Source organism: Bombus huntii, unplaced genomic scaffold (assembly GCF_024542735.1).
Source record: "Bombus huntii isolate Logan2020A unplaced genomic scaffold, iyBomHunt1.1 ctg00000144.1, whole genome shotgun sequence".
Classification (NCBI taxonomy): domain Eukaryota; kingdom Metazoa; phylum Arthropoda; class Insecta; order Hymenoptera; family Apidae; genus Bombus; species Bombus huntii.
In genome coordinates this window covers 1-118,999 of record NW_026099389.1, presented here as the reverse complement: position 1 = coordinate 118,999, position 118,999 = coordinate 1, and the positions used below count along the sequence as shown (strand labels likewise).

General features: G+C 36.8%; 6 protein-coding genes, 2 long non-coding RNA genes and 1 pseudogene across 26 annotated transcripts; 6 read left to right on the top strand and 3 right to left on the bottom strand.

Moving 5' to 3' along the window:
• Positions 1 to 1,039: 1,039 nt before the first annotated feature.
• LOC126877321 (uncharacterized) lies at positions 1,040 to 4,465 on the bottom strand. Of its 3 annotated transcripts, XR_007694928.1 has the most exons (4): positions 3,267 to 4,465; positions 1,850 to 2,145; positions 1,563 to 1,767; positions 1,040 to 1,467 (listed from the first exon to the last, which is right to left on the bottom strand). It is a non-coding gene; the product is annotated as an uncharacterized LOC126877321 (long non-coding RNA). The 3 variants fall into 3 exon arrangements; XR_007694927.1 differs by having other exon boundaries at positions 1,040 to 1,767; XR_007694929.1 differs by having other exon boundaries at positions 1,040 to 1,637.
• A 9,993-nt stretch (positions 4,466 to 14,458) lies between these two features.
• On the top strand, positions 14,459 to 15,760 carry LOC126877315 (glutathione S-transferase-like; annotated as a pseudogene).
• Positions 15,761 to 22,279: 6,519 nt separating this feature from the next.
• LOC126877322 (uncharacterized) lies at positions 22,280 to 31,193 on the top strand. The gene is made up of 2 exons (XR_007694930.1): positions 22,280 to 22,556; positions 28,585 to 31,193. It is a non-coding gene; the product is annotated as an uncharacterized LOC126877322 (long non-coding RNA).
• A 17,135-nt stretch (positions 31,194 to 48,328) lies between these two features.
• On the top strand, positions 48,329 to 117,289 carry LOC126877314 (uncharacterized). 2 transcript variants are annotated; one of them, XM_050640117.1, is made up of 2 exons: positions 48,329 to 48,601; positions 115,087 to 117,289. In XM_050640117.1, the coding sequence occupies exon 2, from the start codon at positions 116,054 to 116,056 to the stop codon at positions 117,287 to 117,289; it is 1,236 nt and encodes a 411-aa protein (XP_050496074.1). In that variant the 5' UTR covers positions 48,329 to 48,601; positions 115,087 to 116,053. The 2 variants fall into 2 exon arrangements, with proteins under 2 accessions (XP_050496074.1, XP_050496075.1); XM_050640118.1 differs by lacking the exon at positions 48,329 to 48,601 and having other exon boundaries at positions 116,054 to 117,076; positions 117,153 to 117,284.
• Positions 65,620 to 68,040, top strand: LOC126877319 (uncharacterized). Of its 3 annotated transcripts, none has more exons than XM_050640127.1 (3): positions 65,620 to 67,050; positions 67,486 to 67,568; positions 67,839 to 68,040. In XM_050640127.1, the coding sequence occupies exons 1-3, from the start codon at positions 66,696 to 66,698 to the stop codon at positions 67,920 to 67,922; spliced, it is 522 nt and encodes a 173-aa protein (XP_050496084.1). In that variant the 5' UTR covers positions 65,620 to 66,695; the 3' UTR covers positions 67,923 to 68,040. The 3 variants fall into 3 exon arrangements, with proteins under 3 accessions (XP_050496084.1, XP_050496086.1, XP_050496085.1); XM_050640129.1 differs by having other exon boundaries at positions 65,620 to 67,209; XM_050640128.1 differs by lacking the exon at positions 67,839 to 68,040 and adding an exon at positions 67,631 to 67,832.
• LOC126877320 (omega-amidase NIT2-like) lies at positions 76,664 to 89,785 on the top strand. Its single transcript, XM_050640130.1, has 4 exons — positions 76,664 to 76,713; positions 88,229 to 88,413; positions 88,808 to 88,976; positions 89,251 to 89,785. Exons 2-4 carry the CDS (start codon positions 88,330 to 88,332, stop codon positions 89,517 to 89,519), a joined length of 522 nt encoding a protein of 173 aa, XP_050496087.1. The 5' UTR covers positions 76,664 to 76,713; positions 88,229 to 88,329; the 3' UTR covers positions 89,520 to 89,785.
• LOC126877317 (venom serine protease Bi-VSP-like) lies at positions 80,168 to 85,782 on the bottom strand. Of its 6 annotated transcripts, XM_050640125.1 has the most exons (9): positions 85,405 to 85,782; positions 85,136 to 85,333; positions 84,868 to 84,963; positions 84,642 to 84,796; positions 84,259 to 84,313; positions 82,509 to 82,604; positions 82,154 to 82,432; positions 81,810 to 82,078; positions 80,168 to 81,726 (listed from the first exon to the last, which is right to left on the bottom strand). In XM_050640125.1, exons 1-6 carry the CDS (start codon positions 85,421 to 85,423, stop codon positions 82,597 to 82,599), a joined length of 531 nt encoding a protein of 176 aa, XP_050496082.1. In that variant the 5' UTR covers positions 85,424 to 85,782; the 3' UTR covers positions 80,168 to 81,726; positions 81,810 to 82,078; positions 82,154 to 82,432; positions 82,509 to 82,596. The 6 variants fall into 6 exon arrangements, 3 of the variants coding, with proteins under 3 accessions (XP_050496082.1, XP_050496080.1, XP_050496081.1); XM_050640123.1 differs by having other exon boundaries at positions 85,136 to 85,782; XM_050640124.1 differs by having other exon boundaries at positions 80,168 to 81,720; positions 85,136 to 85,782.
• Positions 90,191 to 112,245, bottom strand: LOC126877313 (myosin-2 heavy chain-like). Of its 4 annotated transcripts, none has more exons than XR_007694920.1 (5): positions 112,174 to 112,213; positions 96,923 to 97,107; positions 96,360 to 96,528; positions 95,467 to 96,085; positions 90,191 to 90,731 (listed from the first exon to the last, which is right to left on the bottom strand). XR_007694920.1 is itself a non-coding variant. In XM_050640115.1 (2 exons), the coding sequence occupies exon 2, from the start codon at positions 110,414 to 110,416 to the stop codon at positions 107,426 to 107,428; it is 2,991 nt and encodes a 996-aa protein (XP_050496072.1). In that variant the 5' UTR covers positions 110,417 to 111,915; positions 112,174 to 112,245; the 3' UTR covers positions 107,058 to 107,425. The 4 variants fall into 4 exon arrangements, 2 of the variants coding, with proteins under 2 accessions (XP_050496072.1, XP_050496071.1); XR_007694919.1 differs by lacking the exon at positions 90,191 to 90,731 and adding an exon at positions 94,736 to 94,819; XM_050640115.1 differs by lacking the exons at positions 90,191 to 90,731; positions 95,467 to 96,085; positions 96,360 to 96,528; positions 96,923 to 97,107 and adding an exon at positions 107,058 to 111,915 and having other exon boundaries at positions 112,174 to 112,245.
• On the top strand, positions 99,554 to 105,168 carry LOC126877316 (venom serine protease Bi-VSP-like). 6 transcript variants are annotated; one of them, XM_050640121.1, is made up of 9 exons: positions 99,554 to 99,931; positions 100,003 to 100,200; positions 100,373 to 100,468; positions 100,540 to 100,694; positions 101,023 to 101,077; positions 102,732 to 102,827; positions 102,904 to 103,182; positions 103,258 to 103,526; positions 103,610 to 105,168. In XM_050640121.1, the coding sequence occupies exons 1-6, from the start codon at positions 99,913 to 99,915 to the stop codon at positions 102,737 to 102,739; spliced, it is 531 nt and encodes a 176-aa protein (XP_050496078.1). In that variant the 5' UTR covers positions 99,554 to 99,912; the 3' UTR covers positions 102,740 to 102,827; positions 102,904 to 103,182; positions 103,258 to 103,526; positions 103,610 to 105,168. The 6 variants fall into 6 exon arrangements, 3 of the variants coding, with proteins under 3 accessions (XP_050496078.1, XP_050496077.1, XP_050496076.1); XM_050640120.1 differs by having other exon boundaries at positions 99,554 to 100,200; positions 103,616 to 105,168; XM_050640119.1 differs by having other exon boundaries at positions 99,554 to 100,200.
• Positions 117,290 to 118,999: the final 1,710 nt, after the last annotated feature.

Here is a 118,999-nt window from a genome sequence, read left to right as displayed (position 1 = left end):
CAATGCCTTATAAAAAGCTGCCTGTGCTGGAGATAGACGGGAAACCGGTAGCCCAGAGTAACGCTGTGGCGCGATACTTGGCGAGGAAGTACGATCTAATGGGAAAGGACGAATGGGATGCGATGATATGCGACGAGCTCGTCGATACTCTTGGAGATTTGAAGCAAGGTGAGTAACTGATGAGATGACTTTGCGTTTGTCTCACCACAGAGACAGACGTTCAAGAATTCATTGTGAAAAGACGAGTACAAACAAGATACGTATGTCTTTCCGTTAAGCGAATGTTACAGTTTGTTTGCAAAAGTCAGTTTTTAGATTATAGAATCGTAGATAGAATTTAGAGGATAGAAACTTTTAGTAGTCACTTTTAGTTTAGTAAAGTCTTATCGACAATAAGCAGACTACGTTATGATACAACGATTCCAACTGAAGATTTCTATCGACATCACGAATTCGATGGCTTCCAAATTTTCTTCTCTGCAATCTCAGACGCTCAACTCGAAAGAATCTTTTAGATCCCCCGACAAACACTCGACTCAGGTTATCTATTATCGTAATCTTCCTACGGGATTTTTTTTAACTGCGTTGCGTTAACGAATAACGGGATAACATCACGTTTCTCTCAACGCCTTTCAACGTTCTACAACTTTTATTCTTTGCAAATCCCTGTCTCTATATGATAAACGCTGGTTATCCGCGGAAGGAGCGAGGACAACGAAGTGTTACTCGATGATCAAAGACAGGAAGATCCTGGTACGCGATAACGTTACTAATTTCCAATTACGATATGTGTGATTACGTAACATCTGCTGTCTGCATAATGCGTTAACGATCCGCGCGTTGATCGCATAAATATAAATCGAAGGGAATGGAATCGCTCGAAACTCATGCAACTATCCGCAGGTGTTTAAAATCGTGTTTCTACACCGCCAACGTAACGTCACGCCAGTCGAATCGAAAAATTATTACTAGACAGAGAAGGTGAACAAAAAACGAGGTAAATAGGCTACCGATTGAATAATATCATAACGATCGTATCTCTGGTTTTTGCTCGTCTTTTATATTTGTTTCAAATGTATAAAATATAATCGTATCGATATCGTCCACGATTAAAGCCATCCATCCGCCATCGACGAGGAACGAACGATTATATTTTATCATTTATGCGAATCCTTCTCTTCTCTTCTTTCTCTATTTACGCCCCTCGCCTTGCTTCGTACCGCCGATGATTCACAATTCGATGCACCTGAACAGCTGGAACGTCGCAGATTTTTCCGTACGATAACAAACGTGTTTTTGATGGCCTGCTTTAAACCGTGACGATCGCCATGACGTGCATCAATTGTCGAATGATGTAGTGCGACGATACTCCTACGCAACTTTTTTTTACGCTGTTTTTTCCTCTATTTTTTCTTCCTGTGTGTTATCACATGATCATGAGATACCTGTATAGAAGATGCAAAGAGTCTGTGAAGAATTTACAGATATTTAAGATTATCATAATGATTAAGCAAAAGCTAAGACGCAAAATATTGCTCAAGATGTAATTATGTAATATTTACTCAATTTCTAGAAGACTGTTTATATCTTGTTGTTATTCTTGATATGGAGATAAATATAGTATACTTTATTAAGACCTAGATAAAAGACTTTTTTCTCGTTTCTCTTCTCTTACTTAATCACTAAGAGTTATATAACGTTTATTCGATAATTCTGCTTCTCCTGACCTTTCCACAAATGGTTGTTTATATCTCGACATTCTTGGTACTTTTAATCAAATTTTAATAACAGTACTTTACTCGTCAGAAGTAAATAAAAAAGCTCTACGTAGAAGCAAGGATTTACTTACATTTCCTTTCTCGAATCTCAGTTAGCAATGTTGTTCCTCTTGAAAGATTTTCCAAGTTTCCAAGACAATTTCCACGCTGGTAACATTGTATATATTTCAAATATCGTGAACCACAGGAACTTGTTGAGGCAATATTGAAGAAAGCAAAGAGAATGAAGAAATTGTAGGAACTATGAGAGGCTACTCCTTCTTTCACACCTTATTTTCTCTTCGTTTGGGGGGAAAAACACAAATGAACGTAACGGTTGGTTTCATATACGTTTCAGATATCTGCTACTATCGCATGGAGGAGAATCCTGAAAAGAAGGAAGCGAGGAAGAATCAACTTTTGAACGAAACAATACCATTTTACTTGACTAAATTCGACCAGATTATTGGCAAAAATAAAGGATATATCATTCCTTCTACCGTAAGATTTTTTATCCAAATTTAATGTTAAAATTTTTAGTCTTTGTGCAAACTGGGCCATGTTGTCCATAAAAAATTATTGAAACTTTGTTGCGACAAGACAGCTTTAATTGTTGAGAGCAGAGTGTATCTTTAAAATTCACTCCTGTTAGTTTATGTACAAATGAATTTGCCAAGATTTTCAGCTTTTAGATAATTATTCATGTATCTTCCTCATCAAGTTTGATAGAAATTATTACTATCGTAATCAAAGCAAAGATTAAGATATGTAAGATCATTTCTCTGGATATGACACTCTTGTTTAATGAGTGATAAATGATACCATTCGAAATATCATATTTATATAATATATAATGATACTTATAAGTGTAATCACTTAAGTACAGATATCTGAATTTTTCTCACTGTCACTGACATAGATACGTATTATCGTTCCTTAGATTACTTGACCAGTTTATTTCTTTCATCACTGTGTTATTATATAATAATAATAAATAGTCACATTAAATTAATTTAGTATGACTATGATGTTTAATAATACGTGTTTCATTGCAAAATATTTAGCGATTGAAGGGCTCATAGGAAACATGAAAGTGAAAGAATACTAGAATCTAGAGTTTACGATTTCAATTTCTTTAACGAGATATTTATCATATTACACAATTCCTGTAAATGTATTTGTAATTATATCGCCGAAGAATTGTATTTAATTAAGCTATGAAGTTGTGGAATCGTGAGAAGGATTATTTTTATAGAACTATCTAATTTCCATTCGACATTGATTGATTACTCTTTTTTACATAATACCAGTTTTGTAATTTTTAATTAACAAATACCTCCAAAGGTTGAAGTTTCTAAAATTATCCATTAAATTCTGACAATAAAATAAAAATCCAAATTCTTCCTAAAAAGCTATTGATCTGTAATTAAGAGTTCGATTTTTCACATTTTTCAAGGTAAATTAAAAAAATTGTTTAATAGAGGAGGTACAAAATAAATGTATACAAACCTTTTTTCAGACGACATGGGCGGACTTCGTATTTGCAGCGGCCCTTGAAAATTACGAGTATATGTTTGGGGCACCAGCTTTGGATAAATATCCAGCTCTTCGAGCATTGAAAAAAAGGATTCATAGAATACCGGCCATTTCTGATTGGCTGATTAGGCGCCCATTCACAAACAGCTAAAAAGCTAAAAACGTGTGGAAAAAAGATGACCAGTACACCAGTATATATATATGTACGCTGGCATCGCTATGTTGGTAAATGTTCGATGTTATACGTGTCGTAAAATGTAACAGTTCTATTTAAAAAAAAAAAATTTCGTTTCTATGAGTACGTTAAAAGTTTAACTATAAAAAGTCTCATCTGGGCTGTGCTCCTTTATGGAAGGTATTATTGTGTTTGAAAGAACACAATATATAATAAATGTATGTATGTTGTATAATAAATGTATGTTCTTTCGAAAAAAGTTCGAAATTTTTCTTTCTTTTATTCGTACTTAACTTTTTAATAAAATGCACGATTAATTCTTGTGTCTCGTTTAAACAGCTTTTGGTCTATCGTTATTTCGAATTATTTGAACATCGTGTGAATTTACTATTTAATTTTACAATATCATTTACTATATAATTTTACAATATCATTTACTATATAATTTTACAATTATAATTTTACAATATCAATAATTTACAATAAGTGAGGGAAAAATCATTGAATGTTATATCTAGATGTCTATATACTATTTTAAACAATACTTAACTCGAGATACTCGTTTCGTCTCTTCATGATACTTACTGGCAATACCGAGTACAAATATGATGTTCTTTGAAAATAAAAAATGGATTTGAAAACGTTAATGCACGTAAAATAAATTTGGTTTGGACATATATGACACAATTTGTATGGACAATGAAGAGTACGAATCTACGAATTTCGAGGTAAAAGTATTGATATATGTATCGATATTTCTGGTCGTTACAATATCTCTAATCAATACAAAGTTCTAACTGAATGTTAGAATGTTAAACGTTAAAACGTTTAAAACGTTAAAATGTGTATCGAATCGTTGTAATTCCAAAGATGTCAATTGATGTAATGTAATAATAAAGTATAAAGTATAATAAAGTATACAGTATAATAAAGTATAAAGTATAATAAAGTGTAAAGTATAATTTCGTCTGTGATATAATCTTTCTATTCCATTTTGTTACGTGGTCATAAGCAGAAATACTGCAACCATACTTTCCGCTGCGTTAAATGCGCAGGCTCTCACTCCACTGACCAGTGCGCCAAATCACCGGAAACCCCAGCGAAATGCATCCACTGCCAAGGGGACCACCCTGCCAACTACAAAGGCTGCCCAGCATATAAAACACTATACACGAACAGGTACCCTAAGCTCAGAGCAAAAGAGGTATCCAACCAAACACCCAGCCCGCCGAAATTCACGACTACCCCAACCCCCTCAACCAACCAAGCACCCAGTCCTACCAAATTCATCTCCACCTCAACCTCCTATGCCCAAGCAGTACAAGGCATCCAAAATAACCCGAACAGCCAAAGGAACCTTCCCCAATACAGTGTCCCCAACCCACCAAACGCAGACAACTCCTCAAGGCTCGAAAAGCTAATAGAGAAACAATCGGGGCAAATAAATCACTTGCTATCGCTACTAACACTCATCGTGGAAAAATTAGCACGCCCCGACTCAAAATAAAACCAAGGCGTATAGCTCTCTGGAACGCCAACGGTCTAGCGCAACACAAACGTGAACTAGAACTCTTCTTAAAACACCAGCAAATCGACGTAATGCTCGTATCGGAAACCCACTTCACCGATAAGAGCTACCTGAAAATAAATGGTTACAAATTCTACCATACCCAACACCCCAGCGGAAAGGCCCACGGTGGCACCGGAATAATAATCAAAGCAAGTATTAAGCACTACGAACTCCCACCATTCCAGAAAGACTACCTCCAAGCAACAAACGTAGCAATAGAAGACTGTCATCGCTCAATCACCACCTCAGCAGTATACTGCCCTCCCAGACACTCCATCGCCAAAGAAGACTTTGATAACTTCCTGGACACCCTGGGCAACAGATTCATAGTTGGAGGAGACTATAACGCCAAGCACATCCAATGGGGCAGCAGACTGGTTACAGCAAGAGGCAAAAACCTCTTAAACAGCATAATAAACAACAACCTCAACTACCTCACCACATACGAACCCACATACTGGCCCACTGACACCAACAAAATACCCGACCTTCTCGACTTCTTCATAACTAAAAATATCCCATCAAGACACGTCCAGATCAACTCCTCGGCTGATCTCTCCTCTGATCATTCTCCCGTGATAGCAACAGTCAGTTCAACAATCATCGAGAGTACACCTAATGGCTCCATTCACAACCAACACACCAACTGGCAGCTCTTCAGAGAAGTCTTTACACACTCAACCTCAGCCTTCACCCCACTAAAAACAAAGGAAGATATCGAAGCAGCCACGGAATACTTAAACACGAGCATAATAAACGCAATCCGCCTCTCCACACCGACAAAGCCAACTAACAGCAAACAAGAATATCCACAATACATACTAAAAAAAATAGCAGAAAAACGTAGACTAAGAAGAGTATGGCAGACCCACAGAACACCGGAGGACAAACGCAAACTTAACAACGCAACTAGAAAACTATCCAGAACCTTAACAAACTATAAAAACGACTGCTTCCATAAATACCTCGCCAGCTTATCCCCCACAGCCGACGCCAACTACTCACTATGGAAGGCCTCCAGGAAACTCACACGCCCCCCACAAATAATCCCACCTATCCGCCGTCCGCAAGGTGGATGGGCGCGAAGCCCTATAGGAAAAGCCGACCTGTTTGCAAAACACTTGTCAAAAGTATTCAAACCCCATTCCCCCCAAGCCGCCGCGGACGTTACTGAATACCTACACACCCCCTTCCAAATGTCCCCTCCTATCGAACCCTTCTCCTCTGCTGAGACTATAGAAACAATCAGTCGCCTAAACCCCAAGAAAGCAGCAGGACACGACCTAATAGGCAATAGAGCAATCAAGGAACTTCCCACAAAAGGGATAGCACTCATCACATCGATTTTTAATGCTATCCTTCGCCTGGAACACTATCCTAAGGCTTGGAAAATCTCATTGATTACCCTCATCCCTAAACCCGGTAAACCGATACACGAAACCTGCTCCTATCGCCCAATCAGTCTTTTACCTACCCTGTCCAAACTATTCGAGAAGATGCTCACGAACCGACTCCTTCCAATCCTAGAGAACTTGAAAACACTCCCAGATCACCAATTCGGCTTCCGAAAACATCATTCTACAGTAGAGCAAATCCACCGCTTAACTCATACGATCAGCCAAACACTCGAAAAGAAAAAATATTGCTCAGCGGTTTTCCTAGACATCCAACAGGCATTCGATAAAGTATGGCATGAAGGGCTACTATACAAACTTAAAAAGATCCTACCCCACCCCTACTTCTCCATCCTAAAATCATACCTAACCAATAGACAATTCATGGTTAAATACCTAGGCGCCACTTCCGCAACATTCCCAATAGAAGCCGGCATACCCCAAGGTAGTGTCCTCGGACCCCTACTGTACTCCATCTACACTGCCGACCTACCTATATCAAACGATATAACAATAGCGACATTTGCAGACGACACAGCGCTATTAGCTTCCCACGCAGACCCGGTAATAGCCTCATCCACTCTCCAGCGAAGTCTCGACTCCATGGAAAAGTGGTTTCACAAATGGGGCTTCAAAGTCAACGAAAAGAAATCCTCACATGTAACCTTCACGCTCCGAAAACAAACCTGCCCCCAGGTCACCATCAACAATGCAACAGTTCCTAGCAGGGACACAGTCCGATACCTGGGCATGACCCTGGACAGGAGACTAACGTGGAAGACACACATCTCAGATAAAACGAAGCAACTAAAGGACAAACTAAAAAAACTCTATTGGCTCACGGGCCGACGCTCCAAACTAAATTTACAGAATAAAATTACCCTCTACAAGACCGTAATAAAACCTGTCTGGACCTACGGAATCCAACTATGGGGAACAGCAAGTAACTCCAACATCGAAATACTCCAACGCTTTCAATCGAAAACGCTAAGATCCCTAATTGACGCACCTTGGTGTGTAACCAATGAAACAATACACCGCGACCTCAAGATACCCACCGTCAAAGAGGAAATAGCAAAATATAGCAACAGATACAGCAAAAGAATCAACAAACACCGAAACCCCCTAATCACTGGACTACTCGATACGACGGACCAGATTCGCAGGCTGAAGAGGCACTACCCGCTAGACCTAAACGTTAGATTCATTTAATTATCCAAATTAAGCATATGCACTTACTTATAATACTTATAGATCATAAATTATATCTATCTATAATAAGTATTAACTTATTGTAAATAAACGGCCATGTCACTGCGCCACGCCAGAAAAATTACTGAAAATTCTCAACGCGAGAATTGATTGTAATTTCAACAAATAAATAAAAAAAAAAAAAATTTACAATAATCTCATGTAAGAAAAAATAAAAGGGATAAAAGTAGTACAGAAGATAGAAAAATCTATAAAACTGGTGGCTGGGAAATAGAAAATATATAAATTTATGTTATTAGAGTTTAGTACTTCTGTCGATCAATGTGTTACGACCGTTCGCGGAGAGACGCAGTCGCAGTAGCGAGAGGCGTAAATTCTCGCTACGATTCGGTGAATCGACGCCGCGAAGTAGTCGTTCCCCTGTTTCGGTTAAGATAAGAGGTGGTTAAATGAATATGACACTGTATAGTAAGTGATATTTCACCGTTTATTCCAACAACTTATAACGAAGGCAGTTACGCTGGTGCGTATGTACGAGATTTTTTTTTTTATTTATTTGTTGAAATTACAATTAATTCTCGCGTTGAGAATATGTACGAGATGAATGAGTGGCTGATCTGTGGGTGTGTCCTACCCGGTGGAAGGGTATTGACCGTTCGAAGGATGTGAAATCAGAACTGTCTTGGGAGACGATGCTGTCTCGGAGGAAAGCTAATGATAGGTGTGTCTAGCGCACGGGACCATCGGATTTGTTGGTGACGATTTTAGTTAGGAGAGTGAGGGAGTAGGCTTCGTCGTTAATTGGTTAGACGAAGGGTCTTAACCGCCCTCGAGAGAAAGTGGTTAGTGGGAGGAAAGTTGCAGCGTACGTGAGAAAAACTAACTTTCCCTTGTCCAGTCGGGGTAGACAATAGTCTTTAGAAATTCTTCGGAAACAGACGTTTGTTTGGTTTGAAGGACCTTTTCTAGGAAATCTATGAGATTTATGGAAGGTACTTGAAACTATGGAGGATACGCTGCGAGTATACGGTGACATCTGGTTGCCATATTGCTCGCGGTGCGACGTAACAAAATTTTTTTTTTTTTTTTATTTATTTGTTGAAATTACAATCAATTCTCGCGTTGAGAATTTTCAGTAATTTTTCTGGCGTGGCGCAGTGACATGGCTGTTTATTTACAATAAGTTAATACTTATTATAGATAGATATAATTTATGATCTATAAGTATTATAAGTAAGTGCATATGCTTAATTTGGATAATTAAATGAATCTAACGTTTAGGTCTAGCGGGTAGTGCCTCTTCAGCCTGCGAATCTGGTCCGTCGTATCGAGTAGTCCAGTGATTAGGGGGTTTCGGTGTTTGTTGATTCTTTTGCTGTATCTGTTGCTATATTTTGCTATTTCCTCTTTGACGGTGGGTATCTTGAGGTCGCGGTGTATTGTTTCATTGGTTACACACCAAGGTGCGTCAATTAGGGATCTTAGCGTTTTCGATTGAAAGCGTTGGAGTATTTCGATGTTGGAGTTACTTGCTGTTCCCCATAGTTGGATTCCGTAGGTCCAGACAGGTTTTATTACGGTCTTGTAGAGGGTAATTTTATTCTGTAAATTTAGTTTGGAGCGTCGGCCCGTGAGCCAATAGAGTTTTTTTAGTTTGTCCTTTAGTTGCTTCGTTTTATCTGAGATGTGTGTCTTCCACGTTAGTCTCCTGTCCAGGGTCATGCCCAGGTATCGGACTGTGTCCCTGCTAGGAACTGTTGCATTGTTGATGGTGACCTGGGGGCAGGTTTGTTTTCGGAGCGTGAAGGTTACATGTGAGGATTTCTTTTCGTTGACTTTGAAGCCCCATTTGTGAAACCACTTTTCCATGGAGTCGAGACTTCGCTGGAGAGTGGATGAGGCTATTACCGGGTCTGCGTGGGAAGCTAATAGCGCTGTGTCGTCTGCAAATGTCGCTATTGTTATATCGTTTGATATAGGTAGGTCGGCAGTGTAGATGGAGTACAGTAGGGGTCCGAGGACACTACCTTGGGGTATGCCGGCTTCTATTGGGAATGTTGCGGAAGTGGCGCCTAGGTATTTAACCATGAATTGTCTATTGGTTAGGTATGATTTTAGGATGGAGAAGTAGGGGTGGGGTAGGATCTTTTTAAGTTTGTATAGTAGCCCTTCATGCCATACTTTATCGAATGCCTGTTGGATGTCTAGGAAAACCGCTGAGCAATATTTTTTCTTTTCGAGTGTTTGGCTGATCGTATGAGTTAAGCGGTGGATTTGCTCTACTGTAGAATGATGTTTTCGGAAGCCGAATTGGTGATCTGGGAGTGTTTTCAAGTTCTCTAGGATTGGAAGGAGTCGGTTCGTGAGCATCTTCTCGAATAGTTTGGACAGGGTAGGTAAAAGACTGATTGGGCGATAGGAGCAGGTTTCGTGTATCGGTTTACCGGGTTTAGGGATGAGGGTAATCAATGAGATTTTCCAAGCCTTAGGATAGTGTTCCAGGCGAAGGATAGCATTAAAAATCGATGTGATGAGTGCTATCCCTTTTGTGGGAAGTTCCTTGATTGCTCTATTGCCTATTAGGTCGTGTCCTGCTGCTTTCTTGGGGTTTAGGCGACTGATTGTTTCTATAGTCTCAGCAGAGGAGAAGGGTTCGATAGGAGGGGACATTTGGAAGGGGGTGTGTAGGTATTCAGTAACGTCCGCGGCGGCTTGGGGGGAATGGGGTTTGAATACTTTTGACAAGTGTTTTGCAAACAGGTCGGCTTTTCCTATAGGGCTTCGCGCCCATCCACCTTGCGGACGGCGGATAGGTGGGATTATTTGTGGGGGGCGTGTGAGTTTCCTGGAGGCCTTCCATAGTGAGTAGTTGGCGTCGGCTGTGGGGGATAAGCTGGCGAGGTATTTATGGAAGCAGTCGTTTTTATAGTTTGTTAAGGTTCTGGATAGTTTTCTAGTTGCGTTGTTAAGTTTGCGTTTGTCCTCCGGTGTTCTGTGGGTCTGCCATACTCTTCTTAGTCTACGTTTTTCTGCTATTTTTTTTAGTATGTATTGTGGATATTCTTGTTTGCTGTTAGTTGGCTTTGTCGGTGTGGAGAGGCGGATTGCGTTTATTATGCTCGTGTTTAAGTATTCCGTGGCTGCTTCGATATCTTCCTTTGTTTTTAGTGGGGTGAAGGCTGAGGTTGAGTGTGTAAAGACTTCTCTGAAGAGCTGCCAGTTGGTGTGTTGGTTGTGAATGGAGCCATTAGGTGTACTCTCGATGATTGTTGAACTGACTGTTGCTATCACGGGAGAATGATCAGAGGAGAGATCAGCCGAGGAGTTGATCTGGACGTGTCTTGATGGGATATTTTTAGTTATGAAGAAGTCGAGAAGGTCGGGTATTTTGTTGGTGTCAGTGGGCCAGTATGTGGGTTCGTATGTGGTGAGGTAGTTGAGGTTGTTGTTTATTATGCTGTTTAAGAGGTTTTTGCCTCTTGCTGTAACCAGTCTGCTGCCCCATTGGATGTGCTTGGCGTTATAGTCTCCTCCAACTATGAATCTGTTGCCCAGGGTGTCCAGGAAGTTATCAAAGTCTTCTTTGGCGATGGAGTGTCTGGGAGGGCAGTATACTGCTGAGGTGGTGATTGAGCGATGACAGTCTTCTATTGCTACGTTTGTTGCTTGGAGGTAGTCTTTCTGGAATGGTGGGAGTTCGTAGTGCTTAATACTTGCTTTGATTATTATTCCGGTGCCACCGTGGGCCTTTCCGCTGGGGTGTTGGGTATGGTAGAATTTGTAACCATTTATTTTCAGGTAGCTCTTATCGGTGAAGTGGGTTTCCGATACGAGCATTACGTCGATTTGCTGGTGTTTTAAGAAGAGTTCTAGTTCACGTTTGTGTTGCGCTAGACCGTTGGCGTTCCAGAGAGCTATACGCCTTGGTTTTATTTTGAGTCGGGGCGTGCTAATTTTTCCACGATGAGTGTTAGTAGCGATAGCAAGTGATTTATTTGCCCCGATTGTTTCTCTATTAGCTTTTCGAGCCTTGAGGAGTTGTCTGCGTTTGGTGGGTTGGGGACACTGTATTGGGGAAGGTTCCTTTGGCTGTTCGGGTTATTTTGGATGCCTTGTACTGCTTGGGCATAGGAGGTTGAGGTGGAGATGAATTTGGTAGGACTGGGTGCTTGGTTGGTTGAGGGGGTTGGGGTAGTCGTGAATTTCGGCGGGCTGGGTGTTTGGTTGGATACCTCTTTTGCTCTGAGCTTAGGGTACCTGTTCGTGTATAGTGTTTTATATGCTGGGCAGCCTTTGTAGTTGGCAGGGTGGTCCCCTTGGCAGTGGATGCATTTCGCTGGGGTTTCCGGTGATTTGGCGCACTGGTCAGTGGAGTGAGAGCCTGCGCATTTAACGCAGCGGAAAGTATGGTTGCAGTATTTCTGCGTATGACCGTACCTTTGGCACCTTTTGCACTGCACTATTTCTTTTTTCGCGAGCGGTGGTTCGATCTTTACTATCGCGTTCATTAGGCGACTGATGTTGTATATTTCCTTGTTATTCGGTTTTTGTTTAATGTCTAGGAAGAATAAGGATAACGGGTCTTTCGAGACTCTATGCCTTATATTACTTACGTTGATGACTTCGTGGCCAAGTTTTGAGAGTTCGTATTTTAGTTCGTCTATGTCTGCTGAGTGGTGTATGTTTCGTAGAACCACCCGGAAAGGCCTTTCCTGTTTGAGTTGGTAGGTGTGGAAGTTGGCGTTCAGGGTCCTGAGTGTCTTGGTGAGTTTTCTGTAAGCTTCTGGGTTCGTCGGTAGTATTTTCACCTTGTTGTTGCTTATCTTAAGGTTATATTCCTCCTTGCTGGTATCTCTCTCTAGGGACTTGGTCATTGTCTGTATGTCAATGACGTCGTCTACAAATATTGGTGGGGGAGGGGGGATTCTCTGTGAATGTTGGTTTGGTGGCGGTTCTACGATTTCCATGGCGTCGTTTGAGGATTCCAATACGGCGAACCTGTTGTGTGTGTTTATTTGCGTTGCTGGTTCTATTTTCCTTTTCTTTGTAGTGTTAGCGTCGTTAGTGCGGAGAGTTCTGCTGCACTTCTGCCACGGGGGGGGGGGGGGGTAGCACGGGGTAGCTGCGAGTCTGCTCCGGAGAGCCTGGTCGCGGTTGCTGGGCCATCATCGAGCTAGTTAATTCGGAATGAACAACTAGTCGTGAGGCTGTGAGGCTAGTATTCGGGTTGGGGTTAGGTGCGTGGGATTTTCTTCTCCCTAGAGGGTAAGGGACACTTAGCTGCGTTCTCTTTCGACGGTTGGGCGACACGTGTTGTTTTCGAACTACGCTGGGCACTAGAGACACGTCTGCACGCTTCGGCACTCCACAGCGAACTGATTGTAAATTTAATATCATTTGTTCGCAATATTTGTTATTTATCTTTCCTTGAATTTGAAATTTCGCGCTTCAATGTTGTGTGTTGTTCGACGTTTTATCGAACGATGTTTATCGAACTAGTTTATGAATACATACATAATCATTAAAGAATCTATAAACCTTACTAGTTTGTTTTTACTAAGTTTTGTTACAGAAAACATGTTCTCATAAATTTTCAACTTTAATTTATGGAAATTTATTAACCTTAAACTATAAAATCATTCAATGAGTCTTTCCGGATGTTTTTATGTAGTCATGATTTCACATATCAGCACAGCTCCACCAATAGGATAAGAGTTACGTGGAAGCAACAGGGGGGAAGAAGAACATATAGAGATCTAAAGGTTATTTTTGTCTCATTCAAGTTTCTGTTAACCGGCTTGGAAATTTCCTGTGCTTGTTTCGACTTTGAAGTCTTAAAAAAAAATTGTAAGTAAATAGTATATATATAGTATATATATCCTGAATCAAAGTTTCTCTTTATAAATAATAAACCGTTTAAAAACTATATTTTGTATGTTTTTTCCTTATTCATAATTAAATAATAAATATGAAATACTTCTACAGAAAGCCGACATCCTTCAATTAACCGAACAGCAGATGATTTAAAAATTAGTAGTTGAAAGAAATAAATGTTATTACATGTTCATAATTGATCGATAAATTTAAGTATACAATTAGAAAATGTTTCTTCTTTATTGATAACTAAATAATACAGATAAGATACAAGATACTTGTACGAAAAGTCGGCGCGTCGTTCAATTAACGGAACAGCAGAGGATTTGAAAATTAGTAGTTGAAAGAAATAAATGTTATCATATGTTCATAATTGATCGATAAATTTAAGTATGCAATTAGAAAATGTTTCTTAAGTTTGGAAGAATATATAATCATGCTGAATGTTTTGTAGTTACGAAAGTTGTATACAAACATACATTGTACATACGACTAGTAATGGTACTAAATTACTGTTAGAGGGTCTTGGGTGTATAGAACCATATGGTTAAATTAATACTAGAGATAACGAATCGTGCGAATGTAATTAATATTTTGAAATGCGTTGTTTGCATTAATTGATAGTTTTCTTATAAACTTTTTTATAAACAATTTCATTGCTATAGAAAAAAGATAAATGCCGGTAATATGTCTATCCTACTTAAATAGAAAGTGCAATATTTTGTTATAATATTTGGCGCAAGTTTATACATTATTACATCCAAAAATAATATTCTTTTTATATCTAAGCTATATTAAAATATAAAGATACAAATAGCTATGCGAGTAGTTAGTAGTTGATGCTTTTTACTTAAATTGTCTTATACTTCATAATTTGTAATAATATAATTCTTGTCATCAATGATTCTTTGTTTTTACTTTGTATATATTATACTTCCAGGAAGATGCCGCTCTATAAATTGACTTACTTCCCAGTTACGGCATTGGCAGAACCAATCCGTTCTTCTTCAGCTATGCTAGTATTCCATTTGAAGATGAACGTATCAAAAAGGACGTCTGGCCAGAAATAAAGCCCTGTAAGCTTAAAATTTAAAGAAGTTCTGTTTCTTAAATCTCATCTTTCCTAATTTAACTAAAGTAGCTCAATAAAGTAGAACACAATTATGCAGAGTATAACAGAGATTATTGTTTACTCTCCATTGCTCTATAAGATATGTGGGAGAACAATAGGTATTGTTAAGGAGACAATGCCCTTTGCTTGCTGATAAATTATCAATAAATTAAATTATATCTTTCCAAAACAGATAACAGGAAGCTAGATATTTAAGAAGCATCATAATCTGTTTGTTCGATAGAATCTTTGATTCTATTAGTTGTATGTTTTTAGTGACTCCTTATGGCCTGCTTCCTATGCTCGTAGCTGATAGAAGGAAGGTTGCTCAGTCTACAGCTATTTGCCGTTACTTAGCCAAACAATATGACTTAGCTGGAAAGACTGACTGGGCAAATCTTCATATTGATGCCACTGTTGATACTATTCATGATATTCGTCATAGTGAGTATCCAGTGCTGTTTTGCATAAATCTTATGAGAATCTTGATAACAGATAGTACATATCTGTTCAGGTATTTATTAGTTGAAATCCGATTTAATATTTGATTTAATCGAACGATACACGTATGTCAACAATACAAGACAAAGGATTAAAAAGGATTGTAATTCTATCTTCAGTATCATTTAAATTTCGCACAACACTGTATTCAAATTAGTATAACATTAGCGAATAGTATTTAACTGAAAACAAATTTTCAGAAATTGCCGCCTTCCACTATGAGGAGGACGAGAAGGTCAAAGCTGCAAAACGCAAGGCTGCTGAAGAGACGCTGCCGTTCATTTTAGAACGTTTGGACCAGCAAGTGAAGGAAAATGACGGCTACTTCTACGATGGTACTCTCTCTTGGGCTGATTTAACATTCGTTGCTCTGCTCGATTATTTGAACTTTATGTACAAATCTGATCTGATCGAGAATTACGAGAATCTGAAGCTGCTGGAGAAAAAGGTCCTCCTTCTGCCCAAGATCAAAAACTGGATTGAGAGACGCCCAGTTAGCGAATTCTAAACTTCACGATTGCTTATGGTTTTATAAGCGTTTAAAGATTGCGGTCTTAGTGTGTTGAGAGAATGAAGAACGAATCGTGTTGATGGAAGTTTGTATGGAATATACTGATTGCTTTTAACATTCATTAGTTCCAGTTATTACCGATATTTTTGTCATTTAGTTAGGGTTTTCCCTTTAGATTACGTTATGATAGAGAACTATTATTTGTGTATTCCTACAGAAACATACGAACTATATAAACTGTTGACACGATGTTGTGCTTTTGTATTATAGAGATAATAATAAAACCATCAGACGATCATTAATTATGTTTTTTATTATATTCATTAAGAATTGAAGATTACCTCCTTGGTGATCTTGATAATATCGTATTTTACAAATGTTGAACAAAAAAGAATGTATGATTATTTTATTCAATACGTTATGAGGGTTGCTTTAAAAAAAATACGAGTTACATATTTCTTTGAAAAAAGCATGATTTTTATCGATACAATAATGTTCTTCTGTTATCGCTTTAAAGTTGAGTACTTCGTTGATTACACGAGAGAACTCGCCTGCAGCGAACAAGATACGACCGTGTGTAAAGTAATTAATCTGTTTGCTCGTTGCTAGCTACACATAAGGCTTGCGTAAAAAAAAATATGCATTTCAGTTCAGGCGGAGAATTATGTAGGAAGTCATTTTGTCGATCAATAACTTAGTTAATAAAAGATCAAATTTTCATGTACATAAATGTAAGTAACGTTCAAGTATTAATCATTACATACAATTTTTGTATAATTCGATATCTTGGTCACTTACATCTTACAAATGATATATAGATAATATTTATGAGATACATTGGAGCTATCTTTTAGTTAACGCCATTTTTTCTTGTTTTCTCTGTACTTTTACTATTCTTCCAAAAATATCAAAGGATCGATGACTTCAAATTAAACTAGAATTGCTTCGGTATATTGTCAATCAATGGCTATTTGTATTCACATCTATATCAAAGGAAAACCGATTGCAAAATTAATTATCCTTGCAACTCCGCAATCTGAAACTATGTGTGATCGACCTTGAAGATGACAAATCTCAATGTTTGAAGTAGTACAAAAAGATGATAATTTAATTTCGCTTTATCAAACTGTACAAAATTTGTATACACATACAGAAAAAAAACGGAGTTCAAACATTAATCAACATGAATTATCGGTTATTATTGCTGAGTAATTATTAGGATTAGAGTTTTGGAGTATCGATCGTATCGAGTTTTAACTATCGGTTTCCGCAATTTATTGTTTTTCTAAATTATGTCTAAATGGTATCAGTTTTTGAATATTTTATAGTTTACACTCCAACATACTGACGTAAGCTATCGAAAATAATTGTAAATTATGCAATATCATTTTTTTCATATTTTATAATCTAAATTTTAATCTATTTTTTGTATTTAACATCCCTTTTTTATTGTTCTTGTACGTTCTTCAAAAAATCTTAATTTTTTTTGGATAAAATCTTGTGTGAATTTACAAAAAATACGATTCTTCGTTTAATTTTTTTCCCTTATTGTCTTTACATATTTGGAGTTTAAACGCGTTATAAGTACGTTTTTTTTTTAACATGATTACGTAGAATTCTTATTCTGAATAAATTATTTGTTTCCGCTTCATAACTGTTTCTAAATTACAGTGCATTTAATCTTGAAATGCACAGTAACATTTTATACTTTTTACGTTCTAAGGAATTTTCAGGATCGGTTAAAAATTAAATTACAGTAATGGTAATACTCAATATTAATGTCAGACGTGGATACTTCACTGTTTTGTATAATAATTTGTTATCTTGGCATCGATCAAGGTATTTAATATACAAAGCGTACAGATTAATAATGTAATATCGTAGAATAAATTTGAATTAGAGATCGGTTGAAAATAGAAAAAACCGTGTACGTCGTCCTTCTGTGGTTCGTTTACATTTAAGAGCGCCTATGTGACTAAAGTCACCTAGTTCTTACAGAGATATGAGAAAAACAATAAAGAACGCTAGAGCAGAAGGACGGTTTCGGGTTCAAGGAGCGATGACCGAGAGGTCAGAGTATGCGAGTCGAAAAGCGAGTGTGTTGCGAGAGTCAGAGCGAATTGAGTCGTTGAAGAGTAGAGTCGTTAGAGCTAATTGAGTCGTTGAAGAGTAGAGTCGTTAGACGTTTCGAGTCGTCGAAGAGTAGAGTCGTGAGAATTGATAGAGTTGTTAGAGAGAGAGAGTGTGTGTGTTAGATTCGTTGTGACGAGAGTGATCAAATAACTGTAAAGTTATTTGATATAGATACGAGTATTGCATTTAGTTTCCGTTAAATATCGTTCTCTGTCCAATTTATATCCGTATATTCAGTTTAATATTAATAAATTGTAAGTAATCGGGAAAAAATTTCTATCCTTATTTTCCGATATTACAATAAGAATTTTAATTAATCCTTCTTCTATAGTATTCACCGTTCTTTTCGAGCTCGTACCATTTCAAATAGACTTTCGAATAGATTTCAAAGATTTGTCTGTTCAAATAAAACGAGATCTTTTTTATTTCCCTATCAGTCGTCCCGTTACTGTTCCGTAGTTTCCAACAGATTGCAGATTCGTTTAAAAAACATTTGTAACGAAAAACAAACCCACTCGCAGAAATGTTATTCAATATCGCATATATAACTTTCATAGACATCCTCCTCTCATTGCTATCATTGTAAACAGATTGAAACTTCGTTTGCAAACACTCGCGATTAAAAAAAAAAAAGAAGAATTAATCTTAAACAATTTTATCTTGTGTTCCATTTATAATTTTCATAATTGTCTTCCCGACGTTGTATCATTTTAAATGGCTTTTTTCTATCCATCTATGTTGCAGCGAGATCAACGGTCCTAATTACTAAATTGCACGATGTGTTCATACAAATTCACTTTTTATGAACGCGATGAAACGGAATGAAACCTAAGTAGAGATTTGTTTTCTCATCAAGTGTAACGAGTTTTATACTTTGGATAGATTGCCTCGTTGTGAGAAGGTCTTAATCGTTTATAATTGCGATTAAGTAATTGCAATAAGTCATATTTTTAAGAAACGTTCTCACATGCTGTCACACACTCTAATTAGAAAAGGATCATGAAACATTCGGTTTATGATATTATTTGTTTGTAAATCTTCCTGCTTCCGGAAACTTTTTTAAATATGAAAATATTTATATACAAAATGAAATATTTTTTTCAATATCAACACTTCTTGCGTTTATGTTGTCCTAGTCAGAATTATATTATTTCGTGTATCCTGTTGCTTTTTATATGATAGTCCTCCCGTTGGCCGCGGATTCGTTATCAAGCCTGAGGCCCTCGTCACTAGTGTCACTATCGACAATAAAGGTACCCCACCCGCGACCGGACGATGGAGAACTCCAACACGGAATCGCAATCTCCCACGAGCCCTGCCCGGGAGGGCGCCTCGAGCTCGGACTCGGAATGTGACTCGAGCTCGGCCTGCTCATGAGGGACCACCCCCTGAAAAACAGCGCACTGTATTCTGCCCTAAACCGTGCCCTAGGGGGTCCGGCAGCGTATTGGCTTACGCAGATAATGAACGGCGACGAGCTCACCTGGCCAGATTTTAAGGAACAATTCGCCGCGCACTTCGGTGGCCAAGAAGTAGCAGCCGCGTCGCTAATCAAGGTAGCCGAGGAACTACCGCGGGACGGCGAAACACCAGGAGCGTACGGAAATCGTATCATCACCCTCCTGGGGTCGAAGTGGCGAAATTCAACTAGGGAAGAGGTACTCGCCGCCACCGCCCTCCATCTGCTGGGCTCGCGCGATGAACGTTTTAAACGACTAGCACTCACGAGTGACATCACGTCGGTGAAACAATTCCAAAGAGAAATGAAGCCCTTCCTATACACGGAGTGGCCAACGCCCCCGCCGTGGAGGTCATTAGCGAGCTCCGGAAACAAACGAGGCAGGTCACCCGCCCCCTGGACCAGGTGTGGCCACTGCGGTATTTACGGACATCCGACATTCGAATGCCGCAAGAGGGCGAAGTGGGAACCGAAGAAGGACCCCCGACGCCCGGAGGAAAGCCGACCGGTTGCACCACCAAAAGCATTGTGCTTTCACTGCCACATGCCGGGACACATCGCGTCTCGCTGTCCATCGCGGCGAGAAGAAAAACATTGCCCCGAGGACGAGCGCCGGGTCGATGCCTGCGTGGTGGAAGCCCCGACGGGTAGACTAAGCCAGCAGGCCACACACGAGGACGTGTAAGTGTCAGGATGGCCGAGTCGGAGACGAAAGGACGCCGGGGCCCCTCTGGAACTTCAGGACAACACCCTAACCTTGCAACCTAGACCCTAATATAGCCATGACGAAACAATCGCAAGTCCAAACCGATAGCAATCGTACGTCGATCGGAGGATCGCGTGTACAGAGACACTCGACCGGAGTCTTGTTTCGGTGGCGTCGTTGGGATGACGAGCAGTCTTGCTAGAGAGCTGATCGGTGAAGGAAGTCGAGTGCCTTACGAGCAGGGAGTGGTGCACGTGTGAGTTAGAGCAAGGGAACCTGTCCTCCCGTTGGTCACGGATTCGTTATCAAGCCTGAGGCCCTCGTCACTAGTACGCTCCCAATATTTTCTATTTGAGAAAACATACTTGTTGCTATTGCAACTACAAATATTTTTACAGTCGACGCTTTTGCCGTGAATCATTGGCTAACATGTAAAATCGAGAAAAAACATGGTTTATTGTGATGGAAATGTGGAAAACTGCAAAACCGATATAGAAGGGAAAATAAAGGAAAGGAAGGTAGGGATAAGTAGAAGCTTGGGCCCAAGTTTAATTCACTGAAACCGAGCTGCTTGTATTATCACAAAACAAAATTGCCAGTACGTCATTTCCGTACTCTCGTCCTCGCGAAAATGGTTTTGCTCGTTAAGAAAAAGCGAAGAGACAGGGAAGAGAGGAAAAAGCAAACGGAAAGCGCTTTTAAAAAGCTGGCGAACCGTGTGTTACCACGACGAGACACGCGGTGCTATTTGTTGCTTTAAATTGTGTCGCAACTCGTTTTTGAGATCTTTGCCAGGGACGCGTTAAAACACGCTGCAAATATATTTCTGGCTTTTCTGGGGTTTAACTGAAATATGACAAATAACGTTGTAAAACATATGTACTTATGACTTACAGAGTAATTGAGTGTACAAAATGTAATAGCCAGCGATTTAGGGCTTAAAAGATCAAAAGAAAAGAAAAGAAAAGAAAAGAAGAAAGATAATATGTTGCGGCAGTTTAAGTCGATCTAAGAAAATAGATAACGGGAGGGGGGAGGGCAAAGCTAGTTAATCTGGAAAGAATCCAAACGTCAATTTCAAGCATTTACAGAGAATCATGCGGGCTGGTTAAAGTCGTGAGTTGAGCAATTATCCCGCGTTAGGTTCAATCAGGTTAGTCCCACGCGAAATTGATCCAACCATGCGAAAACGAGTGTATTCTGATTTCTGTCGCAGATACTTCTGGCTAGTGCACTTCTTTTACGCTTCTCATCGCGACTTCTGACGACTAACGAAGATGTTCGGCATTTTGACACTCTACATGAAGATGATGATAATTGCGGTCTGTGTACCGCCTACCCTTCCTTCTATTCTTCCGTTAAAGACTGGTAAGTTGATACTGATTAATTATGCGATCGAAATCCTATATAATGGCTACAAAAAATATTTGCATCATTATTCTCGTTTCCTAATGAATCGCTGTTTTAATCAAGTTTTATATTGCATCAAATTTCTGTAGTTACACGAAAGTACTAAATTATAGAAAACTTGATATACACGGATTTAATTAATTGATAAATTAGTCAATATATAGGCATTATTATTTATTATATTATATATTATAGGCATTATATATTAGTAATGTATATATACACTTTTGAATTTTAGCTTTCTATTATTCTTATATCCTTTAAACGTCATTTCAAGCTACAAGCGACTTTAACTCAAATAGCTCGATTTCAAGTTCTAACGTATACTGTAAAGCACACTTGCGAAGTGAAACAGTAAACACGATATGAAAACTCTCTCCCCAGTAAGAAATCGAATATCCAATTTCAATCGTGCTTCATCGATGAAGCATCAATGCTACGTAGAAGCATCGTGGCAGCCGCAATGCGGATCCGTTACGGATCCGAACAAAAATTTCCTGGCACGATCGTTTTCGTAACGCTATTAACCGTTTCAGTATCAGGGATGTTTTAAAAATCCGTATCGGATTGTACCATGAAGCGCAATAGCGCTTCGTTTATTTATTTACGAGAAGTGCCGATCAACTCGATTGCACTGCTCTTTTTTTTTGTCGAAACATACCGTTCAACGCGTTCACGCTTCACTTCATCAGCTATATCAGAAACGTTACACTAAAGAGTCAAAAGGTTGCCAAATATTCGTGCTTTACCTTTTGTTTGTGTGACGTTCTGTAATTGGTTTTCCAATTCAAGAGGTAATTTATACATTAGTTTTTTCTTTATTTGATTTACGATTATTTGAAAGAAAAGTAATTACGAGAGGAAACTCTGATAGACTAGCGGCAAGCTACGTTCGGAACCGAGCGCGTTGTGAGTTGACAGTCATAACCAAACATCGCGACACAGTTCACCACACTACGCGTACAGCATGATCACGCTGAGTGGCGTTGAAACGGTTAACGTAACTGCGCGTACGACCGTCGAATGGCAAAGATATTCAAGCTGAGAATCGTTTTCAGATGCTATAAACAACAGCTGTGCTGACTTTCAAGGAGAAACCATTCGACATAATCTTACGTTTGAGCCGGGACCTTCGGTTTGCAGTTTCTGCGTCTGCTATAATTCGAGGCTGAAGTGGTGCCAGTCGATCGTATGCGACCCGCCCGTAGTGAGTATATGCTCATTACTTAAACACTTAACACAACCAGAGAGAAACTAAAGCACACCGTTAACGCTTGCACGCTGGTCGTTAAAGCACATGCTACGCGAATAGGGTACACAGCGATTCATCTAACTTGCCTTGAATTACTTTTACAAAGAGAAACATGGACAGGAATAATTTTTTGTTACGAGTCGTTTAATTTATTCGTTCGTTAGAACGATTGGTCTGACAAATTCAAAGTCTTGTTCCGTATAAATATTTTTAAACAAGCACGTCATAAGCTTTGTATATTTTTTTTTATCGCAACGAAACTGTTCAGAGAAATGTTGAAATTATTAATTACAAAAGAAGACATTTACGTTGTAAAAATGTTAGCGAAAACATTTGTGAAAAAGTTACTTTGTTATAAATTCTACAAAAAGAAATATTGAAAATCACGCCCCATTTATTCAGTTGCACGTATGAAAAGTATTTTGCTTTCGCGCAAAAAAATCCCTTAAGGATACATATTTTATAATAATTGGAGTGTCAAAGTTATTACGCGGATTGGCGTACACGTGCCTTTTAATGAAACTAGGTTATTCATTTGTTATTCGTTCCTAACTTTCAACTTTATGATTTTTGCGGAATAAAATTTTATATTCCGGTTCAGTTTATAAATGATTCATTTTGAATTTAATAAAATTAGAGTTACAGCAGTGCAATTTAATAAAGAACAAATAATCATTTGTACTTTATTAAAATGTTCTTTTAGCGTCTCGTTTTAATATTTCTCTAATAATATTTTGTTAACCGTTATATTTAAATGAAGGTTTTCAAAGCAGAGACGTACTTTAACGTAGGAAATGGACGTACATTTATAATGAGAATTCAGAAGCAAAAATATTTCATACAAAAATAAATATTCCCCATGTGTAAATAGCTACGTTATGACTTTTATATGTATCTAACGTTTTTCCATGCAAGGTAACGTATATTTGCTTCTTCGCTTCTTCGCTTCTGAGTAATAAAACCTGGCATTCATGCGGCTGATAGGTAGTTACGCGCTGACAACGAAAAACATAAAATGAATAAAAAGCATGAGCCATCCTATAAAAAAAATAAAGCTGCTTTTATCTTTCATTACATATTCGTCAGAATATTGTTAATAAATATTTAAGTTCAGATTTCAGCTTAAATAAATGCATAGGATTGGACATTTATTTATATATGTATCTGTGAACGCTTTTTGACATAAAATTTTTATAACGACTAAAATGACATATTCCGATATTAAATTAATTTGATGAGAATAAAAACTGAATTTTTTAAACGAGATTTTGTATGAAGTTACATTTATTGGGAAAAATTCATTCTTTTATAATATGATAAAACGAGACTCATAGTCTGTATAAATCATTTCATGGAATATTATGTGTATGTACATGTGTTCTACGCTTTTATTATAAAAATGCTAAATGAACATAACGATCAAATGCATCGACAAATGCATTGAACATATCGATTGTTATTTTGAAAAATTGATTATCTTTTATTTGTTTCGAACTACAAATTGATTGAGACATTCGTGTTTGCTAAATTGCGAATTTAACGCAATGAAGTCGTCTGAATGCCTTGCGAGCATGTAAATATAGCGTCGAAATATAGGTCAATTACTTGAGGTTGGAACTGAAAGAAAGAGAAAGATGGAGGAGGTCTTGCCTTTGAATGCTGGACACTTCTAAAGCCCACAGTTCGCTGAAATTGCCAGAGAATTCAATTAAATGGCAAATTAAACCATTGAACTGAATCTGTTTCCAATCGTGAGCTTGGAGGTTCTACCCTTTGAATTTTTAAACCAGTCACCCTTCTTTTGTACGTATGGTAACGAATATAATTCATAAACTAATGAAGTGTGTAATTCAATTGAAAGCTCTTTTCACTGAATTCAGTTTAGACTAAGAAAAATGATATAATAACGAAATTATCAATTTACAATTTATAGAGCGTATACTTTATTCGAAAGTGAAGTTTATTACTGCAAATATTAGTTGGCTATTTATAGCCTGTTTGAAAAGGTGATTTAATTTCGATTGATTTTGAAGTTTTTGTTGGTTTACTCAGGTTAATTAATCTCCAATAAAATAGAAATACCAATCCGGTAGTATAATTGCTTTCTTGCTTATTACTTTTTTACTAATTAGCGATGCACGATTCCCCACCAGTAAATATTTTTCCATCGGGAGAAGTCAGGTCGAGAGATGCAAGATTTATACGCTCGTTCTGTCAGTTATCCTATTGTCAAGTTATAGAACATTATGGAAATTGCCAATTAAAGTCATAAAAAACAAAAAATAAGGAAGTTCGTTAAAATATGTGATTTTCCAATCAAGATATAGAATTTATTCGAGTAATATAGATTACGGTAGAGATGGTGACGGTAACAATGAGTGGACTGATTCTTCGTGCGAAAACAAATTGGAAGCGCAGAGCGATGTATTGTTTCAGCGAATATCGATTTTAAAGCACGGTTTTAAAGTACGTGTGCGTTTGACTAGGTGTGTTAATTAATATTGCTGTCTGATTTTCGGTATGTAAATACAATATCTACATATCTTTAAACTTATGATAATTGAACTAACAATTTTTTTAAATTTAAATTAAACATGATAATTGAACTAACAATTTTTTTAAATTTAAATTAATATTTATCCTTTTAAATGCAACAATTTTTTTTAATAATAACTTCACGCGTAAGTCAGCTGCGCACATATTTGATCGTTCTTTAAAGCTTGAATCTCTGCGAAGAGAAAAAATCTTTCAACCAACAAGAACTGGTTCTACGTTTTCTATCCATTTCCTTCCAGATAAATCTCTCTATCTAAAATCCTTATTTCCGTATTTCCTTGAAAAGGTTAAAGTCGTTTTGTATAAAATCCAACGTAGAGAAGAAGGAAGATCCGCAAAAGATTCTTTCAGCTTTCCCTATGTTTGAGCTCGAATCAAAGCAATCCTATTCCCAATAGGGTGACTATGCGTTTAACTTCTCATAGAATCTCTTTGATTCCGTGTGATACCTTCGGTGTTTTTGAAGTATGTAATTGATGTCGTAACGTCGACGCTTTGCAGTGCGAATTCAATTTTGAGTTGCAATTTCCCTGTTTGCGTGGCAAAAGCATAAAATCGATAGCGCACGTTTCGATAAACACGTTTTCTTTGCTGATGGCGCACTGTAAATATAAATATTTGAATAAATATCGCGAATTTCATGTTGCTAAAAGATTTATACTATTTATTCGTAAATAACTGTTGGATATGTTTAAGTTGAAACCACTGCATTAGGTCTTTTTTCTTGTTTAAAATTATTTGTATTGGTAAATTGAATGAAAGTTCTAACATGTAATTTGTTCTTCTTTTATAAATAGTTTACAGAGGATAAAGCGTGGGTAACTCACGACTGTCGCGATCATGACACTATACATACCTATGTATAGCACGTATACTAAGCTAACTAAAATAGCAAGTCAGAGAAATGGAAACTTAGGAAAATCTAAAGGAAGATAAAACGTTCGAGCCTTGCCAGGAATATAAGATGCTAAGTAATCTTCCTAAGTAATCTCCTCCAGCTTTTTCTAGTTTGATCAATAATTATTAGTACATGTTAGGAAAATAAATAGAATTTTTGTTCTCAAGCGAGGTATAATTTAAATTTTGTATGTACACAAAAATGTTAAATATCTGTAATAAACATGGTATAATCAATTTTTTTACATAAAATTATATTGTATAGGCTATTGTTATTTAAACATTTTAAATTGGATGAAGGTAAAAAATGACGCAAATAAAACGTAGGACATACCGCTACCTCTTCTATTAATTATGCTTCGTTAAACTATGATTACAGAGGATGGGTTTTTTGATAAAATGACATTCTGACAAATATATATAGATCGATATATATATAGATATAGATAGACAAATATATAGATTCTTACAACAGTAGTTATGAATGAACAGTAGTTATTGTATCAATTCCGTTCTTCAGAAGCTTCATTTGTGAAAAGACAATTCGCCAGAATATGGATTCACTGTAGTTATAGCTATAGGATTTCAATCTAGTTGACAGACTTGCTTTACGTAGAGAATATCTGTCTCTTGTTCTACCTTATCGCGATTCTCTCCTCATCTTATACGCTTTGTCGAGCAAAGTAATATTGGCATATATCTCGGCTCTGGTTACAATCATTAGTTTCCGCCTAAACGGTTAGAATCACATAGCTCGCGCTCTACTCTCGTTTATTCAACATTCAGGCCATATGGTCGCATGCGACGAGTTTTATGTTAATTCCGACCGATTACAATACCTTTCTTTCGTTTACAAGGAACGACGAGACTGGGAGTTGCGTGATTTCCAATGCAAAAGCCGCGATATCTGCACGATAACCTAACCTCAACCGATTTTGTTGTACTATTCTTATGTGGACTTCTTTTGTACCACTTTCGTAACAAAAATAGAATACGTAGAACACAGCATTCCGTTATGCGATATTGTCGATTCCTAACATCCGAAAAATCAGAGATAATTTTTTCCCTACAGTTGTACATTTGTGTGAAAAATTACGAACGTAAAGTTGTTTGGTGCATGCACAGTCCTCCCCTCCCCTGCATTTGCGTGGACATGCTAGAAAGATTCACTTTTCCACGGTGAAACTGTATGAAATGTATTATAATTTCATTTTTACAAAGGTCGAACATCCTACTATGCATAAATTTAATATTAATATAAGCAGGTTTCGTGTTAAGTATTACATCTGACGTATAAGCACACGTGTGTACGAGCCTTGGTTTTAAATGTCTTATAGTAGACACCGAAAAGATTATTCAGTTGGATATCTGACTCAACATCAATATTTTACTAGGAGATAACATGTTAAGAACACGCTGGTGGATGGCATGGGAGATGATGAATGAAGACATACTTCTGTGAGATACATAAAATAGTAGTCAGAACGTATTTTGGCGCTTGGGGACAGCAACAGCTGGTGATACTGTCATACACCTCCATTTATAAACTTTCGAAAATCGATGTGACCTTCAAACTTTAGTGTATTCTGTTTCACAGCACAAAATGTTTCCGAAACGTACGTTTATTGTTACAATGAACTTGACTAATGGCTCTGAAATACTATCCTTGAAAAAACAATGGGGGAATTGGAGCAAAAAAAAAGAAGGAAATAAACAAAGACCTTGTTGGTTCGTAAAAATAAAATATGCTACAGGAAAAACTTTTTCCAACGGATTGAGATGCGACAAGCTTTAAAAGCTATGACGCGAATCGAGCGTTTGTCTACAAGAGCGCATTTTCGGTGGATATATAGATATACATGTATATGTGACGAAATATACTAAAGCAATATTGACCCTTTGTCGCTGAAAGTATCAAACTACAAAACTTCCTTTCAAATTTTCAGAATAAGGAAATCAGGATCATGATAAATAATTGAAACATAATTAAAAATAATATATCTTCTCTATAAGATAATGAATACATTGGTTCATTTAATTTTTATGGATATTCAAACGCTTCTGTGAAATAAAACGTCAAGATTATAGAGTATAAAATTCATAGCTATGAAATAACTAAAACTCTGATGTATTATTAAAAATATACGTTAGGTTGTATGTAGTGATACATACAAAGATTACATGTACAAACCCATAATTAACACAATGCTACCGCAACCATTCTGCAATCTACCTTGCCCAAAACACTCTTCCAGTCACCTCCAAACTCTTCAATTCTCTCCACCTAATCACCCACAAACCATTCACAAACATGCAATTCTCGACAAAAGAAGAACTTATCGTCAGTTGTCCTTAACATCTCGTTCATTCATTTGGTCCCTATCCCCCTATTTCCTCCCACTGTGATGATCGCACTACATTTTTCCACATTTTCTACATTTTTCTCTATTCTATTCTCTGGATGACCTGAATTCTCGAGCAGTCGAGTGACGATTGATCTGTACAATTGATCGATTTCTTTTTACTACAGCCATGCAGAAAATTTCGTCTTGGAAAACGATGTTGTGATTTCGAATGCCTGGACCACGTAAAGAACATTACCGGAAGTGGTAAAATTTATGTCCTTGAGTATAAGAAATCCTCCAGCTCCTCGACTCAGCGACAAACGCTACTCTGGGTGATGAGCGTAATGGTGCTATTGCGGCTAGTTTAATTTTTCAACAAGGATCCAGATGGCGCCGTTGACGGAATTCTTTCGCTATAAACGTCAACGATCAACATCAGCCATCAGGCAATTTCATATTTGTGACTTATTTCTTCTGTGTTATTTCTTCTAATTTTATTGTTAGTTCTTCAATTTGTATTCCAAAAGATTGAACTCTTTTTACGCGTGTGTGTGTTTTTCTTTTTTTTTGTAACTCGTCGAATTGCAATTCTAATTTTTGCACTTCCTCCTTCATGTCCTCTATGTGTTTCTCGAACTCTTGTGTCGTCCTGTCTTTGTCGGAACATTCTACTTGAAGATCAGCGAGTTGATGCTCGGGATCGTAATTCAATTTTTGGTCGTTAGCAGTAATAAGCTCACGTAACTTCACTTTTGAACTTGATCTTGTTTGGTCTTGATTGTGTTTTCGTGGTGCTTGTGGTGTTCTAAAAGTAATCGTCACGTTACTTGCATTTTTAGTGCACATTGATACACTGCACTCTGCAGTTCTCCTATTTTCAAACTTGCTTCATTTAAGGTAACTTTATGAATTTCCGATTGATGCTTTAACATTTGATGTAAGTCTCCTATTGCTGTTTCACGTTCTTTCAACTGTTCATTAAATTCGTTGTTTAGCATATCCACTCGAGAAATTCCGAGTTCTTGAGCATCGTTTCTTCTTTTAGAAATTTGGCTTATTTTCTCTCGCCTGCTGCTACATGTTGCTGTCATTTTATCAACTTCTTTCTTCTTTTTTTTTCTTTTTTTTTTGAACTTAAAATCTTGATTTAAGGTTTGTGTTTCACTATATGATTTATTATTATTAACTAGTTCAACATTATTTTCAGTAGATTTTTTTCGCGTGATTTTTATACTTATTTAAATAGTTTAACACGAGCAAATGCATCGTACGTCAGATATACCATTTTTAATAAATTGTCGCCTTTACAACTCGAGTTACCTCTGAACGAGTCGCATGATTGATCAATAAGCCATGAGTAATTATGCAAATTCAGTTTTTTTTTCATCTATCTATCTGAATATTATAACAAAGACTTTACATTGAATATTTTATTAAAATTGTAAGTTTTTCATAAACGCTTCAAAATCCACAGTCTATTGATCAACTCCTCTATCCTTTCTCTTTCTCCTCACTAAAATAGATAAATTCCTAATGTAGTTTGTGGATAATATTTTTTTTTTTTTCTAAAGCAAATCACATTTATCATCTGATATATTTTTTGAAATAATTTCTGTCTGTACATTTTCTTCTTTTCCCTTACTCCTCTTTCTCTTTCTAATGAATTCTTTTTATTCCGTAAAATAGTTTTTGTATATTCAATTTTGTTAAGTGCAATCCTTATTTCTGATAACTTACTTTTATTAGATAATTCTTGTGAATCTTCTACTACATCTTCCATATCATTTTGAGTGCGGCTTCTACCTTCAGTAAATTTAATATCTTGAACCGTATCATTAATTTCAATAGCTCTTTCGGTATCAAGTAAATCGCACTTATTATTTAATATACCTTTTGAATTGACTTCTGTCTCTGTAGTTTCTTCTTCTGTATCTTCTTCGAGTTTTCTTCGTTCTTCTAATCCACCCTTCTCATTTTCTAGGATCTTCCTTGGTGTTACGCCGCCTAAAACATCTGCACGCCAGCCCGCGCCAGCTCGCACCACCGGACAACAACCAGCCTGCGTAACGTCACTTCGACCCTCAATAAACCTAAGGACCCACCATAACTTTCACTTCCCTGTATTGTTTCGCCATGTGTCTTCAATCCGTTTGTCTAGAAGAATTTCTAAAGCTTAAAAATATTCTCGAAACACAGTCGGTTTTTAGAGAGGTCCTTGGGTTTATTAGACGTACTTAAAACACGGAGAAAGCGGGTATGCACCCATTAGGAAAATCCGAATAGCCCTCTAATAAAACAAGCTATGTTTTCCTCACGCACACAGTCATCTATCCACCACGATGGTAGGAGACTTCCTACTCATCCCTTCGAGCAGTAGTGCAGGTCATGACCAATCGACACCGCGGTTCGTTACCCTCACTTTTCCTAACGAAAGTGGGGACAACGAATCCGCGTTCTTTAGGCACAGGGGCACACCCACACCGAACTTTTCTTCTGTATTAGAAAAAGAGCGACAGTCAGTCTAAAAACTAACGCCTAACGCGGCAGTCTACACATAGCGCGAGAGTCGCATACTTCACGAAAATCTTTTGTCGGTTCTCGGTGTTGTCGAACATACATCTTCTCTCCTAAATATATTATAGTGCTAAGTACATTAATACATTAATTTCCATTATAAGATCCCTGCTCTAGCGTACATATCTATCACATCTTCGTGCGACAAGTTGTTAACTATTTATTTCTCTACGTCAGTGTAATCTAAGTGTTGGAAATATATAATTTATAATTCAGTGAATCACAGTGTTATACAAACTCAATCACCCCTATTATCTCAACGGAAATCAGGGGATCGATCAATTCGTGGTGTCGATTGATATAATCGTACGACCCCCGTTGACGTCTCTCCTCGCGGTTACGTCTCCCCGCAATTGATCGGAATTTACACTTGTATTTTCATCTTCTTTAACTTCGACTTTATCCGATCTCCTAGGTCTGCCTCTATGTTTCGCTTCATCAGTTGCTATTACACCCGTTACTGCATTATCATTTTCTACAGATTTATACCTATCGCTATCACTAGCTGTGTTCGTTAAAAGAACTTCCCTTCGTTGACGAACTTATCAGTTGTTTCGTTTTCACTATCTGAAATTGATTTTTGTTTAACACCTCTTTTTTCTTCTTTGGCAAATTTATTTTCTACATTTTCCGATGCCTTTTGTTTATTAATTATTTCAGACTTGTCTTCGATTAATTTCGTCTTTAAAGCGCTTCGCAAAATTTTATTTGTGTTTGATTGTCTGGTTTGATTATAAACAATTTCTTCAAATTTTGGCGAAGTAGCAGGCTTTGCAGCAACATTATAACGACTGCTCCGTTTACTACTATCTAACATAGATGGAGATGGATTCTTGTCATCTTTATTCTCTAAAGACTTCTCTTGTGTATTAGCATCTAAATTTCTCGACATAAGATCTGCTGAAGTTTTTGATTCTGTAGTGTCACACGCATTTTTCGCTGTCATCATTTGGTCTTCTTCTATAAGCAAATGTTCATTATTGTAAGCATTATCTTTTGCTTTTTGTATGGATTCTAATGATATATTTTGTTCAACGTTGTCTATTGATTTTGTATCATTTTCAGCAGTTGATTTACTAACTGCTTCTAATTCCTTCGTTTCAATTTGGTTTTCTTTATTTGTATCGCCGTCCAAAATATTTCTCATTGAAATATTATCCTTCTTGTTATGATCTTTTTCTGCTTCTCCTAAACTTTTACTTTTTTTGTCAAACCATTCTTGTAAATTTTGAGTATCTTGTGACGAAGATGGTGACAAATCATTATACAATACTGCAATATCTTCTTTCCTTCGTTTCACAGACTCTTTCTGGTATTCTGTTGAGCTATTGACATCAAACATTAAGTCTGTTTTAATGAAAATATAATCCTGTGAAGCGGTGTCAATTGATACTTTCTTTTCATAAGAATTTTCTACATTAGACTGCAATTCTTTTGAAAATTCTTTCAAAACCATTTCTTCATTTCCCACAGTAACGTGTTTTCTCCAAGCTTTTGTTCAAATTATTAGAAACTAAACTACCCTGATAACTCCGACTAGTCGCTGCTTTAATAGTCTCCTTTAACAGTTTTCTTAACTTGATTTCGTTCTGCTTCTGCATAGCGTCTAGTATGGCCCGAATACTTGGATCCACACTAGTAGCCATAGGGCTAACAAAAGATGTGTCTTCTGATTTTTTGCTCATAGTGGTTATTGTACTGTTGTTGGAGTCTGTACTAGCGAAGCTATTGCGACGAGTACGATAATATTTAAAAGAATCCAGTTCTTTACCTGAATATTCTTCTTTTCGTGACCAGTTTCAATTTTGGTGATGACCGTAGTCCGCTTTCCGTAGAAGTCGTTTTCACGCAAAGTGAGCTGATCTGCAGAGGTCCGCTGATCCCTCAATCTTCAATGATGCACGTATGCCGAAATGCGTAATTTCGTTTTCTTGAAGTTGATGGATCCTGGCACGGATCGCCAAAATGTCACGTAAAGTTGGTACTTGGGTGGTAGTAAGAAGGCTGAGTCGTAACCCAACTACTTATTTTCCTTTATAAAACTTTATTATAAACACAAAATAACACCGAACCGGAGAATAGGTGTTGTATGAGTACAGCAACTGGAAGAGGAACAAGAACTGTCCAAGCTGGGTGAAGTCTCGGTTTATATACGTTTTGGTTTTAGGATGTTGAGGGGCTAGGTGTAGGTTATGATGTAGAAAAGTGTCCGAAGGTCGGGGGTCCATATTCTATCTCTGATGTGGACTGAGGTGCGTCACAGCCTTGGTGTATGCTATGATGATAAGGTGGTGATGTGTCCAAAAGTGTCCGAAGGTCGGGTGTCGATGTATTATCACTGATGTAGGTTGAGATGTGATTGATGTCACAAGAGCTTGGTCGAATATTAACTTTCAACAACTCTTTTCAAGCTCACCAGTCACAAGCCACGGTTTACTGAATACATCTTTTTGGAAAATCCTTTTTAGATTTTCGTACAAGGAACATGGTTTGTTTGACAAGGGATTTTCTTTTGAAGCAATTTGGGGTGACAAAAAGGTCTTTTTGTTAGGTAGCTTATCAATAAAAATGTTTTATTAATGACGTAACTGGAACGAATACTAATGAATTTAAATAAAATCGACGACCAAATGGAATATATCTTCTTTTCAATTTTCATAAATCGAAAGCCCTATGGATACGTATAAATGTTTCTTTTACTCGTAGTAAATTATTATTATTCTATTATACGTGTGTATACTACAGAAGGACCATACTAATAGGCACCAACAGCTTTCATCTAACATAATATTTTCATGGAATCTTATAATCATTTTCGCCTCATTGTCTCCGAATAAGTCGTATTTAACAACATTTCGAATTTCGATTTGTTGAAAAAGCCGCTCAATTTGATGCACAAATTTGACTTCGCAAATCGCCTTTTTGTACTCCCCGTACTGGCGAGAACGAAGATAAATGTTCGGCACTGAGCTACTGCTCAGTTGCTACGAGTTAATCCTCGTTTTGCTTCAAGTAAATGAAACGCTCTAATCTGTAAGACGTCCATAAGATTCGGTTGACGGTGGCTGTTTCGTGTTAATCGGTGTCTCAATTTTCTAATTTAATTATTGTGCTCGATTTAATGACATGGCGATCTGGTCCAAAAAAAAAAAAAAAAGTGACTCCTTTTTTTGCTTTGATATAAGATTTTTATTTTTACGTATGAAATATGGCGAAGAAGTAGTGACCTCTCTTTTATCGATGTAATCATATTAGGGGAACGCAGTAAATGGCTTCTGCAATATCATGGAACTATTCGTATCCCTCGATTAATCAAGTTCCCCTAGGTCAGTGGTTCTCAATTCTTGAAGCGTTTATCGATTAAAAAGTAGTTCTAAATCTTCTTCGATTTTCTCCAAAGAATTTTCAAATTGAATATTTAAGACAACATTTAATGAATTCAAATTGAAACGCCTTATTTTATCACGTAAACGATAATTGGGAAAGAGAAAGAATTCGTATTCTATATAGAATATATATTCCATGCAAAGTGTTCCAACAATTTTTAAACCTTTACAAATTTTCCACAACATACTAAAGGAATGTCAGTAATTTGTCATCTCAGTATGCCAATTTCCTTAAATTATGCCAATTGCCAATGTATGCCAATTTGTATAAAATTTAAATCCACCTTCTATTGGTAATCTAAAAATCATTACTTTCTTCAATAATATAGGAAATAATACCTTAAAAATTGCTCAAGAAATACGCAAAATGCGTCGAAGGTAACCGAGCCAAAAAGATAATAAATAAATAAATAAAAAAGAAATAAATGAATTTAATAGTAAACACGTGGGTACTTGTTGAAATTTGCACCATTTGACGCGAGCAAGCCGTTCGAAAGGAAAACACGTTCAGCCGCCAAAGCTGTGGAATTGAGATCACTTAATTCCGTTTGAATCCATCCATTCTCGTTTAATGGCCTATTTGTTTTCAATATCATATCATTTCCAAACATATCGTTCCTGAAAGGCGAAACAAAATGGCAAAACAAATGTACAAAGGTGTATATCAACGTAAGTGTACCTGTATGTCTATATTCGAGATTATTTATCTATTCAAGATAACAAATTAAAAATACTATATAGAGGATTTAATTAATGTGTGGATCAACGTATGTATCACTATATATAACAATAATATTGACTGTATATGTACGTGTGTAATAAAAGATTTCCGGTTTACAATGTTTACGATACTGATATAAAAATACCATATAGAGGATTTAATTAACGTGCATATCTACGTATATATCATTATATGTAACAGTAACATTATGTGCATATACGTATAATATTGGTTAAATGTTAAATGTTAATATTGGTTAAATGCGTTAAAGTGAAATGTTATTTACCTATTCAAGATAGCAAAGTAAACATACCATATAGAGGATTTACTACTGTTAACACTCGGTATTATCGTATTCAAAGTATTTAACCAAATAATTTGGGAATCCAGCGGACGAGCTTGTATTTAATATGATTATATTTAATATAACAACTTTACTCAATATACGCGTAGGATTTTAAATGTCATGAGGGTTGCAGCGGACTCAATTTTAATGTACCTCGATATCTTAGCTTCTTATAATATCCTAATAAAATGTTATTTATCGATTACAATTGTCCTGTCGTATTTTATAGTGTTTGCTTTATAAATGTGAACTTTATTCAAAAAGAGTTCATCGATGATTATCCATTACAGGTTGTTAATAAACCTGAATTACGCACAAAGGAATTGCCGTTAATAACTTAAGATTCTCTGCCCGCCGTACAGGGTACATATAGTAATTATTCTCGACGATCGTAACGTTTAAGTCCAATTCGAGCTTATAGTCCCATGCGAGTTAAACAACGACAATAGTTTGAATTTCTATTTGTTCGTTTGTCGTCTGTTTATACCCGGAGCACCTGCTGTAAACCAATACAAAATTTATTAGATCTATAAATAACACATATAAAACTTATTAATTTATAATTAATATAAAATAGGAGAGCACGAAACTTCCTATTTGATGGATATGTTAAATCTTTGTAAAAAATACCATATCATTAGTATCATTTTAATCGTTCTAAAGGATTTAGCCGCATAAAGCTGTGACCCTTGGAAGAATCGATGTTCACGCGTGACAAATTGAAATTGTGCGAAGGTTCCGGTACGAACATCACAAGCCGAACATCGATACCAGGGGCACAGGCACATGTTCTAGGTTCATTATATATTTATAAAGGGCTGACGATTCAGTGGATGGTCCGGGTAAATTTAAATTGTAAATGAACGCATTGCTGGTTTCAAGTAAAAGCCTGGATAAGAGCGGATATGGTATGAGAGTCTGTCGTGGAAAGGGGAACAGGCCGCTTTTATTTGTAAAGTTTGAATCTCCTCGATATTGAAGATGTTGAAGCTGCAAGTATGTATTTCATTTTAATCCATTCGAGACCGAGATTTAATTGTAAGACGATACATAGGTGTCGGTACGATCTGAATGTTTAGTTGGAATGATTCTGTGTTTTACTCTCTCCAGGGTATCCTTTTCATACTTTGATTTTAAATCGATGACAATCTTAAATAGTATGCCTCATATTTTTAAAATATAAAATATAAAATATATGTAATATCGTGATATAATGTGTTTACAAAGAGTGGACAATAGAGATGTTAATCAGAAAGAAAAAGACGATTGTTGTTCAACCTGAACTATTCACGCCAAACGCACAGAAAACAGCGCAATCCACACTCTCTCGGCAACGCCACTCGCAACCTCTGTCTCCGCTCAGCTCGCACTCTGCTTCTCGACTCGCACTCTGTTTCTCGACTCACACTCTCTGCTTTTCGACTAACTCTCTGGTCATTGCCGCATTCTGTTGTCTTTTTCCTAGGCCCACCGCACACGTGTTCTGCAGACGCTCGTGGCCAGGGTCACGTAGGTCTTTTCCACGAAACTATACACTTGAAAAGACCGATGACACATTGATGGGCCCGACGGCGCCTCGGCTCTCGCGACATTGTTCATAGTTCGCCCGATATTTCTTAGGCCTTTCGTCCACGATACTACACATATATATATATATATATATATCTATACAGATACACAAGATATACAGATTATTATTTATAACGTTTTGGTTTTCTTAATTGAGTCATTCATTTAATACAAATTTTTTTTTTTATTTATTTGTTGAAATTACAATCAATTCTCGCGTTGAGAATTTTCAGTAATTTTTCTGGCGTGGCGCAGTGACATGGCTGTTTATTTACAATAAGTTAATACTTATTATAGATAGATATAATTTATAATCTATAAGTATTATAAGTAAGTGCATATGCTTGATTTGGATAATTAAATGAATCTAACGTTTAGGTCTAGCGGGTAGTGCCTCTTCAGCCTGCGAATCTGGTCCATCGTATCGAGTAGTCCAGTGATTAGGGGGTTTCGGTGTTTGTTGATTCTTTTGCTGTATCTGTTGCTATATTTTGCTATTTCCTCTTTGACGGTGGGTATCTTGAGGTCGCGGTGTATTGTTTCATTGGTTACATACCAAGGTGCGTTAATTAGGGATCTTAGCGTTTTCGATTGAAAGCGTTGGAGTATTTCGATGTTGGAGTTACTTGCTGTTCCCCATAGTTGGATTCCGTAGGTCCAGACAAGTTTTATTACGGTCTTGTAGAGGGTAATTTTATTCTGTAAATTTAGATTGGAGCGTCGGCCCGTGAGCCAATAGAGTTTTTTTAGTTTGTCCTTTAGTTGCTTCCTTTTATCTGAGATGTGTGTCTTCCACGTTAGTCTCCTGTCCAGGGTCATGCCCAGGTATCGGACTGTGTCCCTGCTAGGAACTGTTGCATTGTTGATGGTGACCTGGGGGCAGGTTTGTTTTCGAAGCGTGAAGGTTACATGTGAGGATTTCTTTTCGTTGACTTTGAAGCCCCATTTGTGAAACCACTTTTCCATGGAGTCGAGACTTCGCTGGAGAGTGGATGAGGCTATTACCGGGTCTGCGTGGGTAGCTAATAGCACTGTGTCGTCTGCAAATATCGCTATTGTTATATCGTTTGATATAGGTAGGTCGGCAGTGTAGATGGAGTACAGTAGGGGTCCGAGGACACTACTTTGGGGTATGCCGGCTTCTATTGGGAATGTTGCGGAAGTGGCGTCTAGGCATTTAACCATGAATTGTCTATTGGTTAGGTAAGATTTTAGGATGGAGTAGTAGGGGTGAGGTAGGATCTTTTTAAGTTTGTATAGTAGCCCTTCATGCCATACTTTATCGAATGCCTGTTGGATGTCTAGGAAAACCGCTGAGCAATATTTTTTCTTTTCGAGTGTTTGGCTGATCGTATGAGTTAAGCGGTGGATTTGCTCTACTGTAGAATGATGTTTTCGGAAGCCGAATTGGTGATCTGGGAGTGTTTTCAAGTTCTCTAGGATTGGAAGGAGTCGGTTCGTGAGCATCTTCTCGAATAGTTTGGACAGGGTAGGTAAAAGACTGATTGGGCGATAGGAGCAGGTTTCGTGTATCGGTTTACCGGGTTTAGGGATGAGGGTAATCAATGAGATTTTCCAAGCCTTAGGATAGTGTTCCAGGCGAAGGATAGCATTAAAAATCGATGTGATGAGTGCTATCCCTTTTGTGGGAAGTTCCTTGATTGCTCTATTGCCTATTAGGTCGTGTCCTGCTGCTTTCTTGGGGTTTAGGCGACTGATTGTTTCTATAGTCTCAGCAGAGGAGAAGGGTTCGATAGGAGGGGACATTTGGAAGGGGGTGTGTAGGTATTCAGTAACGTCCGCGGCGGCTTGGGGGGAATGGGGTTTGAATACTTTTGACAAGTGTTTTGCAAACAGGTCGGCTTTTCCTATAGGGCTTCGCGCCCATCCACCTTGCGGACGGCGGATAGGTGGGATTATTTGTGGGGGGCGTGTGAGTTTCCTGGAGGCCTTCCATAGTGAGTAGTTGGCGTCGGCTGTGGGGGATAAGCTGGCGAGGTATTTATGGAAGCAGTCGTTTTTATAGTTTGTTAAGGTTCTGGATAGTTTTCTAGTTGCGTTGTTAAGTTTGCGTTTGTCCTCCGGTGTTCTGTGGGTCTGCCATACTCTTCTTAGTCTACGTTTTTCTGCTATTTTTTTTAGTATGTATTGTGGATATTCTTGTTTGCTGTTAGTTGGCTTTGTCGGTGTGGAGAGGCGGATTGCGTTTATTATGCTCGTGTTTAAGTATTCCGTGGCTGCTTCGATATCTTCCTTTGTTTTTAGTGGGGTGAAGGCTGAGGTTGAGTGTGTAAAGACTTCTCTGAAGAGCTGCCAGTTGGTGTGTTGGTTGTGAATGGAGCCATTAGGTGTACTCTCGATGATTGTTGAACTGACTGTTGCTATCACGGGAGAATGATCAGAGGAGAGATCAGCCGAGGAGTTGATCTGGACGTGTCTTGATGGGATATTTTTAGTTATGAAGAAGTCGAGAAGGTCGGGTATTTTGTTGGTGTCAGTGGGCCAGTATGTGGGTTCGTATGTGGTGAGGTAGTTGAGGTTGTTGTTTATTATGCTGTTTAAGAGGTTTTTGCCTCTTGCTGTAACCAGTCTGCTGCCCCATTGGATGTGCTTGGCGTTATAGTCTCCTCCAACTATGAATCTGTTGCCCAGGGTGTCCAGGAAGTTATCAAAGTCTTCTTTGGCGATGGAGTGTCTGGGAGGGCAGTATACTGCTGAGGTGGTGATTGAGCCATGACAGTCTTCTATTGCTACGTTTGTTGCTTGGAGGTAGTCTTTCTGGAATGGTGGGAGTTCGTAGTGTTTAATACTTGCTTTGATTATTATTCCGGTGCCACCGTGGGCCTTTCCGCTGGGGTGTTGGGTATGGTAGAATTTGTAACCATTTATTTTCAGGTAGCTCTTATCGGTGAAGTGGGTTTCCGATACGAGCATTATGTCGATTTGCTGGTGTTTTAAGAAGAGTTCTAGTTCACGTTTGTGTTGCGCTAGACCGTTGGCGTTCCAGAGAGCTATGCGCCTTGGTTTTATTTTGAGTCGGGGCGTGCTAATTTTTCCACGATGAGTGTTAGTAGCGATAGCAAGTGATTTATTTGCTCCGATTGTTTCTCTATTAGCTTTTCGAGCCTTGAGGAGTTGTCTGCGTTTGGTGGGATGGGGACACCGTGGGCCTTTCCGCTGGGGTGTTATTTAGTACAAATGATAAGAAATTAGTAATAATTCACAAAAAAGGGATATTGTAGTAGAAATATTATAAAAAAACATTTTCTGTTTTAGTGTAGAGTTACTCCTTCTTACAGACAGTGTCGTACAAATCTGTACGTCTCTGAGAAAATGTAGGTATCTGAGCCCTTACTTCCTCAACAACTTTTAGATCTGATAGAAAAAAGAAACATACGAAGTAATAAGTAATGCTTACTAATAAATTCAACAAATACAGAGGAAGATGGCTAAATCGATAAATTAACGAGACTAAAAATTAATTACATCATGGATCTCTCGCTTTTAATTTTAAGCTGTAAATTACCGATATCGGTGATTGCCATATTCTCTTGAGTTTCCAAATCGTAAAGAATCTTTCCCCAGGGATTGGTCAACTGTGTATGCCCCCATGCGACGTAACTTGCTGAAGGAACACGAGCCGGTGATATGCAAGCAACGTATAATTGATTATCATTCGCTCTGGAACGCTGAAGTAATGACCAGTGCAGTGGTCCAGTGGTCATATTGAATGCCGCTGGATATATCAGCATTTGGCAACCTAACCCAGAGAAGCAGGAAATATGAAGCCACCGAATACCAATTAACTTCGTAGTTGCACGGTTCACATTCCATCATTTCTGAATATGCGAGGACAGTCCTCTTATTGTGCTTTTAATTCTTTTATTTGTTTCATTTTCAGCAAATATACTGGTTTTTTAAATTAAGCTTCTTTTTATACAGAGTTACCGATTATATTAATTTTATATAGAATATATTTAAGAAAGATATTTAATTTTTTGCTAGTTAAGTATTGATCGATTAAGTTACTGTACCTTTGTTCCGATAAATGCGTGCCATTTCCTCGAATCTAATATCATAGCAAATGCCAATACCTATTTTGCAGCCCTTCACATCGAACGTCGTTAGGGAGTTACCAGGACTGAGTGAATCACTCTCTCGAAAAGTAATCTTATTAGGAATGTCGATGTCGAATAGATGTACCTAATAACATAAAAATGTAGTCGCTAATTCTATTGCTGTAACTTTTGTAATTTAATATCAAAGTTACCAACTCCTAAACTTTAATTATTTTTTATTTAATAACTGACAGCGTTTTTATCACTTTCTTTTATTAAAAAATCTTATCATTTAATAATGTTTAAAAAGGAGAAAAAATAAGTATAATAATATTTTAAGTATGTGAAAAATTTATATTACACATTACAACAAAAATGGGCGTTTCCCGTATCATAACGTATTTTATAAACCGTAAATTATAGAATTGGTTATAGTATACGTATGTACATATGTATATTCCTAAATTATTCCTAGATAGAGTCACTTTCTTCACCCCAATATTTTCAAATCCAAAGCCATAAAGGAATATATTACTTACCTTTCGGTGTTTTGCTATCAAAGTTCCATCGGGACCCCAAATAGTACAGGTATTGTACAATTTATCGCCCTCTATTTCAGGCATCGTACCACCAACTACATAGATGTTGTTTTCTTTAGCTGCGTTCGATGAAGCAACGCTCGTTTCACCATCAGGAATACTCTCGGCGTATTTTCGAAAGTACTCTGCATTGCAATATTTCAATTAATGAAAAATAACTGTCTTTTGTTCCAACCATAAATTAAATTGAAATGTTTGTCAGTTTTTTATTTTTTAAATTATTAAAATAACTAAGTTTTATATTTCGACTTAATTAAATATGCAATTACTTAGCTAATAGTATATATAATAAATTGTTTCTACAGGTTCAAAATGAAAAATGAATATTTAGAAATATTTAATTACGACAATGCTATTTGTGTTAGCATCAGTGGCTTGTTACTCAACGACTTTGCTAGTACTTTTTCAAACATAAAGTTAGTTTTCAATTAACACTTATACTAGAGGCGGAATTATAAATGCAAAATAATTGATAATACTAATTTATAAGTACCTAATTATTAGTATCTTAAAAAATATATTTATACAAAAATCACGATAATCATGAAAATGGGGAAATCCTATATTCTCGAATCAATTCACAATTTATTTTGTATATTAATTAGATTCCGCGCTCATCAGTACGTACTCACTGGCGACATCGAGAAAATGTATCGGCAATTCCTCGTACGACCAGAGGATCGGAAATATCAAAGGATATTATGGCGCAGCGCGAGAGGAGAAACAGAAACATATGAGCTTAACACCGTAATACTCTTATCATAGTAATAGAAGCAGTCCTCAATTCCCGCCCGCTAACTCCTATCTCCACCGATCCAAATGATCTCCTAGCCCTCACTCCCGGACATTTCCTCATTGGCGATTCATTAATGTGCTTACGTGATCGAGATTTCAGAGACATTCCATCGAACCGACTCTCCAAATGGCAGCATATCCAACAGCTTAAACAACATTTTTGGAACCGCTGGCATAAGGAGTATTTGAACGAGCTAACCAACCGCAATAAATGGAGCAAGGGTGGACACAGCATCCAAAAGGGCACAATCGTCATCCTCAGAGAGGACAACGTTCCCTCCATGCATTGGCCTCTGGGCCGAGTTATCAAGGTTCATCCAGGCGCCGATGGTGTTGTCACGTAAAATAACAAAATAAAAAAAGGAATTTGAGGTAAAAAATAAAAAAAGAAAACTTTATTTTTTTTCTAACATCAATACACTTTACAATTTACTTCCGAACTCTAGGCGTGACTTTCTAAGACTGACTCTTATGATTTTACTTTCGATCGGATCCGATTACTTTCTTTTGTCATCCCTCAACATCCCCACCGTCCATGCATTTGCTAGGCGTCCGCGATCGTTGCCACGTGCTCTTTCTTCTAGAACCTTCGGTGGAAGGACCGTTGGGATGTTGATGGTTCATTAGGCACTTCAGCGATATACATTGTCGCCGAGTGCCGCCACATCTTTATCTCTATCGTCAGTCCGTCGGATTTGAAGTATGCCGGTCGTGACATACCCCCCTGGTTAGATTGATCTTGGTCCTCTAAGATCGTAGTAGAATGGAATTATTTAAATGTAGATCAAAGGATATATTTATGCTTTTTTTTCAGGAATCGCTATGAATTGATTTTCTGCATGTTATGGTACAAAAGTTATTTCGTTAATCTTAAATATAGCAATTTTACAATATTTGTTAGTGTTCGAGAAGCTAATAATTTCAGAGGCGTAATCATGTTGTAGTTTTCGATCGTGAATTGGTTGGGTTTGTTTACAAAGCGTAATTCCTATCCCGTGAATTTAAGGCAACTAATTAAGGGTATTGTTACTAGTGCTAGGGTCAGCATTATCCTGAAAAAAGTACGCTTTCAATCGGTTACCATGTATCTTTTTCTTAGCATTGTCGATAGAAATAATGTAATAAGGAGTTTTCACATCGTTAATTCTGTAGGGTCCTAACCATTCAATGTCCAACTTATCTCTTTTATGGTCGTTGTGAATTAAAACAAAGTCTCTTTTCCTAAACACAGTCTGAGTTTTAACAATCTTTCTTTCTTGGTCTCGCTTGTATCGTTGCTTATTCTGAATAAGTGTTTTGTGAGCTGTTTCCCAATATTTATTCAACTGTTTTTGCCAAAGTGAGTACATATCATCATAGGTAAGTGTGGGAAATTTGGATATTGCGGAAGGTAAGTTAGCTTTTCGCCCAAAGGTCAATTCAAAGGGAGAGAATCCTGTTCCTTCATGTTTCGCGGTGTTGTACCCTAAACAAATGAAATTAAGTACTTCATCCCATTCTTTGTCATTGTCGTGTAATGCAGTACGAATTAAATCTTTAACTGAGGCATGCGTTCTTTCGAGAGATCCGTTACTTTGTGGGTGAAATGAAGTTGTTTTGATGTGTTTGATTTTAAAAGCTTCTTCAAATTTCGTCATTAAATCACTAACAAAATTTTGTCCCTGATCTGTTAGGATTGTTTTTGGTGCCGAAAATATGTAAATATAGTGTTCAATAAGCGCGTTAATTATGGATTCAGTTCGTTGCGTTTTAAGGGGAACTAGTATCAGATATTTCGTAAGTTCATCGTGTATTGAAAGTATGTATTGGTTTCCGCGTTTGGTTTTCGTCATCGGTCCTATGATGTCCATAGCGATTTTGTCGTTAGGGTTAAGTGGCGTGTCTGAGATTTGTGGGGATTCTTTGGGTCTGATACGTGTTAGTTTCTCCTTTTGACATGTGTCGCATGTTTTCACAAAGTTTTCTACTCTTTCTAAAAGTCCGGAAATTTTGAATTTATCCTTGATCCGTTGATACGTTTTCTGTATCCCTAAATGTCCTACGGTGTCGTTATGGTTTTCCTTTATTGCTTGTATTATTTCGTTTTCGTCTAGTTTTAAGATGGGATTAGGTGCATAAGTAATTTTCTTGTACGTGTCGTTAAAATATATTAGCATGAGTTTAATCTGTGTTTTCTCTAATTCAGTGAAGTCGTTATTTCCTATGCCGATTTTTGTTGTATCTTTAAGAATTTTGTAAAGTCTTCTGATCCAAAGTGTCTCGTCGTATTCTCCTAAGTCGTTTCGAGTTAATTGGTAAAATGTTTGGTCATTTGGTTTAATTTCTAAGAGTTTCGGATTCTCGTTGTTGTCTTTCCATGCGTTGAATGAATTAGTGTGATCAATTACTAGGTCGAGGTTAACTACTTCGTCGCGAGTTACTGCGTGAACTCTAGATAAAGCGTCTGCAGCTGTGTTATCTTTACCCTTTGTATATTCGATTTCATAGTCATATTCTTCGAGTCTAAGTCTCCAACGAATCAGTCTGCTAGAAGGGTCTTTGCAATTGTGTAGCCACTTAAGAGCTTGGTGGTCGGTTCGAATAATGAAGCGTCGTCCTAACAAATATTGTCTTAATCTTTTCACGGCCCATACGATGGCTAAGAGTTCCTTTTCTGTCGTGGTATAGTTTCGTTCGGGTGGATTCAGTGTTCTTGAAATGTAACAACAAGGATGACCGTCTTGCGACAGTATTGCTCCTAGTCCTTCGTTACTTGCGTCGGTAGTTAAGGTAAAGGTTTTGTTAAAGTCTGGATAAGCTAATATTGGGAAATTACAGAGTTTGTCTTTTAAAGTATCAAAGCTAATCTGGTGTTTGTCAGTCCAATGGAATGGTGTGTCCTTTTTTGTTAAGTCTGTAAGGCTTTTCGCGATTTTGGAAAAGTTTCGAATAAATTTGCGATAATAACCTGCTAAACCTAAGAATGATTTCACGTCCGTGGCATTGCGGGGTAATCGAAAGTTTTTTACAGCGTCTAATTTCTTGGGGTTTGGTTTGACTCCTTCGGATGAAACTACATGGCCTAAGTATTCTAATTCCGGTTTTACGAATTCACATTTGTCCGGTTGCAATTTAAGTCCTAATTCTCTGAGTCTCTGAAATACTATCGCGAGGTTTTCGTTATGTTCTTGAATCGTTTTTCCGAATATCACTATGTCATCCAAATAAACAAAGCAGTATTTTCCTACAAGTCCAGCTAAGGCTCTGTCCATTAATCTTTGAAAGGTAGCGGGTGCGTTTTTAAGTCCGAATGGCATTCGATTGAAATGAAAATGCCCTTGCGGTGTCGAAAAAGCAGTATATTTTTTAGATTTCTCGTTCATTGGAATTTGATGGAATCCTGAGGATAAATCAAGCGCCGAAAAGAATTTTGCGTTTCCTAGTTGTGTTAAAATGTCGTCTATATCAGGTAAAGGGTAAGCGTCTTGTTCTGTGAGTTCATTTAGTTTCCTGAAATCGATAACTATCCTCCATTTCTGTTTTCCTGAGGCGTCTAATTTTTTCGGAACTACCCATACCGGAGAGTTATAAGGGGATTCGGATTCTTCTATAATATTTTTCTTCAACATGTCTCCTATTTGTCGCGAAATCTCGTCACGGTGACATTCCGGTGGTCTATACGATCGTGTGTTAATAATTTTGTCTTTGGTTAACGAAATTGTGTGCTGAGTTAAATTAGTACAGGGTAAAAGATCGGTTTCTAAATTAAAGATGTCAATATAATGAAGGATAATCTTTTCGATGGATTCACGGATTGGTTTTTCAATGTGATCTGTTCTCACTAGGCTTTTTAGTTTTGATACGTTGGAAAAGTCATGAGAATTTTGAATATTGCTAGAAATTTCAACGTTTTGCTCTCCAGTGTTGATAAAACATACTTTAGTTGGTTTGCCTTCCAAATAGATTGTTTGAACTCTGTTTTCTCCAGGAGTCAAATGTATTGGTTTCTGAAATAAAATGGTTTTGTCGTTTAATCGGATTTTGTCATTGGATATTGAATAGTTATACTTCTCTAAACATGGTAGCCCAATGATTCCGTCTTCGATAATAGGGAAATTGTTCGGTACTATGTGAAAAATGTGATTTTGTCCAAAAATTCGTTTCGTTACGTATTCGTTAGTTTCGTACTTGTCTCGTCCCATAGAAAATTTTTGTTTAGGCCCTATTTGTATCGCGTTGACAGTTTTGTTACGTTTCACCAGGTTTATCCCTGCTCCTGTGTCGACCAGAAATACTCGCTCTTCGGTTCGGGTTGACAAAGGTATTGCGAGTAATCTTCCCGTGGCGATGTTGACTCGTATGTCTCGTACGGTTCGTCCATCTCCTGGTTCGATGTTGTTTCTTGTATTTCGTCCCATTCCTGGACTGCCTGGAATCCTTGCGGGTGGTCGATCGCGCTGGCTCGGTGGTAGAAAATTTTGACACTTGTTGGCAATGTGTCCCAGCTTTCCGCACTTGAAGCACTTCATCTGCATATGCTGGTTGTCGGGGCGATTACTAACCGAAGGTAAGCGATTACATGACCAATTAGGTTGTCGTTCTTCTCGCAAGTAGCGTTCTACATCGGCTGCCTTTTTTTCAGCTTCCGGAAGATTCAAGGGTTCACTGCTTAATAGTATTCGCCCTATGTCGCGTCTGAGTCCCTTTAGGTACACACGAACAGTCTTCTTCGTGATTTCTTCAGTCATAATTTTACGTGTTAGTGGTTGTGGGTACTCATTGGTTACTGCGTACAGCAAACGGTTGAGTATTCTTCTAAACCGAATATTAAAACTTTGCACTGATTCCTCGCGTCCCTGTCTCAACTCTCGTAATTGTTCTTGGTACTCATCCGAAGTCACTTGTGCTGCTAAGTTATTTCTCAGTGCGTCGTACAGATCACTGTAACACTCAATAGGAATGTTGCGAATACTTTGGGCTGCTTTCCCCACGATTTTTTCCACTTTTATTGCTTTTAGCAATAGATCTTGCTCCATACAGCGATCCTTCATACTTCTCACTTCTTTGATGAAGTCTTCAACTCCTACATCATCATCTCCGTTGAGCGTTGGGATGTAGCGTATTGCATCCTTAGCTCGTAGAGTGGGAGGAGCGGGCGAAAAATAGCCTCTTTCTTCCACCTCGGGTTGTTCGCTGTCGAGGTGGACAGGTGGGGTGTCTGAAGCTGCTAACCCTGACAGTTTGCGTGCTTTTGCCATATTCACAGTACGATTGATTGCTGTCGACGCACTTTCATTGTCTTCGGTGATAATGGAAGCAAATTCATCGGTCGCAGGGGATCCGAACCCAGTCCGTAGCGCTGCGACGGTTTTCCCGAGATTCTCGATTTCTGCTGCCCTGTGTCTGTTCTCTTCGTCATTTTGCATAGACAAATGTAACATTTCCTCTCGTAAAAGGGCAATGTTCTCGTTCTGTTTTTGAATACTGTCCCATATTGCTCGCAACATTGGGTCAGTTGAGGTTGAAGTTTGAGATTCGTTTGCCTTAGACATTATTGCGCTGATTTATAATTTTCAGACGAAGACGAGTCTTGGCTACTGAAGCTAAATTTTCTTTCACGGTAACGTACACAGGAATTCAGTTTACCTTTTATTGTTACTTCACTTGGTTCGTGATAGTTACTTTGTTGTTGCGGATGACCGTAGTCCCAAATAATTCGATCTTCCGTAGATGATGAATGTCTTTTGGTTTCCGAACAAACACTTTTCACTATCCTGGCAGGATCGCCAAAATGTCACGTAAAATAACAAAATAAAAAAAGGAATTTGAGGTAAAAAATAAAAAAAGAAAACTTTATTTTTTTTCTAACATCAATACACTTTACAATTTACTTCCGAACTCTAGGCGTGACTTTCTAAGACTGACTCTTATGATTTTACTTTCGATCGGATCCGATTACTTTCTTTTGTCATCCCTCAACATCCCCACCGTCCATGCATTTGCTAGGCGTCCGCGATCGTTGCCACGTGCTCTTTCTTCTAGAACCTTCGGTGGAAGGACCGTTGGGATGTTGATGGTTCATTAGGCACTTCAGCGATATACATTGTCGCCGAGTGCCGCCACATCTTTATCTCTATCGTCAGTCCGTCGGATTTGAAGTATGCCGGTCGTGACAGTGTCATCCGGACAGCTACAGTTCAGACGGCAAAGAGCATTTTGGATCGGGGCGTCAAAAGGCTTGTCCCACTGCCAATTCAACCCGATCTCGAGAAACCCGAACAACTAGCCACCGAGACGAAATAAGATGGGAACTTCAACCACACCTCCCTAGTTTGATCGGTACCCTCTCAACGGGGGGAGAATGTTACGCCATGCGGCTTACCATAGGTCATATTCTTAACTATCGATCGCGGCACTATAATGTCGCAGACGGATCGTCGCGTCTGCCCGGCAAACAAACATTGTAGTGGCAAGCGCATGGTTCATTAAGCAGGGCGACTTCCAGAAACGTCGACTCGTGGCCCGTATTTTACCTCGCAGTAAAAGAATGTGGCGTGATCCGAACGTAGTGGGGGTCACCTTCCAGAAAAAACGAAAAAAATCGAAAGGCGTTCAGAACTTTTCCAGAAGTCGAACCGTCAACACATGTGGTATGTCGCGCATTACTTATCAACCAAAACGCAGTTACATTTTTTTTGTTCCATTTATATCTTTCTAGTTAATAAGTTGTTGAAATAAACATTAATTTATTTGTGTTAATTCTGTGGAATTTCATTGAACTACCCTTATTATCATAATCGAAATAAGGGGATCGATCAGTTCGTGGCGTCGATTATTTAATCGTAACGGGAACTTACAACTCTCGTTGACGTGCTATCTCGCGATCGCGTCTCTCCGCGAACGGTCGAAACGCCTATTTTTTAATGAACGACGTCTCCCACTAGAGACTTTCTCTCGAGAGCGGCTAGCATCCTTTTCTAACCACCGATATACAAATTGACCAATTAGCAGCAATGCCAATTTCCCTTACTTTCTGAACGAAGGTTGTCCTCGACGAATCCGATTTTTCCTCTGCAATATTTTTAAAGCTACACATTTCGAATTTTCCAATTATGCCGAAACAATTGCGTGAACCACTCTATATATTCCATACAATAAACTATTTTTTGCGTTTTAAAGTAGTTGAATATTTTATTAAAATACTCTGAGAAATTCTCAGGTTTCTGTGAAAACAAGATAACCCAAATGTAGTTGTGTTTCCTTCAGAATTATGCAGATTTTATTTGAAATATGTGAAGTGTAAGTGACCCCGACGTGATCGAGCTAATGAGATTTCAATTATCGTGATTCCGGGCGCGCCTACGATATGTCAAACAAGAATAAAACAGTTACGACCAGTGAAGAGTCCGCGTGCCTTTGACGATGCCCTAGAAGATAGTGCTATGGTTCTCCTTACTAGAGAGATAGCTCGCGGCGGCGAGCATCGCGGGCGATGAAGAAAAATCTACGGCCCTCCAAGGGTGTCTAGAACCTGAGTACTTAGAGCGAATCGAGGACATAGCGTTGAATCCCCCGGCCACCACAATATGATAAACTCAAGGACGAAACACTTCTCTCTCCTTTTCCTTTATTTGTCGGCTCTACATCCATCCCCCTTGCTTACTCAAGTTGTTGTTTGTCTATATACGATTCAGCAGCTATGGAACCACATATGGGCAAGATGGATTGACAGAAAGGAAGCGGAGGATGTAATTGAAGGATGAGCGTTGTAATGAATTGGTTTTGGTTTGTAAATATATTTGTTATGTTCTTGCAGCACTTCTTCTTTGCATTCTCAAGTCCTTAGGACGGCCTTTAGGAGAGAACAAAGACACAAATGATAATTGTAGCTGCTGGCTGTAGATGTCGCTGCTAGGGTACTGCTGTATTTTCTTTTCATTTAAGAATCGTGGAAGAAAAATCGGACTACGGTCGCCGGGATTTAAGAACCCAGATCCCGAACGTTCGTAACTTGAGACGCTAACCACTGCGCTGCCGTTGTCTGGTATTAGTTAGTGTCGAGTTGTCGTATTTGTGCTGTCGAGTGCCGCCACATATGTATGCATTTATGAATTGAGTGGTTTACAAGTAATTACAATCGATATACATTACAAGTAATTACAATTTATTACAAATGACTCGCTGTGCATATTACTATAACAGTCAGTACTAATTCTATAGATCAGCAGCATTATAACTTTCCAATAAACAACCGAAAATCACGTCGTTGAATAATAAATGCATTCACTGTAGAACGAAATTATTATTACGAATATAAGAGAAACGATTTAAAAACCATGTATTTTTTCATTTAAATTATTTGCATTTGCAAAGGGAGATACAAAATTTTAACAACGTTGCAAATTATAAAGACACAAATTACAGTTTCGTGTTTAAGTTATTGTTCAGAGTTTGTTGGAATACAACGATATTAATCGCATACAGATGAGGTGATTGATCGAACGGATTCTTTCCTTCGTTGTTCAGCGATATCCTCATTAGCGTGCGTTCGTGAGATGTACCACGGCGGCTAGCACGTGCATGCTCTTTCGAGAATTTGGCGGAAGAAGCGTAGGAATATGGATGGAACATTCCCGATGGGCACGTCGAGAAGCTACTAGAAGGTTCTGCGGCACATGTGACGCCACACAGACACCCACACAGGTCACACTCATTACTGCATAGAGAGTGGGGTTCAAAACCTTTTCAAGGGCCATGGGTCACTAAGCCAGTCAGTCTGTGTCTGTGTCTGTGCCAGTCAGTCAACTGTCTACATTCCAGAACACACACACTTATAATTCCTGTAATAATTGTTTAATAAATATCACATTATATTGTTTCAACACAAACATTGTGTCTTCCACAGATTATTAATCTTAATTCCAAGATTAAATTCTAACAGAGCTTCCTAATAATTATGGTACAATTGGTAAAATGATGATTTTACATGAAAAAAGTAAAAAATATATTAGATAATTGAAATAACGCGATATAAATATAATTGAAATAACATCAGTAAGAACGGATGTTTTAAGCTTTCGATTTTGAGAAAACAGGGTATGAATATGTTTAGTTAAAAAGCAATCCGTGTTTATTCGAGCATTCACGGAGAGACGCGATCGCGAGAAAGCACGTCAACGGGAGTAGTAAATTCCCGTTGCAATTAGATAACCGACGCCACGAACTGATCGATCCCCTGATTTATTTATCCCGATAATAGGGGTGGTTCAATGAATTTAACACTGTATTAACAGGTTAATATAGCTTGTATATTTAAAAATAATGAATGTAATAATAAAAACGTCACAAATTATTTAGCGATAAATACAGTTGATATGTTATAGGAATTCGACCCGACTTTGCGATATCTCTCAATGAATTCGTTAGACTAAGCAGTTTATAACGTTTGACTCTTCAGAAGGGACCGATTACTCTTCGATCCTTTTCGTTGTCTTCTCTGGAAGACGACCCCCACTACGCTCGGATCACGCCACCGTTCGCGCCTATGATCACGTATACCAGCTTCTTTATGCGGATAAAATAACGCACCGAAGGCGAATAGATGTTTCTGGAACTCGCTGCTTGACGACAACTATGCGTTTATCGCTACTTTGTGTATATCTCGACGGTCATGTAAGACGATCTGTTTGCGACGGTTAGGAACACGGCCTATAGTAAGCCTTGGGGCGTAATAAACGGAGAGAATAGAATAATCTACAGAATTATCAACGGTGAAGTATATAAATATACTAACGACTCAGAAAACATAATTGAAGTGAGTTGCTTAGATATGAAATTATTGTTAATAACTAAAAGAATAATAGTACAAGTTAGATTAGCAGAGAGACAAACGTGATTGTGCAGTGAGTCTAGGAAACAGGATAAAATATAAAACAAATAAAAATGGAATATGCAATACGTCCTATCCAAGAAGATTGGATACCAACTAATGCATAATAAAAGAATGTCCGCAATATTTGGAATTAAGAACAAAATTCTTAAAATAAACAACCACCATCTTTATGAACAGAGAAAATTGATTATTGAGACTAAAGAATTTTATTAAGAAACAACATGACGCTCAGAGCATAATAACTGAAGTTATAATAAGCTGAGCACAACTCAAAAACTTAGCTATGACCCTTTTGTAATAACTAACAAACAAACATTTCAAACTTAATTAATTATAAACAAGCTACAGATAATTTGAAGTTAGATATGAACAAGCTTAATAACAAAATTACATAAATAGAATTTTTCTTATTTAAATGCGACAGTTCGTAGTACAAAACAAATTTTGTTCAGGAATAAGGTTTTCTGAAAATTTCCAGCGAAAATTTTTGCAAAAATTTCCTAAAGGAATTATAATCTATGAGATAAATGAAATAAAAATACAAAAACCAACTGATATTAAAAGAAGAATGATTATTTTACAAGATCATATGAAACTGTGTAAGGGATTACATATGTAACATATTGTCCCGATGTACACATATTTGCGAAGCGACTTACTACCCTGTATATTCCAGAAACTTCTTAGTTTGCCCCAGCCTTAGCAATTTGAAACTATTTTATTAAAATTAAGAATTTTCCACATTAGATCGAACGCACTTCTAATAGGTACCAAACAGTATATATATATAGCAAGATTTCACATATCTCTAAATTATTCACAGAAAATTAATACGGCACATAAATTAGACTTCGGATTGTAAATATTAAGAATAAATAACCGATACAGTCTCACAAAAATAGAAGGATAAAGATAGAGATAAGGGATCAAAAACAACAGTTATTTTTCAAATTTGTATGAAAAGCCCTTAAGAAAATAAGTTCCTTCTTAAATTGAAAACAGTTATATGTATAGAAATCAAACTTGCGATAAAAGTAAAAAAGATAGAAAATAAGAAAATTGTATTTGTTTTTATGACTCACTTTTACATGTAGTATAATTTCCACCGCTATTTTAGCATAGAACGCTATTTTCAAACACGAACTGTTCCAACTCGATAGTCCCTTGCTTTATTGTAAACGGAAAATTCTTTCGTGTTCTCAACCAAATTTATCAAATTCCAGCAATGACACATGCTATGTGATTGTCAGTAGAACATGGAGAAATGTTTCCAGTAAAGTTTCGAGCGACTTATCGCCGATTTTCAGGAGACACTGCGACGATATCGCGTGTACAGTGCTTCTATCGGTGTTGATGCGCTTTAATACATGGTGCAAGAGAACACTAATAAGATTTCCCAGTGGGCCTGTAAATCCTTATAGATCACTCAAAAATATATCATATTGTTTGTTTCAACTACTAGCAATTTAAAACGTCGTCTACATATATTTAGAAAGTTAGCAAAGACATATATTTGTTCCTGAGCATGATTTCTATCAGTTGAGCGTTGTAGCAAAATGTCCGATACAATTTAATGTTGAATTTGTCTTTTTTTTAGGCTAGCTTGATTGGATTACAGGTAGATTTAAACGATCCGTGTGTTGCATCTCCAAGGCATTTTCGACTCATCGATACGCAGTGATACCCGGCAAACTTCTAGTGGACAAGCGACGTTGCTTGCAGGCAGTTTATATACATGTTTTGGCATGTGTTGTCGGCAGGCAATGTCTACAGACGCCTGTAGTCTGCCCGTACGCGCCTTAAGTTTCACTGACAGACATTGTCCGCCGATTACTACGACATCTGTCTGTGGACAATAGGCCGTCAGTGTGGAGTTATCTTTACCCGAATAATTTAAGAAATATAAAATAAACTTCAACGAAAAGTTGCTAGCTTCGATATCTTACTAATACAATGTTATCGAAATTGAATAAACCTCGTTACTGTATTTAAAAGGAAATTGCATTTATATTTCAAGTTTATAGAGACAACAACAACAACCAAACAAAGAATCGCAACGAAGAAATAAACGGATACAACAAACAGAACACTGGATCGAAGATAGAACAATAAACAAGATAGAACCAAGAAAACAACAGTAACGAAGAACCGGGGCGCAGAAAAAAGCACGAAGCGTGCGAGCTGGAGAGGAAACCTGTGACCGTCGGTGCAAGCGGTAAGCATACAAAATGGTTGTCGAGCAGGAATAATCGGCTGGAGAGCCAACCTGCTGGGACCGAGCTATATGGTGGCAGGTATCGCGTGGCGCCAGCTAAGCGAGCTGCCGCCCGAAAGGGTAGGTTTAACTTGTCCAATGATCCGCAAGGAGAGGGCAAGTCGCGCGCCGACCATCTATGCGCGCCATTCCCAAGTCGAACGCGAACATCTAAATGCGAAGCCAGTATGCGTTTTTACTGCAGGTATGGCGCGGTCGACCAAAAGGTCGGGCCCTCAAACGCACACATTACTTGTACAATTCGAGTGCTGCAGATACGGAAAAGCAATTTATAATTTATCGTAATTTATCGTAATGCGAATTTTGGCGCGTCGTCATAAATAGATTTTTATTTAAAACGAAATTGTTAAATATCCTTTTGTATCAATTCACATAACGTTAATAAATCAATATTAGACATATTACTCATAAATTGTACATATCTTTGTGCATATACGCATAGTTTTCGTGCATATATCAATATTTGTATATTTTATGTGTATAACTTTCATATGCTTTTCGCAAATTTTACATTCATAAACATCTGCAATCTACACGTTACGTTTTTCGTTGTATTTACAAGTACGGACATTAGATATTCTATTACATTCTTTTATTATAATCTTTTGATATATTTATAGTTGTTTAATTATTAGGTCATCCCATAAGTTCGTGCCGTTTTTCGAGAGGTTATATATGTTAAGATCGTTTACATACCTTTCAGTTTCATGAAAAAATGTAATCCCCCTCTCGTTGTACAACTTCTTCCCATTTTTCTGGTAGGTTCCGTCTGGATAAAAGTTCTCTTGTTTTTCTTTAAAATAATTTTCTATGCTATTTTTGAGAGTGTCAATATTTTCCAATTTTTTAGCTACTAAAAAGTGTTGTAATGCTCTGAACAGGTGGTAATCAGATGAGGCAAAGTCTGGGGAATATGGGGGATGTGGTAAAATTTTTCAATTAAATTCAGACAATTTTTTTGTAACGCTTTTCGCGACATGCTGTTTAGCATTGTCGTGATGGAAGATAACGTTGTTCCTATTCACTAAACCTGGCCGTTTTTCAGCTAGTGCTTCCCTTAATTTTTCCAACTGAGCGCAATATTTGTCTGAATTAATGGTATCACCACTAGATAAAAGTTCAAAATAGAGTATTCCTTTATAATCCCACCATACACACAAAAGAACTTTACGTGGATGTAACCCTGGTTTTGCACAGCGTTCAGGTGGCTGATTTCGTTGGGATCAGCTACGTTTCCGTTCAGGGTTTTCGAAAAGTATCCACTTTTCATCACCAGTTACCAGGGGCGTTTAAGGAATGGTTCACGTTTATTACGTGCAATTAATGACATGCACGCTGTCATTCGTTCAAGACGGTTCCGTTCCGTAAGTTCATGGGGCACCCAAACGTTCAACTTTGACACCATCCCCATTTTTTTTAAACACCTATGAATCGTTGTCTTAGGTATTTTCAGGACATTTGACATCTCTTGAACTGTCAAACTTGGTGATTTTTCAACAAGATCCCGAATTTTATCTCCGTCTGTCTGAAGAGGACGCCCGGAGCGTACCTCCTCTTCTAAACAGAAATTCCCAGCTCTAAAACGTTGGAACCACTTCCTACAGGTGCGAGATGAAAGCGCATTTTCTCCGTAAACAGCACATATGTTTTTCCTGGCAATTGTTACCGAACTTTCTTTCCGAAATTCATATAACATGAGATGTCGAAAATGGATACGCATTTCACTCGTGATTTTTTACTGTTAGAAGTCACTGTGTTCACTATATTACGATCTTATGCCCACGAAGATCTACTCTAGCCTGTTCTCGATCAGCTAAGCTCAAGTGCATTGGTCCCTTATCGCCGTATGTTTAGAAATCGACACATGAAATATATACACAAAAGTGTATAAATATATACACAAAAACTTATGGGATCACCTAATATGTAAACGATTTTGAACTATTTAATTTAATAAAGACCTTAGATCGACGGATTTTAATTGCTGTCACATAATCGTTAATTCATTACTTTTCCTCCAACTGTCACGAATTTTCACAAAGTGTGTATTTCGGATCGTTAATCTCATACGGATGTAAACTTCATTTTCTTAATAATCTTGGTCAATCATGTATCACATTTTCTATAAAATCTATAAGATCAGCAAGTGCTCTAATACTTGTGAATAATCATATATCTTAATTCGTGCCTTTTGTATTAATACAGAAGCTTCATGCGAGAAAGAATTTTCGATATAAATGTTCTCAATGTTGTAAATCGAGTTCTGCCAGAGCAACCGAGCTAAACGGACGTGTAAAACAGTGCTTCAGAAAAAGTGCGGCAAGTGGGGAAGAGAAAGTTACGAACGGCAACGCCCATAGCTAAATGGTGGAAACTCGTGTCTTCTACTAAGAAGACTACAAGCAAAACTAAAATGAAAAAGCACATCCCACCGATAAAAATAATTAACAAAGACGAACAATACTACATAAATAAAACAACAAACATATCAAAACCAAGCCAACCAATAAACGAAGAACAGGAATGCTCAGCTACAAACGAAGTTGATATGAAAACAATACCAAACAATGAAGAGAATATTACCAATAACGAATTAACCCAACAGGATGAAAGCTGGAAGGTGGCAAGTTATAACAAGAAACGAAAAATAACAGGAAATTCAGATACAGAAAAGCAGCGATGGCTGCAAGAATTACCATTAAGAAACTCCTTCAGCTCACTTACGGAAGAAATAGACGACCCAACAACCAAAAACACAACTAAATCAACGCAAACTACAAAACCACCACCAATATTTGTCGACGCCCAGATAATAGACCCGCTTATTGATCGACTAAACGATATAGTTGGGAAGGAAAACTACACAATAAAACAAACAAAATTAGAACAAGTAAAAATTCAAATAAACACCCCAGAAAATTATAGGAAAGTGATAAAGGAATTAAAAGAAAAAACGCTGTGTACCACACATACCAGCTGAAAACGGAAAGGAGCTACGAAATAGTTATAAGAGGACTACATTCAAAAACTAACACAAAAAAAATTAAGTGACGAATTAGCAAAAATTGGTCACCAAACAAGAGCAATAAACAATATGACAAGATACGATACGAAGCATTTAACAACACACTGTCCATACGTAGGGAAAATAAATGAAGTAAATGTTAAGGAAATTCGAGGATTTGGAAATACAAATTATTGACTATATTTCCCACACAACAGTTATACATCTATATTACTCTCTGAAAACGTCTTGCACGCACGCTGGTCGCCAACCGACTATCCTAGATTCTTCTAACATCTGGCAACAGTCTTTTGTCTCCACTAAGACCTTGACGCCCTCTAACCCTTACACACACACTCTCATGTACAGTGTAAATGTATCACTTCCCTAACACGCCTCCTTACATTTATACTGTACACTTAATTTTATTTACATACTTGTCGAATTAACAAAATATTTAACATTTATCGCTTTATTTACATTTCTCTTATTTTACATTCATCCATGACCTAAACCTTTCAAATTTCTCTCTACACAGTGCCTTCGTAAAAATATCCGCAGTGTTTTCTTCTGTACTTACTTTTATTATGTTTATCTTATTTTCCTTTACGTACTCGTGAACGTAGTGGTAATGAACTTCGATGTGTTTAGAATTTTTTGTAAAAGTTCCGTATTTTGCTATACTCATTACTCCAGAGTTATCCTCATAGATTTTTACAGGGTTATCGTCTACATTTACATCGAAGATTTTCATTAGTTCTCTGATAGTCATTACTTCGCTCACCGCTTCCGATAGAGCAACATACTCTGCATACGTCGAGGCTTTTGTCACACACCTTTGTTTTTTAGACTTCCATCCAATTACATTTCCATACCATCTAATTACATACCCAGAAGTCGATTTCCTATCTATATGATCTCCTGCCCAATCAGCGTCCACATAACAATCTATCGTTTCGCACTTTTCATTTCTTTTATAATGTAGCCCTAAATCTCTAGTCCGGTACAAATATTTCAATATTCGCAAGGCATATTTAAAATGTGTCTCGTTACAACAATCTTGAAATCTACTCAGATAATTCACACTATAACTTATATCGGGTCTGGTATTTACACTAATATACAGCAATGCGCCAATTAAATTCTTGTATCCAATGTCCTCTCTATTTATCTCAGCTTTTTCAATTTTTAAGTTGGTCTCCATAGGTGTACAGTACAATTTGCTGTTATGTAATTTATATTTGTTTGCTAATGATTCTATGTATTTCTTTTGGCTTAATCTCATTTCATTTTTTAAATAATCATACTCTACATTTATTCCAAGATATTCTTTTACTTCACCTAAATCTTTCATTTCAAATTTATCAGTTAATAATTTTTTTTACACTTTGTATCTTCCCTTTGTTTTTACTACAAATCAACAAATCGTCTACGTATATTAACAAATAAACAACATTTTCTCCCTCTCCATAAGTATATAGGCACAGCTCTATATTGTTCTTTTTAAAACCTAATCTCGTCACATACTTATCAAAACACTCATACCAGTCCCTCGGACTTTCTTTTAACCCATAAAGCGCTTTCGATAATTTACAAACTCTATTCGTTCCGTCCGCATATCCCTTTGGTTGATTTACATATACCTCCGAGCTTACTTCACCATTTAAAAAGGCAGTTTCTACATCCATTTGCTCAATTATTAATCCATTTTGACAACAATATGATAGCAATATCTTAAAGGTCTGATTACTCGCCACTCGAGAATATATGTCATCGGCTACGTTTCTTTGTTGAAATCCCCTTACCACTAATCTAGCCTTATACCTGTCCTCTGATTTTTTTCGTGTAAACCCATTTTACATCTAATACTTCTTTGCCTTTTACCCTTTCTACCAATTTCCAAGTTTTATTCTTATAGAGACATTCTATTTCCTTATCCATAGCCTGTTTCCAAACTTCATTATTTTCGCAACCAATCGCCTCCTCAAATGTACGAGGGATATCTACTTTACAATAATTTGCATGAATCTCGCAAATATTTTCCTTTTCTGGATACCTTACTGGAGTTTTCTTAATACGTGTAGATCTCCTAGGAGTGTTTGAGCTTTCAATACTACTATTATTTTCATCTTTCCTACCTTCTAACTCTTCCATATCCATACCATCCAATGAATAGTTATCTTCGCTATCATTTCTATCTGCCTCTAATGAATTTTCCTCAAAACCGATACATTTAGTGTCTGTCTCTATGACCTCTACATGTCTAGCTATTGTTATGTTCCCACCTAATAAGACTCTGTATCCTACTTCACTATATCCTAATAGAATTCCCATATCTGCCTTCTTGTCCCATTTGGAAACTCTTTTTTGTTCTGGCCTTCTTACAAAAACTTTACTTCCATATAGATGTAGATTTTTAACACTTGGTTTTTTCCCGAAGAATATTTCAAAAGGTGTCTTTCTTTCTATAGTATTCGCTAATATTCGATTTTTCAAGTATGCCGCTGTACAAACTATTTCCGGCCAGTACCTTTTATGTACTTTCGCTTCCGCTAACAAGCAACGCGCCATGTCCATCACTGTTCTATTATACCTTTCCGCTGTCCCGTTTAATTCATGTACGTATGTTGGGCAATTATTTATTCTTATACCTTTATCCCTAGCAAATTTATAAATTCGATTATTTAAATATTCTTTACCATTATCGAATCTTAATATTTTTAACCTCTTGCCCGTTAAATTTTCGGCTTCATTTACGAACTGTACGAAAGAATCAAAGACCTCATCTTTTGATTTTATACAATAGATCCTAGCTATTTTACTATAATCATCGATAAATGAAATGAAATATTTTTCTCCATTGAATCCGGTAGTCTTAAAGGGACCACATACGTCCGTATGAATAATTTCCATTATTTCCCTAGTCTTAGTTCGATTATTTTTGAAAGGTAAGTTATGCATTTTGCTTTCTATACACACCCTACATTTCAAAAGTTCCTTTTCAAATTCATTCGGTATGCCAGTCACTAGTTGCTCTTTACCCAAAATCTCTAAATATTTAAAATTTACGTGTCCTAGCATCCTATGCCATCTTTCCTTTTTACTCATACCACTACGTTCGGCGCTGTTTACTAAGTGCGCCGTTGCTGTCCATATGCCTGCTCTTGAGTTTCCATGCTCGCCCGTGCCGGTTCTTGATTGACGATGAAAGTTTCCACGTCCTCTGCTCGTATTGCCTTTGTTCCCTCTTCCTCTGTTTCGACCACGTGTTGGCCCATGCCAATAGCCGTTACTGCTTCCCGCTTGAACGCCATTTTGACACTCTCTCGCAAAGTGTCCTAATCTTCCACATCTGAAGCATCCTTCCTTTTTTGCAGAAAAGGCGTTGGTTTGCCTTTCTCCTCGATTGGATTTATTTTTCTTCTCTGCTATCTCTATTTTATTTTTTACATACGCTACCGTTTGATCCTCTTCTTTCAATGCGTCTATTATGTCCGCTATGTAGCTGTATTCTTCGGGTAACGTATTCAGCATGTAATTCAGCTTTTCCCTCTCACTTACTTGTGCGCCCGCACTTTTTAATTCATTGATTAATTTCTCAAAATCGTTAAAGAATGATGCTGAATCACTGTAGTTCTCCAGTCTTATGTTTTCCAATCTCCTTCTGCATACGATCTGCAGTGCCGTCGACTCTTTCAAGTACATTTCATCGAACCTTTTTATTATATCATACGCCGTTTTTCCTTCCCTAACATACTCCAATTGTCTGTTCGATATTGCACTATAAATTATATTAATCGCCTTCAAATCCTTTTTGTCCCAGTCTTCATCGTCTCTTTCGTTCTTCATTCTAGTTGTAACAACCTCGCATTCCTTATATTTGAGAAACATCGTGATTCTTTGCTTCCACATTCCATAATCCTCACCATCGAATATAGGTATCATGATTTCCGATCTCTCCATTTTAATTGATTCTTCTTTTTTTCTTTTCTTACTCAAGCGTTCCTACGTGCTCAAAGTATATTTTTTCCTCTGAAAGTTTTTTTTTCTTTACTGAAAACTCACTCGCAAGATCGTAACCACGCACTAAATATCTTGCAAAACTAGTAACCACGCTCTGCTACCATGTTAAGAAAATTCGAGGATTTGGGAATACAAATTATTGACTATATTTCCCACACAACAGTTATACATCTATATTACTCTCTGAAGAACGTCTTGCACGCACGCTGGTCGCCAACCGACTATGCTAGATTCTTCTAACATCTGGCAACAGTCTTTTGTCTCCACTAAGACCTTGACGCCCTCTAACCCTTACACACACACTCTCATGTACAGTGTAAATGTATCACTTCCCTAACAGTAAAATGTTACAACTGTAATGGAAACCACCCAGCCAGCTATAAAGGATGCGAAATCAGAAAACAATCACAACGTAAACAGTTTCCACCACTTGGCAATAGATCAACTACCAACATTGAAAGCACAAAATGAACCAAAAGCTATAAACGGAAACACCGATCCCCAAGGAAACCGCAGCTACGCGCAAGTAACCCAAAACATTAGACAAACAACGCCCACAAACAAACAGAATCAAAGCAACAACACCGAAGACGATACAGAAATCAAAGAAATGCTCAAACAATCCATTAAAGGTACAGAGATATTAAGAAAAATGGTAAGTGAGAAAAACACAATACTAAGGCAACAAGTACAACAAACAACAGTCATGTTACTACTCACAAACTTGCTAAGTAAAAAATAAAAATGGACATGCTTGAAATAGCAGCATGGAACTCTAACGGACTATAACAAAGGGCCCTAGAAACTAAAACATTCCTGTATAATAATAATATCGACATACTACTCGTATCGGAAACACACTTCACTATAAAAAGTTACATAAAAATACCGTACTACACAATATATGATACCAAGCATCCCTCAGGAAAATCACACGGAGGGACCGCAGTAATAATAAGAAACGACATTAAACACCACTAACACAGCCAAGCTAGTAAGGAATATATACAAGCAACCACCGTTACTGTACAAACTAGCAGCAACCATTTACAGTTGTCAGCAGTATATGTACCACCGCGACACAAAATGACATCACAAACGTGGGAAGAGTACTTTCAACACTTAGGTGACAAGTATATCGCAACGGGAGACTACAATGTAAACCACACGCTATGGGGATCAAGAATTACCACACCTCGAGGTAGAACCCTGGAAAAATACATTAACAACAACCTCAATATATTATCCACAGGAAGACATACTGGCCGACAGACCTGAGCAAAATACCTGGCCTACTCGATTTTGCAGTTACAAAGGGACTAAACGCAAATAAACTAAAAATAACACCCAGCCTCATTGCATACAGCCCAATTGCTTACAGAAACAAATTAATACTTTATAGCAATCCAGGGACACTATGCAACAGAACAACCAAATGGCAAATTTTTAAAGAAATAATCGAGAGCAAAACCAGTTGCAGCATCCCATTGGAAACACCCGAACACGTCGAACAGGCAGTAACACCATTGACAGAAACTATCCAAGAAGCATCATGGACAACCACTATACCTGAACCAACCAACAGACAAACAAAAATAATTCCATCAGACATACTTGAAAAAATTAGAGAAAAAAGAAAAGCGAAAGCAAAATGGCAAAAACATAGAACATGAGAAAACAAAAAACACCTAAACAAACTTGCAAAGGAAATAAAAAACAAAATAAAAGTGCACAACAATAACGAATTCACAAAATTCATAGAGTCACTCTCTGCTCACGAGAACTCCAACTACTCCCTATGGAAAGCCACGAAAAAAGAAGAAACCAATAAAACTAGTCACAGCAATCAGGACGGCAGACAACACATGGGCAAGAAGCAACGAAGAGCAAGCTGAAGAATTTTCCAACCACCTTTGAAACATATTTATACCACATAATATCAACAACAGCAACCCCAAATGTCATACGGACGAGGATGCGTTTACCACTAGTACCTCAACTGACAACCACTATACCATACCTAAAACAACAGCACAAGAAATTAGAAACATAATCGAGAAAACAAAAAACAATAAAACACCACGAATCGACCTAATCAATGGTAAAATCTTGAAAAACCTTCCGCCAAAAGCGATAACACTAATGACAATAATATTCAATGCAATACTAAGAATCCAATACTTTCCTAAACTGTGGAAACTAGCACAGGACATAATGTTACCTAAACCAGGCAAAGAACCACACCAAACTGCATCTTACAGACCAATATCACTACTTCCTGTGTTTTCCAAAATACTAGAGGAAATAATATGCAACCGCATAAAACCAATAATATAGAAGGAAAAATTAATACCAGATCACCAATTTCGATTCAGAAACATACACTCCACTATAGAGCACATGCACAGGCTCATTAAAGAAATAATACTAGCATTAGAAAACAAACAATACTGTACAGCCCTCTCTATGGACATAGATAAAGCATTTGACAAAATAAACCACGAAAGCCTACTACAAACAATCAGAAAACAATTTCCGGAGCAAATATACCAATTAATAAAATCTTACTTAAGCAGCAGAACCTTCGTAATAAAAATCAAGGACACATACTCTGAAGTTAAAGACGTCAAGGCAGGGGTTCCGCGAGGAAGCGTCTTAGGATCAATACTATACACAAAACATACCAACAACTACCAATAGCAAAATACTGACACTCACGGACGACACAGCTGTACTAGTCAGGCACACTAACCCAGAAATAGCAGTCAAATTACTACAAGAACATATCACAAAAATAGAAAAGTGGCTGCAAGATAAACAAATAAAAGCAAACCCCGATAAATGCAACCATATTACACTCACACTGCGAAAACAGACACCATCAAACATCCTACTGAACGGCACGCACATACCGCAAACAAGGCAAGTCAAATACCTAGGACTAGACCACCTAGAAACACAACTCACATGGAAACAGCATACTAAATCAATAATAGACAAAATACAGACAACAAGGAGACAAATGCATTGGCTAACAAGTCGAAAATCCAAATTAAGTATAGAAAATAAATTAAAAATATACAAAACGATCATAAATCCAATCTGGACGTACGGAATACCACTATGGGGGGTAGCGGCAATGAGCCATATAAACAAAATAGAGACAGTACAAGCTAAAATTCTTAGAACAATAGTAAACGCCCCATGGTACGTTAGAAACGAAGGCATACGGAAGGACCTGGGAATACCAATGGTCAAAGAGAAAATTAGCAGACACGCAGAAAAATACAAAGAAAGAATAGGAACACAGCCAAACTGGCTAGCTGCGGAAACGATCAACACCTCAAACATGGATAGAAGGCTGAAAGGGAAATACCTAGCAGACCTCACAAAGGACACAACCAAACAAACACGAAGATGGTATCCCACTGGGGGTAGCTACCCACATAATAATCTAACAGCTAAAAAATTCTACCAAATGTCCAAACTGGACAAATTGTGAATCTAATCTATAAAATAAAAAAAAAACTGTGATCTGAGTTTAGATCTCAGTTTAGAGTGATACATCTCCTAAAAGGATTAAGAGATTTTTTAACAAATTCCCAAAATAACAGTGAATTTTAGAACAAAGATAATGGAAATACATAAACATCTTGTTAATAACGACGTGGGTATACTGATAGGAACTAATATCTGCAGAATATATGAATGTCTTAAACATAACATAATGCTAAAAAACGTTCTCTTTGTCCAACGACCTCTTGATTCCTATACAACCTCTCCTGGTTATCTTGCGCACGCGTAACATTCACGTACCGTTACATGCATTGCCATTCCATACTTTTCGTATCCTTTTTATACTGTTACTTGAATATAGAATTATATAAAAAATACAAGAGCACAAAGATATAGAAAATATAAAAATATAAAAATAAAAGATTACAAAACTGTCAAAATTACAGAAAATCAGATTAAACATTAGTACCTATATTCGTCCCAAGTGTTGCGTTGTGTGTTCTATTTCTTTTGTAGATTATTAGTAGTGGTTTAGTTTAGAATATAGATTATTTATATATTTATGTAGAGACATGCATGTTTCGTAATGTAGTTCTTATTTTATAACACTTTACCGGAATGTAGGCTAGTTTTAAGTATGTATCTTAGATTACTAATTTGATTTAATAATGTAGAATGCGCACACATATATATATGTTTCTGACAATGTAACTTTTATTTCTTTAATAATACAATATTGTATGTTTTATGTATTCGTTAGACTATTAGTTTTTGACTTCATATATACTTATATTTCATAAATTGATAATATTGTATTTGTTGCATAGTATTGGAAGTACTGTCTCTAATATTTACTAGTTTATTACATGTCTGGCATATATGTTTATACTTATATGTAACTCTCCAAGTTGATTGATTAAAATATATTTATATATACATGTATTCCTGGCGTTTCAATTATTTCCCCTTTTGTAGTTATTCTTATTTCCTGGTTTATTTGTTTGGTTCGTAACTCGTTCAATCCATTAACTGGTTCTATTTATTTTATTTTATACTAGTTGGATTTATATTATATTGAACCACAAGTTTTCAAATTGCAAGTCGGTTATTGGTAGGTTTATTTAGAGTTGTGTGTATATGTGTTTTGTTTATTGGTTGGATCTATTAGTCGCCCTCGTTTTGTTAATCCTTCCTTTAGTTTCGTAGCGCCGTGTGTTCGTTTGTGCATTCAAATCCTTATTCGCGCGTTTTGTATAGAATGGTTTTCTTGTTCTTGTTACGGCGCGTGCGGAGCGCCTGACGTGACACCCCCGCCCTTGGAGTTCAAATTTCCAAAGGAAATTTGACTGGTGGTGTCTCTGAGTTCGCTCAAGGCGGACGTAGATGTCGTTGGTTGTTGAGTGACTACCGGTGTTATCGATATCCCTTGAGGTTGTGATGTTTGATCATCGATATTTCGTCTTCCTTTGAGGTATAGGAGCAGGTGGGTGACTGATCCGCATATTGCTCCTAATAGGGCGATTCCACATCCGTAAGTTTCACGTAACTGGTATCCGTATATGGCTATATCTATTATCGTCTTGATTAATTTAAACATTACGAGTATTCCAAATATTGCTGCACTGACAGTTCCAAATTCCATGAAATCAGTCCATAAGCTTGATACGGTATTTTTCGCTATTGTCGTTAATGTGTTTTCGTCCATCATTCCCAGGATGTTTACTGTTCCAGGGACGATTGTTTTTCCTGTCGCTCCTCTGGCCAATGTGTTCAAGACTGCAGATTTTTCTGCCGGGAACATGACGTGGTCCCGTAGTGCGTCGAGGTCTTTTTGGGTATATATTCCGCTCGTGGCCAACGACGATGGTGCTGAATATCGCCACGTTTGGCGCACGTCCGGGCGGAGTTCCTGTGGTGTGATTCCCTTGCCAAACGGATAGCTCCGAGTAGCATTCTGTTGTATGTCGTACCTTTACTTGTACCGGAATGCATTCGACTATATGGACCGCTTCTCCTGTGATCAGAGCCATGTGTCCTGGGTTTTGGTTATGGTGTATGCAAATTCGTCGGGCGGTAAGTTTGCCAATCTTAAAGCGTTCTCTATTAGTTTCTTCTGTGTGGTGCGTCTTTGTGTCGGTATATCATGGTATAATGTTGTCATTTGTCATTTTACTTTCGAGTTTATTAGAAATAAGAATAACCTTTTATTATTATTAATATATATATATATATATATATATATATATATATATATATATATATATATATATAGAAAAAGAAAATTTTTATATTTATATGTATTTTTTTCTCTTTTTTTTTCTTATTGTTAAAACCTTTGTTTTATTTTAGGTTTTACGTACATGTTATCAGTGAAAATAAATATTATGAATGCTACTTGGGTTATAATTATATACATATATGCATACGTATTGGTAAGTAGTATAGATGAGATTTGTTTTATTGTTATGAATATATAAGTATATATTATCAATAGGAATAGATATTACAAATATAGCTTGTCTTTGAATATATATATATGTGCGTGTAATGGTAAATATGACGGCTTATTTTTATGAGTCACTTGCATTATCAATGGAAGTGAGTGTTATAAATATCGCCTATTTTACAACATGCGTGTATATATATATTGGTAGATATAAGTGAGAATTATATGTATAGTTATAAATGTTGTTTGTTTACAGGTGGATAGCAAAAGTATTTGGTTTCGTGGGTGGCGTACAGGTGCCTTACAGTTCTACGGTGCGGATTGCTATTCCTTGGACTAAAAAAATTTCTTTCGAGATGAGTCAGATTATTGTAACGATCATGCATGGGAGGATTTTCTGCAGAGATTCAAAATGCTCTCTGGATTCCTCGTGAAACGTCTGGACAACACTTACATGTACTTCCTCCGTCGTTCAGAGAATGGTTGATGAATTCGCCATCCGTTCTGCACACACATACAAAAATAGTTAATGTATATATATATTATTTATTTTTATTTTTTTTTTTTTTATAAGTTTCGTTCGGACCTGTTCCTTTGTACGAAGACTGTATCCCTGTATATAATATAATATATATAATATGTTATGATTATGTTAGTTGTTATTTATTATATATATATTTTCCTTATCTCTCTCTTTTTTTGTTTGTTTTTTTTTATTAGTACCTAACATTGCTATTATGATGCTGTATTACATTGCATTGGCTATTATTTCTTTGTGCGACGAATTTTTCAACATGGCCGCTCGCGTGTCTCTTTGGTATGGCGTTGGTTTAATGTCAACAGTAACGTGTTGTTGAAATAGCTAATTAATTGTTAATCATTATAATTTTATTTAGTAGTGTTTTTGTAATATTGTTTTGTATTTCATGATATTGTCTGTGTCAATACCGTGTGCTACTTTAATGTGATAGCATGGATTGTATTGTTACCGAATTTCAATAGTCATTGTTTTGATTATACGTGACTTGCATTTATGTAAGTCTTGTTTAATTTAGTTAATGTTTTGTGTATTGTGTTACCAGTTATTTTCGTGTAGCATAACTTTATTCCTTTGCACCGAGTTCAGTCATGTCTTGTTGTTAATATTTAGTTAGTCTATCTTGATTAATTTCTAACCTATTTCTGTGTTTATTGACTTTTCTTATTTTCCCTATTAATTTATTATTGCTTGTACTTGCTATTTGTTATTATTTTATGCATGATATGAATTAGTTCCCTTATTAATGATTAAAATTTATTTGTTAGATTAACATTGTCTGTAATTCTTTAGATTCTGCTCTTTCGATGCTGCGTCACTTACCTGGATCGTTCCCACAACATCATCCGATTCTTTGATATGCCTTGGATACTTACTACGGCTGCCTTCAATCGTCTTATATCTGTGGTCATAAAGGTGGTGTTTAATTTATTTAATTCAATATGTGTATAATGCATTGTATGTGCGACCGCTATTGGGCATTACAAAATAACATAACAATACTACGTAGATTAATGCATAACAAAATATCCTTTTACTCCGGTTATATTTATTACTAACTCTCAATTAATCTATCTTGATTATTTTCTAACCGCTTTCTATACTTTATCAGCTATTTTATTTCTTCTTATTAACCTGCGAAATTCATGCATGTACACTTCCTTGTATAGTGATTAATTGTTCACGAGGTAGGTTGCACTTTCACTGTTTTAGTTATTCGTTGAACTAACACGTTTTACGTTCAAACGGTAATTGGAGCACTCGTAATAAACCTCTTCTTTTCAAGTTTCCGCTATCTGTGTTATTCAACGAACAGTGCCATGTTTCCACAGTATTGTTATAACATTTAGTACTGTTGTATTTTGCATTAAGGCAATTGAAGTTAATTTGTTCATTTATTTTTCAGCTGGCTGTTGTACATGGTGTTCCGTAAACAGGGAGCCATAACCTATTTTGCACGTAAACCTTCTCGTATGATGATTACTTGTTCACAAGGTAACTTTCACTTTCACTCTTTTAATTATTTATTGAATCAACACGTTTTATATTCAAACAATGATTGGAGTACACATGATAATTTTCTTTTTTTTCTTTTTAGGTGTTCGCTATCTGTATTATTCGACGAACAGTGTCACACCTCCTTTTGATTTATCCACAATATAGTTATAACATTTAGTAACCTTGTATTTTGCACTGAGACGATTGAAACTAATTTATTCACTTATTTTAGGTAGCTGTCGTACATTATGTACCACGAACAACGATCCATAACCTATACTTACACATACACTTTCTTGTATGTTGATCACTTGTTCACAAGGTAACTTTCACTTTTACTAGTTAATTATTCATTGAGTTAACACGTTTTATATTTAAACAATAATTGAAGCACATATAATAATTTTCCTTTTCTTTTCTTTTATGTTTTCGCTATCTGTGTCATTCGACGAACAGCACTACAACATACACTACTGCACTACGTTGCCCACTGAAATCACTTTATTCATTGTTTATTTCGATTATGCGCTAGTTTTAACTTGTTTAAGTGCACCGTTCGCGGAATCCCTTTTTTACTTCAATCTTGACGTTTTGGTTCTGCAAGATTTCTAGCACTTTGTGTGGTCCAGTATATTGATCGGAGAATTTTCCTTTACTAGGTTCTTTTAGTAAATATATCGAATCTCCTATTTTAAAATCTTGAGGGTTGATTCGTCGATCGTAATATTCCTTTGATCTTAGTTTGGATTTTATCAAATTTTCTCTTGCCATTCGTTGTACGGTGTAAATTTTATTGAACAGATCTTCGAGATATTCTGAGTATGTTGGTTCCATGTTCTCTTCGATTATTACTTCACCAGTAGGTTCTCTGGCTAGATGTCCAAAACTAATTCGTGCGGGGAGAATTTCGTTCCTTTCCTTCATTTTAGTTTTTATTTTGCGCCAAGACGCAAGTTTACTCACATCGATCCAATTATCCAATTGCTTGCTAATAGCATTCAAAATACAAATTTTTGAAAGTGTCGCAGCCATATTAACCCAAAAATATTTTGTATATAGTATAGTGTGATACCATCTATATTTTCCTGGGGGAATCATAAGATCAGCACTACCTACTATGTTACCTACGTCAAATATTAGATGTAGTAACCAATAAAGTATTTTTAATCCAATTATAATCCAATGGCTAGCGTATTCAAGTTTTTATATATATCTTCAACTGGTGATTCCCTATTTTCTCCCTTTTGATTTCTTTGGGCTCGTTGAATTTGCGTTTCTTCAGCTTGAAAATGTTTAGAATCCTTTTCCTTAGTTACCCTTTTTCCTTCTTTATTTACTTTATTCACAACACCTTTATTTTTCTCTACCTTTTCAGGATGAATAGTTTCATTGGAAGTGCTTATTATAATTAAATTATTATTTATTTGTATGGAACGTTTAGGAATATTTTTGGTAGATTTGGAATTATTCTTTGAATTTTTATTACAAACCTTTTTGCTTATAGATTCTGTTTTGGATTTAGGGATAGCTATATTTTTATTTTCTATAGTGTGATCTTCCTTGCAATTTAATGATTTGGCTTTGAGTTCGATAAAGTTTCCTTCTGATGGTTTTATAGAAGTTTTTGAGTGAGATACACTCGCTATCTCTTTTCCTATTATGGTTGAGACATTCACGAAATTCGTGGAGTCTTGCTTTTGTATCTTTGCCAAGTCGAACGTGGAGAGGCAATTCGCACTTCCCAGCGGGTCCAATATCTCTGTGATATTATGCAGTGGATAAGCATTGCCTGTCGTCTCGTCGTTCAATTTCCTAGTTTCTGCTTCGTCTGAAAGTTCTTTGGCACTAATATTATTTATCTTGTTTGGTAACTCAGGAAATTTCTCACTCATGATCCTGTCTATGGCACCGTGCGTCCTCTTATTATTTAACGTGACATTATCCCTTATCACAGCAACGGAATGGTGTTTGCATTGAAAAGTTGATTGGTTGAAATGATCAGCATCTCTCTTTTGATTTAGATCTCTATCGAGGTATTTATTTATGCATTTTTCTTCCCAAATTATTGCTCTTGCTTCTTTTCTAACATTTTCTTCTATTCCCGGGTTGTTTAGATGTTTCCGCGACGGCGGAACGTCCAAGGATTGGTATCCTGCTATCTTTACTCGTAAATACACCTCGTTTGGAAGCCCCTTAACGAAAGCTTCCCTCGTGTCTCGATCTATCCTATCTTGAAATACGGTGCCGTACTCGTACCTTTCCCCGTTCATTATCGCCAGTCTGAGATCTTTGACGCGTCCTATGTAGTCCAAAATATCTTCTCCTGGTCGTTGAAATATTGTAGCTAATTCCCCTTTATATTCGTTAACCGTTTTTCCCGGACCGAACATATCTTTTAATTTATTCCCGAAATCGTTTAAACTTATTACTTCTGTGTCTTCTATGGCGAGAAATGCGTGTCCGCGAAGCTTATTCGTTAATAATTTTACTAACTGAGATTCTTGATGCCTAGGAACCATGTTTCGTGCGCGCTCGCATGCTCTTAAAAATCGAAATACCGAGGGTCGATGTCCGTCGAACACTGGTACTGTCTCTATTGCATCTTTTAACTTAATTGGTTGGGGATTAACTTCTATCGGTATTGTCGCTTGGGAAATTATCGGCGATGATACGGGTGTCTTGATTTCTTTTTTTGCTTTAAGTTTTTCCGACAACATCAAGATCATGTCTTTGTCCAACGATTCTAATTTAGTCGACATTATTTCTTAGGTATATATTTTATCGATAATCGTAACAACTTTAATTTTTTGTGGAGCGAATCGAACCGTTTAAACCAACTTTAATCCTCCGTGAAGCGGATCCCACCGCTGCCACCAAAAATTTAAATCTCTAATGTTACGTATCAATTTGTTTGTTTAAATCGATCAAATCTTAAGTTTAAATTTTACTGAAAAATTTTTTTTTTCGTTTGAGTTTGAATTTAATCTTAAGGGAAATAAATTGAATTGATATTATTGTGTATGTAATACTGATTTAGATTTCTAATTAATACGGTAGTTGCTGCCACCAGAAATAGTCTAAGGACTATTTCAAAATATTTTATTTTTTATTATCTTTTTTCGTTTAATGGGTAGCGTTAACTGACGCTTAATGCAACTGGTAAACGATTTCCACTTTTCGGCTAACCTGCTATGTGCAGGGATATTGGCACGGGAGAGGATTAAAGCTGGGAACAATAAATATTTGTCCTCGTTAAACGGATTTTTATTTGAATGTAGAATTGCTTAGATTATTACCTTTATATATATTTTATTAGCCGGATATATATATTTTAGCGTTGCTGGATTGGATAGGAATGTGAGATTTTTCGTTGTTTTATATAAATTTATTTTTACGTTTGACTTCTTCTTCTCTTTTAATTTCGCTGTAGTAGTTTGCCGTTAGAACCGAAACTCAATTCATTTACTACGATGGATTCTGTTACCATGATTTTCTTGCCTTTTGAGTTTAATAATCGAGGATGATTCTAACGATCCTCTCTGTGTGGGACTCGTGTGATTTCGCAAGCCTTGCCCAAAGACGGGTAATATTTTACCAACAGTGGGAGGAGGAATGCGAAGATCGATGGGTGTTTTCGATAATCGAAAACACCGTTTGCACAAGCCAACACAGCGAACGATCCTTTGGTTAAATTTTCGAAGGGAAATTGTTCTGCTATTTCTCTCTTACAATCGCATGCAATGATGGCAAGAATATCGGTTAATAGCAATGCCGGTATTGCTCTTAATTTTCGATTGACCCCGACGATGTATTTAATGGTCCTCTCTGTGCGGGACTTGTGTGATTTCGCAAGCCTTGCCCAAAGACGGACAATATTTTGCCAACAATGGAAGGAGGAATGCGAAGATCAGTGGGTGTTTCAGTAGCTGAAAATACCGTTCGCACAAGCCGACACAGCGGACAACTCCTTTGTTTAAAGTTTAAACAATGATTCTATCTTCAAAACCGTTCACGAAAATAAAACGAGATCGATGATAGGAAGTTCTAATTCGATTCTCGAGGGCAACGAGATTATCAGAGAAGAAGGAAATTTTCAAAATTAATTTTCTTACCTTGAGGAGTAGGTGCTGTCTGGTGCCATTACCTCAGCTGCTCCGGTGGTCGTCGAAGTTTTTGTTGGGTTTATTACTTGAACTCGAATATAGTTTACTATCAACTTTTACTTTATTTATCTATTTCGATACAGACTGAACAATTTACTAACTGGATTAATACCGCAATTACAATGCGCGTTTCTGTCTAAGCGATGAAATGAGGACTTCAAAGATAAAATCTTTCTTTTACTTAGTCGCGGTTCTCTTTTCTTGACCGAAAAACTAAAGACCCCGAAACGCAAAATACTATACAAAATTTCTGAACGCAATGATGAGCGCAATAACGAACGTAGTAACAATGAACACAAAATATAATGAGCACAAGAATAATGAACGGTAATAACAATGATCACTATAATAATGAACGCAAGGATAATAAACGTAATACGAATGATCCGTAATAACAATGAACACAAAATATAATGAGCGTAATAAGAATGTTCACCAGAATAATAATGAGCGCTGCTCTATGTTGCTTCGCTTATTTATAATGCCATCCCCCACGGGGTGGTGGTCCACTGGGGGTACGCTTCCGTGGGAATCGGGATGTTGCAGTTTGGGTTTCTTGGAATCGTACGTGACAAAATGTAAATTCCGTATTTCGACTTAGTTTTTATCGGTCCTGTGCTTCTGCTGAGCTAGCGTCTAGGAGGCTTGAAGCATTCCATGCTGATCTAGTCTTTTCCGCGAGAAACTTCTATGTTTTGTACCGTGGGAATTACCCGTGTTTCTTCGGCGCGTGCAAGGGCCGGCGGCTGCAGCATCATTATCACCTCGATGTTTGCTCGGGCAACACGCGCAATTCCGCTGCTCTCCCACAACAAGGACCTCCTTCTTCGAGTTATTTTTCGTAAGTTTGGATATTCGCATATTATGGTTGTTTTTGCGATTTTAATGTTTTTTCCTTTTTTGTTGTTTCCCTAGGCTTCGGTGATCGTCGCTCGGACAATGTTTGCGGAGGCATTTCCATCAGAGGTTCCTTATTATTATTATTTTTTAGATGTATTTTGTTTTATATACGATATATATATGTCGGAGCGGACATTAGAATTAGGGTTAGGGGCGTGAAACGAATCTTCGTTTGGGTTACACGTTGTCGTTATGCAATAGAGAAGACATTGACTAGTGCAAATACGATTATTATAGAACCGGACAAGTAACCGCGGTAGTTAGGTACTCGAGAAACTAATGACAATGATCCTAGGTTCAATAACGAATCCGCGGTCGACGGGATGATAGATGAACGTACTCACAAAATCTAAGTCGGACGCGTAATATTCACTGATCGTAAAGAGTTACTCCTTTCATCAGTGAGATCACGAGCGAGAATGCCTTTCCCGTCCCGATGATGCCACAGAGGAAAACTATAATGGGGTGTGTCTAAGGACACGAGATCATCGGATTCGTCGAGAAAAGCCTTCGTTCAGAAAGTAAGGGAAATTGGCGTTGCTGCTAATTGGTCAATTTCCATATCGGTGGTTAGAAAAAGATGCTAGCCGCCCTCGAGGGAAAGTTGCTAGTGGGAGACGCCGCTCGTTGAAAAATATGTTTCCCCTATCTTCCCGTAGTTGGGACAAAGACTGTTTGTCTGTTTGAAGGACTTTAGTCAACTAAACCTTAAGATTTATAACGGGCCCTCGGGCTAGCCGAACATGTACTGCGGAGACGCATCGACATCTGGCAATCATCTTACTCGAAGAATAGGGTCTGCGTGTGGCGAGCCACGGGACAGAAACCGTTGGAATGTTTATTGTCGCGTGTCGCCACGAATATTTCTTTTAAGGAGAGCTATAGAATTACTCGATACCTGTTGTTAGGCAAAGCGTTCATCCCTTGACCGCGGCTACGTTGGGCGACAGACTGTCACCTCGAGCCAAAGCTCACCGTCACTAATCTCGAACAATTACAATCGGATTGAATAACTACAATAGTTTAGTTACAGTTATAGTAGACTTTAGATTGCAATGTTGCGGGGCTATCCAAAGGTTCCGGTGTCCTTTCATCTCCGACATATAGATATACATGTATATGTGACGAAATATACTAAAGCAATATTGACCCTTTGTCGCTGAAAGTATCAAACTACAAAACTTCCTTTCAAATTTTCAGAATAAGGAAATCAGGATCATGATAAATAATTGGAACATAATTAAAAATAATATATCTTCTCTATAAGATAATGAATACATTGGTTCATTTAATTTTTATGGATATTCAAACGCTTCTGTGAAATAAAACGTCAAGATTATAGAGTATAAAATTCATAGCTATGAAATAACTAAAACTCTGATGTATTATTAAAAATATACGTTAGGTTGTATGTAGTGATACATACAAAGATTACATGTACAAACCCATAATTAACACAATGCTACCGCAACCATTCTGCAATCTACCTTGCCCAAAACACTCCTCCAGTCACCTCCAAACTCTTCAATTCTCTCCACCTAACCACCCACAAACCATTCACAAACATGCAATTCTCGACAAAAGAAGAACTTATCGTCAGTTGTCCTTAACATCTCGTTCATTCATTTGGTCCCTATCCCCCTATTTCCTCCCACTGCGATGATCGCACTACATTTTTCCACGTCTCTATTCTATTCTCTGGATGATCTGAATTCTCGAGCAGTCGAGTGACGATTGATCTGTACAATTGATCGATTTCTTTTTACTACAGACATGCAAGAAATTCCGTGTTGGAGAGCGATGTTGCGAGTTCGAGTGCCTGGACCACCTGAAGACCGGAACTGTCTATAGTTTATGTCGTTGATGATAATAATTCCTCCACGACTCAGCAACAAGAGCTACTCTGGGTGATGAGCTTAATGGTGCTGTTGCGGCTATTTTAATTTTTCAACAAGGATCCAAATGGCGCCGTTGACGAAATTCTTTCATTATAAACGTCAACGATCAACATCAGCCATCAGGGAACGAAGAAGGTACGCTGTAACGTGTCTGAGTAATTATACCTCGAGGAGTACATACAGTTATGTAATGAAGATTCGTATGTGAGTGTTTGTTTTCTTATTTCTTTTCCCTTTGTTTCATTTGAATGGATTTTTGTACTCAAAGAGCGAGGTAAGATTACGTCAGATACGTTTTTACATATGCTAAAAAAATGGAAAATGATGATGATGAATCAATGACACGTAGAAAATTATAATCTATTGTATTGCTGTTATCTAATGGTGTTGTAGTTGACTGTATGGTGGATGTATCTAATGGTGTTGTAGTTGACTGTATGTTGTTCAATATTGCTATGAAACTCTTCTGATTCATTGTCACTTATACGAAGGATGGAAGTATACGAAATTGATAAAATTATTAATAATATTTACGAAGAGAAAGTAAACTGTTGGATATATGACAAAATAATTCTATTTTAAATAAGAGACTGGTCAGAGTGGTTATTTTGTTTACAAAATCAAACGAATTTAATGGATGTAATGGTAAGGAAGTAACTATAAGTGGCTGTTAAACTATTTTTATGCTTGAAAAGTAATTCGCAAAGTAATGTAAAGCAGTACTACTGAGTTGTACATAACCTCTTTCAGAATTTGTTCTTAACCTCTTGCTTCATAACTTCCTTAATTATACTCTTCAAACTTATTGACTACTTCGATGTTGTTACGAACAGAAACTGATAAAATATTAATCTTAAATATAGATTGAAATGAAAGCTTGTCAGGTAAATATATATATATATATATATATATATATATATATATATATGTACTACTTACTCAAACTATGGATCACATAACCTATACAAAAAAAAAAAAAAAAAAAAAAATTATTGTACACTATAAAGCAAGAGGTTAAATCTTTAATCTGTTAAGAATTAAATTTTTTATTGTAACTGCGAAAATTATAAAAGTACCAAGCGAAGCAAGTACGGAATATATGCGGAATATGAATCGCTCAACGAACCAAAGAGCGGCTCAGTGACAAAATTAGTAAAGTAAAGACCACAAATATAACAACATTATATTCTACCACAAAATAATTCTCTATACAAAAAAGGTACACAACGAATCGATTTTTCACAACGATAAGAGTCAACAGAACCAATCAAGACCAGGCGAGACTCTCATAAGACAACGATATCAGAGGGATCAAATCAGCGACTTCAATCTATGTTACAGAGTATAGTTATCAAGAAAAATTGCTCTTTTCATGAAAAGTATGGTAATGATACTTTTATAATACATTGTATATTTGGCAGTCGGATGTGCCCGTGGCCATCGGAAATGTAAAGACAACGCTTTTAGAAAGTGATAGCGCCATCGCGTTTTAAAAACGCGTTAGAAGAAGGACGGTTTCGCTATCCAAGGCGAATCGAAAAGTGTGCGTGTTGCGAGAATCAGAGTTGATCGAGACGTCGAAGCATAGAGTCGTTAGAATTGAGTTGCGAGTGTTGTCGAGTGTTAGAGTTGCTAGTGAGGGAGAGAGAGAGAGAGAGAGAGAGAGAGAGAGAGAGAGAGAGAGAGAGAGTTACCAAATAGTTGTCAAGTTATTTGTTGTAAATACGAGCGTTGCATTTAGTTTTCCTGTTAATCAAACATCGTTTCTCTGTCTAACTAATATCTGTATTTTCAATCCATTATTAATAAATTATAATTAATCGAACAAAATTACACCTTTAATATATTCCGATATTACATTACCGTGATGTAATATTTATCATGCTTATTTTGTACGTAAAACGAATCGTTGGAATATTCCCGAAGCTAACGAAGCATTTCCCAAAAGTTAAACCGAAGAAATTAACGCGAATAGTTAAGTGAAATTTTTCCATTAACTTGCTGACCAACCGGCAAATAAAAAATCATAAAAATTGTTTCAATGTGTTGAGGTCACGCATAACTTCTTTTTTCATTGACGATTACCAAACAGGTAAAATTTCGAAATTGTACGAAGGCCACGTGACCAGATCGTATTGGAATTTGAAGTGCATGGAAAAAGACAACTCGAAGTACAAACCTTGAGCTGTACTACTCGAAGTACAAACGTGAACTAATGGATGCAGAAAAGCAATTAACGCCAAACATCCGAACAGCATCTTGGAGCCCGTCATTGTTCTGAAATAAAAGAAGTGACGAATTAAAAAGACGCAGGACTAATAATAATAAAGGAAACTTAGTTCGTATTATAAATTGAATTTACATCAGAAAAGAAGCACGATCAAGCGAAACAGATCGTAGAAATGACAAATATCATCGATATACGTTTCAGTGTAATTTCACTTTTGAAAATTATTTAGTTTAATACGATCGTATTCATCGCTCTGAAACTTTCATTGTGCTGCAATTTGTGCTGCGTCTTTTTAATTTCTCTATCTTTCTGTGTTTTCGGAAAAATTACTTGAAAGATTAAGAATTGCTTGCCTTATTTTATTTTCGATTAGTTAGGATTTGATTATTCCTAAGGTTTATTAGGTTTATTATTTATAACAGGTTTTATCACTTGTTTATTATTTAGGAGTTTGTTATTTTAGGATTAGTACCTTTTAGGATTTCTTATCCTTCGAGTTTCTGTTTCAGATATCTAGGTCTATTTCAAGATGTTTTATTACATTAGGATTATTTATTCGATTAAGATAATTTAAGAGTTTCACAATGTACAAAGAAATAATCGCGTGAAATTTAGATTTATGCTTTAAACGTATTAAACACGCGGTAATTTCAATGTCTGTAGCCTCGAACGTGTTCTGATTAGTTGTGTCATTGTCTGTGACATTGAAATCACAAAAATCCATTGCAAGTGTGCTGTCATGCAATGTGGATGTAATTGGGTTTTTTGGGGTTAGGTTGGGGTTAGGTTGTATCATCTGATTTGTACAGTACTATTTTAACGCAAGGACAGGAAAGTTATTATATATTTCCCGTCCATTATTTGAATCGTTGTGAAGTGTAACGAATTATATTCGATTCGAGGAGATGTTAATGAATTACCCATTTCATATGTAATTACATGGAAATAAAAATCATTGCAAAAATAATTGATCTAATGACAACGGAATTTCCAATATTTTTTTGTTTCGTCACGTCTTTTTCATAATATATCTTTTATAGGTACGTGATTTATTAATCGTTCGAATGGAAATAATTATTCGTATAATATTCAAACGATTCTAGCCATAAAATAAATTAAAACGATACCTGTAATGCAATCTGCGTATGACGTCAACCTCGATCTATGCTTATACAAGAAATTTTATCAATCAATGACTAGATATATAATAATCAAATATTATAAAATTTCCTGAAAACCTTTAGGTGTTAATATTAAGGTGTTAATATCTTTAATATTTGCAAGTTATTGTTTAGCGCTAATTAGTTAGAATGTAACAAGTGGTGTACCAGAATTGAGATAATTAAGCCACACGAACAATCTTATTTAGATCTTTTTAATTTTTTAATTCTCTTTTGCTCTAATACTTCGTAAAATTAATCTTCATTAGCTACTACACTTCATAGAATAACAAGAGATAATTTTTCTTATATAACGTTTCATTCATAAAATCTATCATTAAAGTATATCTTCATAAAAATATCATTCCATACTAACGGTATATTTGGTGTCATACGAGATAACAGTTACCAGTGATGACATATGTAACTTTATAAAGATATCTCGTTTTATTATATATTAAAAGAATGTACTCATTGCTGCTATATTTCAGATGAAAAAAAGGAGGCAACGATTTTACAGTAAAATCGTTCGTTTACAACTGATTCATTTACATTTCATGATAATACTGTGCATTCTGAATATGCTATGATTTGGTTTAAAATAATAAATAGTCCATTCTTGCATACTATTGCTCCAGCTTTACTTGTATTTTCGATATTGGTATAAATAGAAAGACAATTAATGTCGTTCGAGTCTATTTTCGGATCATTTATATTACGTTTAATCCATATAGTTATTATATGAGACATAGTATCGTAAAATTTGGAAGAATAAAACGTTCGTACAGGAAGTACATTTTATAAGAACTCCAACAAATCTGCGTGTGCACCTAAGATACAAACTGATAGTGATTGTTCATAAGTTTATATACATTATCTAATGTCAATCGAAGGTATCAATTCTTTTTCTCCATAAGAGTACTTTTTCATTTATATGTGTTCAAAAATACATGTGTTCAACCGTGAAGCATATGTCACCTACAACGAAAAAGAGTTTTCCTATACTTAATATTTCCTTTATATACCTATGAAAAGTCTATTCTTCGCGTAGTATGAAATTATGAATAAATCTGGAATATTGTTCAATCTGAAAAGAAAAATAACTTATTGACATCATTCATTGATACGAGATTCAGAATGTTTGTTTTGTCTTGCAGAAAAAGAAGGCAGCCCTCCCTTTCTTTTAATGTGAAATAGAAAGCGAAAATTTGAAAACAGATTTTTTGGAAATTTACTTGCAAATATCGTTTTCAATATCGTGATTTTCTTCCCAATGGTACTGTACTTTCAAATTTTCCAGTATCCCTCTAAAAACAAAAAGTCGAACCTCGTTATTATTAACGCAGGCATTACAAGGAAGAGAAGTATTAGAAAGCAGCTCCTTTTTATTATGGATTTCTTTATAATCATGTAAATAAGAAATTCCGGAAATTTTTTCCTCAAGAATTTAATTCTTGTGTTTTGATTGATAATTATTACACTGCATACTAACTTTTCGCATACTGTTCGCGTCTAACAATTTCCTAATAATAACTACTTCAAAATTACATATGTTCTTGCACGAATTCAAAAGTACGTATGATACAATTATTATTTATCAAAAAATTCCAAGTTAGTAACTTTCTTTTCAAATGGCAAATAACATATACTTTGACTTACCTGTAAGTTTTTGTTCCTAATCATCATTTCCTCTTATAGAACACATCATTATTGTTCTCATAATTACTACCAGTGTCATAGATATTGTAGTGGCTACAACTGAATTAATAGAAAATGATAAATAACTGTGTATAACACTAATACATAACTGTGTATAACAATGACACATAACTTTTACTTACATATCAGTCGATACGGGATTACTGTGATATCCTGTTGATGTTTCTTAAGGCACTTGATTAGGTGCGATACGGTATCATTCCTTATGGTATACTGTAGATAAGTATTTTAGAAAATAACAAGAATAAATCTAAATTATTCAGAGGTTCCAGTTTCGGCTTAGACATAAATACAGGACCATTTGCAAAGAAGAAAGGGTGCGTTTCTACAGCCTCGTTATAGTAACCATGAATACCAATCTCTGAATTACTGGTTACTAAACATAAATATCCTATAAAATTTAATATATTTCTTTAATTTTTAATACATACATGAGTTAGTAGTTCTAAATTATGAATCATCCTACCTGTGATATTACACTTTTCCTTATAATATCATCACTCAAGTGAACAACATTAAGATCATGTAAACCATGTCATCCTATCTTACTGTGAAGATACTTAGTTATGTTATCTAACATTATAAAAATATCATCAAATTCAAGTCCTTTTATTCACATCACATGGCCACGACGATCTGGTTCTTCGTTATATAATGTTCTAAAATTTGTCGTATATATAGGATGTACAAACCGTGATATCAAGGTATCAGTTCTTCCTTCCCAAGGGACAGTTTCATTAAAATTCTGATAGAATTAAAAATTAATTATTAATATTCTAACAATCATATATGTTAAATACATTATAGTCAACGATATATACCTGAGCGAATGTAGGGGTGATTCCTTGATAATTATAAATGTCATCAGCCCACATCATTGTGCCACTTCTTTGTACTCCAGCCTCTAGATTAACAGCCTAAACAAACATACGAAATTTTATAGAAGCTGTACAAAATATAGTATATATGCGCAATATTGAAGCGTTCAAGGGGATATAAAGGTAATGTACATCACATACACGTGTACTCTCATGCAACAAAATACAATTAGATTTAATAGTATAAGCTCTTTTATTCATCATAATAGATTGGAAATTTAAGTGTCTTACGAGGGTGAGTAAAAAGTTACCCGCTCTGTCGGTGTAGAATTTGTTTTAAGCAATTGTCAAAAAAGACATACATCATTTTTTGACATAATCACTCGATTTCTGTATACACTTTGTCCATTTGCCGAAGGACCTTCGTATTTTCTCATTAAAAAATGTTTTGGGCTGAGCTGCGAACCACGAATGCATCGTCGTCTTCACCTTTTCATCAGCTTTTTCGGCATCCATCTCGCACAAACTTTTTAAAACCCAAATCTGTCGTGCACTATTGCATAAGCAGAGCCGTGGCTGATTTGCAAATGATTTGCCACATTATCCAGTGTCACTCGTCTATTCCATAGAGCATAAGTTCATGAACACGTTCAATGTTGTCATCGTGGATGTGGACGAGCGTCCACCTGTTTTTTCATAACACTTGTGCGATCTTCTTTGAACCTTTGTGCCCATTCAAACACACTTCGTGACAAAACACTTTCTCCATAATGTGCATTAAATCTTTGATAAATATAGGCATCAAACATAACCTCCGACCACAAGAAACGAATCACAGCATCCTGCACTGTTTTCCTGCAAATCACCATTGCAAAGCGCCATTACTCGCGCAACGGTCACAAACGAATTGACGTAACACAAAGAAACCTGCGCAGCAGCACTGAACAGATATTGACGTCATACGAAGAGTGCAGATGGATCAATACGGTCGACAGAAGTTTTAACTATCTGGAGTGCGGATAAATTTTTACTGAGAGTCGTATAGGAATCTATAATCTGTAAGTACACCTTTGGCTGAATGGAAATTTCTCTTACATATAGTCAAAAATGCAGAAACTGTGTATTGAATTGGAAAGTGATAAAAAATAAGTGAAGTTTCGAGGTTGCATGTGATTGCATGAGTACACAGGACGTTTTTAGCGAATAAAAAGTAATTTTGAAAGACACGAGACTTATCGTGTATTTTATGCACTCTCTGTGTCCGAATTTCCAGAAGCTCTCTATCTTATGAAGCGTTTTAGATTAGCCGGAAAATTTTGTACGTACATACAAAAAGTATACGATCTAAGTGGAATATTCCATTATTCTCTTGATACAACAGAAACGAAATTTACAGAACTTCTCAGAAAGTTGGTTTATTATTACCAAATTAATAGAATTAATATACGTTTATCATCTTTACATACCTAAGTCGTGGAGGTTTATCGTGCGTAAAAAATTAGTGTCGTTTCAAAGTTACATTTCGTACATTTTAAGCCTATAATTTGTAACGTACAAAACAATGTAAATTTGAGCTGTTTCTTATCTCCACAATAAGAAAATCCAACTTTATGTTTTTTACACAATGATATTTATGGAACAGTAATATCATATTATTGCATCGCTTGGAGAATGAAGTCAAGGTACGATGTGACCCTAGTGTAAACGCTGGGATACCCAGCTGTGCCGCACTTATAAGCATAAGACACAATACCTATTAAATACGAGGTTAATTCATGTTGTATCAGCAGTGGTCCGCCGCGGTCAGCCTGAAAGGATCGTTAAATTTTTAATCAAAGATACTGAAATATATCGATCGAATTGTATTGAAATTATACTTATATACAGTAATAATCTTCTATTGATTTGTGTATTGAAATACTCCAATTTATAACGTACATGTTATATGTATTTTGAGCAAAACTAAGATTAGGAGGAAATTAGATTAAATACCATAACGAGGTGTGAGAAGTGGGCAAAACTATTAAATTGTGTTTATCTATTATTTTTAATGTTTAAGACGTCGATTTGATGTTAATTCGAATTGACGTGTCTTCAGATACCGTATAGTTTGTAGTAACTCTGTAACTTAATTACCGTACAAGAATCCTTTCCACCCTGAGCACGTTCTGCGCATATTATACCATCAGTGACATCAGGTGCATTAGGAAATTTGGAATAAGCTATTTTGCATTCGGCGTTCTTAATCACTGGCATTTGTACTTCCATTAATGCATTACGTCGTGGTCGTCCTACGAAGAAAATAAGAAAGATATTTAAGACTGGAACTGTTTAATTTTATTATAAAATTGATATCACTTACTATATCTTAATGCTCCCCATCCAGCAACAAGGGGGTTATAGCCGACGAAGTTGCTCTTTCGCAGGAGCTCTTTCGTACAAATGGGATATACGTACCCTGAAAAATAAAAAAATAAATGAAAATGCAGGAAACGAATGACCAAAAGTATGAGAAAGAATTGTACACGCTTTATGACACAATATATGTGTACAGTAAGAAATTTCAGGATATGATACTTCAGTAATACTCAATAGCATATATATATATATATATATATTTGAGGACTTACTCGAAAATGGCACCTCCTCCACCAATCTAAGAATGGCAATATTATGATTGTGTATGTTTTCTATTCCATCCATATGTGCACAATGTGCTGCGGTCAAAACATGCCTAGCCGATATCAGGGAACCTCCGCACTTCCATAGTGGTTTGTCTGGGTTTCGGGGATTACGAAAACCTAATGCAACGATCCATGGCCAAGCGCCTAAAATGCAATAGTCATAGTTGTGAATATACATAATTTTTTCTCACATAACGAGTAACAACGATTATTACCTATTCGATATTCGATCATACAGCAGACGATAAGTACATACGTACAAATACTCTGAAATAGAGATTTGATAAAGACAGAAATTAAATTTTTATTCCAGTGGAATACAAATTATTAAATAATTCTATATAATTTCTATTTGAACTATACTGAACTATAAAGTTCAAACGTGTAATTTCTGCCCTAACAGTTTTTGATCTCTATCCATATTATTACTCCTATATCAATTTTTTATTTCGAGCAAAAAGATACTCTTCCTAACATGAAGTAAAAGAAAGAAATAATTCAAGTTAATAAGTAAAGTTACTACCGATAAAATCATAGCATTATTATTTAGTCTAATTGAAATGTACATTGATGTGCTGTTTAATGCCTTTAAAGTTCATTCTTTGCAGTAAATGGCTTATTATTAATCGGAAAGAAAGACATAAAACGTACCAAGTTCAGCTGGTTTACCATCGACCACCACCCTGGTATGAGAGACGTTGCTAAAACCACAGTATGGTGGTCGCAAAGCCTTATACTTATACACAGTTTTTATTAAAATTTCTCTCTTCTCTTTGTTTGGATCGTTCGGACAGCAAACGATCGTAACATTGCCCTGGTATCTGCACACTGATCGTCTATAAAAATCGGTGGCTGTACGGTACTGTATCTGCCATATTTCTTGCAGAGGTTTACATTTTCTGTAGTCAAGGCACCTGCCTTCTTGATTGTCCGGTGTGGTACATTCTGGATCAAACAATTTTAAAACATTTATACAGTTCAAAGATGCGTAAGAAAGCGACACCGATTACTCAACTTTCGAAGTAAAAAGCCGATCAAGTCCACCGGATTGCCCTACAGACACGTATTAATCCGTAAGAGTTAGTCATCATGTTGATAATAATTATCTAAAGAAACTTTTCACGTGAAAATATAAAATTTTAATTGATTAGATATTGTGTTAGCCATACTTAAGAAAGAAAATGAAAATGAATGAAATGAAAGAAAAGGACTACCTTCAACCTCATTTTTTAAATAAACACTTTGTCAGTTTTGCGGTAAATAAATTCTTAGGAATTCAGGACAGTTTTTAGTGAATCATTTTGTTTCGACCGTTCGCGGAGAGACGCGATCGCGAGATAGCACGTCAACGAGAGTTGTAAGTTCCCGTTACGATTAAATAATCGACGCCACGAACTGATCGATCCCCTTATTTCGATTATGATAATAAGGGTAGTTCAATGAAATTCCACAGAATTAACACAAATAAATTAATGTTTATTTCAACAACTTATTAACTAGAAAGATATAAATGGAACAAAAAAAATGTAACTGCGTTTTGGTTGATAAGTAATGCGCGACATACCACATGTGTTGACGGTTCGACTTCTGGAAAAGTTCTGAACGCCTTTCGATTTTTTTCGTTTTTTCTGGAAGGTGACCCCCACTACGTTCGGATCACGCCACATTCTTTTACTGCGAGGTAAAATACGGGCCACGAGTCGACGTTTCTGGAAGTCGCCCTGCTTAATGAACCATGCGCTTGCCACTACAATGTTTGTTTGCCGGGCAGACGCGACGATCCGTCTGCGACATTATAGTGCCGCGATCGATAGTTAAGAATATGACCTATGGTAAGCCGCATGGCGTAACATTCTCCCCCCGTTGAGAGGGTACCGATCAAACTAGGGAGGTGTGGTTGAAGTTCCCATCTTATTTCGTCTCGGTGGCTAGTTGTTCGGGTTTCTCGAGATCGGGTTGAATTGGCAGTGGGACAAGCCTTTTGACGCCCCGATCCAAAATGCTCTTTGCCGTCTGAACTGTAGCTGTCCGGATGACACCATCGGCGCCTGGATGAACCTTGATAACTCGGCCCAGAGGCCAATGCATGGAGGGAACGTTGTCCTCTCTGAGGATGACGATTGTGCCCTTTTGGATGCTGTGTCCACCCTTGCTCCATTTATTGCGGTTGGTTAGCTCGTTCAAATACTCCTTATGCCAGCGGTTCCAAAAATGTTGTTTAAGCTGTTGGATATGCTGCCATTTGGAGAGTCGGTTCGATGGAATGTCTCTGAAATCTCGATCACGTAAGCACATTAATGAATCGCCAATGAGGAAATGTCCGGGAGTGAGGGCTAGGAGATCATTTGGATCGGTGGAGATAGGAGTTAGCGGGCGGGAATTGAGGACTGCTTCTATTTCTATGATAAGAGTATTACGGTGTTAAGCTCATATGTTTCTGTTTCTCCTCTCGCGCTGCGCCATAATATCCTTTGATATTTCCGATCCTCTGGTCGTACGAGGAATTGCCGATACATTTTCTCGATGTCGCCAGTGAGTACGTACTGATGAGCGCGGAATCTAATTAATATACAAAATAAATTGTGAATTGATTCGAGAATATAGGATTTCCCCATTTTCATGATTATCGTGATTTTTGTATAAATATATTTTTTAAGATACTAATAATTAGGTACTTATAAATTAGTATTATCAATTATTTTGCATTTATAATTCCGCCTCTAGTATAAGTGTTAATTGAAAACTAACTTTATGTTTGAAAAAGTACTAGCAAAGTCGTTGAGTAACAAGCCACTGATGCTAACACAAATAGCATTGTCGTAATTAAATATTTCTAAATATTCATTTTTCATTTTGAACCTGTAGAAACAATTTATTATATATACTATTAGCTAAGTAATTGCATATTTAATTAAGTCGAAATATAAAACTTAGTTATTTTAATAATTTAAAAAATAAAAAACTGACAAACATTTCAATTTAATTTATGGTTGGAACAAAAGACAGTTATTTTTCATTAATTGAAATATTGCAATGCAGAGTACTTTCGAAAATACGCCGAGAGTATTCCTGATGGTGAAACGAGCGTTGCTTCATCGAACGCAGCTAAAGAAAACAACATCTATGTAGTTGGTGGTACGATGCCTGAAATAGAGGGCGCTAAATTGTACAATACCTGTACTATTTGGGGTCCCGATGGAACTTTGATAGCAAAACACCGAAAGGTAAGTAATATATTCCTTTATGGCTTTGAATTTGAAAATATTGGGGTGAAGAAAGTGACTCTATCTAGGAATAATTTAGGAATATACATATGTACATACGTATACTATAACCAATTCTATAATTTACGGTTTATAAAATACGTTATGATACGGGAAACGCCCATTTTTGTTGTAATGTGTAATATAAATTTTTCACATACTTAAAATATTATTATACTTATTTTTTCTCCTTTTTAAACATTATTAAATGATAAGATTTTTTAATAAAAGAAAGTGATAAAAACGCTGTCAGTTATTAAATAAAAAATAATTAAAGTTTAGGAGTTGGTAACTTTGATATTAAATTACAAAAGTTGCAGCAATAGAATTAGCGACTACATTTTTATGTTATTAGGTACATCTATTCGACATCGACATTCCTAATAAGATTACTTTTCGAGAGAGTGATTCACTCAGTCCTGGTAACTCCCTAACGACGTTCGACGTGAAGGGCTGCAAAATAGGTATTGGCATTTGCTATGATATTAGATTCGAGGAAATGGCACGCATTTATCGTAACAAAGGTACAGTAACTTAATCGATCAATACTTAACTAGCAAAAAATTAAATATCTTTCTTAAATATATTCTATATAAAATTAATATAATCTGTAACTCTGTATAAAAAGAAGCTTAATTTAAAAAACCAGTATATTTGCTGAAAATGAAACAAATAAAAGAATTAAAAGCACAATAAGAGGACTGTTCTCGCATATTCAGAAATGATGGAATGTGAACCGTGCAACTACGAAGTTAATTGGTATTCGGTGGCTTCATATTTCCTGCTTCTCTGGGTTAGGTTGCCAAATGCTGATATATCCAGCGGCATTCAATATGACCACTGGACCACTGCACTGGTCATTACTTCAGCGTTCCAGAGCGAATGATAATCAATTATACGTTGCCTGCATATCACCGGCTCGTGTTCCTTCAGCAAGTTACGTCGCATGGGGGCATACACAGTTGACCAATCCCTGGGGAAAGATTCTTTACGATTTGGAAACTCAAGAGAATATGGCAGTCACCGATATCAAAAAAAAAAAAAAAAAAAAAAAAAAAAAAATATGAGGCATACTATATAAGATTGTCATCGATTTAAAATCAAAGTATGAAAAGGATACCCTGGAGAGAGTAAAACACAGAATCATTCCAACTAAACATTCAGATCGTACCGACACCTAGGTATCGTCTTACAATTAAATCTCGGTCTCGAATGGATTAAAATGAAATACATACTTGCAGCTTCAACATCTTCAATATCGAGGAGATTCAAACTTTACAAATAAATGTAAATTGCGATGTAAAACAAAGCGATGTAAAAAGGGAAAAAGGAGGAAAGAAGGAACAGGGAAGTAAAGAGAAGAAACGAATTTTTCATTTTCTCGAAACTGGATCAAGTTTCAGGAAGACCATCCAAGTAATTGATGTCCTCTGTAATTATTTGTTAATCATGCGCGGAATCAGAACGATTCGACCTCGTTCCAAAGCAAATCGTTACTAGAGTAGAGACGGGAATTAATAATTCGTGTCAATTGTTCGATCGTGTTCACAAATTCAAATGCGGTTGAGTGGCGGAAACCATTTATAACACGTCCCATACAGCGTAGATCGCATACACGTCTTAGGATGTATTTTTGGTACTTATATATACTCTATATATATATTCTTACTCTATATATACTTATATGTACTCTATATATATTCTCTATCTTAGATATACCATAAAATATTTCGTGAAATCGCGTATTCGTGTCTAATGTCAGGGATTCTCTTTCCACAAGTCTGCGTTTTCTATATTATCTTTCTTCCTTATCAGTAGGCATTCTCACAATTTGTGATTAATACTGCTCGTACAGGAATATTAGGTTTTTGACGTTGTAAAATTTCACGTGAAATAATAATGCCTATATATTGACTAATTTATCAATTAATTAAATCCGTGTATATCAAGTTTTCTATAATTTAGTACTTTCGTGTAACTACAGAAATTTGATGCAATATAAAACTTGATTAAAACAGCGATTCATTAGGAAACGAGAATAATGATGCAAATATTTTTTGTAGCCATTATATAGGATTTCGATCGCATAATTAATCAGTATCAACTTACCAGTCTGTAATGGAAGGATGAAAAGAAATGCTGGCGGTATACAGACCGCAATCATCATCATTCTCATGTAAAGTTTCAAACTGCAATACATGTTCCTAGTCGTAAGACGTAAGTCGTAAGAGTCGTAAGTAGCGACGAAAAGCGAAAAGAAATGCACAAGCCAGAAGTATCTGCAACAGAAATCAGAATACACTCGTTTTCGCATGGTTGGATCAATTTCGCGTGGGACTAACCTGATTGAACCTAACGCGGGATAATTGCTCAACTCACGACCTTAACCAGCCCGCTTGATTCTCTGTAAATGCTTGAAATTGACGCTTGGATTCTTTCCAGATTAACTAGCTTTGCCCCTCCCTCCCTTTATCTATTTTCTTAGATCGACTTAGAATGGATCGAACAAAGGCACAAAAGAATTCGAAGAAAACAACAACTTATTATCCAAATTGTTCATCAAGGGTAATCAATGCTGTATACTTCCTAGAATTAGGATGAATAGGGATTTGGAGAAACCCACCGGCCATGTCCAGAATAATAAAATATCTCGCTTTTGCAATCTCGCGACTCGATCCGCAATGAGGGGTAAAGGATACCGATCCGCGACCGTATATTTATTTAGTTCTCGAAAATCTGCCTATCATCTATCTGAACCATTATTCGTCTTCACGAGTAACACGGGATATAGAAGGGAAAATAAAGGAAAGGAAGGTAGGGATAAGTAGAAGCTTGGGCCCAAGTTTAATTCACTGAAACCAAGCTGCTTGTATTATCACAAAACAAAATTGCCAGTACGTCATTTCCGTACTCTCGTCCTCGCGAAAATGGTTTTGTTCGTTAAGAAAAAACGAAGAGACAGGGAAGAGAGGAAAAAGCAAACGGAGAGCGCTTTTAAAAAGCTGGCGAACCGTGTGTTACCACAACGAGATACGCGGTGCTATTTGTCGCTTTAAATTGTGTCGCAACTCGTTTTTCAGATCTTTGCCAGGGACGCGTTAAAACACGCTGCAAATATATTTCTGGCTTTTCTGGGGTTTAACTGAAATATGACAAATAACGTTGTAAAACATATGTACTTATGACTTACAGAGTAATTGAGTGTACAAAATATATAGTATACAAAATAGCCAGCGATTTAGGGCTTTAAAAGATCAAAAGAAAAGAAAAGAAGAAAGATAATATGTTGTGGCAGTCTAAGTCGATCTAAGAAAATAGATAAAGGGAGGGAGGGTCAAAGCTAGTTAATCTGGAAAGAATCCAAGCGTCAATTTCAAGCATTTACAGAGAATCACTATTGAAAGTTCAAAGGCCGACTAGTGAGCTTCATACTATCTCATTTTTTAATCAGGCGATGGATCGACGAATCGTATTGATTTCGAGGATTATTATAGTTCTGTGGGAATTTTAAAGCGTGGTTTGTCTAATCTTGTCTCGTTAGCTACAGACTCTTTGGCGAGCAGCCTGAAACTTGATCCAGTTTCGAGAAAATGAAAAATTCGTTTTTCCTCTTTGCTTCCCTGTTCCTTCTTTCCTCCTTTTTCCCTTTTTACATCGCGTTAAGACCCGTTAAATAATATTGACTGCCGTGGACGCTGGCTGAGAAGTGCACTTTATAACTAGCTTTAAAATCACTGACGTCGATGAGGACAAAGGTAAGTTAGAGGGTCATTTATCCGAGCTGGTGTTATTCCGCTGTACAAACTATTTCCGGCCAGTACCTTTTATGTACTTTCGCTTCCGCTAACAAGCAACGCGCCATGTCCATCACTGTTCTATTATACCTTTCCGCTGTCCCGTTTAATTCATGTACGTATGTTGGGCAATTATTTATTCTTATACCTTTATCCCTAGCAAATTTATAAATTCGATTATTTAAATATTCTTTACCATTATCGCATCTTAATATTTTTAACCTCTTGCCCGTTAAATTTTCGGCTTCATTTACGAACTGTACGAAAGAATCAAAGACCTCATCTTTTGATTTTATACAATAGATCCTAGCTATTTTACTATAATCATCGATAAATGAAATGAAATATTTTTCTCCATTGAATCCGGTAGTCTTAAAGGGACCACATACGTCCATATGAATAATTTCCATTATTTCCCTAGTCTTAGTTCGATTATTTTTGAAAGGTAAGTTATGCATTTTGCTTTCTATACACACCCTACATTTCAAAAGTTCCTTTTCAAATTCATTCGGTATGTCAGTCACTAGCTGCTCTTTACCCAAAATCTCTAAATATTTAAAATTTACGTGTCCTAGCATCCTATGCCATCTTTCCTTTTTACTCATACCACTACGTTCGGCGCTGTTTACTAAGTGCTTCTTCCCTTTCAATATACTTTTTATTCTATATGTCCCATTCTCTTTGAACGCTACAGCTGTAAGTATATTATCCTCATCTATTACTTTCGCAATATTTTCTTTGGAAATAACCGTATTCTTATTGTCTGTTAGTTTACCTAAACTAATCAAATTTGCGGACATTTCTTTCGCGTAAAATACTTTCCTCATATTTATTTTATTTTGTTTTCCGAATGCTTCAAAATAACTTATAACATTCCCAACTTTTGTCGCTTTTATCGATCTATCATCGCCTAAATATATATTTACCGGTTCTTTTAGGTCGATAGATTTATCGAAATAATTTATATTATTAATTATGTGATCGGTACAACCGCTATCTAATAGCCACACTATTTCGTTCTTACTTATTTCATTCGTCTCACTGCTGTTTGCTGCGTGCGCCGTTGCTGTCCATATGCCTGCTCTTGAGTTTCCATGCTCGCCCGTGCCGGTTCTTCATTGACGATGAAAGCTTCCACGTCCTCTGCTCGTATTGCCTTTGTTCTCTCTTCCTCTGTTTCGACCACGTGTTGGCCCATGCCAATAGCCGTTACTGCTTCCCGCTTGGACGCCATTTTGACACTCTCTCGCAAAGTGTCCTAATCTTCCACATCTGAAGCATCCTTCCTTTTTTGCAGAAAAGGCGTTGGTTTGCCTTTCTCCTCGATTGGATTTATTTTTCTTCTCTGCTATTTCTATTTTATTTTTCACATACGCTACCGTTTGATTCTCTTCTTTCAATGCGTCTATTATGTCCGCTATGTAGCTGTATTCTTCGGGTAACGTATTCAGCATGTAATTCAGCTTTTCCCTCTCACTTACTTGTGCGCCCGCACTTTTTAATTCATTTATTAATTTTTCGAAATCGTTAAAGAATGATGCTGAATCACTGTAGTTCTCCAGTCTTATGTTTTCCAATCTTCTTCTGCATACGATCTGCAGTGCCGTCGACTCTTTCAAGTACATTTCATCGAACCCTTTTATTATATCATACGCCGTTTTTCCTTCCCTAACATACTCCAATTGTCTGTTCGATATTGCACTATAAATTATATTTATCGCCTTCAAATCCTTTTTGTCCCAGTCTTCATCGTCTCTTTCGTTCTTCATTCTAGTTGTAACAACCTTGCATTCCTTATATTTGAGAAACATCGTGATTCTTTGCTTCCACATTCCATAATCCTCACCATCGAATATAGGTATCATGATTTCCGATCTCTCCATTTTAATTGATTCTTCTTTTTTTTTCTTTTCTTACTCAAGCGTTCCTACGTGCTCAAAGTATATTTTGTTCCTTTGAAAGTTTTTTTTTCTTTACTGAAAACTCACTCGCAAGATCGTAACCACGCACTAAATATCTTGCAAAACTAGTAACCACGCCCTGCTACCATGTTAAGGAAATTCGAGGATTTGGGAATACAAATAATTGACTATATTTCCCACGCAACAGTTATACATCTATATTACACTCTGAAGAACGTCTTGCACGCACGCTTGTCGCCAACCGACTATCCTAGATTCCTCTAACATCTGGCAACAGTCTTTTGTCTCCACTAAGACCTTGACGCCCTCTGGCCCTTACACACACACTCTCATGTACAGTGTAAATGTATCACTTCCCTAACACAATTATCCCGCGTTAGGTTCAATCAGGTTAGTCCCACGCGAAATTGATCCAACCATGCGAAAACGAGTGTATTCTGATTTCTGTCGCAGATACTTCTGGCTAGTGCACTTCTTTTACGCTTCTCATCGCGACTTCTGACGACTAACGAAGATGTTCGGCATTTTGACACTCTACATGAAGATGATGATAATTGCGGTCTGTGTACCGCCTACCCTTCCTTCTATTCTTCCGTTAAAGACTGGTAAGTTGATACTGATTAATTATGCGATCGAAATCCTATATAATGGCTACAAAAAATATTTGCATCATTATTCTCGTTTCCTAATGAATCGCTGTTTTAATCAAGTTTTATATTGCATCAAATTTCTGTAGTTACACGAAAGTACTAAATTATAGAAAACTTGATATACACGGATTTAATTAATTGATAAATTAGTCAATATATAGGCATTATTATTTCACGTGAAATTTTACAACGTCAAAAACCTAATATTCCTGTACGAGCAGTATTAATCACAAATTGTGAGAATGCCTACTGATAAGGAAGAAAGATAATATAGAAAACGCAGACTTGTGGAAAGAGAATCCCTGACATTAGACACGAATACGCGATTTCACGAAATATTTTATGGTATATCTAAGATAGAGAATATATATAGAGTACATATAAGTATATATAGAGTAAGAATATATATATAGAGTATATATAAGTACCAAAAATACATCCTAAGACGTGTATGCGATCTACGCTGTATGGGACGTGTTATAAATGGTTTCCGCCACTCAACCGCATTTGAATTTGTGAACACGATCGAACAATTGACACGAATTATTAATTCCCGTCTCTACTCTAGTAACGATTTGCTTTGGAACGAGGTCGAATCGTTCTGATTCCGCGCATGATTAACAAATAATTACAGAGGACATCAATTACTTGGATGGTCTTCCTGAAACTTGATCCAGTTTCGAGAAAATGAAAAATTCGTTTCTTCTCTTTACTTCCCTGTTCCTTCTTTCCTCCTTTTTCCCTTTTTACATCGCTTTGTTTTACATCGCAATTTACATTTATTTGTAAAGTTTGAATCTCCTCGATATTGAAGATGTTGAAGCTGCAAGTATGTATTTCATTTTAATCCATTCGAGACCGAGATTTAATTGTAAGACGATACCTAGGTGTCGGTACGATCTGAATGTTTAGTTGGAATGATTCTGTGTTTTACTCTCTCCAGGGTATCCTTTTCATACTTTGATTTTAAATCGATGACAATCTTATATAGTATGCCTCATATTTTTTTTTTTTTTTTTTTTTTTTTTTTTTTTGATATCGGTGACTGCCATATTCTCTTGAGTTTCCAAATCGTAAAGAATCTTTCCCCAGGGATTGGTCAACTGTGTATGCCCCCATGCGACGTAACTTGCTGAAGGAACACGAGCCGGTGATATGCAGGCAACGTATAATTGATTATCATTCGCTCTGGAACGCTGAAGTAATGACCAGTGCAGTGGTCCAGTGGTCATATTGAATGCCGCTGGATATATCAGCATTTGGCAACCTAACCCAGAGAAGCAGGAAATATGAAGCCACCGAATACCAATTAACTTCGTAGTTGCACGGTTCACATTCCATCATTTCTGAATATGCGAGAACAGTCCTCTTATTGTGCTTTTAATTCTTTTATTTGTTTCATTTTCAGCAAATATACTGGTTTTTTAAATTAAGCTTCTTTTTATACAGAGTTACAGATTATATTAATTTTATATAGAATATATTTAAGAAAGATATTTAATTTTTTGCTAGTTAAGTATTGATCGATTAAGTTACTGTACCTTTGTTACGATAAATGCGTGCCATTTCCTCGAATCTAATATCATAGCAAATGCCAATACCTATTTTGCAGCCCTTCACGTCGAACGTCGTTAGGGAGTTACCAGGACTGAGTGAATCACTCTCTCGAAAAGTAATCTTATTAGGAATGTCGATGTCGAATAGATGTACCTAATAACATAAAAATGTAGTCGCTAATTCTATTGCTGCAACTTTTGTAATTTAATATCAAAGTTACCAACTCCTAAACTTTAATTATTTTTTATTTAATAACTGACAGCGTTTTTATCACTTTCTTTTATTAAAAAATCTTATCATTTAATAATGTTTAAAAAGGAGAAAAAATAAGTATAATAATATTTTAAGTATGTGAAAAATTTATATTACACATTACAACAAAAATGGGCGTTTCCCGTATCATAACGTATTTTATAAACCGTAAATTATAGAATTGGTTATAGTATACGTATGTACATATGTATATTCCTAAATTATTCCTAGATAGAGTCACTTTCTTCACCCCAATATTTTCAAATTCAAAGCCATAAAGGAATATATTACTTACCTTTCGGTGTTTTGCTATCAAAGTTCCATCGGGACCCCAAATAGTACAGGTATTGTACAATTTAGCGCCCTCTATTTCAGGCATCGTACCACCAACTACATAGATGTTGTTTTCTTTAGCTGCGTTCGATGAAGCAACGCTCGTTTCACCATCAGGAATACTCTCGGCGTATTTTCGAAAGTACTCTGCATTGCAATATTTCAATTAATGAAAAATAACTGTCTTTTGTTCCAACCATAAATTAAATTGAAATGTTTGTCAGTTTTTTATTTTTTAAATTATTAAAATAACTAAGTTTTATATTTCGACTTAATTAAATATGCAATTACTTAGCTAATAGTATATATAATAAATTGTTTCTACAGGTTCAAAATGAAAAATGAATATTTAGAAATATTTAATTACGACAATGCTATTTGTGTTAGCATCAGTGGCTTGTTACTCAACGACTTTGCTAGTACTTTTTCAAACATAAAGTTAGTTTTCAATTAACACTTATACTAGAGGCGGAATTATAAATGCAAAATAATTGATAATACTAATTTATAAGTACCTAATTATTAGTATCTTAAAAAATATATTTATACAAAAATCACGATAATCATGAAAATGGGGAAATCCTATATTCTCGAATCAATTCACAATTTATTTTGTATATTAATTAGATTCCGCGCTCATCAGTACGTACTCACTGGCGACATCGAGAAAATGTATCGGCAATTCCTCGTACGACCAGAGGATCGGAAATATCAAAGGATATTATGGCGCAGCGCGAGAGGAGAAACAGAAACATATGAGCTTAACACCGTAATACTCTTATCATAGAAATAGAAGCAGTCCTCAATTCCCGCCCGCTAACTCCTATCTCCACCGATCCAAATGATCTCCTAGCCCTCACTCCCGGACATTTCCTCATTGGCGATTCATTAATGTGCTTACGTGATCGAGATTTCAGAGACATTCCATCGAACCGACTCTCCAAATGGCAGCATATCCAACAGCTTAAACAACATTTTTGGAACCGCTGGCATAAGGAGTATTTGAACGAGCTAACCAACCGCAATAAATGGAGCAAGGGTGGACACAGCATCCAAAAGGGCACAATCGTCATCCTCAGAGAGGACAACGTTCCCTCCATGCATTGGCCTCTGGGCCGAGTTATCAAGGTTCATCCAGGCGCCGATGGTGTCATCCGGACAGCTACAGTTCAGACGGCAAAGAGCATTTTGGATCGGGGCGTCAAAAGGCTTGTCCCACTGCCAATTCAACCCGATCTCGAGAAACCCGAACAACTAGCCACCGAGACGAAATAAGATGGGAACTTCAACCACACCTCCCTAGTTTGATCGGTACCCTCTCAACGGGGGGAGAATGTTACGCCATGCGGCTTACCATAGGTCATATTCTTAACTATCGATCGCGGCACTATAATGTCGCAGACGGATCGTCGCGTCTGCCCGGCAAACAAACATTGTAGTGGCAAGCGCATGGTTCATTAAGCAGGGCGACTTCCAGAAACGTCGACTCGTGGCCCGTATTTTACCTCGCAGTAAAAGAATGTGGCGTGATCCGAACGTAGTGGGGGTCACCTTCCAGAAAAAACGAAAAAAATCGAAAGGCGTTCAGAACTTTTCCAGAAGTCGAACCGTCAACACATGTGGTATGTCGCGCATTACTTATCAACCAAAACGCAGTTACATTTTTTTTGTTCCATTTATATCTTTCTAGTTAATAAGTTGTTGAAATAAACATTAATTTATTTGTGTTAATTCTGTGGAATTTCATTGAACTACCCTTATTATCATAATCGAAATAAGGGGATCGATCAGTTCGTGGCGTCGATTATTTAATCGTAACGGGAACTTACAACTCTCGTTGACGTGCTATCTCGCGATCGCGTCTCTCCGCGAACGGTCGAAACAAAATGATTCACTAAAAACTGTCCTGAATTCCTAAGAATTTATTTACCGCAAAACTGACAAAGTGTTTATTTAAAAAATGAGGTTGAAGGTAGTCCTTTTCTTTCATTTCATTCATTTTCATTTTCTTTCTTAAGTATGGCTAACACAATATCTAATCAATTAAAATTTTATATTTTCACGTGAAAAGTTTCTTTAGATAATTATTATCAACATGATGACTAACTCTTACGGATTAATACGTGTCTGTAGGGCAATCCGGTGGACTTGATCGGCTTTTTACTTCGAAAGTTGAGTAATCGGTGTCGCTTTCTTACGCATCTTTGAACTGTATAAATGTTTTAAAATTGTTTGATCCAGAATGTACCACACCGGACAATCAAGAAGGCAGGTGCCTTGACTACAGAAAATGTAAACCTCTGCAAGAAATATGGCAGATACAGTACCGTACAGCCACCGATTTTTATAGACGATCAGTGTGCAGATACCAGGGCAATGTTACGATCGTTTGCTGTCCGAACGATCCAAACAAAGAGAAGAGAGAAATTTTAATAAAAACTGTGTATAAGTATAAGGCTTTGCGACCACCATACTGTGGTTTTAGCAACGTCTCTCATACCAGGGTGGTGGTCGATGGTAAACCAGCTGAACTTGGTACGTTTTATGTCTTTCTTTCCGATTAATAATAAGCCATTTACTGCAAAGAATGAACTTTAAAGGCATTAAACAGCACATCAATGTACATTTCAATTAGACTAAATAATAATGCTATGATTTTATCGGTAGTAACTTTACTTATTAACTTGAATTATTTCTTTCTTTTACTTCATGTTAGGAAGAGTATCTTTTTGCTCGAAATAAAAAATTGATATAGGAGTAATAATATGGATAGAGATCAAAAACTGTTAGGGCAGAAATTACACGTTTGAACTTTATAGTTCAGTATAGTTCAAATAGAAATTATATAGAATTATTTAATAATTTGTATTCCACTGGAATAAAAATTTAATTTCTGTCTTTATCAAATCTCTATTTCAGAGTATTTGTACGTATGTACTTATCGTCTGCTGTATGATCGAATATCGAATAGGTAATAATCGTTGTTACTCGTTATGTGAGAAAAAATTATGTATATTCACAACTATGACTATTGCATTTTAGGCGCTTGGCCATGGATCGTTGCATTAGGTTTTCGTAATCCCCGAAACCCAGACAAACCACTATGGAAGTGCGGAGGTTCCCTGATATCGGCTAGGCATGTTTTGACCGCAGCACATTGTGCACATATGGATGGAATAGAAAACATACACAATCATAATATTGCCATTCTTAGATTGGTGGAGGAGGTGCCATTTTCGAGTAAGTCCTCAAATATATATATATATATATATATGCTATTGAGTATTACTGAAGTATCATATCCTGAAATTTCTTACTGTACACATATATTGTGTCATAAAGCGTGTACAATTCTTTCTCATACTTTTGGTCATTCGTTTCCTGCATTTTCATTTATTTTTTTATTTTTCAGGGTACGTATATCCCATTTGTACGAAAGAGCTCCTGCGAAAGAGCAACTTCGTCGGCTATAACCCCCTTGTTGCTGGATGGGGAGCATTAAGATATAGTAAGTGATATCAATTTTATAATAAAATTAAACAGTTCCAGTCTTAAATATCTTTCTTATTTTCTTCGTAGGACGACCACGACGTAATGCATTAATGGAAGTACAAATGCCAGTGATTAAGAACGCCGAATGCAAAATAGCTTATTCCAAATTTCCTAATGCACCTGATGTCACTGATGGTATAATATGCGCAGAACGTGCTCAGGGTGGAAAGGATTCTTGTACGGTAATTAAGTTACAGAGTTACTACAAACTATACGGTATCTGAAGACACGTCAATTCGAATTAACATCAAATCGACGTCTTAAACATTAAAAATAATAGATAAACACAATTTAATAGTTTTGCCCACTTCTCACACCTCGTTATGGTATTTAATCTAATTTCCTCCTAATCTTAGTTTTGCTCAAAATACATATAACATGTACGTTATAAATTGGAGTATTTCAATACACAAATCAATAGAAGATTATTACTGTATATAAGTATAATTTCAATACAATTCGATCGATATATTTCAGTATCTTTGATTAAAAATTTAACGATCCTTTCAGGCTGACCGCGGCGGACCACTGCTGATACAACATGAATTAACCTCGTATTTAATAGGTATTGTGTCTTATGCTTATAAGTGCGGCACAGCTGGGTATCCCAGCGTTTACACTAGGGTCACATCGTACCTTGACTTCATTCTCCAAGCGATGCAATAATATGATATTACTGTTCCATAAATATCATTGTGTAAAAAACATAAAGTTGGATTTTCTTATTGTGGAGATAAGAAACAGCTCAAATTTACATTGTTTTGTACGTTACAAATTATAGGCTTAAAATGTACGAAATGTAACTTTGAAACGACACTAATTTTTTACGCACGATAAACCTCCACGACTTAGGTATGTAAAGATGATAAACGTATATTAATTCTATTAATTTGGTAATAATAAACCAACTTTCTGAGAAGTTCTGTAAATTTCGTTTCTGTTGTATCAAGAGAATAATGGAATATTCCACTTAGATCGTATACTTTTTGTATGTACGTACAAAATTTTCCGGCTAATCTAAAACGCTTCATAAGATAGAGAGCTTCTGGAAATTCGGACACAGAGAGTGCATAAAATACACGATAAGTCTCGTGTCTTTCAAAATTACTTTTTATTCGCTAAAAACGTCCTGTGTACTCATGCAATCACATGCAACCTCGAAACTTCACTTATTTTTTATCACTTTCCAATTCAATACACAGTTTCTGCATTTTTGACTATATGTAAGAGAAATTTCCATTCAGCCAAAGGTGTACTTACAGATTATAGATTCCTATACGACTCTCAGTAAAAATTTATCCGCACTCCAGATAGTTAAAACTTCTGTCGACCGTATTGATCCATCTGCACTCTTCGTATGACGTCAATATCTGTTCAGTGCTGCTGCGCAGGTTTCTTTGTGTTACGTCAATTCGTTTGTGACCGTTGCGCGAGTAATGGCGCTTTGCAATGGTGATTTGCAGGAAAACAGTGCAGGATGCTGTGATTCGTTTCTTGTGGTCGGAGGTTATGTTTGATGCCTATATTTATCAAAGATTTAATGCACATTATGGAGAAAGTGTTTTGTCACGAAGTGTGTTTGAATGGGCACAAAGGTTCAAAGAAGATCGCACAAGTGTTATGAAAAAACAGGTGGACGCTCGTCCACATCCACGATGACAACATTGAACGTGTTCATGAACTTATGCTCTATGGAATAGACGAGTGACACTGGATAATGTGGCAAATCATTTGCAAATCAGCCACGGCTCTGCTTATGCAATAGTGCACGACAGATTTGGGTTTTAAAAAGTTTGTGCGAGATGGATGCCGAAAAAGCTGATGAAAAGGTGAAGACGACGATGCATTCGTGGTTCGCAGCTCAGCCCAAAACATTTTTTAATGAGAAAATACGAAGGTCCTTCGGCAAATGGACAAAGTGTATACAGAAATCGAGTGATTATGTCAAAAAATGATGTATGTCTTTTTTGACAATTGCTTAAAACAAATTCTACACCGACAGAGCGGGTAACTTTTTACTCACCCTCGTAAGACACTTAAATTTCCAATCTATTATGATGAATAAAAGAGCTTATACTATTAAATCTAATTGTATTTTGTTGCATGAGAGTACACGTGTATGTGATGTACATTACCTTTATATCCCCTTGAACGCTTCAATATTGCGCATATATACTATATTTTGTACAGCTTCTATAAAATTTCGTATGTTTGTTTAGGCTGTTAATCTAGAGGCTGGAGTACAAAGAAGTGGCACAATGATGTGGGCTGATGACATTTATAATTATCAAGGAATCACCCCTACATTCGCTCAGGTATATATCGTTGACTATAATGTATTTAACATATATGATTGTTAGAATATTAATAATTAATTTTTAATTCTATCAGAATTTTAATGAAACTGTCCCTTGGGAAGGAAGAACTGATACCTTGATATCACGGTTTGTACATCCTATATATACGACAAATTTTAGAACATTATATAACGAAGAACCAGATCGTCGTGGCCATGTGATGTGAATAAAAGGACTTGAATTTGATGATATTTTTATAATGTTAGATAACATAACTAAGTATCTTCACAGTAAGATAGGATGACATGGTTTACATGATCTTAATGTTGTTCACTTGAGTGATGATATTATAAGGAAAAGTGTAATATCACAGGTAGGATGATTCATAATTTAGAACTACTAACTCATGTATGTATTAAAAATTAAAGAAATATATTAAATTTTATAGGATATTTATGTTTAGTAACCAGTAATTCAGAGATTGGTATTCATGGTTACTATAACGAGGCTGTAGAAACGCACCCTTTCTTCTTTGCAAATGGTCCTGTATTTATGTCTAAGCCGAAACTGGAACCTCTGAATAATTTAGATTTATTCTTGTTATTTTCTAAAATACTTATCTACAGTATACCATAAGGAATGATACCGTATCGCACCTAATCAAGTGCCTTAAGAAACATCAACAGGATATCACAGTAATCCCGTATCGACTGATATGTAAGTAAAAGTTATGTGTCATTGTTATACACAGTTATGTATTAGTGTTATACACAGTTATTTATCATTTTCTATTAATTCAGTTGTAGCCACTACAATATCTATGACACTGGTAGTAATTATGAGAACAATAATGATGTGTTCTATAAGAGGAAATGATGATTAGGAACAAAAACTTACAGGTAAGTCAAAGTATATGTTATTTGCCATTTGAAAAGAAAGTTACTAACTTGGAATTTTTTGATAAATAATAATTGTATCATACGTACTTTTGAATTCGTGCAAGAACATATGTAATTTTGAAGTAGTTATTATTAGGAAATTGTTAGACGCGAACAGTATGCGAAAAGTTAGTATGCAGTGTAATAATTATCAATCAAAACACAAGAATTAAATTCTTGAGGAAAAAATTTCCGGAATTTCTTATTTACATGATTATAAAGAAATCCATAATAAAAAGGAGCTGCTTTCTAATACTTCTCTTCCTTGTAATGCCTGCGTTAATAATAACGAGGTTCGACTTTTTGTTTTTAGAGGGATACTGGAAAATTTGAAAGTACAGTACCATTGGGAAGAAAATCACGATATTGAAAACGATATTTGCAAGTAAATTTCCAAAAAATCTGTTTTCAAATTTTCGCTTTCTATTTCACATTAAAAGAAAGGGAGGGCTGCCTTCTTTTTCTGCAAGACAAAACAAACATTCTGAATCTCGTATCAATGAATGATGTCAATAAGTTATTTTTCTTTTCAGATTGAACAATATTCCAGATTTATTCATAATTTCATACTACGCGAAGAATAGACTTTTCATAGGTATATAAAGGAAATATTAAGTATAGGAAAACTCTTTTTCGTTGTAGGTGACATATGCTTCACGGTTGAACACATGTATTTTTGAACACATATAAATGAAAAAGTACTCTTATGGAGAAAAAGAATTGATACCTTCGATTGACATTAGATAATGTATATAAACTTATGAACAATCACTATCAGTTTGTATCTTAGGTGCACACGCAGATTTGTTGGAGTTCTTATAAAATGTACTTCCTGTACGAACGTTTTATTCTTCCAAATTTTACGATACTATGTCTCATATAATAACTATATGGATTAAACGTAATATAAATGATCCGAAAATAGACTCGAACGACATTAATTGTCTTTCTATTTATACCAATATCGAAAATACAAGTAAAGCTGGAGCAATAGTATGCAAGAATGGACTATTTATTATTTTAAACCAAATCATAGCATATTCAGAATGCACAGTATTATCATGAAATGTAAATGAATCAGTTGTAAACGAACGATTTTACTGTAAAATCGTTGCCTCCTTTTTTTCATCTGAAATATAGCAGCAATGAGTACATTCTTTTAATATATAATAAAACGAGATATCTTTATAAAGTTACATATGTCATCACTGGTAACTGTTATCTCGTATGACACCAAATATACCGTTAGTATGGAATGATATTTTTATGAAGATATACTTTAATGATAGATTTTATGAATGAAACGTTATATAAGAAAAATTATCTCTTGTTATTCTATGAAGTGTAGTAGCTAATGAAGATTAATTTTACGAAGTATTAGAGCAAAAGAGAATTAAAAAATTAAAAAGATCTAAATAAGATTGTTCGTGTGGCTTAATTATCTCAATTCTGGTACACCACTTGTTACATTCTAACTAATTAGCGCTAAACAATAACTTGCAAATATTAAAGATATTAACACCTTAATATTAACACCTAAAGGTTTTCAGGAAATTTTATAATATTTGATTATTATATATCTAGTCATTGATTGATAAAATTTCTTGTATAAGCATAGATCGAGGTTGACGTCATACGCAGATTGCATTACAGGTATCGTTTTAATTTATTTTATGGCTAGAATCGTTTGAATATTATACGAATAATTATTTCCATTCGAACGATTAATAAATCACGTACCTATAAAAGATATATTATGAAAAAGACGTGACGAAACAAAAAAATATTGGAAATTCCGTTGTCATTAGATCAATTATTTTTGCAATGATTTTTATTTCCATGTAATTACATATGAAATGGGTAATTCATTAACATCTCCTCGAATCGAATATAATTCGTTACACTTCACAACGATTCAAATAATGGACGGGAAATATATAATAACTTTCCTGTCCTTGCGTTAAAATAGTACTGTACAAATCAGATGATACAACCTAACCCCAACCTAACCCCAAAAAACCCAATTACATCCACATTGCATGACAGCACACTTGCAATGGATTTTTGTGATTTCAATGTCACAGACAATGACACAACTAATCAGAACACGTTCGAGGCTACAGACATTGAAATTACCGCGTGTTTAATACGTTTAAAGCATAAATCTAAATTTCACGCGATTATTTCTTTGTACATTGTGAAACTCTTAAATTATCTTAATCGAATAAATAATCCTAATGTAATAAAACATCTTGAAATAGACCTAGATATCTGAAACAGAAACTCGAAGGATAAGAAATCCTAAAAGGTACTAATCCTAAAATAACAAACTCCTAAATAATAAACAAGTGATAAAACCTGTTATAAATAATAAACCTAATAAACCTTAGGAATAATCAAATCCTAACTAATCGAAAATAAAATAAGGCAAGCAATTCTTAATCTTTCAAGTAATTTTTCCGAAAACACAGAAAGATAGAGAAATTAAAAAGACGCAGCACAAATTGCAGCACAATGAAAGTTTCAGAGCGATGAATACGATCGTATTAAACTAAATAATTTTCAAAAGTGAAATTACACTGAAACGTATATCGATGATATTTGTCATTTCTACGATCTGTTTCGCTTGATCGTGCTTCTTTTCTGATGTAAATTCAATTTATAATACGAACTAAGTTTCCTTTATTATTATTAGTCCTGCGTCTTTTTAATTCGTCACTTCTTTTATTTCAGAACAATGACGGGCTCCAAGATGCTGTTCGGATGTTTGGCGTTAATTGCTTTTCTGCATCCATTAGTTCACGTTTGTACTTCGAGTAGTACAGCTCAAGGTTTGTACTTCGAGTTGTCTTTTTCCATGCACTTCAAATTCCAATACGATCTGGTCACGTGGCCTTCGTACAATTTCGAAATTTTACCTGTTTGGTAATCGTCAATGAAAAAAGAAGTTATGCGTGACCTCAACACATTGAAACAATTTTTATGATTTTTTATTTGCCGGTTGGTCAGCAAGTTAATGGAAAAATTTCACTTAACTATTCGCGTTAATTTCTTCGGTTTAACTTTTGGGAAATGCTTCGTTAGCTTCGGGAATATTCCAACGATTCGTTTTACGTACAAAATAAGCATGATAAATATTACATCACGGTAATGTAATATCGGAATATATTAAAGGTGTAATTTTGTTCGATTAATTATAATTTATTAATAATGGATTGAAAATACAGATATTAGTTAGACAGAGAAACGATGTTTGATTAACAGGAAAACTAAATGCAACGCTCGTATTTACAACAAATAACTTGACAACTATTTGGTAACTCTCTCTCTCTCTCTCTCTCTCTCTCTCTCTCACTAGCAACTCTAACACTCGACAACACTCGCAACTCAATTCTAACGACTCTATGCTTCGACGTCTCGATCAACTCTGATTCTCGCAACACGCACACTTTTCGATTCGCCTTGGATAGCGAAACCGTCCTTCTTCTAACGTTGTCTATTGTTTCCCTCATACCTATGTAAGAACTACCAACTACGTGCCTTTAGTCACGTAGGCACTCTTAAATGTAGACGAACCACAGAAACACGACGTACACGGGTTTTCTATTTTCAGCCGATCTCCAATCAAAGCTATTCTACGATATTACAATCGGCCTTTCCTGACAATCACATCTGCCCTCAGATGTGCTCATCATCGCCGCTCGCACTTACATCACTATCGTCAGCATTCCACCATTTCATGTGATCGGCTGCCGTGGAAGTTGTACGTGGCCCTTCGTGCTCCCCCTCTCGCTGCACTATGCATCGGTCATTTTGCAGGACTTTTATCACCCGATACGGTCCAAGAAACTTCGGATGCAGCTTTAGCCCGGGACCCCTCTGCATCCTCTCGATTGCCACTAGATCTCCCGTCCTGTATGCTGTCGCCTTCTTGCGTCTCCTGTTATACGCCCGCTTGTTTCGGATTTGGATCTCCTCAATCCGTCTCTTTGCGTCCGCACGCAGCTGATCTCGTTCCTCTTGGAACACCGCGGCCTGGTCGTCCTCGATGCTACTGCTCCTCTTTCGCTCTTCCTCTATCTTCCTCTCCGTTGTTTGTTTACCCATTTCACTCTTGTCAGGGGCTTTGATCGTCGTGGCAGCATCGTGACATTTTCGTAGGCTCGGTTCGTACATGGAAGACGTTGACAACTTACCATCTACCGAGACTATGATCTCTTCTTTTTCGAAGGTCTTCACGTTCATCGTGTCCTCGACAATCCCATCGTCGTCCTCGTCATCCACATCCTTTGTATATCGAATCTTCGTATCGATATTATTGGAGGGATTCCGCACGTGCGACTTCCCTTGTCTTTTCGTTCGCCTTGCATTCACTCTCTTCGAGTCTATCCGAAAACTTGAAACAACCCTCACACCCGCAACGCTATCCTTCTCAGTAAATTCGCAAATATCATCAACAACATCCTGTTGCTGTTGTTTAGCCAGATTCTTCCTCCTCGTGATGTTCGCTAAGTCCTCCTGCTGGCCGCAAGAATCCGACGAGGACACCATCTCGTGGTCCACTTTACCAATCACCACGTGTCTTGCCACTATTCTCCGTTCCTCCGACACTTGCTGCACAGCTGCCCGATACTTCTTCAAAACTTCTGCTAACTCTTCTTTATTTTCTTCCAATTGCGACAGTAGCTCAGTTCGTTCGCGACTAGCTACATTAACACGATCTTCTGCTTCGGAACGTTGCCGCAGTACTTCCTGCAACGAAGCCTGCGTCTCATTCAGTTCTTGCTCCAGTGCCTGTTTCGCTTTAACTGCAACTGCTCTAGCGCATTCTGCATCTTCTAACTGGTTCTTCAGCTGTCGTAAAGCTGCTTTACCCGTCGAGTCACCTTTCGATCTCTCCAGCATCGTTTGAGCGTCTCTTAGCAATGCTTTGGTTCTCTTCAAATCTCTTTTTAGCCTATGTTGCATGTCCTTAACGTGCGACAAATCTATCTCACTCGCCTGTGTCTCTACATCTATCTTGAGGACTTCCGGACACTCATCGGGATTTTCGTCCTTTATTCTACTAATAAAAGATTCTCCCCCTTTTATACTTATTTCAACAGTGTCCAAAAAGTCTGCGCCAATAATAAGCGAATGTTGCATCACTGTGTCTGGAACTACGTGTATGGTTATACAGTACGACTCATTGTCTATAATAATGTTCGTCGAAAATTTCCCGAGCGTAAAATTCCTTCCGGAACCGACACCGCGAAATCCAACGATTTCCCGACTTAATCTGGGCGCTCCGATTTTCACATGCTGATCTGCTCGCATTAGAGTCAGCTCACTACCGGTGTCTATCAACGCGCTCAATTCGAAATTTTCCATCTTAACATCCTTACCACGCCTTGTTTGTAACGACCGAAACACGCTGTAAACTTTTTTTGAGGGCTCACCCAAATTGTCGCAACTTGATGCGATGTGTCCGTACTCCCTACATTTGAAGCATTTAGGTCCTCTCGACTTGCTCGGACACTCCGCACACACGTGCTCCGCATCACCGCAATTGTAGCATCGCGCCTTCCTCGCATCTCCAGATCGACCGGGTTCCTTGTTCCTCTCGGTTTCGGACAGCTTCGCCACCGGCTTTACCCTGCTACTCTTCGGCTCCTCAAATTTCGTCCTCATCTCCATATCTCTTCTTATCGCTTCGTAGCGCCTGAAACGCTCTTTTAATTGCTCGATATTCCTGGCTCCGTATAGCACAGTCTTGTTCGCGACCTCGTCGGGAATGCCTTGAATAATGTAGTCTATCAAGGATTGCGTATCAATCCTTCCTTGTTTTGCAATCCCGCACATGTGATACATATATTGTTGCAGACTCTCATCTGCTTTCTTCTTTCTATGGGATAACTCGCCATGTATCTGTTGGTCTCTTACTACATTTTCAAACTCATTCCTCAACGCCTTTTTTAGCTTTGCCCAGAACTTCGCGCATCGCTCTTGTCGTACGAAGGCCTGAGCGGAGCCTGCGAGTAATTTCTTAGCATAGGCCACCATGTGGGCGTCTGACCAACCCCACACTTCTGCCATTTCCTCGAAGTCTTCCACCCATTGATTTACACTCAGCAGATCATCCCCGCTGAATTTCTCTAATGAGTCTTCCACGTCTTTAAGACTCAACATCGAACCGACGCATACCTTCTGCTGATACTCATCGCGGTCCTGATACACCGCTCGCGTGCCTCTCCTGTATTCTCGCGCGCCTTGTTTATCGTCCTCGCCTTCACTTTCGTCGGAGCTCTCTTCTTCCGACGATACATCGTCTCCTTCTAGGGCCGCCTGTAGCCGCGCGCGTAGTTCGGATTTTCTTCCCGTTACCTTCAACCCCAAGCTAACGAGACGCGCTCTCAGCTCTTTCGTCCTCAGCTTCTCGAGGTCTTCCTCTCCCTCTTGACTGCGTTCGGCTCTCTGCTTGCTTCTTAGATTTCGCTGGTTTGTTGGTTCTTCGCCACGCTTCGAATCCTTAGGAGTAGATCGACCAGGTTTGCACGCTCTGTTCAACCTGGCAACCAGCACTGATCTCGCACCGGATATAGGCAGATTCATCTGTGCGAGCTTACTCCTCAGCTCCTCCAGCGTCAAATCCTCTTCATCCGACAATCGTTCGTCTTCAACGTTTGCCATTTTATTCTATTCTTTTCTACTCCCGCAGAAATAGCTCCGTTAAATCGTATCGTTTCTCTGTCTTATTCAATCCCGGACGAGCCCCCACTTGTAATATCGGAATATATTAATAATGGATTGAAAATACAGATATTAGTTAGACAGGGAAACGATGTTTGATTAACAGGAAAACTAAATGCAACGCTCGTATTTACAACAAATAACTTGACAACTATTTGGTAACTCTCTCTCTCTCTCTCACTAGCAACTCTAACACTCGACAACACTCGCAACTCAATTCTAACGATTCTATGCTTCGACGTCTCGATCAACTCTGATTCTCGCAACACGCACACTTTTCGATTCGCCTTGGATAGCGAAACCGTCCTTCTTCTAACGCGTTTTTAAAACGCGATGGCGCTATCACTTTCTAAAAGCGTCGTCTTTACATTTCCGATGGCCACGGGCACACCCGACTGCCAGATATACAATGTATTATAAGAGTATCATTACCATACTTTTCATGAAAAGAGCAATTTTTCTTGATAACTATACTCTGTAATATAGATTGAAGTCGCTGATTTGATTCCTCTGATATCGTTGTCTTATGAGAGTCTCGCCTGGTCTTGATTGGTTCTGTTGACTCTTATCGTTGTGAAAAATCGATTCGTTGTGTACCTTTTTTGTATAGAGAATTATTTTGTGGTAGAATATAATGTTGTTATATTTGTGGTCTTTACTTTACTAATTTTGTCACTGAGCCGCTCTTTGGTTCGTTGAGCGATTCATATTCCGCATATATTCCGTACTTGCTTCGCTTGGTACTTTTATAATTTTCGCAGTTACAATAAAAAATTTAATTCTTAACAGATTAAAGATTTAACCTCTTGCTTTATAGTGTACAATAATTTTTTTTTTTTTTTTTTTTTTTGTATAGGTTATGTGATCCATAGTTTGAGTAAGTAGTACATATATATATATATATATATATATATATATATATATATATATATATATATATATATTTACCTGACAAGCTTTCATTTCAATCTATATTTAAGATTAATATTTTATCAGTTTCTGTTCGTAACAACATCGAAGTAGTCAATAAGTTTGAAGAGTATAATTAAGGAAGTTATGAAGCAAGAGGTTAAGAACAAATTCTGAAAGAGGTTATGTACAACTCAGTAGTACTGCTTTACATTACTTTGCGAATTACTTTTCAAGCATAAAAATAGTTTAACAGCCACTTATAGTTACTTCCTTACCATTACATTCATTAAATTCGTTTGATTTTGTAAACAAAATAACCACGCTGACCAGTCTCTTATTTAAAATAGAATTATTTTGTCATATATCCAACAGTTTACTTTCTCTTCGTAAATATTATTAATAATTTTATCAATTTCGTATACTTCCATCCTTCGTATAAGTGACAATGAATCAGAAGAGTTTCATAGCAATATTGAACAACATACAGTCAACTACAACACCATTAGATACATCCACCATACAGTCAACTACAACACCATTAGATAACAGCAATACAATAGATTATAATTTTCTACGTGTCATTGATTCATCATCATCATTTTCCATTTTTTTAGCATATGTAAAAACGTATCTGACGTAATCTTACCTCGCTCTTTGAGTACAAAAATCCATTCAAATGAAACAAAGGGAAAAGAAATAAGAAAACAAACACTCACATACGAATCTTCATTACATAACTGTATGTACTCCTCGAGGTATAATTACTCAGACACGTTACAGCGTACCTTCTTCGTTCCCTGATGGCTGATGTTGATCGTTGACGTTTATAATGAAAGAATTTCGTCAACGGCGCCATTTGGATCCTTGTTGAAAAATTAAAATAGCCGCAACAGCACCATTAAGCTCATCACCCAGAGTAGCTCTTGTTGCTGAGTCGTGGAGGAATTATTATCATCAACGACATAAACTATAGACAGTTCCGGTCTTCAGGTGGTCCAGGCACTCGAACTCGCAACATCGCTCTCCAACACGGAATTTCTTGCATGTCTGTAGTAAAAAGAAATCGATCAATTGTACAGATCAATCGTCACTCGACTGCTCGAGAATTCAGATCATCCAGAGAATAGAATAGAGACGTGGAAAAATGTAGTGCGATCATCGCAGTGGGAGGAAATAGGGGGATAGGGACCAAATGAATGAACGAGATGTTAAGGACAACTGACGATAAGTTCTTCTTTTGTCGAGAATTGCATGTTTGTGAATGGTTTGTGGGTGGTTAGGTGGAGAGAATTGAAGAGTTTGGAGGTGACTGGAGGAGTGTTTTGGGCAAGGTAGATTGCAGAATGGTTGCGGTAGCATTGTGTTAATTATGGGTTTGTACATGTAATCTTTGTATGTATCACTACATACAACCTAACGTATATTTTTAATAATACATCAGAGTTTTAGTTATTTCATAGCTATGAATTTTATACTCTATAATCTTGACGTTTTATTTCACAGAAGCGTTTGAATATCCATAAAAATTAAATGAACCAATGTATTCATTATCTTATAGAGAAGATATATTATTTTTAATTATGTTCCAATTATTTATCATGATCCTGATTTCCTTATTCTGAAAATTTGAAAGGAAGTTTTGTAGTTTGATACTTTCAGCGACAAAGGGTCAATATTGCTTTAGTATATTTCGTCACATATACATGTATATCTATATGTCGGAGATGAAAGGACACCGGAACCTTTGGATAGCCCCGCAACATTGCAATCTAAAGTCTACTATAACTGTAACTAAACTATTGTAGTTATTCAATCCGATTGTAATTGTTCGAGATTAGTGACGGTGAGCTTTGGCTCGAGGTGACAGTCTGTCGCCCAACGTAGCCGCGGTCAAGGGATGAACGCTTTGCCTAACAACAGGTATCGAGTAATTCTATAGCTCTCCTTAAAAGAAATATTCGTGGCGACACGCGACAATAAACATTCCAACGGTTTCTGTCCCGTGGCTCGCCACACGCAGACCCTATTCTTCGAGTAAGATGATTGCCAGATGTCGATGCGTCTCCGCAGTACATGTTCGGCTAGCCCGAGGGCCCGTTATAAATCTTAAGGTTTAGTTGACTAAAGTCCTTCAAACAGACAAACAGTCTTTGTCCCAACTACGGGAAGATAGGGGAAACATATTTTTCAACGAGCGGCGTCTCCCACTAGCAACTTTCCCTCGAGGGCGGCTAGCATCTTTTTCTAACCACCGATATGGAAATTGACCAATTAGCAGCAACGCCAATTTCCCTTACTTTCTGAACGAAGGCTTTTCTCGACGAATCCGATGATCTCGTGTCCTTAGACACACCCCATTATAGTTTTCCTCTGTGGCATCATCGGGACGGGAAAGGCATTCTCGCTCGTGATCTCACTGATGAAAGGAGTAACTCTTTACGATCAGTGAATATTACGCGTCCGACTTAGATTTTGTGAGTACGTTCATCTATCATCCCGTCGACCGCGGATTCGTTATTGAACCTAGGATCATTGTCATTAGTTTCTCGAGTACCTAACTACCGCGGTTACTTGTCCGGTTCTATAATAATCGTATTTGCACTAGTCAATGTCTTCTCTATTGCATAACGACAACGTGTAACCCAAACGCAGATTCGTTTCAAGCCCCTAACCCTAATTCTAATGTAAACCCTACATATATGATATGTAATTTATAAACAGAATTCATTGTAATGATATAGATAGATTTCTTAGATAGTTAAAGAAGGTAGTTGTTCGCAATCATGCACTTGACAACATATTCAAAAGTCATTGAAATCGGAAAAGACGTTACGGTTCTATAGTTTCACCCAATCAATATTTATTAATCATAAACGAAGTAGCTATAAATCTTGACAATTCCCAGTTAAACTTAAAATAATTATTGCATTTTTAAAAATAATGAAAATTTATTATTTGCATAAGCGATCTAATGATCATTCTTGCGTTCTTCATTGTAAATTAAAATAAATAAATTATACACTTTACTTTGTACCGCTTAGGACTGAATTATAACTTTACCGAAACAGTGCAAAGCATTCTTTAAAATTCTCTAAAATTCATTTGCATTCATCTCATTTATATACATATATTTATACATATGTTGAGTTGATAGTAAAAAGTACTTCAATGGAAATTATTTAATAATAATAATTATCTACTGTGCCCTGTTCTTTAAGGATTAAGTATGTAGTAGTTCCTGTGCTCACAGTTAGAAAATAAATTATCTATCTTGTCTTGTGCGTTCGGTTCCTCATTGTGTCTTTTGATGCCGTTGATGACACATATCACTTCATAGTGAAAAAAGCAACATTCAATCACGGACCAGCAACATACTCGAAATCTTATAAGGAAATTCAAGAAATTCAAAATAAAATAGAGTCGAACTCAATCCTAAAATCAAATGGAGTTATTACTACTCGACCGAACTATTTTCAATCAACTCTCATTGAGAATTATAAGTAAATTCTTTTGGCGTGGTACTGTAACAAGCAAAATTTAACATAATTTTGAGACGAAACGCGAAAGTAAATCGATAAAAAGGAGGGAGGGTTATATTTCCCCTTTCCTTCTTGAAAATAGGCCGAAATCACATTGAAGCGGATCAAATAGTACATATATACAATTACATAGTCAAATAAATACTAACAAAAGGGAAGCCAGCACCAATACCTTGGGCCTTGATATATGTTGACAAGGACACACTTCTGATTAACTTCCAGAAGATTTTAGCCATCACTCGTTAGTCCTTAAAAATTTATGAACAGAAGCATATTGCTACTACTATGTACAGCGTGTTAAAAAATTTATTTGTCAAAAAAGTGGAACGCCAAATTTCCTGAATGTTGAAATGGTTACCACTTCTAAGAAAATTCTACATCTGGTCTTTTTAGTTTTCTCAAGCACTGAAGCCATTGACAGCGCGTAGACAAAAGACTGCGACGAAGTCAGGCCATAAACAGTAGACAGGCGACGTTGGCTTCGGGGTTTTCAGTTATTGGGTAATGTCACGACCGGCATACTTCAAATCCGACGGACTGACGATAGAGATAAAGATGTGGCGGTACTCGGCGACAATGTATATCGCTGAAGTGCCTAATGAACCATCAACATCCCAACGGTCCTTCCACCGAAGGTTCTAGAAGAAAGAGCACGTGGCAACGATCGCGGACGCCTAGCAAATGCATGGACGGTGGGGTTGTTGAGGGATGACAAGAGAAAGTAATCGGATCCGATCGAAAGTAAAATCATAAGAGTCAGTCTTAGAAAGTCACGCCTAGAGTTCGGAAGTAGATTGTAAAGTGTATTGATGTTAGAAAAAAAATAAAGTTTTCTTTTTTATTTTTACCTCAAATTCCTTTTCTTATTTTGTTATTTTACGTGACATTTTGGCGATCCTGCCAGGATAGTGAAAAGTGTTTGTTCGGAAACCAAAAGACATTCATCATCTACGGAAGATCGAATTATTTGGGACTACGGTCATCCGCAACAACAAAGTAACTATCACGAACCAAGTGAAGTAACAATAAAAGGTAAACTGAATTCCTTTGTACGTTACCGTGAAAGAAAATTTAGCTTCAGTAGCCAAGACTCGTCTTCGTCTGAAAATTATAAATCAGCGCAATAATGTCTAAGGCAAACGAATCTCAAACTTCAACCTCAACTGACCCAATGTTGCGAGCAATATGGGACAGTATTCAAAAACAGAACGAGAACATTGCCCTTTTACGAGAGGAAATGTTACGTTTGTCTATGCAAAATGACGAAGAGAACAGACACAGGGCAGCAGAAATCGAGAATCTCGGGAAAACCGTCGCAGCGCTACGGACTGGGTTCGGATCCCCTGCGACCGATGAATTTGCTTCCATTATCACCGAAGACATTGAAAGTGCGTCGACAGCAATCAATCGCACCGTGAATATGGCAAAAGCACGCAAACTGTCAGGGTTAGCAGCTCCAGACACCCCACCTGTCCACCTCGACATCGAACAACCCGAGGTGGAAGAAAGAGGCTATTTTCCGCCCGCTCCTCCCTCTCTACGAGCTAAGGATGCAATACGCTACATCCCAACGCTCAACGGAGATGATGATGTAGGAGTTGAAGACTTCATCAAAGAAGTGAGAAGTATGAAGGATCGCTGTATGGAGCAAGATCTATTGCTAAAAGCAATAAAAGTGGAAAAAATCGTGGGGAAAGCAGCCCAAAGTATTCGCAACATTCCTATTGAGTGTTACGGTGATCTGTACGACGCACTGAGAAATAACTTAGCAGCACAAGTGACTTCGGATGAGTACCAAGAACAATTACGAGAGTTGAGACAGGGACGCGAGGAATCAGTGCAAAGTTTTAATATTCGGTTTAGAAGAATACTCAACCGTTTGCTGTACGCAGTAACCAATGAGTACCCACAACCACTAACACGTAAAATTATGACTGAAGAAATCACGAAGAAGACTGTTCGTGTGTACCTAAAGGGACTCAGACGCGACATAGGGCGAATACTATTAAGCAATGAACCCTTGAATCTTCCGGAAGCTGAAAAAAAGGCAGCCGATGTAGAACGCTACTTGCGAGAAGAACGACAACCTAATTGGTCATGTAATCGCTTACCTTCGGTTAGTAATCGCCCCGACAACCAGCATATGCAGGTAAGACGATCTAATGTACCATCAAGATCGCCTAACACGCCAATAGCTCAGAAACCTGCTACATTTAACCAAGTAGAAAATAGATCACCTGCTGAACGCGCGCAGATGAAGTGCTTCAAGTGCGGAAAGCTGGGACACATTGCCAACAAGTGTCAAAATTTTCTACCACCGAGCCAGCGCGATCGACCACCCGCAAGGATTCAGGCAGTCTAGGAATGGGACGAAATACAAGAAACAACATCGAACCAGGAGATGGACGAACCGTACGAGACATACGAGTCAACATCGCCACGGGAAGATTACTCGCAATACCTTTGTCAACCCGAACCGAAGAGCGAGTATTTCTGGTCGACACAGGAGCAGGGATAAACCTGGTGAAACGTAACAAAACTGTCAACGCGATACAAATAGGGCCTAAACAAAAATTTTCTATGGGACGAGACAAATACGAAACTAACGAATACGTAACGAAACGAATTTTTGGACAAAATCACATTTTTCACATAGTACCGAACAATTTCCCTATTATCGAAGACGGAATCATTGGGCTACCATGTTTAGAGAAGTATAACTATTCAATATCCAATGACAAAATCCGATTAAACGACAAAACCATTTTATTTCAGAAACCAATACATTTGACTCCTGGAGAAAACAGAGTTCAAACAATCTATTTGGAAGGCAAACCAACTAAAGTATGTTTTATCAACAATGGTGAGCAAAACGTTGAAATTTCTAGCAATATTCAAAATTCTCATGACTTTTCCAACGTATCAAAACTAAAAAGCCTAGTGAGAACAGATCACATTGAAAAACCAATCCGTGAATCCATCGAAAAGATTATCCTTCATTATATTGACATCTTTAATTTAGAAACCGATCTTTTACCCTGTACTAATTTAACTCAGCACACAATTTCGTTAACCAAAGACAAAATTATTAACACACGATCGTATAGACCACCGGAATGTCACCGTGACGAGATTTCGCGACAAATAGGAGACATGTTGAAGAAAAATATTATAGAAGAATCCGAATCCCCTTATAACTCTCCGGTATGGGTAGTTCCGAAAAAATTAGACGCCTCAGGAAAACAGAAATGGAGGATAGTTATCGATTTCAGGAAACTAAATGAACTCACAGAACAAGACGCTTACCCTTTACCTGATATAGACGACATTTTAACACAACTAGGAAACGCAAAATTCTTTTCGGCGCTTGATTTATCCTCAGGATTCCATCAAATTCCAATGAACGAGAAATCTAAAAAATATACCGCTTTTTCGACACCGCAAGGGCATTTTCATTTCAATCGAATGCCATTCGGACTTAAAAACGCACCCGCTACCTTTCAAAGATTAATGGACAGAGCCTTAGCTGGACTTGTAGGAAAATACTGCTTTGTTTATTTGGATGACATAGTGATATTCGGAAAAACGATTCAAGAACATAACGAAAACCTCGCGATAGTATTTCAGAGACTCAGAGAATTAGGACTTAAATTGCAACCGGACAAATGTGAATTCGTAAAACCGGAATTAGAATACTTAGGCCATGTAGTTTCATCCGAAGGAGTCAAACCAAACCCCAAAAAATTAGACGCTGTAAAAAACTTTCGATTACCCCGCAATGCCACGGACGTGAAATCATTCTTAGGTTTAGCAGGTTATTATCGCAAATTTATTCGAAACTTTTCCAAAATCGCGAAAAGCCTTACAGACTTAACAAAAAAGGACACACCATTCCATTGGACTGACAAACACCAGATTAGCTTTGATACTTTAAAAGACAAACTCTGTAATTTCCCAATATTAGCTTATCCAGACTTTAACAAAACCTTTACCTTAACTACCGACGCAAGTAACGAAGGACTAGGAGCAATACTGTCGCAAGACGGTCATCCTTGTTGTTACATTTCAAGAA

Excerpts from the sequence above, each read along its gene's own strand:
- LOC126877320 (XM_050640130.1), top strand. The coding sequence starts at position 88,330 with ATGCCTGAAATAGAGGGCGCTAAATTGTACAATACCTGTACTATTTGG. Across the intron at positions 88,414-88,807 it reads TGATAGCAAAACACCGAAAG|GTACATCTATTCGACATCGA; the intron begins GTAAGTAATATA and ends TTATGTTATTAG. Across the intron at positions 88,977-89,250 it reads ACGCATTTATCGTAACAAAG|GTTGCCAAATGCTGATATAT; the intron begins GTACAGTAACTT and ends TCTCTGGGTTAG.
- LOC126877313 (XM_050640115.1), bottom strand. The coding sequence starts at position 110,416 with ATGGCAAACGTTGAAGACGAACGATTGTCGGATGAAGAGGATTTGACG.
- LOC126877317 (XM_050640123.1), bottom strand. The coding sequence starts at position 85,367 with ATGTATATTCACAACTATGACTATTGCATTTTAGGCGCTTGGCCATGG. Across the intron at positions 84,797-84,867 it reads ATGGGGAGCATTAAGATATA|GACGACCACGACGTAATGCA; the intron begins GTAAGTGATATC and ends TTTTCTTCGTAG. Across the intron at positions 84,314-84,641 it reads GTGGAAAGGATTCTTGTACG|GCTGACCGCGGCGGACCACT; the intron begins GTAATTAAGTTA and ends CGATCCTTTCAG.
- LOC126877319 (XM_050640127.1), top strand. The coding sequence starts at position 66,696 with ATGGCTATATCTATTATCGTCTTGATTAATTTAAACATTACGAGTATT. Across the intron at positions 67,051-67,485 it reads GTCCGGGCGGAGTTCCTGTG|GTTTTACGTACATGTTATCA; the intron begins GTGTGATTCCCT and ends GTTTTATTTTAG. Across the intron at positions 67,569-67,838 it reads ACATATATGCATACGTATTG|GTGGATAGCAAAAGTATTTG; the intron begins GTAAGTAGTATA and ends GTTTGTTTACAG.
- LOC126877316 (XM_050640120.1), top strand. The coding sequence starts at position 99,969 with ATGTATATTCACAACTATGACTATTGCATTTTAGGCGCTTGGCCATGG. Across the intron at positions 100,201-100,372 it reads GGAGGAGGTGCCATTTTCGA|GGTACGTATATCCCATTTGT; the intron begins GTAAGTCCTCAA and ends TTTATTTTTCAG. Across the intron at positions 100,469-100,539 it reads ATGGGGAGCATTAAGATATA|GACGACCACGACGTAATGCA; the intron begins GTAAGTGATATC and ends TTTTCTTCGTAG.
- LOC126877314 (XM_050640117.1), top strand. The coding sequence starts at position 116,054 with ATGTCTAAGGCAAACGAATCTCAAACTTCAACCTCAACTGACCCAATG.